General features: G+C 35.5%; 1 protein-coding gene and 1 pseudogene across 1 annotated transcript; one reads left to right on the top strand and one right to left on the bottom strand.

Moving 5' to 3' along the window:
• The first annotated feature begins 34,955 nt into the window (after window positions 1–34,955).
• LOC114095858 (disintegrin and metalloproteinase domain-containing protein 5-like) lies at window positions 34,956–133,788 on the top strand. Its single transcript, XM_071609217.1, has 21 exons — window positions 34,956–35,031; window positions 35,738–35,817; window positions 36,726–36,781; window positions 39,376–39,454; window positions 39,564–39,640; window positions 41,172–41,349; window positions 42,158–42,226; window positions 46,914–46,985; window positions 47,177–47,340; window positions 48,198–48,279; window positions 57,519–57,655; window positions 63,165–63,354; window positions 81,885–81,980; window positions 95,347–95,545; window positions 97,567–97,657; window positions 98,384–98,603; window positions 121,037–121,123; window positions 121,729–121,840; window positions 127,534–127,693; window positions 128,865–128,921; window positions 133,694–133,788. Exons 1-21 carry the CDS (start codon window positions 34,977–34,979, stop codon window positions 133,704–133,706), a joined length of 2,274 nt encoding a protein of 757 aa, XP_071465318.1. The 5' UTR covers window positions 34,956–34,976; the 3' UTR covers window positions 133,707–133,788.
• LOC114095835 (PCNA-associated factor pseudogene) lies at window positions 69,812–70,201 on the bottom strand (annotated as a pseudogene).
• Window positions 133,789–144,179: the final 10,391 nt, after the last annotated feature.

The raw sequence follows: 144,179 nt of genomic DNA, 5'->3' as shown, positions 1-144,179 counted from the left end.
AAATTACTTTTCATTTTTTTCAGACAAAAAAAATAATGCTCATTTTATTTTAAAAACTCTCATGAAATTGTTTTCCATATGACATCCCATTTTAAAATTTAATGTAAACCAACCTGTGGGTTACTCAAGCTATACAGAATTGCACAATATGTTTACAGATTCTAGAAGATTTACAAGTATTATTCATTAGGTAGTAATGGTTTGCTGCAATTTTTCCAGCACATATTCCATAGTAAAAGAAAGGGCATATATTGGTGGTGTTCTATAAAAATTCCTAACAAATGGAAAATGGCAATTTTCCAGAAAGAATATTTGTTCTTGAAATAGTTTTCTTAAACAATTGGGAATATAGAAAAAGGCTGTAGATATAAAAGAATTATAACAATGTGTAAGTTAGCATTTTCCTTTTACATTATTGTAAGAACCATTAAGGTAAAAGGTTTATATTCATTATAAAACCACTCTTAAATCTTATGCAAATGATATAACATATGCAAAATATTTCTGCAATGAAAATTGCCCTTTAAAAATATGTTGTATACATGGAAGAAAAATATCTTGTTTGCTACCTGTGTTCAACTTCCAACTGACCTCAGATCAGGCAGGCAAGATAAACTTTGAGTACACCAGTCACAGTGTATGTTAGAGTATCTATGCAGTCTTGGAAACTGATGAATATTTTGACAAAAGATAAGGAAACTTACTCATTTTCTAAGATATGTCCCAGGTGGCCTTCAATGATCTTCTCAACGAATGCTTGTGAAATCTGCATATGGAACAGACATGCAGAAATTCTGGAATAACCAGAATCAATCAGAAGAAACACAAGACTTGAGGTTATACACATGAAACCTTGTTTTAAAGGATATCTCTCCATCTTCCTTAGCAGGCAAGGCCCTCGTCCCAGTCCCAGTTTCTGCAAGCAGTGCAGGAGCCAACCCAGAGGCAGGCTGGCTGGAGGTGGCCCTGGGTGGATGGAGCTCGCCATGTTTCTGCTGCACTGACCCTTCTCCAGAGGAGCCGCATCTTCTTTTACTCTTCAGCAAGCCTCCTGGGGAAACACATCACTTTTAGACTCAAAGGCACAGAAATCACACATTGGAGCAATGTTCTGTTGGCATTCACCACTGTCAGGGCTACTGGACAAAATCACACATGAAAGGCACAAGGACTTCTTCAGTGGTGTTCTCCCTGCCTCCTGGCAGCAGGGGCTCAGGCCAGGGCCAGAGCATACCTGAAATCCTGTTGCTGTAAGGATGCGACACCAGCAAGCAAGGCCAGATTGATGTCTATGTAGAGCCCACCCATCTTGACTGGAATACCTGAGCTTGCTGTTCTGGGATTGGTGCCCCTCCTGCACCAGCCATTACTGGGGCACCTGCACCTGAGGCTGTTGGATGTGTTGGAGAAGAAATATTTTTGCTGCAATCCTCTTAGAAGAGGTGGAAGTTGGAGTCACAGAAATGCAATTATTGTTATTACCAGAGCAAGTCTTTGACTTATTTATGTCTTTGTTTCCTGGTTTGAACTCCTTTTTTTTCATATCAAGTGGTCAAAGCACCCCATGAGTTTCGAGTGCAAAAGCATTACATACAGTTTCACCCTGAAAGTTTCTGCACCATACGGTGGTTGTGGTGTGCCAGTTGGCACAGATAGTCTAAGTCTCCATGGTGGAGGCACATGCTTCTGGCTCATGGGGAGTCAGCTGAGGCCATTCATCTTGTTGTAAGAGCCACATACTTTGCTTGGGCAATGGCCAGTGTCCTCCAGATGTCCACAGAAGCCACAATTCACACACTAGGGGCTCTCTGCCAGATTCTTCAGCATGTCTGCATGGGGTACTCAGGTACCAGGTGTAGGGCTCCAGGTGGCCAGGCAGGTATCAGTGGTGCACCCATGTAGAGTGAGTATGGACTCAGTATTGGTGGTGGTAATGGTGGTATGTCTGGGGCCATGCCATAGACACTGTGTACTTGTGCTCCTGGCTGTTCATGGGTGCCAAGATGCACCTGCCACTGCCTCTCATGCTGCCAGAGCCCCTGCTTCCCACCACAGTGTAGCCCCCAGGATCTTGTGCTGTGCCATGCACCATGGGAGGGCTCGGCCAGTAGGGGAAGCACCAAGGTGTACAACTCAGCCTAGCCAGGAAAATCAGGCTCTTTTGGCCCAACCACTGGCTACACTGCTTCTTCTGCCTTATGGGGGACTGTGGGCTGAGGCTTGGGGCCAACCAGGGTCCCCACTGAAGATAGGCCAGACAGACAGCAGTGGGTGCTAGGCACATAGACCAGTTACTGTCTGTCTCTGCAGCTGCAGCTACTATGGCTGCAAATGGAAGAAGAGGCCAGGTGCGGCAAGTCCCTAACTGGAGAGGGCAACAAGGATCAGGGAAATGTCCTCAGGCTGCTAGGGTACAAACTGGCTCAGCTTGGCATCCCAACTAGACCATAATAGCTTGCTAGTGGTCTTGTTCTGGTTGAGCTCAGTGAAGAGCAATAGGTTTTTTCAGCTGGACAAGGCACTCCCAGGGAAAAAGACGCTAGCACCAAAGGTCCATGGGGAGCCCTGAAGAAATGCAAGGCTTATGGGCTGAGAAGCAAGGAGTAGGCGAGGAATCCTGCTGCTGCTTTTGTGAGGAGCTATGGTGTCCTGGCCCACTCTAGATACAGGAGGAACAGGAGGAGGAAGGGATGGGGGAAGGCAATGTGGAGAGATCTCACCATGGAAAAACCCTGAAGTCACCTGTGTCTGCAGCCTTGGCTACACAGAAATTCTGCAAACAGCCACCATAAGCCATGGCCATCCATGCTCTGGAGCTGCTTCAGAATAAATTCTATCTCCTTGGGCATGCACTGAGCAGGGAGGATAGCAGCGAGGGTTGCTCTTGGGCACTGAGAGGCCCAGGGCACCTGAAGGAGTATGCAAATTCCCTAAATGATGCTTACCATTTCTACAAATTGATTTTGCTTGAAATTCTACAATATTTACTTATGTTTTAAGTCTATTTTCATGTTTAAATCCTATCCATATATAAGAAATTTAGAAAGCTCATGTGCTAGCACAGTACTTTTATTTTTGAGTATAATGCAAAACCAAAGGACAGGTAGCAACATTCCAGATCTTGTGTAATGTATTTCTTCATTCAGGTCGTACAGCCTGTGTTGTTCTCTGCCTACTTACTTTTTGCTCACATCTCCCACATTCATACCAGTATGTCCTCAGCTTTACTCAGCCATAGGTTTTCTACTTTTGTTGAATTTTATGGAATTTTTGTACAGGTCTCATGGTGATTTTTTCTCTCTATAAGTATTTTTCTGTGCTATTTGAGAAAACTCTATTTGGAGCTTTTCTTTTTTTTTTCCCCAGTAATGTATTCATTTAATTATATAAGCCTTATTTCCCTGGGTAAATTTCCATAGAAATATGTGCTTTTTACATGCTATTGGAAATGCTATTCTAAATTTCTTTGTGTATTTGTCATTGCCGATATATAAACTTATTTATAGCAACTATGCAGAAATTAATTATTAATACCCTGGGTTTTCTTGAGAAATCTTGTGGGAATTTGAAGTGTAGGATCCTGTCTTCTGAGAGTAGAGATAAAGCAATTTCTTCCCCTATCTCTGGTATAGTTCTTGTCTAAATGCCCTACTGAGAATTCCCATGTTCAATGATGAGTGGCAGTGGGAAATGTCAATATCATGATCTTGCTGCTGATTATGTCCAAAGATTTGAGGACTCAATACCACTAACATGTACACTTACAAATTATTAATGTGGGTAACATTATGGCTATTTCAATAATTTTTTTTTTCTTTTTTACTGAAACTACTTTACTTTTGCCTTTTTATTTCTCTACAGAATTTAACAGTTTTTACAAGTTGTTATAATACATACCCACACTTCTTTCTCATTCTATCTTTTTCTGGGTTACAATAAAATCTTTCTGAATATTCCTGAGAATCATAGAATACTTTGCCACTTCTGAGCAGTTGTGCTCTTGATCTGCCCATGATATAGCAACACCGTGTGATGCTTCAAACAATTCATAAATATAAGTGCCTTGCAGAAACTCCATGCAAATTTCAATTCCATTCTCTTTGTGAGTGTGACACTGTAGCTGACTTACCAGCTCAAACACAAGGTCAAGGGAAGCCTCCTCACTTTTGTCCTGGAAGAGCTCAGTACTCAATTTATCACTGATGTCCAAATATACTGGATTATAAATCTGTTGTCTTGGAAAATCCCCGGAATATAATCAATCCATTACTTTATGCAGTTAGGGCTAGTAGGAATATCACTTGAAACTGAATGTGAATGTTTTCTCTGATAAGTAGATGCTGATCCATAATGGGGGAGGGGGCAAGGGAGGAATGGATGAACTTTAGATAGGGCAAAGGGGAGGGATGGAAAGGGAGAGGCATGGGGGTAGGAAAGATGATGGAATGAGATGGACATCATTACCCTAGGTACATATATGATGACACGAATGATGTGACTCTACTTTGTGTACAACCAGAGAAATAAAAAGTTGTGCTCCATTTGTGTACTATGAATCAAAATGAATTCTGCTGACATGTATGACTAATTAGAACAAATAAATAAATTTTTAAAAAAGTTCAGTCTGGAAGTGCCTTGTGGTCGAATGAAACACTGTCTCACTCATGGTTTCTGGTGGAAAGGTGTGATTTGGATTGGAACCGCTTTTTCTGGAACATCAGTGGAAAGATGGGCTTCTGGTATTTGGCCCCCCACAGGAATCAGGACAGACACATTATTTTCTTCTGTTGGACACGATGGATTAATTTCCAGAGGTTTTTTCACATAGGTTCATGTAAACTGCTCTCATCTCCACTCTGGTCTTCAGATCTAAAATCCCCATGAAGTGATCCAGATTCTAGCAAAGTGTTTAATATTGGTCTCAAAGACTTTAGGGTTTGAGTTCCCAATCTCTCCTGATCCTGCTTTTTCATAGAACAGTCTTCAATGGAGTGATCTTCTCAAAGAGTCTCATTTGGCATGAAAGGTCATCAGGACAAGAAGCAGGCTGCACTGCACTGTCTGGCTCAGGTTCGGTGGTTTCCATTCCCACAATGTGGATTAGCTCCAATTGCTCCTCACGGTCTAAAAACCCTACCAGAAAAGGAAGAAAGATGATCATTTACAAAATGATAATTGAATCCCATTCATTATTTAAAATGTTTTGTGTTGATCTGTGACTAAGTCACTGAAACCACTCCTCCTGTGCTGTATTTATTCTCTATGGGTCCATTTTAACTTTTAAGAAATGAAGGCTCCAAAACAGCACAAAGCTATTCAAAATCAAAGCACAGGTAAAGGCAGGTGAGAAAGAATGCCTTTGAACAGGACTTGGCAATTATTTGTGGACTTAACACTTTGTAATTCTGCTGGGTTATGAATTTTTATCATAAGGCCAAGGTGGGGTAGCATAGGAGACAGACATAACTGTGTCTAGATGAAGATAGCAAAGAAAACACATCTCAGTTTGTGGTTCTCTTTACAGTTGTTTATGTATCATCAGCTTCATGAGTTGACAAAAACTTGGTTTCTTTGTGAAGGGGAAAAGTTCATCAAATGAAAGATAAACTTAAACATTAAATAGTGAATTTGGGGTATGGGTATATACAAAGAAAACAAGAGACTCTCAATTGAAGTGTTACATGGGATAAAGTCAGAAGCCTGTTAAACATTTCTATATTCATAAAGTTCCAATATACTCCAAGAATGTGAAGGGCCTAGTATGGCAATTGCCAGAAAAACATTACCACTACTGAGAAAGAATACCAGGTTTTCAGCTTCAGCAGTAACCACACTGCATACTGTGTTAAAAACCAAACACGACTCCATTATAGGTAAAGGCCTCATTTTGTCTTCAGAAAAGTTACATATGTGCACTTTAAAAAGCCAGTAAAGGCATATTATAGAAAGGCAGCATAAAATACACACAAAATTTCAGATACTAAATGAACTCCCCAAAGAAATTAAAATATTCTTGCAAGAATCAGAATCCTTGAACAAAAGTGAAATTTGAGAGTATTGACTGACATTATGCCAAGCAAGAAAGATAATGAGCAATTGATTCTCTTCACTTTTCCACCAAATTGAAAGGACATGTGATGCAAAGGCCTATGCCTTAATCAAATATGCATGGAGGGTGTCTAGTATAGTGCCCAGCACAATGCACACAGTGGGTGTTCCATACATATTTCTTAGCTGAATTAATGAAGAAAAAGGTATGCATTAAATGCTAAGTTTTTAGTTGCTTGTAGGTCAAAAACAGAGTTTTGAGAAAAACAAATATTAAAGTCCTAATTGGAGAGATTCATAATTGATCTATAGAAAGTGAATAATCAAACTTAGAAACACAAATCACAGAGCATGGCATATGACAAAGTGTTTGCCTAAGTACAAAAGGAAGAAGTGGAAAAAGGAGCTTTCTGAGTGAGTGGTCATCCTTAGGGAAAGCTTCCAAAGCAGGGACCTGACACAGACAGAAATCAACCTCAAGGCACCCAAGCAAGGCCTGTTGTTCATCCTTTGGTGCTGCTGCCTGGAGGCACAACTCGCACAGTCCGCGGTGTTCCCTCCGCACCACCTGAAGCCCACGCATGCTCACTGACCACTCACCTGGCCCCACCCCGCGCCAGCGGACAGGTGGGTGCAGATCCACTCACGCGCTCAACCGCCGCTCCTACCCAGCTCCAGGGCGCTCCGGGCGGCAGGCCGGCCTGGGTGGGCGGCGGCACCCAGTCCCCATCAGCGGACACCACAGGGACAAAGGTAACAAAGACACGGGTTGCTGCACGCCATCCCTGCCCGCCGCGGGTCCCAGAGGCTCCTCCCGGAGGACACCTGCCCGCCGCCCTGGCACGCGGTGCAGGCAGCGTCCTAGCGGGAAAGAGGCGCCCGAAGTTCTGGTTCAGCCACCAGCTTCGAGCTGCCTCGGGCCGCGGGTCGCAGGCCGCGGAAATGGCAGCCTCGGCCGGTCAGGCTTTGCACACCTGCCGGCGAAGGGCGGAGCGTGAGGCCGGGCGAGTGGATGCCGTGCCCCGGGCAGCGCAGGTAGCGACCAGAGCGGGACCTGAGCGCACTGCCATCCCGCAGGATCCAGCCCTCCAGGCTTCCGTTAGCGGAAGCGGGCAATTGGAGGGACCACGGCGGACAGTGCGCCCCCTACTGGCTGGTCGGCCACTCAGCCGCCAAGCCGCCAAGGAGCCAAGGAAAGCGCAGGACTCTGCAGCTATTTCAAATCAAAGGCTGAATGTTCTCTCTGATAAGTGGATGCTGATCCATAATTGGAGAAGGGGGGTGTATGGAGGAATTTTGATGGGGCAAAGGGAGGGAGGATTGGGGAGGGGGAAATGGAGGCAGGAAAGACGGTGGGATGAGATGGACATCATTACCCTAGGTCCATGTATGAATGCACAAATGGTGCATCATGTACAACCAGAAAAATGAAAAGTTGTGCTGCAATTGTGTACAATGAATCACAATGCATTCTGCTGTCATATACACCTAATTAAAATTAATTAATTAATTTAAAAATAAATCAGCATACTTCAAAAAAAAAAAAAAAAGAATTTTAAAGCTCTCTAGAAGCACATGGAGATACAAGGAAGCCAAATGATCATACAATATTGAGAGAGAACAGTGGGGAGTTGACAGGACTCCACAATGGGCAGGAGGAGTGGTAAGATACTGCCGTTGAATTGTATAGTGCGTTTATTTTGTTTTAACCCATTGGTAAATTCACCATCCCACGTTGATTAGCAGGGCTTTAGCTAGAGAAGCCAAGGCTCCACTTCATGCCCTACTGATCCATGCCTTTATATTTCTTTGTCCACCATAGATCATGTCCCAGCAGCAACTCTATCTCTGAGTGTTTTTCTACCACCTCCAACCACTCCAGCCCTGTGTCCATACACTGCTGCCTGAGAAATCTTCAGCCACACTCATGTACTGACATTTACTCTACGTTCATATAGAACATCCTGTGGATCTCGCTGAAGAGCTTTGAAATTAGAGGCATAGATTCCTGAAACTCCAAGTGGAAGAGCCTTTGTTCTGATTACACTATCTTGTGGAAGGCTTCTGATGCACAGAACCCAGGGAGAGTGAAAGACCCCAACCATTCAAAGTCCGAAAGTGAGGGAGCACACCAGGTTGTCCAGAGATCAGTTTATTTAGCAGAGGTGGAAGCATCTGCAGCAGCAGTGGTGTGGTTCTAGGGATCTATATAGCCCCTAAGGGAAATGTGCCTGATTACAATTGGCCAGGTGATCCTAAGTGCCTGTTGTCAGTTCCCTATTGGGCTCCTGGGCCGCTGACCAGTCTTTGGTGGGTTCTTTTGGCTGGCTTTTCCTCCTAATCAGCAGGAAGGATCGGGAAGCCTAGAGTCCTAGAGGTGGCTGCCATTGTTGGGCGGTGGCCCATCCCTGTCCTGACTCTGTGCCCAACAGAGGGCCTGACAACACAGAAGTCAGAGCAAGAAGATGCTGTGTGGCCCCGCATTGACTCAGCAGTAGGAGCAATGGCAGAGCCACTCTGTAGCCACCTGGTGTTTGTTTCTGTTTTGTATGATTGGATCCTGGAGAGTATCTTTGTCTTCAGCAGTGAATGGCATGACCCACTAGACAGTCACACACTGAAGGTAGGACACCAGATGCAGAGAGATTCTCTTTCACAACAGTCAGCCACTGAAGGACTTGGGTGGTCTCCATATGGAACAAGTCTCCACATTGAATCCTTTGTTACTTTGGGGAAGTTTGAGTTCCCTGATGGGCCAGTCTAGGTGGTGAGTTCATTCCTATGGCAAAGGAGGTGGGGCCTGCAAATGAGAAGGAGTAGAAAAAACAGAGTAAGAAAGACACTTCCAGGGAAAAGAACATTGGTTCATATTATTCTCTATTGGGTGCTTCCATCTTGCCCTCTGTCAGAGCTAGCTGCTCAGGTATATTTATTCATAGTTCAAAGCTAGTTGAGGGCAAGTATCAACAAATATTCAACAAGCCTTAGCCTAATTCACCAATGGTTAGCTGCGTCAAGAACCTCATTCCCTTGGTGCTGCAGTGCTCTGCTTTCAACCTGTGATGGGCTGAGTTCTCTGCTGCTTGGTAGTGACCCTGAATACTGATCCTCCCCCCAAGGACAACTGCTATATTTGATGACAAATATGTCACCTGAGGATCACAAGGCCAGACCCAATGTGACTACTCATGTCCCACATGTTAGAAAGGTCTTCCTCCAGTTGAGATTAAATTTAATCTTTTTGAGAAATAGAAAGCTGCTCTACTCCAGCTTCTTCAATATAGAGGATGTGAAGCAAAGCAAAGCATAGTGTACAGAGTCATGGAAACGGGCACCTCAGGATTCTCATGAGGACACACATCATGGAACAGTTTTATGATCAACGTCATGGTGCTATCAAACTCTTGACAACTTACATAACTTCATTGCTGCCCTGTTTCTGGCCTGGCCACATTTCCTTCTGTAAAGCCCAATTCTGCTTTCTATGTAAACACAACCTGCAGTCATTCTTACATCAGTTCCAATTCATTCTTATTTACTCTTTATAGTAATTTTAGATATTTTTTTACTCTGCAGGATTTTCAAACTTTAGAAATATCTTGTTGAGCAAACAGCTTTTAAAGGTTTTTAACACATCATTAATGAGGGAGACAGGTCTATATTATAATAGTTGAAAGATTCATCTATACATGTGAAATATTGAAGTGTATTTGCAAATGAATGCCAAAATTTCTTCCTATAAGCAGGACCAACAAAGACCTGCTTTTACTTTTTACACCTTTTTTTCTGTTCATACTTGATAATAATATATATTCTTTAGGTACTCTCTTATTCATTTGTTTGTAAATGCAGAATTGTCTACATTATTTTCAGTTCTATCAGTGTTAAACTATACCCTTACCTCACTAGCTTGTAACTTTGCAAATACATGCCAATGGAGCAAAAGAATATGAAAAATTAGTAAAAATGTATTACAACAACAACAAAAAAAGTAGATGTTTTATTTATGTTCAGCACATTTGTTAAAGAAAATACTTTTCCAGGCTAATATTATAAAATAATCTGTTATATAGTGACAGGTTACATTAAAGCTACACATTAGCCCTTAAGGTATATGGTGAATGTTCTTCTGTAATTTGGCTTTAAATCATTTTTCCAGCATTGTGAATTTCATTGAGTTACTTCTTTACTCACTTGGTGACCAAGAATATTAATTGTGGGAGTTAGGTCCACGATCAACACAGGAATTGGATTTGGGTGTTGTTTATGTTCTTTTTTAGAGGGATGGGGGTGGTATTTTTGTTGTTGTTGTCATTTTTTTCCTCTTAAACACAGCTTCCATACAAAGCGATATCCTCATTAACACTATGGTCTAATCAGCTGGTAAGGAAGTGAAATTAGCTAACATCCTGTTACTGAAGTTGATTTAGGTTATATTAGTAATCATATTGAGGATGTATTATATGTTGCTCTCATACTCTGTAAGGGGTTGGAAATATAAAAGTGTTTCTAATCCTACTTCTTAAGAAGTTTGTCATAGAGTGTGAGAAGTAGTATGACAGTACCACAGGAGCTCACGGAAAGAATAATCTGCACAAACTGATATACATGTGATGAATCATGAAGAATGATTAGATTTTAAGTAGGTAGCAGCTGGAAATGAAGATATTATAGGCCAAGAAATTGGCATGTACAAGGCCTGAAGACAAAAGAAGTCATGGCCCTACTTTTAAAATTTGTAAGTAGCTAAAAATATGGTAAGCAGGAACTTTACCAATGAGTATCACAAAGATGTTTGATACCATGATAGGAAATTTGGACTTCTTCCTAAAGCTAGGAAAGCTTTTAAAGGTTATTAAAAAACCTATAAAAGCATAGAGATTATATGGCTATATTTGTGTTTGAGAAATAAGAATCTGGCTAGCACATAGATTAGATAGGAAAGACTTAGATCAGAACTATGAAGACCACAGATAAGAGGCTTTTGCAGTGTTCAGTTGACAAGGGCTTGAAGTTGTGTCAGTATGTCAGTTTGATTGTAAAACTAGTTTGAATGTAGGAAGTGAAAATGTGTAGATGTATTCAAAGATGATTTCACGTTTCCTGGACTAGAGAATTGAGAGCTTAATGGTGCTCTTTGTTTTAATGGGATGTATAGGAAGAATAAGTCTAAGAAGAAACCTTTTTAGTATTAAACATAATAACATAACCTATTAGTGTTGGATACATTGACTTCAAGATGCAGAAGGAATATTTAGATGGTGGTAATCTGATAAGCATTAAATTTATGTATTCACACTGGAGGAGAAAGACTGTGATTAAGATTTAAATTGAGTAGTGAGCTCTTTGAGAATGGTAGTCGGTGGTTTAAAAGGATGAGATCACTTAAGACTAGAGTGACTCTGATTTATCATCTAAACTAGAACTCTCCTGAAAATAAAAAGGGCCTTTGTTAATAATTATACTAGGATAAGAGTCTAATCCATGACTGGCCAAAGCAAATGGAGATATATTGTCATTAGTCTAAAAAGTGTATATAGAATCAAGGAGAGGTCGAAGAACAAAATTTTAAAGAACAATATGGAGGGGCTAGACTGTAGCTTAGTGGCAGAATGCTTGCCTAGCATGCATGAGGCACTGGGTTCAATCCTCAGCACCATATAAAAATAAAGGCATTCTGTCTATCTACAACTACAAAAAAATTTTAATTAAAAAAAAGAATATGGAAGAGCTTCTAAGACAATATTATCACAGCAATAGAAAAGAATTAAGAAGTAGTGTTATATAAGGAAAGAAACATTTTTAAAGATTGGCGTGGTCAGCAGTCATTCTACAGAGAGATCAATAAAATAGAGTCTGATAAAGAGTGAGTTGTGTAGTAGTTTTGGTAATGTTGGCAATAGGTTAAATAAAGGGGTGAAGACAAAAGCCAGAAAATGGGTTGAGAAGTGAATGGGATATAAGGAAGTTATAATAGTCAGTGTAGAATATTGTTAAAAAAGTCATTTATAAAGCAGGGGAAATAAGGGAAAGCAATGAAGGACTATTTTTATTTTTGTTTTGTTTTTTGAGATGTTTATTGTATTCCAGTGCTTATGCAAAAAAGTCAAGATAATAAGAAAGTCTAGTTGCTAGATTTAGGTCTTAGCAGAGGATAGAATTCAGAGCATATAAACTAGGGTTCTCCCTTAATGGGAAGAAAAACACTTAACTTGTATTGCAAGAGACAGGAAAGAAAAAAAAAAACCTATATGTCCTCAAGTAATTTTTTAAGGGAACTAGAAGTTACAGATTTTTACCACTTGGCAGCTTCCATTTTCTTAGTAAAATAGATGTTCTTCTGAAGGGAGATACAGTGAAATAGGAGGCCTAAGTAATGGTGAATATTTTAAATAGTAATTGAAATGAGAAAAACAGCAAATAAGATTCAGAGAATTGTTTCTGGGCAGTGTTAAGGATCAGTTGAGACTGTGGATTTGAAGTTCACTGGCATCTGAAGTTGGGGAGTTTTCTGCAGCTTCTCTGAACTGCTTTGAGAAAGTTCAGCAAGAGTGGAACTGAGTAATAGAGGTTAAAGATTTTATAATGGAATGATTGAATTGATGAAGAATATGGGGTTGGGATGGAAGTGCATGAAGACAGTAGGGAGAAAATCTGAGTGTCATAAGGACTAGAAATCTCTATAAAAGATAAGAATAGGTAAGAATATGTTTCCAGGTGAAGCAGGTAGTGGTAGTTAGACAATAACCTGCTAGAGTTTAAGGTATCAGAAGCAAAGCAGATTCAGGTGGCGACAAGGTCCAGGAAGTTGACTATACTTGAATGCAAGGATAGATCTTTGAATTGAGAAACTGAGGAAAAATAAGGGGTGGGATGAATCATCTATATGGACATTATCTCCTAGGGTAATGGCAAGATTGGAGGTAGACATTATAAGCCAAATGCTGAATACCAAATGAATATAAGAAAGCAATCATGAGGTCAGTCTCATCTACTCAGTGTTTTTTTTCCCAGTATAATAAGTTCATTACAATTTTTTGTTTTTGTTTTTTAGTACAAAGTGGTTGTCCCCAAAATTGGAAATATACTAGATCTTTGCACAGCATTGTCTACTTTGTCAGGAGTACCGGCACATAAGGTAGATGTTTCTGGGATTGAAGAATTTAAATTGGTGATTAGTTTCTCGGTGTTAAAAAACCAGCTTAATAGAAATTTGCTTCCTTTTAGATGATAGTTACTGATATATACAATCATAGATTTCACAGAATATTCCCTATGGATGAAAACCTTAGTAGTATTATGGAACGGGATGATATTTATGTGTAAGTATGAAATTTATTGTGCAGAGTATTACTTGAAAATAATCAAAAGAAATAACAAGATTTTGAGAGTTTATGGTCCATTGTGTTCTTATAGGTTTGAAATTAACATCAATAGGACAGAAGATACAGAACATGTGATTATTCCTGTTTGCCTAAGAAAAATTCAGACACTCAAGTTATACCCACCATACTGGTTCTTCACTTTTTGGTCAACCTTTTCTTATGGCTGTCCCACGAAACAATACTGAAGATAAACTCTATAATCTTCTCCTTTTGAGAATGTGGTAAGTGCCAGACAATTCTACTTCAATAAAATAAGCATGGGAATGAAATACAGGTAAAAAAGTAAACATGCAAGGAACTACCAGAATGTAATTGAACATTATCTCAACTTTGTTTAGACAGGTAGCAATTTAAAAATCAGGTTACAGTCATCTACTTTCATGATCATGAAAAAATGCATTACTGAGGTTATTTTAAACCCAGTATTATCAATAACTGTGATACATGTGTACACTCTGGAATCATAACAAATGGCAAAGTCTCATATCTTTATGCATACTACTAGCTCAAGAACTCGTACTAATTGTCTTAAAAGAATAAATATTCACAATGTATAGTCCATTTTTTGCCTTCCTAAAAATCTTGATTTGAATTATATAAGGTAATCAAAAACACCATTTGATCCTTTTTAATTTTTTTATAGTTGACATGTTCAGTATTATTTCTTGTATACCTAATTATTGTAGTTTCATGACTCATACATAAAGATCACATTATCCTCATTTTGATCACTAGTGCCACAAAAAATATTATTAAAAATGTTCACATTATATAAAAGCAAGCTTTCTTAGCAATAACATATATATCATTTAAATGGGAATCTTATAATACTTTAAAGTTGAGAAATTATTTGCCACAAACTTTAATGTATAAAAGACAGATATAACACTCTAGAAGTAAGAAAATATTCTTTTTATAAAGACAAATAAAACACAATTAATTCTACTTATGGAATTGTAAGCTTTGAGTTTTAATTTATTTTTAAATCTACCAAATAACCACTGTTATTGCATTGAAAAGCTCCATTTTATTGGTAGAGTGGAAAATAGTTTTTAGATCTCTGTAGAATTGAACTTGTTTGATTTCTGATTTTATTAAGCCGATATGTCAAAATATCTACTGAAACTGAAGAAACTGAAGGATCCCTGCATTGCTGTAAAGATCAAAATATTAATGGGAATGGCCCAAATGGCATACATGAAGAAGGTTCACCAAGTAAGACTTTCCTGTTAAATTATTAAAATGTTTCACTTGGATTATTGCCTCAGAGAAAAAGTTTAAAAAATGGATATTAAGGAACTAAAAACAAACCATCTGTAAATCTAGGTAAAATAATTATTTCAGAAATGTTAACACTGGATTTATTTAAAGATCTCTAATATCTAAAACTAGGTGAAATGGAAACAGATGAACCAGATGATGAATCCAGCCAGGATCAAGAACTTCCCTCAGAGAATGAAAATAGTCAGAAGATTCAGTTGGAGGAGATAATGATTCTGAAAATGGATTATGTACTGAGGAAACTTGCAAAGGTCAACTCACGGACACAAAAAACGATTGTTTACATTCCAGTTCAACAACTTAGGCAATACCGATATCAACTACATCAAAGACGATACAAGGCATATAAGATTTGATGATAGGCAGCTTAGGCTAGATGGTAAGTATTTTTTGTGAAAAATGACTTGAGCATCAAATTTCAGTAAGTGGGGTTTTTAAAATATAAAAACCATGAAATTCAGCCCAACCATGAAAAATACCATTTATCTATTTTAAAATGTTAAATAAAAGGCCTTAATATCCAGGTACACTAAAACATGCAAGTGTTTACTAAAGCAGGGTTTAACTTCATGCTTCAGCTTTGTATCTTTTTGTCTTTTGATCTCACATTGTTAAAGGCTTGGAAACAGTTATTTGTCCTAATCATCTGTGCAAGTAGAAAAAATTGCTCCTTGTTTATTTTTATATATACCCTAATGTTAAAATATACAAATTTTAGTTGTAAAACACATTGAATTTTAAAGAAAAAAAATGTTTTTCACCTTAGAAAGATCTTTTCTTGCTTTGGATTGGGATCCTGAATTGAAAAAAAGATATTTTGATGAAAATGCTGCCAAGGTAAGTTATCACTCAAACACTGCTTCTTTACCTTTTCTTGGCTTACTTTATTCTAATTGCTAGAGTTAATCACACTCTTTTGTACACTTTCTGCTTCCTTGAAATTAGTTTATATTTTGCCATTAAAAATTTGGTCACAAACTTTTTTTCAACTAGAGGGGTTTTGAACATGCTTTTTGTTGACATGTTTTAATTATAGAAGGTCATTTAGGAGTTATTAAAAAGTATGATAAAAATCTCAGCTGAAACAAGTTTTATGATTCTCTTGAAAGTTTAGTAGGAGTTTTCATTATTATTCATAGTAAGATGGTATCACTAAAATGAGTTTTGTTTCATTTGTTCTCTTAACTCAAGAAATACTTCTCTTTAGGATTTTGAAAAACATGAAAGCGTGGAATATAAACCTCCTAAAAAACCCTTTGTGAAATTAAAAGACTGTATTGAACTGTTCACAACAAAAGAAAAGCTAGGTGCTGAAGATCCCTGGTAAGAGACAAAGTTAAATAATTGTTTCTAATTATTTTCTTTAAGGCTTTATTCTGAAGTATGTGCTACATCAAGTTGAAAAAATGATTACTAAATATTCTTATTGCTATAAATTTCTGTAATGTAATAGTCTATTAAAAGGGATGGGAATATCTTCAAAAGTATTATCCCATCATTAGCTTTAATCTCATTACTATATTTTCCCTAATAGTCATTTTACTATTTATAATTACCTTTTTCCTAAGAAGTTTCAGCTGTGTTGGAAAAAGCTTTTTAGGGAAATTATTTTGTGATATCATTCCATTAAAGTCCAAAGTTTTGAGATTTTTCTGATACCTATGTCTCAACACACATTTGTAATATTATGATACATGGTTCATATCTTTTTTAGCATACTGAAATGTAAGTAACCTAGCCCTCATCATTTATTTGAATATTTATTTGCATATTAGTTTATAATGGTTAGACTTATTTAAAAATGTATTGAAAATAAAGAGGAGTTGCTGTTAGACTGGTATATATTACTCCTAAAATAATTGCTCACTGAAAATATAGGGTTCCCCCCCCCCACCCTTGGGTTTTGGCTTGTTATTTTTGTTAATGGAGCTAGCCATTTATACCTCTGTCAAACTTTTAAATATTTCTTTTTGATTTTAGGTATTGTCCAAATTGTAAAGAACATCAGCAAGCCACAAAGAAATTGGATTTATGGTCCCTTCCTCCAGTACTTGTGGTACATCTCAAGCGATTTTCATACAGTCGTTATATGAGAGATAAATTGGATACTTTAGTTGATTTTCCTATCAAGTAAGTTAAATTGTACTTAATAAACATTGAGCATTCTAACTTTTTTCAAACTTATTTTGATGCTTTTTGTCATTGTCTCTTAGTAAAAGATTTGAATTTATTTTTGAGTAGATATAACCATTTTAAGGGTTGATATTTCACAATTTTTATTCCTAGAGATTTTTCCAAAACAAAAGTGAATATTTTCTTTTTAAATAAATATAACTCACTGTGTCTTGCATTACCTTATGTGTTCATTGACCCCATTTATAATTATAAGATTTTTTATGGACTTAGCAATTTTGTTTTTCCTAGGATTCATTTTATCATTATTCATCAATTATTCCTAAATTTTTTAAATGACTAAAATATTATAAAAATAGAAAAATGCAACTGCTTAGAATGTTGATTTAATAATGAAATAAATTATCCCTATATGCATTTATTCTTCAGTTTTTCTTGTTGCATGGTATGACATCATACTTGTAAAAAGGTATAACAAAGTCTGGAAACCATCTTCATAGTCTCTTTTTGTTTGTTTGTTTTTTAGCTTTTACTAAACACAGTTAAGAATTCAGGACAAAAAAAGGGAACATTTATTCTCATTCACTTAGTCATGCAGCAGGAAGGACTTCATCACACAATATTTTGTAATAAAGAGCTTGGCATTATCCTGTATTGCAAAAAAGAACATGTGACAGTATTCTTTCATATTTTATGATATTTGTGCACCAAAACTTACTTGAATCAGTTAGTAAGTGGACAAATGCTGAAGGCAGGTGTGTATACAAAAGGGACTGGAAAGGATATAGGTGCTTTTAAAAAACTGAAAATATTAATTATTCATTCCATTTATTGAGCAGGAAGAAAAAGGTTATTTATCAAAATTGTGAGCCATTAAAATTTTCAAGAATATAGCATTTTGACAATGTGAATGCAAGAAAACTAGATTCTAATATAGGTATATTTGGAAGTTAGAATTATTGCTTTTGCAGGGCGGGGGTGCTGGGGTTAGAACCCAGGGTCTTACACATGCTAGGGGAGTGCTCTACCAACTGAGCTACACTCCCAGTAGAGTTGTTGCTTTTTAATGATGTGAGTATAAGAACAACAACCAGAAATGATGCAAATGTAAGAACAACAATAATAAACTATTTATAAGATGGTGTGTTCCAAGTTCATGCATATATGATTATGAACAGTCAATTGCATTCAAAGAGTGCTGCCCATTTCTGGTCTATAGGTTATCAAAATCAGGAAAATGTGGAATAAAAATGGTCTTCAATTGATCTAACATAACACTACTACACTCAGTATTCATTTTACTGAAGCATGCAAGTTAAAGCACTTTTTCTAATTTATATAGAGATATTTAATTAACAAGGCACATTGTACTAATGACTTCAGGAGAAGTAGCTTTTTCTCCCCTTCCTCTGACTATGAATTCCTGTTGTAATGTCCCTTTTCTAGTAAATTTTTGAGAGGCAGTTGGCAATTTAGGAGGCAGCAGGGTCTGAGTTTAATTGTTGCACTGTTGTGGCTGATCTCTTGGGGAATGCCTTGTCTATGCATGGAGCTCTTAGAGAAGTGTCCAGACTTGCTTACCAAGTGGTTAGTGCATATTAGGAGCACACGTGTGTGTGTGTTCTAACCAGCTCAGACTAGCCACAGTGAGCAACTAGACACAGTGAGTGTCTAGCATATGAGAAAGAACAGTTGATTTCTTGCCCAGCTGTTACCACTGGTGATGTCCAGATTGCAGGCAGATGTTGGTTTGTTGCCTTTATCCTCTTTCCTCCTAAAACAACATTGGCTTTACCATCTTAACTCAGCTGTGGGGTTTTTTGTGGGTTTTGGTTTATTTGTTTTTTTGGTATGAATTGTCATGTTTGGTATTGTTTTTAATTCCCATCCCCCCAAAAAAACAACTCAAGGCCTCCATGGATTAAGATCTCATATTAAGGATTTTTTGTCCTGGGGAAAAAAAAAATTTTTTTTAACCAAAATCTGGAAAATGTGAAAGTATATTTAGATTTTATATACTCTCACACATCATGAAACAGTTTCATGGTCAAAGTCATGGTGCTATCAAACTCTTGACAACTTACATAACTTCATTGCTGCCCTGTTTCTGGCCTGGTCACATTTCCTCCTGTAAAGCCCAATTCTGCTTTCTATGTAAACACAATGTGCATTCATTCTTACATCAGTTCCAATCCACTGTTATTTACTCTTTATAGTAATTTTAGATATTTTTTACTCTGCAGGATTTTCAAACTTTGGAAATACTGTTAAGAGAATTCCATATAGGAATTTTCCCTAATTGATCTAACCAATCTTGTTGAACTAATCTTGTTAAGCAAACAGCATTTAAATATTTTAACATATCATTAATGAGGGAGACAGGTCTATATTATAATAGTTGAAATATTCATCTATACATGTGAAATATTGAAGTGTGTTTGCAAATGAGTGCCAAAATTTTCTTACTAGTGGGGGAGAGAAGACCACTGAAACTGCCTGGACGAACTTTATTTCCTGACTCTCCATGAGAGTTATTTGGAATTTCTAGGAGGAGTCAGACTTTTCACATTTTGCCACATATACTTTATCTTGCCTCTTTCCCTAATTCAACCTTTCTGAACAGTTTGAGAAGAATATTTGTGTCTCACACCCCTGGACACTTAATGCCTTTACTCTGCTGTGAATTGTCCAGGACAGTACATTCTCTCCTATAACCCTGAAAAATTCCTACATTCAGGAAACTAACATTGACACAATACTTTCCTCTAGTCTATAGCCCAATTTGTTAGTTGTCCTGTTGTCATCCTCCAAGCTTGATTTAAGTCCAGGCTCCCACAGTTCATACACTTATCACATCTCCTTAGTCTCCTTTATAGTTTTAGAAAATTTTGAAGTTTGCCTACTTCTGAAACTTAGAGACAAAGACTGTGGCATTTCTGTGTATGTGTGTGTGAGTGTGTGTGTGTGTGCACGTACACATAAGCACTGCTTCATTGGTGATTATGTCTTCAGCTATTATGTCAAAAGCCAACATTTGCAAAGCACATTTTATCTCAAAAGTACATTGCAAAAAAATAGAAAGCTCATAACCCACTTGAATCAAAGTGTGGAATATGATATGTCAAGAAATTTGTAATGTTTTGAACAACCCACAATAAAAAATTAAAAAAAAAAAAAATAGAAAGCAGAAATCAAATCCCAAATATGTAGCACCAGGCCTACAATATAGAAATAGCTGTCGATGTGTCTTCCATGCTTACCAAATTGAGTCAGTCTAAGAACTTGGGAGGCAGGAGGTGACTAGAACATGACAGCCTTCGAAGGAGGGGTCGTATCCATGGGCTCTTCACTGGCAGCCTGGGAGGTTGGTGGTGCAGAGGCCCTCTGTGCCAGGGTGGAGGATGGTGAGTGGACCTTCACTGGCAGCATGGTAACTATGGGGGCATTGGGAAGAGAGGCTCTTTGCCTTTTTCTGGCTTTTCCAGGGTTACCAAATGCAGGGTGAGGGGTGGGTGGTGGGTCAATGGGATGGGACAGATTGGGGTTGGGTTGGGAGAACTGAAGGGTTGGGGGGCCGGGGAAGACTGGTCCCTTTGCTCGCTGCCTGTGCTGCCTATGGCCATGGACACTGCGGTGTGGGCCAGCGCTGTCACTGGACGCAGAAGATGGGAAAATGACCGCCATGGAAGGGGGGGTAGTGTCCATGGCCATGTCCTCAGGCAGCACAGCAGGATGCTTGGAATGGTGAACCGTTGACATGGCTATGAGGTTTGGAGGGACGGAGTGCTGGCCCTGGGTATTGGGGTTGTGGGTGGAAGGGACAGGAGTGGGTCGTGGGAAAGAATGAGGAGGAGGAGGAAGAGGATCAGCAGGAGGAGCAGCCAAAGGAGAGGGAACATTAGGGGGAGGAAGAGGAGGAGGAGCAGGAAAAGGAGTTGGAGGAGGAGGAATAGGAGGAGGAGGAAAAGGAGCTCCTCCTTCAACCACAGGCTGAACTCCAGTTTAGCCTTTGTGACATGTGGCTGGAACCTGTGACAGAGAAAGGACTTGGGCCAAGATGATTGGTCAAAGGAAGGCTCCAGGGTGAAGAGACCTCTCCCCCCACTTGGTCTGAGCTTAGGTTCCTCCTGACTCTCCCCTGCTTCTTCTCCCACACCCACCGCACAGTTATTCTCACCCTCCAGAGGGTCATTCTGAGGCTGCTTTCCTTTGGGTTACTTAGGCAGTCATTCTACTTGGCTCCGAAAATAAATATCTCCACGATTCTACTGGACGTGACTGTAGCCATCCAGAGTCAAACCACCATCCGTTGCCCTCAGATAACTACAGCTATAGTTCCCACCATACTATCAATTTAGAAAACCATTACAGTTGTCCCTGGAACTGTCCCACAGGATCCTTGATCCAGTAATGGTGCCTGACTGTGATGTTACTTCAGGTAAAATATGTAGTTTGTTTGGGAAGAGTTCCCTCTCATCCTGACCAAAGCACATACACATCCTTCTCTCTACACCATATTGAAGGTGTGCAGTGTTCTTCCTGTTGCCTAGCGTTGCATTTTCCAGAGAGCTCAGTCCATGTTTTGCTGACTACATTGCTCTGGGGCTAAGATGATTCAGAACATTTCATGTCTCAGAGGTGTCAGTCCATGGACAGCCAGCTCCATTGCCCTGGGCCAGAGGTGGAGCAGAACATTAGGGCACAAGGACATTTTGAAGGGCAGCTGCTCACCTCATGGCAGCCACAACGTAGATAGTAAGAAGAAGCAAATGGCAAGATTTATCTCCAAGGGTTTGCTACTAGTGACCTAGTTCGCTACCAGTGGAGCCAGCTTTACTGCAACTTCTCTGGCCAAACTCTGCTACCTGCTGCTCATTTTCACAGTCATCTGGATAAATGCTGCTAGCAATATCCATACCACTGGATGAAATTGAAATTTTTGTGCTGCATTGAAATTTTTCCACTAGAATAATTAAGACATCATCTCTAACTAAATTTAGCCACATAGATAGTGTCAAGACATGTGTAAAATGTTAAATGGAAAATGACAATGAATTTGCTAGAAAGTAACATGAATGCCCTCCAGTCCCTCTTCCAATAGAATAAGCTTTCTCCTCAGCAAAGTCATGAGCACCGTCTTTAATACTGACAGTCCTTTAGCCTCCTGGCCTTCTGAGCTTCCACCAAAATCACTCCCAAAGCTCTGCTTACCATAGTGAAAGCTTTTCCAGATGGCATCTCTAAAGTTTTGAAAATTCCACCCCAAATTCCGAAAGGATCTAGACAGTACTGAACCAGATGGTTAGATTAGTCACAGTAAAGAACTCATCTCTTGGTAACCACTTCTATTCTAGTCAGCTTTTTTTGCCACTATGATCAAAAGACCTGACAAGAAGAACTAGAGGAGGCAATGTTTAATTGGCTCACGGTTTCACAAGCAGTCCAGAGTCAGCTGCCTCCAGAACTCTGGCCATCAGGAAGCAAATAATCATGGCAAAAGAGTGTGGTGGAAGTAAGAAGCTCAGGATATTGCCACAAGGTGGAGAAGTGCTAGTGGGCTCCCTGGGCACAATATATACATCCCACATACAAGCGCTCATTGACCTACTTCTTTTTGCCAACCCCTACCTGCGGACAATCATTGTCCAGTTAACCTGTATCAGTGGATTAAGGGAATGATTGGCTAAGGTTCTCATAGCCTAATCATTTCACCTCTAATATTTCTTGAATTGTCTCACCCATGAGCTTCTGGGGATACCTCATATCTAAATTGTAACACATGCTGTTGTTCTGGTTCAAGCAGGAATGTGTCCTGGGATGAGAAGACTCCATTAAACCCGGGTTGACCACAATGAGAATGGATCTATAGGAGTCCTGGTGAATGGAAAGTGATTAGGTAAACTGTGTTTGTTTTTTTTTAACTTATTTATTCTAATTAGTTTTATATGACAGTAGATGGTATTTTGATACATCATACATAAATGGAGTATAACTTCTCATTCTTCCAGCTGTATGTGTTGTAGAATTACACTGGTCATGTAATCATATATGCACATAAGCTCATAATGTCTGATTCATTCTACTATCCCTCCTACTCCCATGCCACCTCCCCTCCCTTTACCTCTCTTTGTCTAATCCATAGCCCTTCTATTCTTCCTTAGGCACCCTCCCCCGTTTTTGTGAATTAGCATCCACAAATCAGAGAAAACATTCAGCCTTTGGTTCTTTGGGATTAGCTTATTTCGCCAATGTCATAACTTTGTTCTTTTTTTATGACTGAGTAATAGTCCATTGTGTATATATACCACATTTTCTTTTCCATTTCATCTGCTAAAGGGCACCTAGGTTTCTTGCATAGTTTAGCTATTGTGAGTTGAGCTGCTATAAACATTAATGTGGCTGTGTCACATTAAGTCATTCGGGCATAACTCAAGGAGTGGGATAGGTGTGTTTCATTTTGCAATTGATGGTTTTGTGTTTGCTTTTCTCTCCTGGTCACTCCATATCCAAACATAAAGCGACTCCAACATCCTTGTGTTTTCTAATTAAGAAACACTGGAAAAGGCACAATTCTGACTTTGACACTCACATTGGCTGCTTCCACTGTGGACCAGTGTAGGGACATGCTCTTCTAGGTGCCCCATGGTGCATGGTAGTCTGCTGTCCCTGCTGCCTATTGCATCACTGTGACCACACCCAGCTGTGACCTCTGCTGGACCCTGCACTGCAAAGACCCATGTTGCTTCCACCTTGGGATCAGGAAATGGAGAAGGCAGGCTAAGGATCAGAGGTGGGGTCACAGCACCTGCACCAGAGGGCAAAAACCCCATTCCCTCTGGAAAGGTGGGAAAGAAAGGGACAGGTGTCTGTTTGTCACTGCCACAACGTGCTCCCCATCTTCTCCTGTCCGGTACAGTGGTCCACATGCTGGACTTACAGTTGCCAACACCCTGTCACACAGCCAGGTAGCCAGCTGCTGTCATCCTGTGGAACCTTGACATGGCTTAGATGTGGCAGCTGCCACCACCCCTGTGTCCTTGCTGGGACACTTGTCCACACCTTTGGGACTATTGGAAATAAGATTATCTGTGGAAACCATGTCCCACCCCACCACCCAATGCTGCTTCTATCACCCCCTGATCCGGTCCCTGCAGGTGTCTTGGTTGCCCAGAAGACTCTGCTTGACCACTGCAACAGTCCCTGGCACCAAGGAGGTTTTCTAGGACACAATTACTCCGTATGTCCCCACCCACAGTGGAAGTACTTCTGATGCCCCCACTCTTTATTGAGGAACAACTCTCCCATACGTGACAGCTCAGAGAGACGAGCCCAGTAAGCTTGTGCAGACTGGCATGGCAGTGCAAAATGGGGTCCAGCAGGCAGGCAACTGACTATGTGCACAGACCCACCCTCCTGTCATGGACAACACAATTCCTCATACGCTCATTGGGCCATTCTGACACCGCTGTTCCATGGACTGCCCACCTTGTGATCCAGAATAGGCCCCAGTAAAGCCTCTGCAGATGAATTTTAAATTTTTTATGTTCTTTTTAGTTATACATGCCAGTGGAATGCATTTTGACACATTATAGGTACATGGAGTATAACTCCCCATATTTTGGCTGTACATGATGAGGATTTACACTGGCCATGAATCCATATGTGAACATAGGAAAGTTACATCTGGTTCATTCTACTGTCTTTCCTTTTCTCATCCCTTTTCCCTTCCCTTCATTCCCTTTTGTCTTATCCAATGAATGTCAATTCTTCCCTCCCCACCCCTTTATTGTGCATTGGCATCCACATATCAGAGAACAGTCAATCCTTGTTTTTTGGGATTGGCTTATTTCATTTAGCATGATAGTCTCCAGTTCCATCTGCTTACCAGCAAATGTCATAATTTCATTCTTTATGGCTGAGTAATATTCCTGTGTGTGTGTATGGTTGTGTGTATGTATGTGTATGTGTGTGTATTTTTTCCATTCATCTGTTGAATGCCATCTAGGTTGGTTCCAGAGCTTAGTTATTGTGAATTAAGGTGCAAAAAATATTGATGTGGGTGCATCCCTATGGTATGCCAATTTTAAGTACTTTGGGTATATGCCAAAGAGTGGGATAACTAGTTCAAATGCTTGTTTCATTGCAAGTTTTCTGGCAGATTTCTATACTGCTTTCCAGAGCTTGGGAGGTTGAAGCAGGAAAATTGCAAGTTCAAATCCAGTCTCAGCAATTTAGCAAGGCCCTAAACAACTTTGCAAGACTCTGTCTCAAAATTTGAAAACAAACAAACAAACAAACAAAAAGGGCTGGGATATGGCTCAGTGTTAACCCCCCATGGGTTCAATTCCTGGTACTAAAACAAATAAAAATAATGTTTCATAAATCACTTCTGAAAAAAATCTCGTTAATTTTCTTAACTGGTGTTTTAAGATTATGTCCACATACAAAAACAGGTCAACCATTTGACACCAGAATAATATTCTGCCTTCAAGATGCAGGAAATCTTGTTATTTGAAACCCTAATGAACTTTAGGAGACATTATTCTAAGTGAAAACAGCAAATGTAGAAGGTGGTGCTCTATGACCTCAATGAAGTGTGGAATCAAAACCAGTTGCTCTGTAAAACAGAGAGCAGGATGGTGGTTCCCAGGAGCTCGGGGTTTAGGAAAACAGGAGCTGTTACCCAAAGAGTACAAAACTTCAGTGATGCAGCATGAGTCAATTCTGGACATCTGTCCTACAACTGGGTCCCGACAGTAAATAACACTCTGTTGTTTGCTTAAATTTGCTGCTCTGTGAGCTGGGGTTATGGCTCAGTTGCAGAGCATTTGCTGGGCACATGTGAGGTCCTGGGTTCGATCCTTAGCACCACACAAAAATAAATAAAAGAAATGTATTGTGTCCAACTACAACTAAAATTTTTTTTAATTGTTCTGCTTGAAAGTGTTCTCACTACACACACACAAACACAAACACACACAGACACACACACATATATGAGTGGGTGGATATGTTAATTAGCTTGATTACAGTAATCATCATTGTACAAGATACATGTATATCACATGGTGCTTTTGTTTTATTTTTAAGCAGTTGTTATTATACTAAGTTATTAAGACAAGTACAAAATAACCTTGTAATCAGGATACTGTATCAGTCAATAACAAAGGAAAGACCACTACAGTATGAAGAGATATACAAATGACTCAAGTATACAGCTTTCATAGTTAACAGACAATTTTAAATGGGAAGTTGGTTTCTTTTACAAATGCTAAATTTTCTTGAAATAGGAAAAATAATATACAGTGCTCTAAGCATGAATAATCATGCAAACAAAGAAAAGCAGTCTTAAAACTTATACTCTTAGGGGCTGTGGTTGTGGCTCAGTGGTAACGTGCTTGCCTGGCATGCATGAGGCACTGAGTTCAATTCTCAGCACCACATTACAAATAAATAAAATAAAAGTCCATCAACAACTAAAAAAAAATATTTAGGAAAAAAAAGAAAAACTCACCCTCTTAGTATAATAGACTCAATTACTTCTATTTAACAGCCTTAGGAAAAACATGCCTATTCCCTTTCCTAGCTTTAAGGACAATTTCCTCTAAGGAATACTAGTGCAGCATAACCTTAAATAATTTAAAGTTACAACCTACAGAGTAATTAACACCTTGCCAATCTAGATATAACAGTGGCCATTTTTCTTCACCTGCACTTCTCAGAATAAATCCCGTAGGGTAGCAGCATAAGTTTGTGCTAGAGAACCTTCTCCCCAATGCCACAAATCCCCTTCTATGACTTCATCCCCCCTCCCCCACATTGACATTAATCCCCCCAACCCCAAACAGTGCAGTTTATGAAGCTTTCCTTGAAAATGGTTTTGATGAATGTCCTGGCATACATGGTTTTCAAAAGTCACCTCTGAACACCACAGGTAATGAAAATGAATTGTGTTCTTGCATTTCATTTTAAGGCTTCATTAGGTCAAAAAGGTGTGCTCTGAGTGTTTGAGGTTTTGTTGTGTGTGCGGGTTAAAAAAAAAAAAAAGATAGATGCTCTGGAATTTAATGGGAGAGAACATCTGTTTCCCCAAACAAGCTGAGAGTCAGAAGGGAAAGAGTCGCAAGCTCAGGCCCCCAGTTCTGCTCAGCTTGCAGTCCTCTTCCTGTCTGGTTTCTTTCACAGGAACCAATTATTGCTTCCTTGGTGCTGTTATGGAACTGCTCTGCAAAGGCAGTGACCCTGGTCAAAGTCCACCTGCAACAACCCTGCTCTATAAAACCAGCCCCAGAGCTCTTACCCCAGGGAAATTCTTCAGCTGTCAGGGTCACTGAAACTGCCTTAGTGCAGTTGTGAGTACATGCTTAATATTTGGCATATCTGAAATAATTACTGGCACAACATTCCCCAGTTTCATGTATAAGTATAGATTTGCACATGGGCCATAGCCCCAAATGTGTCAGCCAGTCCGCACCATGTTTAGGCCAGCAATAATCCATCTCTTCCCTTGGAACACTGGGGGGAGAGCTGCTTCATCTGGGTCTCCAAGACGTGGCCTTTGGGGAGGTGTTGCTTTGGTTCTTGGCCCTGCTACTACTGCCACTGTCATTACTGAGACCTTGATTGTTGGCTTTCTCACTGCTTCTATTCTCTGCCCCTTCTGTCCTGTCCCCTCTTTCTCCCTCACATTTGGGGAAAGAGGCCTGGCTGCATTTACTTTGAGGACCCAGCACTGGGAACATCATCCCAAACTCTGACAGAGAAGCGGGGCTGGGCAGATCCAGGCTGCCAGGCCTTGTGACTGCAGGGAACTAGTCTGGTATCTCAGATGGGTGTCTCCTTCCTGAAGAAAAGCTGAACCCAGAGCGGGTTTCTGAGTCACCTTCAGACACTAAGCTGCTACAGTTGTCACCTTCAAAGGCCTTCAAGGCCACAGAAACAGCAACCAATAGCCATATTCCTATTGTTCCTTCTTGAAAGTCACTGATCAGGTGTCACTCTCCAAAGTAAAATGAATCAGCTAAAAACTTGTTAATTCATGTTTGCATTCTAGTACCTGTTGTCCCTAAAAACAACACCATTACTAACTTTCCAATAGAGCAGTCCTGGCATTTATTCTCCTACTGTCATCGCTCTAAATGCTTCTGTGAAGCAGGTTTTCATGGGTGGGGGTGTGGCTTGGTGGTAGAGCATGTGCTTAGCGTGTGCGAGGGCCTGGGCTGGATTCCCAGCAACCCAGCCCCTCCCAATGTAACAGTGGCCCACTTCATGCTTTGAATATGGCCCTTGCTGCAGTGCCCCTGAGGCTTATCTTAAAGTGGATTTTTTTTCCTTTTTTCCCTCCCCCAAATGAACAAATGAATCACAATCCCCTTACAAGGACACCTAGAATAAAGCCTTTGAATGGCTTCTTTAAAAACCTCTGTTCTCTCTTATGAGAGAATTACAGCTTCTGGGACAGGAGTTCCCTGTGCTTCTCCCTAGCTAGCAAAGCAATAAACCTCCTTTTTCCATTTTCTCCAAACCATGTCCTTGTTATTGAATTGGCTTTGGGGAGAAAGGACCAAGATTTTAATAGTACTGAAGACAGAATTAGGCAGTCAGTGTAGATAGGCAAATCAAGTCAGGTCAGATCAAGGAGGTCAATTTTGAGTGATTTCTGGGAAGTTGGAGACTGTCCCCCAAGGGATTGAAATGTTAATTCCTTCAGAGCCCTCCTCCACCTTTATCTAGAACCTGCCTCTGCTCCAAACTATTGCTAAGGGAACCTGTCCCAGGAATTGCCCCTCCCTAAAGGGAGCTATAAAGTTGTTATTTAATTAATGGGTCCTGGGCTGCATCATGTTCCCTCTTCAGCCCACCTGTTTCTCATCTTTGGCCATCCCACTGAGCATACCTGGGCATTCCTGGGCCTAGTCATGTATGCGGAAGGAGAAAATAAGGGGGGGGGGGGGAAGCAGGAGAACAAAGGAAGCCTAGGACAAATAAAAAAGGCAGAACACCTGGCTTCTGGGGATACCAGGATACCAGCGATGGCCCCTTTCTCCCTCCCGGGAGAAGTCTATGTTACTCCATTTTAAATAAACCCTGCTTTATATGCTTGCCTCGACGTGCTTCTCTAATGTTCAGACTTTAACATTTGAGGGAGCAGAACTCGTCATTGGTAACTGGCAGTATCAACACCACAAAAACATAACTCCACCAAAATTTTGTGATAGCAAAAGATATTGCAGTGTGCCTCATTGTGCATGTGTGAGAGCAGGTCACACACACAAGCTTCAGCCATGTCATTGTTTGGAGCTTTTGAACCAAATTCCTCTCCTTAGGCATAGATAGCTTTCCTATTTGCTCCCAGGGACTTTATTCTGATACCACCAGTTATGGATGAGGAGTTCTGCTTCCCCACATGTTGAAGTCTGAACATTAGAGAAGCATGCTGAGGCAAGTATAGAAAGCAGGGTTCATTTAAAAAATATTAATACAGACTTCTCCCCTGGAGGGAGAAGGGGCCATAGCTGGTATCCTGGTATGCCAAGAAGTGAGAGTGTCCTGCTTCTTGTATACATCCTAGACTTTTGTTTTGTTTTTCTGCCTTCTACCCCCTTATCTCTCTCCTTCCTGCTTGGCCCAGGTGGGATGGCCAATAGGTGAGAAGCAGATGGGCTGGAGGGGCCAAGGTGGAGTGATCCAGGCAGGAAGCAGCCCAGGAGACAGTAATGAACAACTTTTACAACTCCTGTAGGGAGGGGCAATTCCTGGGACAGGTTACCCTAGCAACAGGTTGGAGCAGGAGCAGGGGCAGGTTCTTGGTAAGGGTGGACAACGGAAAGTCCACAACTTCCTGAGCTCAAAATTGGCCTCCTTGATCCAACCTGACTCGATTTACCTATCTATACTGACTGCCTGTGAACTGCTCTTTTTCTCTGGCAGATTTTAGAACTTTTCTTTGCTGTCACTTAAAATTTCATGCCTTTTTAGTTTTCATTTAATTTTTTCAACAATGCCCACTTCATAATCTCTGAGTCCTTTCACTCTCTTTCTATTATTTTATATTTTAAAGCTACAAAACTTTCCCTATTATCTCTTTAAATAGTTCCTTCTATTTTTATTTTTTCCCTTTTTGAAAATGCTATTATCTAGATATTGATAATTATATTTCAATTCTCTTATCTCTTAATTTTATTTTTGTGTTTCTATTTTTTTGTCTTTCCCTGTTCCTTTCTATGTTTTTCAGTGTGCTAATTCATTAAGCAGTTGTGCCCATCCAATTTATTCCATCTATTAGGTCTTTATTTCTTGGTTACTTGGCCCTTTTTAAAATTGATTTGCTACTGCTTTTCTGCTAATAACCTCCCTTAGATTTGCAAAATGACCAAGTAATTTCAAATTCAATTTATAAACATGCTTTCTGCCTTTTTTCTTTTTCTTTTCTTTTTTTTTAACACCAAAATATAGGCAATGCAAGGATATAGCTGTAGTACTTATTATGATGTGAACTAGGGCTTGCAAAGTAACAAAGTTTAGGGTCTCCAGGAAATCAAAAGGCTTCTGCCTCTAAAACAGGCAGAACTTCAAAAGGGCTAATTAAATAAAAACTGGGGTGTGAAGATGGCCTTAGGCTTGAGCCTAAGCAACTCCATTTAAAAAACTCCATTTTGAAACAGGTAGTTTTATCAGGCACACCCATAGAGTGCTCCAGTTTGGCCTCAAACAAGTTACTTATTTCCCAGACTAGATATATCTGATCCCAGGGTAAATTATGTCATGGAGAAATCCAGTGGTAGCTGGTAAGAATTGAAAGGGGGGTCAAAAGCCCCCAAACTTAGTATAAATAATAGAGCTAATGAATAGTGGATTTAGCAAGCCAAAACAAGGCTGCCCTCTGATGCACTGGAGCTGGAGAGCCTGATGAGGACCTGACATCCTGTCACTTGTCATTGTTTCCTGATCCTCTGAGATCCTGAGATCCTCACCACTCTCAAACTCTACCTCCTCTGCTGGACCTTGATGAGAGAGCCACAACACTTCTCCCTCCGACCCTCTCCTCAACTAGTCTTCCAGTTCATGCCAGGAAAGGCCTGCCTTGATTCCAGACCTGGTCACCGCAGTCTAAGTGAGTGTGCATCTGCTGGACTCAAAGCCTAAGACTTAAGACTTTTGAACTTAGTATGCAGAGGGAATGTCTGTCATTAGCCTGTCATGATTAAGTGTATGTGTGTTTTTTATATCTTTTATTGATTTTATTATTATTATTATTATTAAATACATGACAGCAGTGGAGATTAAGTGTGTTTTGCAGCCCTTAGAAGTAATCTAGAATTGTTTGCTGTGAATTCATTATGTCTGTTGCAGTGCCTAGCATTAAAGATCATCGTTTTCTTAAGAACTTATAGAGTGAAATTGATTAATTTGAGTGAATAAAGCATTGAAAGTGGCAGAAGCATGTGGATATTCTTTATTTCCCCCCTGGACTGTATACATTGCAATTTTGCCCCCTCCACAACATGGGGGCTGAGGGATCACAGAGTGTAGCAATATTAACTTGGGATATTGCAGAAGATATTTCTGTAAATTTATTATTTGATCAGGGATTATTTTATGAAGTGCCCTGTCTTCAGTAGCTACTCTGTAATGGTGTATCTAATTGTGAAATTCAACCAGTCACAGCCTCTGCAACATTTTGTTTGTTTTCAAACATGCATTTTGCCTGGTTCTAGCACAATGGTTTGGATGTATAGGAACATAATGGGAGGCTACCTAGCTGTTATCATAACTTAATCACTTGCATATTTGATTTTCCTCACTACAACTGGAAATAAATTGAAAAGTGATGGTTTTACCAAAACATCTAAACAAAATCCTCACCAGGTACTGTCTTAACCTGAAAAATTTAGTGGCTTCCTGACTTGTCTTGAACATTTAGCTTTAACATTGCTTAAACTCTGATGTTTTAAGGCAGCTCAATGAGACATTCTTAGAACCTAGAGTCAGGAAGACCAAAAACCAAGTTCTAAGAGGTGAAAGAAACTCAGGCAGCTACTGTCTCTCCCAGAACAGTGGCTTCTCTTCTGTAAATGTGTCTGCTTTTCTCTCTGTATTGAGGGAAGAAGGAGGTGATTCACAAAGAGGGGAATGGCCAGCAGAGTTAGAGGTTTCAGAGGCATCCTGTTAGAACCCAGCAGGCTTTGAATGGAGCTACTGGGCTCAGTGTCAAGGAGAAGCTCAGGCAAGATAGCTTCAGTGGGCTGGGGAGGCAAGGAACTCTCCTGGAAAGTCTTGAGAAATGTCTGATAGGTTGCCAGATGGCTTTTTTTTTATTTTAATATTTTTAGTTGTAGATGGACACAATACCTTTATTTTGTTTGTTTAGTTTTTTTTTTTTTTTAATATGTTGCCGGGGATCAAACCCAGTGCCTCTCGCGTGCTAGGCAAATGCTGTACCACTGAGACACAGTCCCAGCCCCAGATGGCTTTTTGATACTTGATTATATTTTATCATTCTCTAGCTAACCAAAATTTTAAAAAGGACTTTAGAGAGATATAAGACCTTTCCTGGGGTTATGTATCTAGTATGTGGCAAAGACAGGAGTCAAATGCAGGAATGTCTGCCCTTGAGCTCTTTATCATGGTGGTTTTACCATCACTTTCTTTAGGACCACACATGTGCAGTCACTTAGCCAGTCTTCTTGATATATTTGAGTTGAGAGTGCAGAGTACCACAGGTACTCCACAGCGGAACCAGATTCCAGGTTTTCTCAGCCTCACAAAAAAAAAAGCACAGCACAAAGAAGGAGTTTTTATTCTTAATCCAGCTATTTAGCTGGACTTGCTAAGATGTAATTGTCTCTTTGGTCCCAGCACCCACTTGAAGTAAATCTACTATTTTGGTGGCCTACTGTCCCTTATCAGAGAATGCACAATGATAGAGTATTTTGCTATTTCACTTATACATTCCATCTGTAGCTTCCAGAATAAAAGAATAATAGAGACAATTAGTTCTGCTAAATGCATCTTGGAGCCATGTGTTAACTTATCTATGGATTTTCTCCTTAGATGTTTAAATATTCCCCCTGCAATTTAGGTTTCATCAAACAAAGGAGATCTGATTTAAGATAATTCTCTTGGTAAGAAAGCAATTGCTGCTGCATTCTGCCATTCACCTAGAACCACTGATCCCAGGATAAACATTCATTTATCAAAGAATTCAAAATAAAACACAACATATGCTGTCGTTGATGGGTAGAATTCTATATTCTTCTAGGTTCTCCTATGTAAGCCTTGCTTCATTTACTTCAGTGAAAATTACTGTAAAATATTAGTTTCATCTTCTTTTATCATTATTTTTAATTCAAACTACAAGCTGGTTAACATTTTAGAAGGTTAGTCCATTACCTTAACCTCATTGTAGTGTTATGTTATTTGAAATTGTCTTTTCAAAGCACTAATGGACATTGAAAAATAGTCTCTTTTTGTAAACCTCTGGAGCCATTCATTCTGCATTATGTTAGTAAGGTGCTTGTGGGGAATCCAGGCATCTGATGGTAACTTTGGCCTTGTATGGTGACCTTCTTGTAGCAACCATATAATCATCTTCTGAAAGCGATAGTCCAGGTGTGAAGGGGTTGTGGCCATGAAGAAATGCTTTTCATTAGAGTTGTTATCGGATTTCAAAATCTGCACGTCGCAAGCAAAATGACCATGAGATGATAATTAAGTGGTCCCTTTATTATTTCAGAGAGGAAAAAAAAATTGCAATTCTGGTGATTGCAGAGCCTCTGCATTAGAGATTTTTAAAAAATACAACATAAAATACTTGCGTGAGCACAGATTCTGTTCTTTCATTTTTTAAATGTAGATGATATTTTTCCTTGAATAATGAGTGTCTTGTAGGACAAGAGGCTCTTGACTGAAGGTTGGTGTTGAAATACTTGCTATCTAACAGCAGTATAAGCAGATTGTACAAAGGAGACCACTGTTTCATCACTGAAGTTCAAAACCAAGGTTTCTCTCCAGGAGGGGTGTTTGGAGCCTCTAAAAATTGCAACAGATGGGTATCTCAAATTTAAATTCTTTTGATAATGATTAAGAATTTTTTTTTTTGCTTAAAAATGATGAAAATAAAAGTTTCACTGACAGTCTTTGAAGATGACAGGAAAAGATCTATCAGAAAATTATAATTTTTTTCTGAGATTCATTTTAAAGCAAGTGGTTTTTGCTTCTCTGTACTATGTGATGTGAATTTTTTGCATTTTAATATAAGTTTTCACTTGGGTTCACCTAAAAATCAGAAAGAAACTATAGTTGTTAGCAAGGGTATGTACAACATTTTTGTAATCAGACTGCACCGAAAGCTTGAAAAAAAAAATTAAATCTCCAGTGCAAAAAATAGAGACGATTTCAACAAAACTATAATTGTTAGGTTATATCTTTTCTCTCTCAGTGATTTCAATGGATATCACCACTAAAAATAAACAAGACCAATGGACAACTCATAGGTCACCATGATGCTGATCATATCCATCTGCCAGGTTTTTTTTTCTGGATGTGATTATACAAAATTCCAAAAACAATATTATGAAGAGATTTTTGTTAATTTCTAACAAATTCTTGAGTTGTTTCTCCTATGTCACTGTCACTAAATCATTTTGAAAACTTTGCTTTGGAGCCTTAAAGTGTTTCCAGGGATCTGGCTCCCTGACCCAGGCAAAGGCTCTCTTGAATTTTTGAACACTTCATCTTGAATTGTGCTCAATGTGTTGGACTAATGTGATGTACATTGTCTCTCTTAGAAAAGTTATTTTGGTTTTACACTAATGCTTTACTAATTCAATAGCCATGTATCAAATAAATTAATTAAATATCTTTGTTGAATCTCAAAAAAAAAAAAAAAAAAACAAACAAAAACAAAAACAAAAAAAACCTCTGAAAGCCTTCTCAGGGCGCTCAGGCGCCCACTAGCAGCGCTCAGCAGCCACCGGCAGTGCGTCCTTCCGCAGAGGTTTCCTTTTCTCTGTTCTCAGATCGCCTTCCTGTGGGGCATCTCGCGCCGCTGCCTGGAGCGAGCTGCTCCTGCACTTGCTTCAACGTCTCAACTGCAGTTACACAGACGGGCTCCATGACACTGGAGCCATGTTACTTCTTGTGGTGCTTCTCACCGGACTTGGTGGGCTGCACGCAGGCCGCAGTGAGTGCACACATTTGTCCCTCTCCCAGCCTGGGCTTCTGAGTGTGGACTGTGTTCATTTAGCCGGGGGGGGGGGGGGGGGGGGGGGGGGGGGGGGGGGCTCTCCCTTCCCATCCCAGATCCAGGCCAGATCTCCCACGCAATTTCTCCTTGCCGCTTGCTTCTACCAAAAAGTGAAACCAGAAAGGCTGCCTCTGGTGGAGAATATTTTCACTTCTCTGGGACAGCGTTCTTATCTGCATAATGGACAAAACTGTGTCTCCCTCACCCACCATCCCATACAAAATTCTACTAATCACCATGAAGAAACTCAATGATTTTCTAATTTGGAAATTGCAGATTATTCCTATATCTGATAATCTACATGCTTTCCTGCAAATGACCTCCCTTTCTTAACCAGTTTGTTTTCTCATTTCTGCTCCTGTCACAACACTAATTTGGTACTAAGTACTTTAGCTAGCTGTCAAACTGCAGAAGTGTGTGTGTGTGTGTGTGTGTGTGAGAGAGAGAGAGAGAGAGAGAGAATAAAATGAGAGAGTCACAAGAAAGGGTTTAGAAATTTGGAGATAAAAATGACTAGAAAAATGGTAGAAAGGAAGAGATGTGTAGATTATTTAATGTAAAGAAAGAAATGCAGAAATAGACTTAGCATTAAATAATGTAAAATCACAGGTACTAAAATAAAATCACTTATTTTTATTTTTAGAGTCGCACAAAAGCTTTCTTCACACCACTGTTCCTGAAAGGATTTCATCAACAGATGCAAAACACGATCGAGAAAATAGAGTAATTGGGGATTATATAATTATTATATCATATTATTATATATGCAAATTTAATTTATATTTTAGTTACACATTAGGATTCATTTGACATAATTATAAAAGCATGGAATATAATTTACTTGAATTATAAGAGGTCTCAGTAATAGACAAAGTATTTCTACTTTTTCTTCCCTCTCCTCTTTCCCCCTGTTCCCTTCCCTGTACTCTACTGACCTGGGAATAATATTTTTAAACCTTAGATTATGTTAAGTTGCCTTTTTAATGTGACAACACTACTGCAGGAGGCAGAGATGACAGCTTAGAATAGTTTCACAGAAGAACATTTCAATGTGTGTGAATATGCATGAGACTTTATTTCTTTGAAGATGAAGGACTTTAGGGATAAGAATCCACAAATATGGAAATTAAGTGGCTAACAAAACTGAATTTCCCCCAAGACAGGATTAAGGTAATGTGAGTGAGGTGAATCATGAAATTTGTCTTTGGCATGGGTGAACTGGTGGGTTCTAAGTCAAAAGATAACAGTTGACATCAGGTAAGTGTTCCCCCAGAAATGTAATGATGCAAAATAATGGGTGCTTTATTACTGGTTCAGGATCCTGAATCCTCAGATATACACCTAGGGAAGCAAATAAAATGGTTACATATTATTGTTAATTCTGTCAGTCTTTTAAAATATAAGTACTAGAGTAGGGGGGATAGGAAGGGGAACAGAATAGAATAGACATTATGACTGATGTATGTACATTCCATGTATGTATTATGTGTCAAAATACATTCTGCTGTTATGTATGACTAAAAAAAATAAAAATAAATCGTATGGTAAAAAAATATAAGTACTAAAAAGTACATAATTTAACATATATTATTTATAAATCTTACTGAAATTTTTGGATACTCTTGTTATAGATTGCTTATATCATTACAATAGAAGGAAAACCATATTTTGTTCATCTTAAAAAGCAGTAAGTAATTCATCTTTTCAAATTTTAATTCTTTGGTTTCTTGATTGTAAAACTTAGTTATGATTAGAATCATTTCAATTCAAATATATGGATACCTATTGTATATTGGGTATTGAGCAAAGTACTAGACAGAAAAAAGAATAAAATATGATACATAGTCAAATGTATAGTTCAAGGAGATACATTAATAGAGAAAATTTCTATTATAGTATTTTATTATGATAAATGTATAAGTAGTATTGTTTGGAAATCAAAGAAACCTTATTAGAAAGAGGTAAGAGATAACTTGTGCATTGAGAGAAGATATATAGCTAGCTATGTGAAGAACAGCAGTAGGAATGGGGTGCGGGAGTGGTGCTGGCATTCCATATAGAGAGAAAATCATTTACAAAATAAGTACATGTGAGACAGAGTGTTGTTGTTGTTGTTTTTGATATGCAAAAATTCAATGTGAATTACTAAATAATAAATTTTTCTGAAGGATAGAGGTAACAGATTCTGAAAAATAAGGTTGGAGTCTGAGGATATTGGGAGACAAAAATAGCTTTACTCATGTACTTGTATAGTCAAATTGAGTCTTACAGGGGTGAAAAACTGAAGGTAGGGTGACTAATAACATAACTAATAGTTTAGGTGAGTGATGATGGTGCATCACCAATTATAGCACTGCAAAGAAAAATTCAGTGAACCTCAAGACAGATTTGATAGAACAATTGAGAAACAGTGGGGAACCTCAGATATAATTTAGTTGTTGCTCAAGAAAATGGATAGCTTATGATGTAACCAAATGAGGGATATGAACAGGGGATATGAACAAGGGAGATACTTGTATGAGGAAAGTGTGAGTTTTAGTGCATATAACATATCCAAGTGGATTTTTCCTACTGGACAGATAAATATAGGCATAGGGATATAGATTTACCAGTAAGTGGTAATTTGGCTATATTGATATTTTTGATGAGAGTTATGTTTATGAACAGATTAGTGGCTAAAGTCTAAGCCTAGAGAAAGACCAATATTTCTGTGATAGGTAGAAAAAAAATGTAGCTAACATGGAAGATGAAACTGGAGCAGCCAGTGAATTAGGAAGAGAAGCAGAAGGATGAAGTGAATGTAAATTAAATGATTGGACTGAGTGGTCCTGATTTTCAAATAGAAGTCAGAAGTTGAATATGGCAGTGCATTTTAAATCTTTTGGATTTGACCTATACATGACTATGGATATTTTACAGAGAAGTTTCAGGGTGACTAATAATTGACAAAGTGGAGTATATGTGTTAGACTACTGATTTAGTTAGCTTTTTCACTGTTGTAACCCAAAGACATGACAAGGACAATTTTAAGGAGGAGACATTTATTAGGGGGTTCACGTGTCAGAGGTCTCAGTAATACACAACTGGCTCTATTCTGGTGGGGGGAGGGCATGCTGAGGTGAGGCAGAACATCAAGGCAGAAGAGTGTGGGGAAGGAAAACAGGTCAGACATGACAATTAGGAAGGGGGAGGGGGAGATAGATAGATAGATAGATAGATATGGGGAGAATGCTCTACTCACCAGGGACAAATTATATATCCTAAAGCCATGAACCCCAAAACCTACCACCTCCTGGCACACCCTACCTACCTACAGTTAACACACAGTTAATCCCTATTATGGTATTATTCCACTGATTGAGTGTAAGACTCTCATAACCCAATCATTTCACCTCTAAGCTTTCTTGCATTGTCTCATACATGAGCTTTTTGGGGACACCTCACATCCAAACCATAATAATTATTCTTTTGATAAAATTTGTTAAGAATTGAAAAATATAGGGCAAAGGGCCAAGGGAGAGTTATTTAGAATGGTAATGACTTGAAAATGCCATATTCAACTTCTAACAATAGAAGTTTTTTTAAAGATAGAGTGAGAGAGAGGGAGAGAGAGGATTTTTCAATATTTATTTTTTAGTTATTGGTGGACACAACATCTTTGTTTTGTATGTGGTGCTGAGGATTGAACCCGGGCCGCATGCATGCCAGGCGAGAGCGCTACCGCTTGAGCCACATCCCCAACCCCTAAAGAACTGCTTTAAATAAAAAGAAGTAATCCTCTGGAAGTGAAGGAGTGAGGACTGGCACATGGAGAGTTTCTGGAATGATTGATAGGAGTGGTGTTAAGTATTTGAATGATTACTGAGAGGAATAAAAGAAAATTTTAACCAATATCTAAATGAATTTGGTGCATAGCTAAGCTTAGTTTATATGAATTTGTAGTGAAAGAAAACAAATCTTTTAAAATTTAGTCCTAATGCTACATTTCAATTTTGAGATTCAAGAGTAACATATGAAATCAATGAATGATAAAGACAAAGATTTGAAAGTTCTATGCTAGAAATGGGGCCTACATGATTTTACCTTTATATGTTTAGCAATTTGTTTTTTCATTAACTTGCATTTTAGTATTATAACTTGAGTTGGAAATATTTGGAGAATAGTTTATAAACAGTTGATTGGCCAAACTTTGAATTCCTCAACCCATAGAAAATTTGCATATGAAGAGTATTTTTTTCTACTTTTTCTGTTTCGTTTGAGCATGTTTTTATTTTTGCCTAGATCGTTTTTATCTCCATCATCTCTTATTTATTCTTATGACAAAAATGGCACCGAACATTCTGAGCCTTTGTTAGCTCAGGTAAGTTTTAGGATTTTTTAATATTAATAAATATAAATGTCATACTGGGAAGTAAATTTTAAAAATAAATTTATCCACTTGTTTTACTTTATGTATTTTTGTTTTTCAGATGAATTGCAATTATAATGGATATGTTGCAGGTTTTATAAATTCTCTTGTGACACTCAACACTTGTTCAGGACTCAGGTTGTTGATAATTTAAAGATATTCAATTTGCCAGTCTTTGAATTACAAATTAATTCTTCATATATGTTTTCTCACTCTATAATCACCTTTATATTTCAATTCCCTAAGGATGAATCAGAATAACTAATAAAACCACATTGGGACCCTAGCAGCATTGCTCCCTGATGAGAGGCTTTGTTGATACTGAAAGGATCTGCTGCTTATTGACTTTGATGAGTCTGGAGTATAGGGAGTGTTGGTCTCTCCATAACTTTTTTAGTTTGCCCGAATTCTGTTTTTGTCCTTTTTAAATTTTTTAAAAAAATCTAATTTGTTATATATGATAGCAGAATATATTACAATTCATATCACACATATAGAGCACAATTTTTCATATCTCTGGTTGTACACAAAGTATATTCACACCATTCATGTCTTCTTACATGTACTTAGGGTCATGATGTCCATCTCATTCCACCATCTTTTCTACCCCCATTCCCCCTCCCTTCCCCTCCCACCCCTTTGCCTTATCTAGAATTCGTCTAATCCTCCCATGCCCCCCCTCCCCAACCTCACTATGAATCATTCTCCTTATATCAGAGAAAACATTTGGCATTTGGTTTTTTCGGATTGGCTAAAACTTCACTTAGCATTATATTCTCTAACTCCATCCATTTACCTGCAAATGCCATGATTTTATTCTCTTTTATTGCTGAATAATATTCCATTGTGTATATATGCTACATTTTCTTTATCCATTCATCTACTGAAGGGCATCTAGTTTGGTTCCACATTTTACCTATTGTGAATTGTGCTGCTATAAACATTGATGTGCCTGTATACTTCTCTAAGATTTCATCTCACTCCAGTCAGAATGGCAGCTATTAAGAATACAAACAACAATAAGTGTTGAGGAGGATGTTCGGGAAAAGGCACACTTATACATTGCTGGTGGAACTGCAAAATGGTGCCACCAATATGGAAAGCAGTATGGAGATTCCTTGGAAAACTGGGAATAGAACCACCTTTTGACCCAGCTATCCCACTCCTCAGTCTATACCTATTTCTTAATTTTGTACAATAATTGCCAATTGTACAATGCCTTAGAACAATAGACAGTTTGGTTCTGCATGCAATCATTTTTAGACATGTAGTATCTTCAGTTCAGCACACATGAACATTAGGTATCAGAGGAGAGTTAGTGTTTCAGAGAAAAGGTACCCAAGACTAACAGACCCTGCAGATTTGCTCTGAAAATCTATACACTAGAAGGGGGTCGCTCACCTGTGTAAGAACTCAAATCCATGCCACTATTTGCTTTTGGTAAAATAATTAAATATATTTGTAACAGAAAGCAAAATACATTGTGATGTAGTAGTCTGTTTCTGATATGAAACCTCAAAGACCAAAGGGATAAAGTTGAAAAACAAAGGTGACATTGAAATCTTAAAAAAAAAAAAATCAAAAAAACAAATCTGGCCAAAATTTCTCATTAGAAATATAGTTTTGGTAGAATCATTTCAGACTTTCTTTGAATTATTTTAACATTCAGGGGAATAATGCAATTCAAAGATGTTTCATATGGAATTGAACCAATTGATGCTCTATCAGGATTTATACACATTATTTATGAAGAAAAAAGTAATCAAATTAATATTCCTCACTCGGGAAAAAGAGTCATTTATGCTGAGTCTGATGAACCACTGCATGAAGGAAAAAAAGCTATACCTGTAAGTGTTAACTCTTTTATTTCCACTTATTTCATATAATTTTGTTGAGAAGTGCTTTCAGAGCTGAATTTGTGACTTGCAAATGTTATCATTATTTTACTTTTCATGAAGGACTTGAATGACTGTTAAAATTATTAGAGAATGAATTTGTGTTCGTTGGTATGCTTGAAAAAAGGGAGATGTGAATATAGGACTGAAAACATTAATTTTCCTACATGGGCTTATACATAAGTAATATAAAATATGCTGTTTCCTCCATTATAGATAATTTAGATAAAAACATAAGTCTTTGTTTCAAGAGAATTCAAAATGGAAAATTTTAGTGATTTACATAAGGTACATGTAAAACAAAGTGATGAATTTTTCCTCCACAGAGACCTATAAACTTGCCACAAATAACACAATAGGCTGTAGTGAACTGCCACTGATGGTAAACTTTAGTAATTTTTTTTCTAAACTAAAAGTAGTTTCTTAAAAATTGGTAGTAGAAAATGTGCCCACATAGATGGTTAGTAGGATAATTATCACAAGGATAAGAAAAATAATTCTCTAGATTATAGACCTACATATTCATTTTAATTATTACAAAAGTAAGATACCTAGATATATAGCTTGGAAAGTCTAACTGAAAACTCTTGCTATCACAATACTTTTTGAACTGTAATCCTCTGAATAGTACATAAATTTTCTATTTGTAAACTGGGCCTGACATTATAGTTAGCAGTTGCACATTATTACCTCTGGATATAATTTCAGTACAATGTAAAGTTTCATAAGTTTCTCAAGACTCATGTTGTGTGTTTTTCAGAAAAATGAATATTCCTCATCATTATTCCCTCGGTATCTTGAATTGCATATTGTTGTGGATAAAAATCTGGTATGTCCTATTTTATACATTATATTTTCAAATTATTTGACATTTATCTTTAAGTTCAGTGATACTGTGAAAAATTCCATCCATTTATTTTGCATTTTTAATTAATCCATTTAAAAAATTATATGTAAGCAGTTTTTGTTAATCTATTTTGTATATAGATAGAATCTGTTACTTTTGCAAGATAAGCATCTTATTTCCTGAAGCTTGTTGGCTACTTTTTTATTAGTTCTTTTTAGTTATACATGACAATAGGATTCATTTTGATGTAAGTATAAAAGCATGAAATATAATTTGTTCTGATTCAGTTCCCAGTGCTTCCCCTTTTCCTCCCCCGCTCCTTATTATGTTCCCTTCCCTTGTTTCTACTGATCTTTCTGTTATTTCTTATTGTTTTTTTTTTTTTCGTACTGTGCATTGAACAGAGGGGGCACTCGACCACTGAGCCATATCCCCATCACTATTTTGTATTTTATTTGGAGACAGGTTCTCACTGAGTTTCTTAGCGCCTTGCTTTTGCTGAGGCTGGCTTTGAACTTGTGATCTTCCTGCCTCAGCCTCTGTAGTCTTAGGGCTCCCAGCACTATTTTTAAAAATAATTGGCTACTTTTCTTTTGTCAGAGGATTATACCCTCCAGGAACGGATATGTTACAACTCCCTCAAAACTCTCAACCCCTATCTAATAGTAATATTTAACTGCATTAGTCTAATTGGAAGGGAAGTCTACACAACAAATATGCCACTTATTTCAAGCAAAGGGAGAAAACAAGTTATCTGTTTTCTTCTTAGTTCTAGATATATTAAAGGAAAAGAAAAACAAATGAACAAAATTCTCATATTGAGAATTCATGACTATACTTCAAATCTTATATAAATTTAGATTTTGATTATATATTAATCCATGAGGTTACATTTTTCCAAGATTGGTAAGAACTGAGGGCGTCTGATGGAAGAAAATTTTATTTTTTTCTTGAAAATAAAAGAATAATTTTTTTTTAAAAGTTGGTGCGTGACCTTGAGAGAAGCTGGCCAAGGAATCCCAGATGAATTTCTGGCCCATAACTGATGACATTGATGTTTAAAAAAATGCAGCTTTTAAGAAGGATACCTCATGATTCCTACAGATTAGTATCAGCAATATATGAACTCATAATCCATAAGGAAATAATTTACTTTGAAAAGTGGTTAGCAAAACAAAAAGCAATGGATTTAATTTTTTTTAGTCCCAGGGTTTGAATCCAGAGGCATTTAACCACTGAGCCACATCACAAAGCCCTATTTTTATTTTTTATTTTGAGACAGAATCTTGCTAAGTAAGATTAGAGCCTTGCTAAATTGCTAAAACTTGCCTTGACTTATGATCCACCTATCTCAGCCTCTCATGCTTCTGGGATTACATGCGTGAACCACCATGCCCAGAAAAACAGTGGATTTAGATCCACAAAACAATCAGATATTAAAAATTGAAGATACAGCTTATCAAATCTTTTCTTTCCCTATCTCTCCTATCTCCCTATCAATCCACTTCCTCTATTTTACTGATGTCTGTTTTATTTCCATAGGATTCCCTCACTTTCTCTCCCTTAGATTGTTCTAGCTTTCACAAATGAGAGAAAACATTTGAGCTGGGATCCTGCCACAAGCCTATAATCCCAGCAGCTTGGGAGGCTGAGATGGGAGGATTTTGAGTTCAAAGCCAGCCTTAGCTATGGTGAGGCACTAAGCAACTCAGTGAGACCCTGTCTCTTAATAAAACACAAAATAGAGCTGGGGATGTGGCTCAGTGGTCGAGTGCCCCTGAGTTCAATCCCTGGTACCAAAAAAGAAAAAAATAGAAAGAAAAAGAAAACATTTGGCCCTTGAGTTCTGGGTCTGACTTATTTCATTTAGCATAGTGTTCTTGAGTTTCATCCATTTACTAGAAGATGCCATACATTTCATTCTTTATGACACAATAAAACTCCAATGTGTATATATGCACCACATTTTCTTTCTTTTCTGTTGGTGACACAAGCCTCTGTGTGGTGTAGCTCATGGGCTTTTTATCTGTCCTCATTGATGAAGATGGAATGTCAGCTGTGGTTGTCTGAGCTCCCATGCAGGTTGTGTTGGGTGCTTGGTCAGGGCTAACACTCCCTGGGAGTGATGAGCTCTCAGCTCTGGCGCTTCCTATTCCCCTTGTCTGCTGTGATGGGGAGGGGGTTCAGTAACTTCCAGATAGTAGTTATCTCTGCAAGTTTCTTTTAGACTGATCATTGAGATATGCCATCTCAGAGGTATTCCTGCTGGTTTTATTTGTTGCTGTCTGAAGGTGGGGAGAAGCTGTATTGATTTAATTTCTTCTAGGGAGGCTGGCTAGCTGTGGTCACTGCAAAATGGTTGCCGTGCCCAGCATAGCTTTCAGAACCCAATTTGAGTTAAGCTGCTTGATCTTCTTCACTGTATTTGCTTATCTTATCATGTTTTAACTTGGTCTGCTTTTCTTTTGAACTGTCATTAAGGGAGTTAGCTTATGTGCTTTTCCTCTTCCTCTTTCTTTCTTTGTTACTCCTTTTATCTGATCCCAACCTGGTCCAGATTCAGGGTTCAGGAATTTTGTTCTTATTTTCTTCCCTGGTAACCAGACTTCAAGTCTCAAACTGTCCAGTCATAACCCCACTAGGTAGTTGTTCTTTCACTGCTTCCTTTCTGGACTGTGAGGGGTTGGGGTTTGCTACTTAGATCTGCTCTGCCATCTTCCTCAATTCTTAAAAAACAAACAAAAAACAACTCCACCCTTTCTTGTAATCAAGTGGGGTTGAGGGTCATCAGTAGAATCCCTCTTGTTTCTGTGTACTGGCCTTTCCTGGATGCTCAGTTGGTCTAGCCCAAGGTGGTTTGGCCTCTCCCTAAATACTCAGTCTTCACCAAGGAACCCAGAATTGAAGTGAAATGAAGAGTCAGACAGCATTGTGACTGTGGAGTTGTGGGAAATGAGTCTAAGATTTAAATCCTGGGTGCAGTCAAAGTGCAAGAGCAGGAGCTAAGAGAAATGGAGAGGTTCCACGGAAGGTGGGGGAAAGATAGGCAGCTGCCCAGCTTCTGGAACAGGATTCCTACAGGATCTCCAGCTCTGTGGTCCATGGTCAGTTGTTTTTGCAACTTGTCCAGCCCAAGCCCAGGTTTGTCCCAACTCTGTAGTTGATGTGTTGTTCAAAATGAATTGGGGGAGGGGACCTAGAAAGGGTAGTCTGTGCCTACAAACCTCTCCCTGGAGAAAGGGTAGCCCAAATACCTCACCCACAATCATTGTCTTGTGGTCAGGAACTGAGGAACTCTAGCCCCAAGCTCCTGTGTTATGCTTATGGCCAGGAATGTGGCAATTTTGTGTCACACACTGAAGTCCATGGCCTGCTGAGACCAGCTCAGCATTGGTTATGTCCAAAGTCCATATTGCTATGGTTCTTACTGCTGAGGTATTATAGTGGCCTAAGACCACTATAATTGGCCACATGTGATGCCAACCATAATAGCCATAGTTAACCATAACCATGTGTTAGTATGTTTATAGTATGTGTTCTCTTACTACAGTGGATTTATGCTAGAAAGTATTATCAAAAAGATTATTATTATTATTATTATTATTAATATTATCAAAAGATTCATGTCTTTTTGGAATTAAGCTTCTTAATAACCTATGATCAGAGAAAAGAGTAGAAACTAGAAAAAATATGTGTCCAGTATTAATATCAATTTCATAAACTCAGTTAAAGCCTTCATTGGCCATTAAGTGAATACTGGGAAAATAGGAATAGTGAGGATAAATAATCAAGACATTTATGTCAAGACAGTAGAAATAAAAGAAAAAGTTAAACCAAAAGAAAGTAGAACACAGGAAATAAGGTTAGGGAGCACAAGTTATGGATATAGAAAAAAGAGAAATCATTTGAAATCTGAAGTTTGGTACAGTAGAAAACTAATAAAATTGATAAACCAATGGTGAGATTAGTCAAGAAATTTATCCTTTTCTATTAAAAAAATATAAGAAATAAAAATGGGAAAATGAGTACAAATCCTATAGTCTATAAAGAATGTCAAGGGTTATGATAAGCATTTCTTTTTTGGTGGGGAAAACTTGAAGATTTAGATATGATGAGAAGAGTCCTTGAAAATTACAGTTTACAAGGGCTGATAGTGAGACAGGATCTCACTGAGTTGTTTAGCACCTTGCTTTGGTGAGGTTGGCTTTGAACTTGTGATCCTCGTGCCTCAATCTCTGGAGCCACTGGGATTACAGGTGTGCATCACTGCGCCTTGCTGTTCTCTCACTTTTATTATACTAAAACCAGACACTGTTGTCTCTTACCTGGCTTCCTCATCTTCTTGTGAAGCTAGATTGGTACATGAATAGCTGTTTGAATTCATATCTGTATGAGAATGTAATAGACCTAGCACCTTGGTTACCATCTTGTTCCCAAAGTTAAGAGCATTGAACATTGCTACAATTATGTTATTGAATTTTTTTTTGTTATTAATGATGTATCATTATTTTCTAGATTACAGTTGGAAGGGATGTGATATATTAATTACATCCACCAGTTTTTAAAAAATTTTTATTGGTGCATTATACATAATAGAGGAATTCACTGTGTTGTATTATAAGTGAACATAAACATAAACTCATTTTTAAAAATAACTTATCTTTTTCAGTTTGATTATATGGGCTCTGACGTAAAGACTGTAACACAGAAGGTCATTCATGTCATTGGCCTTGTTAACACTGTAAGTTTTAAAAAATTGTTTCATTTATATATTTTTTAAAAATATAGGTAATATGAATTAATGTGTATAGTAGCTTGCTGTGCCCTTGAAGACTTTCTGTAACCAAAATATCATATTAAATATGCTTTTATAAAAGTTCAATTGAATGTTCAAATTTACTTAAAATTTCTCATTTTATCTTTGACCCATAGATGCTTGCTCAGTTAAAACTGACTATCATACTATCTTCTATTGAAATCTGGTCATATAAAAACAAAATTTCTACTGTAGGAGCTCTTGAGAATGTGTTATTTAGATTTTTAAATTGGAAACATGACAACTTTAAATTTCATAATAACATTTCATATTTATTTGCGTAAGTACAGTGTTTTACATTTCATAATACTAAAGGGATAATCCAAGGTTACCTTATATGTTAATAAGGAAAATAAGCATGTTTCACATATATATGTTGTTCTACTAATTTGATGGATGTCATGGGATATGAAAAAACATAAGCTAAAGTCCTTGTCATCAAGTTAATATGAGATAAACTTAAAATTTTTATTGAAATATATGAAACTACCAAATGTACAATATTTGTAAAGTACTGTAATGAACACTTGAAATTTTGATGAGAAGGGAGACTGCATGTTATTACTGCCACAATAAAATTAAAAAACTGAGCAATAATGAAAAAGTAAAATCAAATAAAAGGAAATGAAATAACTAAAAGAGCTTAAGCATGAGCGATACAATTTCTTTGATTTCCTTTGGCTTATAAACTTTTACTCCCTGTTATATCTCTCCATTCTTGTCACTTATCTAATTAATTCTTATATTTTTATTTTCTAATGAAATGAATATATTAAATTATCATACTATCTAGGCTCTAATGTAAAAAATATCTATTCATCTTTAGTGACTAAGTTAAAAATTAGGTCAGAGAAAATTGAATTTTTAGGCTGCAAGTATAAAGTGAACCAGAATGAAAACTATAACATTAGTGCAATGACATTTTGCATAAATTATTAAGTCTCATCCTTTATATTTCTAGATGTTTCAAAATTGATATATTGAAATGTTCTTAATGTTGAAACTTGGAAAAAAACTTTATTAAGCGTAATTGAGGGTAGCATGTTGTTTGACAACAGTAAATATTCAACAATATTTGCTATTATCTTTAGTAATACTACTTTAAATACACTTATGAGTAAACTTATTGTTTTTTAGCTTTGTGAAACATTCTGCCTCTGTAGGTATTACATTTCCAGGAAAAGTATGTGAAAATAATTTTGATGCAGGAATTGCTCTGGTATGTAATCATTATCTAATTTGCTTCCACTATTTTTATGTTCAAAATTTCCTAAGTATTTTAAATCATGAATAAATATATTGCTAATATTTTACAAATTCTTGTATAGCTTTTATATTAGTACTTGGGAACACTAAGATTAAACATAGCTTTAAAAAGATAATATTGGATAGTCCGTCTGCTCCTCAATATCAGATTTTTTTTTTTTTTTTTTTAAAAAGCATATTTGGTCTTTGTAAGTCAAATTTTCAAATTTTAACTTTTTGAACATTGGTATGCTAGTCCTCAATATTAATTATATAACCACTGCAATTTTAGGTTCATCCTTTAGTTTTGATTTTCTAGTTTAATTATTGGTATACATTATATACTATTTATTTTAAAAATTAGTATTTTTAATAGGTAATTAGTATATTATTGCATTATGTTTGGGAGGAGCAGAATGTTGTACTAAAGATCTACTATTGAATATTACTATTTTGTGAGGTTATGTTTTACTATGTTTATAGAATAATCTGACACTTCCTAGACACTTGTTTTTATTTCTCCATCTTTGCTTTTGTTTATCTCTCAACCAGTATTTGAGAAGTAACCATCAGCACTTGTTTGGATTATTGGTGCCATTGAAAATAATGTTTTAAATTTTTTTTTGAGGTCTGATTTCTAAAAATTTGTTGTTATTAGTTATGCATGATAGTAGAATGTATTTTGACATATCATACATGCATGGAATATAACTTCCCATTCTTGTGATTGTACTTGATGAGAAGTTACACTGGTTGTGTATTCATATATGAACATAGGACAGCTAGGTTAGATTCATTCTACTGTGTTTCTCATTTTGATCCCCCTTAATTCCTCCTATTTCCCCCATCCAATTCAGTGAACTGATACTCCTACCTCTCACCACCTATTGTGAGTCAGCATTCTCATATCAGAGAGAATATTTGGCTTTTGGCATTTGGGGATTGGTTTACATCACTTAGCATGATAATCTTCATTTCCATCCATTTATCAGCAAATGCCATAATTTCATTCTTCTTTGTGGCTGAGTAATGTTCCATTGTATATATGTACCACATTTTCCTTATCCATTCATCTGTTCACATCTGTTCAAGGAACCTAGGTTGATTCCATAGCTTGGCTATTGTGAATTGAGCTGCTATAAACATTGATGTGGCTGCACCACTGTAGTATACTGTTTTTAAGTCCTTTGGATATAAACTGAGGAGTGGGATAGCTGGGTCAAATTGTGGTTCCATTCCAGGTTTTGTGAGGAATCTCCAAACTGCTTTCCATATTGGCTGCACAATTTTGCAGTCCCACCACCAATGTATGAGTGCACCTTTTCCCCACATCCTCACCAACATTGATTGTTACTTGTATTTTTTCTTTGAGTGACAAATTTATTATTTTAATTAGGTATATATGACAACAGAATGCATTTTGATTCATTATACACAAATGCAGCACAACTTTTCATTTTTCTGGTTGTATAAGATGTAGTGTCCTACCATATGTGCAGTCATACATGTACCTAGGGTAATAACGTTCATCTCATTCCACCAACGTTCCTGCCCCCATGCAAGCTCCCCAACCCTCCCCTTTGACTAACCACAGTTCCTCCATTTTCCAATGTCCCCCGCCTGCCATTATGGATCAGCATCCACTTATCAGAGAGAACATTTGGCCTTTGGTTGTTTGCATTGGCTAACTTCACTTAGCATGATATTCTCCAACTCCATCCACTTACCTGCACATGTCATAATTTTATTCTCTTTTAATGCTGAGTGATATTCCATTGAGTATATACACCACAGTTTCTTTATCCATTCATAAATTGAAGGGCACATAGGTTGCTTCCATAGTTTAGCTATTGTGAATTGAGCTCCTATAAATGTTGGTTTGGTTACTATAGTGTGCTGATTTTAAGTACCTTGGTTGTAGAGATGGGAGAGGTTAGCTGCTTCAAATGGTGGTTCCATTCCAAGTTTTCTAAGGAATCTCCATACTGCTTTCCAGATTGATTGCACCAAATTGCAATCATATATGCATATAGGGTAATAATGTCCAATTTATTCTATTATCATTCTTATCTCTGCTCCCTTTATTCCCCACTGTCTAGTCTAAAATACCTCTATTCTATCCACCCCCATACCATTGTGCATCTGCATATCAGAGAAAACATTCGGTCTTTGGTTATTTGGCCTGGCTTATTTCACTTAGCATATATTCTCCAGTTCCATCCATTTTCTGGCAAATGCCATAATTTCATTCTTTTTAAAGGTTGAGTACTATTCCATTGTGTATACCTCTGAGTTCTTGATTATTTCTTTTGCTGTGAAGAAGCATTTTAGTTTTATAAAAGCTTATTTATTAATTCTCAATTTTTCTTCTTGTGCCTTAGGAGTCTTGTTGAGGAATTCGGTTCCTAAGCTGACATGATGGAGATTTGGGCCTACTTTTTCTTTTATTATGTGTAGTTTTTCTAGGTCCTTGATCCACTTTGAGAAGAGTTTTGTTCACTGTGAGAAATAGGGTTCTAATTTTATTTTATTACACAAGGATTTCTAGTTTCCCCAGCACCATTTGTTGAAAATCTATCTTTTCTCCAATGCATATTTATGGCACTTTTGTCTAGTATGAGATAACTGTATTTATGTGGTTCTGTCTGTATGTCTTATCTTCTATACCAGTGTATAATTTAAAGTCTGGTATTTTGATGCTTCCTGCTTTACTTGCTGAAGATTGCTTTGGCTATTCTGGGTCTCTTATATTCCAAATGAATTTCATGACTGCTTTTTCTGTTTCTCTGAAGAATGTCATCAGAACCTCAATAGTAATTGCATTAAATGTATATAGATAGTTCTTTTGGTAGCATGGCCATTTTTACAATATTAATTTTGCCTATTCAGAATCATGGGAGATCTTTCCATCTTCTAAGGTCTTCTTGGATTTTTTTCTTTAGTGTTCTGTAGTTTTTATTGTAGAGGTTTTTCACCTCTTTTGTTAGATTGATTCCCAAATATTTTATTTTCTTTGAGGCTATTGCGAATGGGATAATTTTCCATCAGTTGATTCATCACTGGTATATTGGAATGGAATGATTTATGAGTGTTAATTTTATATCCTGATACATTGCTGAATTCATTTATGAGTTCTAGAAGTTTTCTGGTGGAGATTTATGGTCTTCTAAATGTAGGGAATTATATAGTCAGCAAATAAGGATAATTTGAGGTTTTCTTTTCCTCTTTCTTCTAATTGCTCTGGTAGGTTTTTCAGTACTGTGTTGAACAGAAGTGGTGAAAGAGGGTCTCCCTGTCTTGTTCCAGTTTGCAGAGGAAATTCTTCCAATTTTTCTCCTTCTAGAATGGTGTTTGCCTTGGGTTTATTATATATAGCTTTTATTATGTTGATGTATGGTCGTATCATCCCTAATTTTTCTGGTGTTTTGGTCATGAACGGATGCTGTAGTTTGTCAAATGCTTTTCTTGCATCTATTTATAGAATCATGAAATTCTTGTCATTAAGTCTATTGATGTTTACATTTATTGACTTCTATATGTTGAACCAACCTTGCATGCTTGAGATGAACCCCATTTGAGTATGGTGCACTATCTTCTTAATACATTTTTGTATGCAATTTGCCAGTATTTTATTAAGAATTTTTTGTATCTATGTTCATTGGGGATATTGGTCTGAAGTTTTCTTTCCTGATGCATCTTTGTCTGGTTTTGGTATCATGGTGATCAAATTAATTTGGAAGTGTTCCTTCCTTTTCCGTTTCATGGAATAATTTGAGTAGGATTGGGGGTAGTTCTATTTAAAGTTCAGATAGAACTCAGGTGAGAATCCCTCTGGTCCTAGGCTTTTGTTTGCTGGTAGGCTTTGATGACATGTTCAATTTCTTTGCTTAAAATTGATGTGTTTAAATTTTCTATGTCCTCCTGATTCAATTTGTGTAGGTCATATGTCTCTAAAAATTTGTTAATGTCTTCCAAGATTTTCTAATTTATTAGAGTATACATTTTCAAAATAGTCTGATTATTTTTGTTATTTCAGTGGTGTCTTTTTCATTATAAATTTCAGTAAGTTTTCTCTCACATTATTAGGTTGGTTAAGGTTTTACCAATTTTATTTATTTTTTCAAAGATATAACATTTTGTTTCATTAATTTTTTGTTTTAGTTTCTTTATTTCTCCTCTGATTTTCATTATTTGCTGTCTTCTGCTGCTTTGGGTGTTGATTAGTTCTACTTTTTCTAGGACTTTGAGATATAATGTTAGGTTATTTATTTGGTGACTTTCTATTCTTTTAGTGAATGAGCTCAATACAATGAACTTTCCTCTTAGACCTGCCTTCATAGTATCCCAGAGATTTTGATATACTGTATCACTATTTTCATTTATAGTTAAGTAAAATTTCATCCCTGATTTCTTCTGCTATTCATTGGTCATTCAATATGGTATTATTTTGTCTCCAAGTATTGGAGTAGGTTCTATTGTTTATTTTATTGTTGGTTTCAGATTTCAATCCATATGACCTGATAATAATGAAGGTATTCTCTCTCTCTCTCTCTCTCTCCCTCTCTCCCTCCCTCCCTCCCTCCCTCCCTCTCTCTCTCTCTCTTTTTCAGTGTACTTGCTAAGAGTTTCTTTGTGGCCTAAGATATGGTCTATTTTATGGAGATCCATTTGTTACTTAGATGGTTTTCAGTCACTGATGGATTAAATTTTCTATATGTATCTGTTATGTTGTGTCTAAATTATTAATTGTATTTTGGGGTTCTATAGCTTCTTTTTTTGTTTGTTTTTCTTTAGAGAATCTATCCACTGGTGATGGAGTTTTGTTAAAGTCATCCAGTTTTACTGTGTTGTTGTCTATTTGATTCTTGAAATTGAGAACAGTTTGTTTGATGTATGTAGAATCTCCATTGTTTGGGGCATAAATATTTACAATTGTTATGTCTGGTTGATGTATAATTCCCTGAAGCAGTATAAAATGTCTTTCTTTGTCTCTTCTGTTTAACTTTGGCTTGAAGTCCACTTTATCTGATATGAGGATAATAAATCCTGTTTGTTTACAAAATCCATGTGAATGATATGTTTTTCCCATCATTTTAGCTTCAGTCTGGATGTCATTATCTATGGAGATGAGTCTTATGGAGACAGCATATTGTTGCATCTCATTTTTTAATCCAATCTTCTAGCCTATGTCTTTTGATTGATGTGTTTGGGCCATTTATATTCAATATTTTTATTGAGAAATGATTTTTATTCTATGTCATTTTGAGTTATTTTTGGTTTTTTAGTTTGAATTAGTTTCTTCTTTGATTGACTATTCTTCTAGTTGTACTTCCTCCCTTTGGTGGTTTTCACTTTTATGTTTCATTTCTTCATGTAATATTTTATTAGGTATGTTTTGTAATGCAGGCTTTCTAGTTGTGAATTCTTTTAACTTTTGTTTATCACAGAAGGTTTTTATTGCTTCATCAATTCTGTAGCTTAATTTTGCTTAGTGTAATATTCTTGGCTGGCATTCATTTTCATTCAGAGATTGGGTATATGTTATTCCAAGACGACCTCTTAGATTTGAGGTCTTGGAATAATATATACTGATTTCATTCCTTATACCATCTGTTACTTAGCAGATCAGGTTAACTATGTACATTCTAAAAACCTTTCTTTGACATTTCTTTCAGTGTGGTGTCAGTGGATTCTGTTATTAGAGCATCTTGATTTGTTTGGGATGATTTGTTCTTTTGCTTTTTCATGTTGTTTGTGTGTCTACCCATCTATGAATGTGGACTTGACATAGTAGTGTTTCTGCCTTGTGGACTTATAGTGTCCCTGATAGTTTCCAGTACCTCACCATTTAGGGTGGGTACAAATAATATCAACAACCAATGCAAACAATATACAGCATTAAACCAAATAGCTCCTGCTATGACATCTACAATGTTAATTGTCACAATGAACAGAAATAACATGATCAGTTATTGCCTACAATAAAACAGTAAGTTTGCAAAAGAGTTTACAATTTCAAATGGTGGATAGGGAGACAGTAGAAGTGATGTAGGTTGTAATGTTTATGAGGAAGAAGGAGAGAAGATAGAAGTAAAGAATTAAAGCTAGAATGAAAGAAAGAATAGTAGAGATTGTTAGCAGAAAAAAAGAAAGAAAGAGAATGAAGGGAAACAGATTAGTGAGAGAAAAAATATACATAAGGTGAAAATTTTAAAAATTAAAAATAAAAATAAAATGATCAATCATCTTTGTCTTCAAAATACTGGTCAATAAAAAATAACTGGCTTCAAATAGGTAGAAATGAGAAAAAACAAATATGCATATGTACGAAGGTCCATGAATCATTAAGATCATAATTAAACAGAGAAAAGAAAAAAAGGATCTCAATGAAAAATTAAAGAATTTTTGTTTTTGGAGTTCAGAATATTATCAGCTTCCCTTCTCAACAGTGTTACATGGGCTTGTCTGGAATTTGAAGCTTGCCTTCACCCTTGGGGGCAGGGGTTGCTGGAGTGAGAGAGGTAATCTCATAGGTGAAACTCCTGGAGGTGGTTTAGGCTTAGGTAGGCTCCAGGCACTTTGATGAATGCCACTTGGTCTGGAGATTTTAAATCAGTGCACCTCTAGGGCCCAGAAATTGTTGGTCCACACTGGAAGACTACACCATAGGGATCTCCCCTGTGTTCCACTCATGTGGTGAAGGAGTGAATTCTTAGGCCACTCTGTCATCTGTGGATCTCATGTTTCTTGGTCTCTGGTTCAGTCTGCAAACTCAATTTCTTCTGTCCCTGCTCTTTCAAATTCCCAGCCAGGCATGCCTCTCCCAGCCATTCCTGCAAGCAGCCATATTGGAGTGGAAGGGCAAAAGCAGGTGGGTTTCCACAACCAGTATTCTATGTAAACCCCTTTCCATGTTTGATTTTTCTCCTGGTTACATAAGTACACTGTATGTCTTGCAGTGTGATTTTGCCAGGCTTGTATTTGAGACCGAACTCAGGTTCCCCTAGTTGCCGGCCCCAATTCCTTGGCTGCAAAATGGTTCTTTCCTGTGACCTCTGCACAAGGTTGGGAGAGATGCAGGTTCTTTCCTGCACAAATATATTGTGCATCATGCCTTTCAGTTTAATTGGGCTGTGTCTTTGATCTCTAAACTCTTCATATCCAGACATGATTCGGGCTTCCTAAAAATGTGGATTCCTTTAATTCTCCCTTATCCCCTCACTTTGCTTGTGGAGGGACTGCTCTGGCTATTGCTTCCCACTGTGGCAGTGGAGGTGGCACTGGAGGTTTCTTCCTTATTTAATTAAATCCAACTTCCAGAGTCCCTAATATTCTTTATGCTGAGTATTAAATTACAGTAAAGTTCTCTGCTCCCTTTTTTGTTTACCCACCTTGTTGAGAAGCTGCCTATCTGTTTTTTGGTTTCGCACCATGGAGCAACCAACTTGCTCCACCTTGAAAGCCCCGTTGGATGTGTTTTATTTATTTTTCTTGTCTGATTGCTCTTGCTTGTATTTCCAACACTATGTTGAAGAGAACTGGTGAATGTGGATATCCCTGCCTTGTATCTGATATCAGAGGAGAAGCTTTCAGTTTTTGTCATTGATTATGATGTTACTTGTGGGTTTTTCAAAAGTTGCCAGTGGAGGCAGAAGTGGTGTCTCCAGCTACTGCTACTTTTAAAATCTAGGTTTGGATGGGTTATGATAGAACTGGAAGGCGCTATATCTGTGAAACTATTTATCCTGAATTTAGCTGAAATTACTGGAATAAACTTCTACTTTAGAGGCAAAATGCTGCTGGTTGGGCAAGGCTGACAAAAGCAACAGTATATGAGAAGAAAAGAATCTCTTCTTCCTTCCATCTATCAATAATTTGGTGACAAAAACATAGGAAACATAATCTTCAGTATCTTTGTCTCATGATCTATAGAGTATAGAAGGGTGAATTTGAATCTGCTTTGCTCTCTTTTCTAATGCTTGTACTAATTTTATGTATCTTATATATTATTTTTTTTCCTTGAGATTCCTAGGGATCTTAGCTAATTTGTATTTTTTACCAATCAAAAGTGAACAATATTTTCTTTTTTGGAGAGTAGAAGAAATGGAGTGTGCAAGGTTTGGTAAAAAAATATTTCCTGTACTCCATTTATTTCTTAATTAATTTTAATCACAAGCTGGGATGGGAAAGGAGGGCTTGCATGGGTTCAACAGCTTTCCAGAATATGAAATAACTAACTCTCCTTTGAGGGTAGACTGAAATGTGCAATGCATTAATGAAATCTTGGAATAGAATTACACAAGATGTGAATACAATGAGGCAAGGATGATTGAGACCCATTTTAGAAGCTGCCTACTAGAGAAGGAATGTAAAACTGATTATTAAAATGAAATATTAAAGTAATGCCAATGTGATGTTTGAGGTCATTGGATTTGCTGGGATCACTTGGGTTGTCAGTAATTAATAGTATTTTGAAATTAAATTTAATTATTATTTTGACTCATTCATTATCATTGGGTGGCCAGCACCTCACCAGGGAACTCTTGCCTGCTCAGAGGAATAAAACGTATGAAGAACTTAAAGTCTAAAATAATTAGTAAAGAACAAAAAACAGAGTCAGAATTAAAGTTTTAAAGGATGGAGCACCTGATAAGTTCTGCCCACACAGGAGCTGGATCTGGACAACTAAAAAATGGCTCCTGTGGCTTATTTAAGATAGTACATCAAAGGCAGGGATACGATTTTAGGGGCGTAGTCTTGCTTAGTGATGTCTGGCAGTCAGCATATTGATTGGCATCTTGGCAGGTCATACCCATCTCTGAGAGGCTGTGGGCTGCAGCAGGTCATCTCATCTCCCATGCTGTGTGTGACCTGGGGCAGGGCTGAATAGGACTTAACAATGTAGCTGGGTGGTCTTGTCCAGAGGAAATTTCCAGTGGACATTCCCAGACACAAGATTCTCCTATTCACTAGGCTGTGGTGCCAGTGTAGTCCACACATAGCCCATGGATGGCTCTCAACAATTCATGTTGAATAAGTCTACCTGAAAAGTTTATATAACCCTACGATAACTTACATCTACACAGGGGCCTTGAATATGTTAATAAGTTTAAAAATGAGCTTTAAATATACTAATTTTTCATTATAGTTAATATTTCTTTATTTTATAACATCATAATTCTTAATAAAAGTTTTTTTTCTTCATGTTTTTAGTATTCAGAGGGTTTATCCTGGGAGTCATTTGCTGTCACTATTGTTCAGTTGCTCGGAGTTACTATTGGATTGGATTATGATAATAGTGCCCACTGCTATTGCTCAGGAGAAACATGCACAATGACACCAAAAGCAATGTAAGATAATGTTATTTGTTATATGTCTTTTTAGCATTATATTTGTACTAATCAAATTAAAGTGATTTGCAATGATAGAACACTACCCAAAATGACTTTGGAATTAAATTTCTTTTCAAATGTGAATAGAACACTTACCAAAATAGGCCATGTGCTGTCAGGATTCTCTATGCCTGGGGAAATCCTTCATCTTTCCTGTTTGCTGGAATCTGGATTGTATTTTTTTCTTGTGACCAGTTTAAGGACACCCTCTATAATCAAACAATGTAAATTTTGAAATTGTAGTTATTGTGAAAGATCCATATACTGAAAACTATAATACATTGGTGAAAGAATTTGAAGAAGACACAAATAAATGGAAACACAGTCATTGCTCATTAAAATTCTCATTAAAATGTCTTTAATATCCAAGCAGTCTACAGATTTAATTCAATCCATATTAAAATTCCAATGACATTTTGTTTTTTATTTGTGGCTGAGTAGTATTTTCATATACATATGACATAGTTTCTTAATTTATGTATCCATTGAACACAAGTTGATTCTGTATATTCTTGGCTATTATGAATAATGCTGCAATAAACATGTGAGTGCAGATATCTCTTCAGCAAACTAATTTCATTTCCTTTGGATATATACCCAGTAGTGGGATTTCTGTGTCATATGGTAGTTCTATTTTTAATTTTTTGGGGAACCTCCAGACTATTTACAATAATGGTTACTCTAGTTTTAGTTTTCACCAACATAGTACAACAGTATATCCAACCCAACATTCTCATTTGTACTGTTTGCCTTTTGTGTTTTCTTCTTGATATTTATTTTATTATTATTTTGATTGACACATAGTGTTTGTACAAATTTATGAGGTACATTATGATGTTTTGCCTATATCGGGCATTGTTCAACTTTGAGTAATTGGCATATCCATCATCTTAGACTTTTATTGTTTATTTATGGTGAATGCATTCAAAATCCTCTCTTCTAAGTGTTTTGAGATATATTAATCCATTGTTTCTCATTATATTCACCTTTCCATGCCAGAAAGGATCAGAACTTATTCTTTCTATCTAACTGTAAAATTGTATTCATTAATGAGCCTTTTACTATCTCCCCTTTCCTCTGTTCTTCCAGCCTCTGGTAACCACTGTTCTACTCTGAATTTCTATGACATATTTTTTTTTTGTATTCTAGTAATAAATAAGATGATGTGATGTTTGCCTTCCTATGCCTCACTCATTTAACATAATGTCCTACATTGTAAATGAATTTCATGCTTTCTATAGCTGAATAATATTCCATTGCAAAAATATGCTATATTTTCTTTACCACTTCATCTATTGATTAATGTTTAGATTGATTCTATATCTTGGGCAGTGGAGAATAGTGATGTAATAAACATGGGAGTACAGGTATTATTATTATTGCTATCATTGTTGTTATTTTTATTGGTACATTATGGTCATACAGAGTAGTGGGATTCATTATGTCCTATTCATATGTATACATGCACATGACATAATTTGATCCATCTCAACCTAGTATTTTTCCTTTCACTTCCCATGATCCACTTACTCTACTGATCTTTCTTTTTGTTTTTTAAATTTGTATTAATACATGACGGTAGAATGCATTTATGCATTATATCATACATAGATGGGATATCATTTCTTATTTTTATGAGTATACATGTTGCAGAATCATATTGCTCATGTAGTCACATATACACATAAAGTAATAATGTCTGTTTCATTCTGCTCTCTTTAGTGTCCCCACATCCCCTCCTCTCCTGCTCCTATCACTTCCCTCTACCTAATCTAAGATAATGCTATTCTTCCCTAGTGCCCCCCACCTTATTGTGAATTAGCATCCATATATTGGCCTTTGGTTATGTGGGATTGGCTTATTTTACTTAGCATGAGATTCTCCAACTCCTTCCATTTACTGGAAAATTCCATTGTTTCACTCTTCTTTAGAGCTGAGTAATATTCCGTTGAGTATATATACCACATTTTTTTATATATTCATCTATTGAGGGACACATAGGTTGGTTCCATAGCTTAGTTATTGTGAATTGAGCTTATATAAAGATTGATGTGGCTGTAGTATGCTGATTTTAAGTCCTTTGGGTATAAACCAAGGAGTGGGATAGCTGGGTCAAATGGTGGTTCCATTCCCAGTTTTGTGAGGAATCATCATACAGCTTTCTATATTGGCTGCACCAATTTGCAGTCCCACCAGCAATGTATGAGTGTACCCTTTTCCTCACGTCCTTGCCAATGTTTATTGTTGCCTGTATTCTTGATGATTGCCATTCTCACAAGAGTGAGATGAAATCTTACAGTAGTTTTGATTGGCATTTCTCTAATTGCTGAAGATATTAAACACTTTTTTATATATCTGTTGATCAATTGTATTTCTTCTCCTGTGAAGTGTTCTGTTCAGTTCCTTAGTCCATATATTGATTGGGTTATTTGTTTTTTGGTGTTTTTTGAGTTCTTTATATATCTAGAGATTAATGCTTTATCAGAGGTACATGTGGTAAAGATTGTCTTGCAGTCTGTAGGCTCTCTCCTCACATTATTGATTGTTTCCTTTGCTGAGAATTAATTTGAATTCATCCCATTTATTGATTCTTGATTCTACTTCTTGCGCTTAAGAAATCTTGTTAAGTCAAATCCTAGGCCGACATGGTGAAATTTGGGCCTATTTTTTCTTCTATTATGTGCATGGTCTCTGTTCTAGTGCCTAAGTCTTTGGTCTACTTTGAGTTGATTTATGTGCAAGGTGAGAGATAGAGGTTTAATTTCATTTTTGTTACATATGGATTTCCAGTTTTGCCAGCACCATTAGTTGAATAGGCTATCCTTTCTTCAGTGAATGTTTTTGGCACCCTTGTCTATTATGAGATAACTGTATTTATGTGGGTTTGTCTCTGTGTCCTCTATTCTGTACCATTGGTCTCCAAGTCTGTTTTGGTACCAGTACCATGTCATTTTTGTTATTATAGTTCTGTAGTATAGTTTAAGTTCTGGTGTTGTGATGTCTCCTAATTCACTTTTCTTGCTAAGGATTGCTTTAGCTCTTCGGTGTCTCTTATTTTTCCAAATAAATTTCATGATTACTTTTTCTATTTCTATATGAAGTATGTCTTTGGGATTTTAATAGAAATTGCATTAAATCTGTATAATGCTTTTTGTAGTATAGTCATTTTGACAACATTAATTCTGCCTGTTCAGGAGTAGAGGAGATCTTTCCATCTTCTGAGGTATTTTTCAATTTCTTTCTTTAGTGTTCTGTAGTTTTTGTTGTAGAGGTCTATCACCTCTTTCATTGATTCCCAAGAATTTTTTTTTTGAGGTTATTGTAAATGGTGTAGTTTTCCTCATACCTTTTCAGAGGGTTTGTCACTGCTATACAGAAATGCCTTTGATTTATGGGTGTTGATTTTATATTCTGCTACTTTGATGAGTTCATTTATTAGTTCTAGAAGTTTTCTGGTGGAATTTTTTTACATTCCTGGGATGAACCCCACTTGATAGTGGTGCACTATCTTTTTGATATGTTTTTGTATTTGATTTGCCAGAATTTTATTGAGAATTTTTGCATCTATGTTTATCAGAGATATTGGTCTGAAATTTTCTTTCTTTGATGTGTCTTTATCTGGTTTTGGTATCACAGTGATATTAGCCTCATAGAATGTGTTTGGAAGAGTTCCCTTTTTAATATTTCATATAATACTTTGAGGAGTATTGGTGTTAATTCTTCTTCGAAAGTCTTGCAGAACTTGACTGAGAATCCATCTGTTTCTGGGCTTTTCTTGCTTGATAGGTTTCTGATGGTGTTTTCTATTTCATGACTTGAAATTGATCTGTTGAAATCAGGTATGACCTCCTCATTCAGTTTGGGTAGGTCATCTGTCTCTAGAAACTTGTCTATGTCTTTCAGATTTTCTATTTTATTAGAGTATAAATTTTCAAAATCGTTTCTAATTATCTTCTATACCTCAAGTGTTTCTGTTGTGATATTTCCTTCTTCATCTTGTATTTTGGTAATTTGAGTTTTCTCTTTGTTATCATGGCCAGGGGTTTACCTATTTTATTTATTTTCTTCAAAGAACCAACTTTTTGTTTTGTCAATTTTTTCAATTGTTTCTTTTGTTTCAATTTCATTGATTTTAGCTCTGATTTTAATTTTTTCCTGTCTTCTATTGCTTTTGGTGTTGATTTGTTTTTCTTTTTCTAGGGCTTTGAGATGAAGTGTTAGGTCAACAAGTGACTTTTTTTTTCTTTAATGAATGCACTCAGTGCAAAAACTTTCCTCTTAGTACTGCCTTCATAGTGTCCCAGAGATTTTGATATGCTGATCTTCCTTCTATTATGAACACCATGCTGATGTCTTTTGACACAGTAATTTAGTTTACTTTGAGTATATCCCCAGTAATGAGATTTCTGAATCTCATGGTCATTCTATTTTTTGTTTTCTGAGGAATCACAGTGTTTTCTGTAGTAGTTGTACTAATTAATGTACAATCTCACCCATAGTGGATAAGCAGTGATTCTAATTGATCTCTCATTCTGGTGGTGCCAGGATTACCTTGTGCCTTCAGTGGGATTTACATTTGGTCTTGGGAAAGAGGGAATGTATCTGAGCTACCTTTTGTTGCCAGGTTGTGATTCTGAAAATATTAAACCTGGATCATCTTTTATTTAGTGGGGAGATATACCCAGGTACTATGCCCTTCCTCTTGTCCTTTGGGTCCAAACATATTTATCTATCAGTTGATTTTTCTGAATTCTTCATAGATTCTTGCATTATTTTCAAAGTTTTATACTTACCAAGGAGAAGCAGGGAAAATAATTCTATGCCATATTTTCTCAATGCTAAATCTATAACCAATTTTTATTTGAAAATTTAAAATTATGAAGGGCAAAAAATATGTTCTTAATATTAACACTAACATTCTTATATTTACAGAAACAGCAAAAATGTAATTAAATATATAAAATATATTAAATATTGAGGCCAAAAGTTAAAAATTCAATTGTTTGGCACTAGAAAGAGAAATAAGAATGATGTAGTTCTTGTATTTAAAAACTCCAAGGCCATAGGAGATTTTATTTATATACATATGTTAAAATTTATGTATTCATATATATTTAAAGGATTTTTGAATTTGTGGATTTTGATATTTGAGTCTAGAGTACAGGGAGCCTCAGGATAAATCCCTTACAGATATTGGGGGGAGGGGGTCACCAACACTGGTTCTTATTTATGACAGAAAAGAATTTTTAGAAAAAAAAAATATATATATATTTATATATTAATTTTTTTTCCTGGTGGAATTATAAAAGTTTGTTAAAGCATTAGCAATATAATTGATGTTTTTAGAAGTGTACTTATTTTTTCAACAAAGAATAAATGAATGCTCTTGGAATTTTTCTCCAAAAAAATGAAATATTTAGAGATATACAGCAATGATTTTTGTCATACCCATATTTTTATATTTTAGCTATGCTGCTGGTATAAAGGATTTCAGCACTTGTAGTGTGGATAATTTTAAATATTTAACCTCAAAACATGGCCTTTCATGTCTTGAGAAGAATCCTTTTGATATGCCAGTTCAGGTAGAAGCACAAAGGAAAATATGTGGCAATGGAATAATAGAAGGTACTGAAGAATGTGATTGTGGCACTTCAAAGGTTAGTAGAATTTTTTTTTTCAAATTTTTCTCAGATTCTTATATTTGTGTATAATAGTAAGAAAACACACCAAAAAATCCTTTATCTTTTAGTAAGAAAGATTTAAAAAGGGCATTTTTGGAGGGGAAGATGGAAATCTTTATATGTCATAATTATATTTTTTGAAGAGAACAAATAGGTTTCTTAAATAATGCTTGCCTTCAGACATTATTTAGTGTATCAGCTAAAAATTTAATGACCACAAAGACTATCTAAGCTGTTGAACAACATGCTCTTAACAACAGCAGTAAGGGAAGTCTACAAGACCCCCAAAGAAAATAGACTATATCCAATAGAACAGCAAAATGTATTTCATAATATATACAGAAAAATTGTCCTATTTTCAAATAAAACCAATTAAAATATTCTCAAATTAAATCTATTATTTGTCTAAAATATAAAAATATAAAACAAAAATCATACCCAAGGATGAAAGTTAATAGAGGAACATCAGCAAGCTGGCAAATCAAAACTGCCTAATGGTTGTAACCCCCTATAAAAAGGAGGTCAGTGGCAAAAACACTGTGGAGCACAACTATTCAGTTTGACCACATAGAGACCATAAGGAAATACCTTGTCTCTGCTACAAAATAATACCACTTGGTATCATCTCAGAACCGGGAGTAACTCTTTCTTTCAGGTAAAATGTAAGCCAGGGGCTCCCACTGGCTCACACCACTGTTTCCAACACCTTCAGGTTTCATAAAGGATTATTCTGCAATATTGCAGTCCATGAACCCACATTGTGGTTTGTTCTCCATAATGCAATGCTAGAGCACTGTGGCATCTTGAAATCAGAGTCACTGAGAAAGTGCATGCTGCTTTGGTACCCAGTAGTTACATCATCTCTATGGTTCTACCATCATGAAACTATACTCCCACAGTAGTATGCAATTTTCCCAGCCAGGTGCTGCATCTCCTGGGTCTCCCAGGACCAAACTACCCAGGCAGCTTGAATAATTGTATATTAGAAATGAAGAAAGATCTAAAATTAATGATCTAAAGCTTCTGACTTAGGAAACTGCAAAAAGAATAGAAAGCTAAATCAAACCTAAGCCAAAAAATAGACATAAATATTAGAGCAAAAATCAATGATATTGAAAACAGGCAATCAATAGATAAAATCAGTGAAATCTAAAGGATCATGAGGATCTATATTGAAAACTTATATTCCAATAAATTGGAGAATTTAGAAGAAATGGACATAGTTTTAGACACATATTACATACTAAAGTTGAACCAAGAAGATATAGAAAACCTTAAAAAGCCTATAACAAGCTGTGAAGTTGAAGCCATAAATGAATGGACAAATTAATCAAATAGACATTCCTAAAAAGAAGAAATTCACATGGTCAATAAATATATTTAAAATGTTCAACACCTTTGGGCTGGGTTGTAGCTCAGTGGTAGAGCACTTGACTAGTATGTGTGAGGCACTGGGTTCCATTTTCAACATCACATATAAATAAAAAATAAATAAATGAATAAATGTTCATTAACAAGTATAAAAATATTTTGAAAAATCTTCAACATCTTTAGTAAATAGGCAAATGTAAATCAAAACTACAATGAGATTTCAACTCGTTCCTGTTAGAATGGAAATCAACAAAAATAGGAGTAATAATAAAAATTGGTGAATGTAGGGAGAAAAGAACACTTATACACTGCTGGTAGGATTGTAAATTAGTACAACCTGTATGGACATCAATATAGAGGTTTCCCAAAGAGATGGAATTGAACTACCATATGACCCAGGTGTACCACTCCTCAGCATTTATCCAAAAGAATTAGCATCATTATATCTAGTAATACATGCATATCCTTGTTATAATAGCATAATTCACAATAACCAACTATGGAATCAACCTCAGTGATGTTAATGGATGAATGTATAGAGAACATGTGGTACATATTCACAGTGGAGTTTTATTCAGCCATTAAGGAGAATGAGATTATGTCATTTGCAAGAAAATGGATGATATTAAGTGAAGTAAGCCAAATTCAGAATGTCAAGTGTTTTCTCTCATTTGTGAAAGATGAGAACAAGGAAAAGAAAAGTTGGGGGTGGGGAATCTGATGAAAATTGAAGGGAGATCAATAGAGTGAAGTAAAGTGACTAGGGGGAAGGAGGAATGGAGGGGAAAGGGAAAACAATGGGGAATGATATTGGCCAAATTTATATTGCTATATTGTGCATATATGAAAATAACCACACATTCCACCATTATGTATAATTATAATGCAATAATTGAAAATACTGAAGAAAATTGGCAAGAGAGAAACACCAAGTTATTTATAAATGTAAACCCATCAGAATACCATAAGATTTATGAGATGTAACTCTGAAGGTCAGGAGGGCAGGAAATGATGTATATAAAGCCATGAAAGAAAATAACTGACAACTTAAATTACCATATTCAGCAAATCCATCCTTCAGAATTGAAGAAGAAATAAAATACTTCCAAGATAAGCATAAACTTAAGGAATTAATAGTCACTAAAATAGTATTGAAGAAATTACTTAAAGGATTCTTACACACAGAAGGACACATACACAATTACAAGAACATAGGAGAGAATAATGCTCACTAGAGGAGTAGATTAGAAATGAGAAATAGAAAATCATCAAATATTACAGGAATTGGTACATACTTTTTAATAATAACCCTGTATGTAAATGGCCTTAATTCTCTAATTGAAAGAAACAGACTGGTGGAATAGATTAAAAAATAATATCCAACTCTTTATAACATGCAATAAATACACTTCTGGTGGTGCATACCTGTAACCCCAGTGGCTTGGGAGGCTGAGTCAGGAGGATCATGAGATAAAAGCCAGTGGGACCCTCTCTCTAAATAAAATACAAAATAGGGCTGGGGATCAGTGGTCAAGTGTTCCTGAGTTCAATCCCTAGTACCTACTCCATATAATAGTAATAAATACACCTCACCAAGATAGACGTACACAGACTGAAAGTGAAAGAATATAAAATGATACTCTATGCAAATGGAATCTGAAAGCAAGCAGGAGTAGCAACACTCATATCTAAGGAAGCAGACCAAAAACCAGCTGGGCAAACATGTCCCAATAACTCTGTGAAGTGTCTAGGACACATGGCAAGGAGATGTATTCTCCAAAGGGCTTGGGAGTCCCACTCCTTTGGTTGTGCTAGTTGTGCTCATGGCCTTCTTTCTTAGCCTGGCTGTCTCAGCAGCCAGCAGCTTTTCTTGGTATACAGTCTATGTTACTGGCATTTATTTATTCTTGGTGTCTGCATTCAAGCTTTGGCTTTACCTTCACAGCTATAGGCATTATGTTCTCATGGGAAACCCACAGGGATTTCCTGCTACACTTTGCTTCGCCTCCTAGGCCTTCCTTTGAAAAGGAACCTCAATGATCCCTAAGTTCAGAATTTTGCATCCCTGAAAAATAAGCCCCATAAGGATGGTCCAAAGTTCTTCTTCCAGGTTGTGAATTTATTCAGCCCCTGGGGATCATGACTGAAGCAGCTTCTGAATGCCTGGGCAGCTGAGCACAGTGAAAAAACTTCCTAGGCCCCCTGAGCAAGCAGGGTGCACCCATCATATCTTCTCAAAGGCGTTTTCCCTTGTACATACTTGAGCTTACAATAGGTATGGTCTTGTAAATTCCTGAGATGCCCTCAGCCATCTTTTTGTATTGTCTCTGAGAAAGTATTTAATACTTTTTTAGTGGCCATAATCTCTTCAAAAACCATCATTTTCTCAGTTCCAGTTTTACATGCATTTTTCAGGTCAAACTGCAAGTTTTTAATATCCTTTATTTATCCCTGCTTTCTGTTCCTATTTCTCACAGTAAATCTGGTTAAAAGATGCCAGCAAAATCTATACCACTGCATAGATACTGTGCTGCCTTAAAATTTTCTCAACTGACTAATTAGCCCATAGACAAAATCTTTGCCAGAATATGAGGGACTTCTAGTTCAGTTCCCAGTAGAAATCTCATTTTCCTCTGAAACCTCTTGAGCACAATCCACATTTCTACCTGTATTCTGGTCTTCTGAGCTCCCACCCGAATCACCTATTAAGCTCTGGTTACAAAATTCTAAGACTTCTCCAGCCTGCTTCTCCAAAGTTTCTCAAACTCTTCCCAAAAAAACTATCCCCAAATTCGTGTAAACTTTATATTCAGGTTAGTCACATCAGTGACTCTACTTCTTGATAATAATTTCTTTGCAAGTTCACTTTGTGTCATTGTAAACAAAATACCTGACTAGAAAAACTCAGAAGAGGGAATGTTTGTTTAGTCTCATGACTTTAGAGATACTTCCATTGCACTGGGCCCAAAGTGAGGCAGAACATCATGGTGGAAGGGGATGGCAGAGGATAGCTACTCAGGACATGATAGCCAAGAAGCAGAGAGAGCATAAAGGGAAGGGGATACATGGAAGATTAATCCTATAGGGCATACTTCCAGTGACTCACCTCCTTTGGACACAACCCACCTGCCAGTCCATTCAAACTAGGATGGGTTGATTAGGTTACAGCTCTTACAATACCTGTTAACATTTCTACACTAACACAGGTGATCTGAGGGGGATACCTCATATCCAAACCATAACAATCAAAGAAAAAAATTCTATTGAAAGCAATAAATGAAAGGAAGTGCTCATAGAGAGCTTGCTTGAATAAACTTTAAGTGGCCCCAAACGCACTTAGCACATGTGTGCACAGGCAGGCACACAAGCACACAAAATAGATACGAATGGATTATAACATACTGAATAAAATACAAAGCATATTTCTATAGTGATAGTAAAAAATGGGAGAATTCTTTTTTAACAAGAGAAAAAGCACAGAAACAATGACATGATCAGAAAAATCACCATAATGCACAGCCCAAAATTGTAATGAAGCAAGGTCCATCAATTGATAATAAAACTAACCGGATTAAAAAATTTAGAGAATATTTGACATGTCTCCAGTATATTCCCAGAGATTAATTTCTAATTATGAAGAATAAAAAGTATTGTTATAATGCAAAAATTAGTGGCAGTAATCTCCTGAGGAGAATACAATCTTAACCTTTCATTCAAGACTTGAGTAACTCATGATTTTTTTTAAAAAAAATTTTGCATTGTTGCTGATGAAGACTTTATAGTAGAAGTGATGTTCCCTCTTCTATCTTCTTCTTCACTTACTTTGTATTATTATCTCTCTCAATTTGCATTTTACTGAATAATTTAAAGTCATTTTCTATCTTGTTATTGTCAATTAAGTATATATTTATAGGTTAAAAATTCTTTACATTGATTTATGTCATGTGAAGCTCAACCTACATATTACCTGCCAATAACTATATATTTCTTCTTAAGAATTGCATTGTTTATTTTTAAAATCCTTTTGATATGTTTTGATAGCCTCTTATTACTCATGTATATGATTCTATTAAATTTTTATCAATAGTTCTTTATGTTTGATGCATATTAATTATGCAGAATGAGACTATACATGTAGCATATCTGTACATACAGAAAATCATAATTTGATCAACTTCACTTTACAATCCCTCTCCCATTCTTTCTTCCTCCCTCTCCAGGATTTCTTTTATCTACCCTACCAGTTTCCTAATTTAATGGAGTCTCTTTTCTTTTTTTTCCCCTTCTAAATTCCACATATGATGAAAAACATATGATACTTTTTGCTCTGAGTTTGGTTTATTTTGCATAATTAGCATTAGGGTGTTCATTTCCTGCAAATGGCAAATGTCATTCTTTTTATGACTGAATAAAACTCCATTGTGTATATATTTCACATTTTATTTATGCATTCATTAAGTGACACACATAGACTGGTGTTCTATAGCTTGGCTATTGTGAATTGTGCTGCTATAAACATGGATCTGTATATATCTATAAACTATGCTGCCTCTAATTCTTTTAATAAATACTGAGAAATGCATAAGTGGATCATATTGTGTCTTTATTTTCAGTTTTTGAGGAACATGTGTATTGATTTCTACAGTGACTGTATAAATTTTACATAGTGTATAAGATTTCCTTTCCCCTAATACATACTTTCCAGCATGTATTTTTGTTTGTATCCTTGGAGCTTGTCATTCAGAATAAGATGCATTTCAGTGCAGTTTTGATCTTCATTTCCATCATGTCTAAAGAAGCTCAATTTTGTTTTATGGAATTATTAGCCATTGTACATTTTTTTAAATTGGAACATCATGCACTGATTTAATGTTGGCAAGAACAAGAAGCTTTATAGCAGGTGAAAGAACCAACATACTGCATTAAATTGAATATTAACCTAAGTAACTGTAATTTTACAAATTCTCCAATTTCATAACTTGCTTCTGAATACATTTTAGCCTCATTTTTTAAATTAAATGCCTATTCATCAAAGCTTATGGACAAACATATCTATGCAAATTTACACCCTAGAATACCAGAGTAAACAGGAGATATTATTCAAAGATAAATAAGTTCTATTCTTTTCATCATCTGTGTGGTCAGGTTGCAAAGGACATACTTTTCTCTTTGCTCTTCCTAATCCACTTCTTCCTACCTTTTCAAGAATCTGATTCTCTTTCTCAGAATCTTTAGGGGGACAATCTGAAGAATTCTCCAATTCCTTTTTGCCACTTGGGAGTTGGATGTACACAAACTGGATTTCCTCCTACATACTTACTTTCAGCTTTTCTTGGTGAAAGCCATGTAGAATTAGTAGCAGAGGTGGAGGAACCAAGGACCATTTGGGGGCTGGAGAAGCCACTACTTTTCTGTAGGTGCCTGGGACACTGTCTGCTTTAGTTCCTACCATTTTCAAATGGGAAGAGATGAGACAAATGCAGATTCCCAGCCAAAGGGTGTTTCAGAGGACAAGGACCTCCACTTGCACTTTTAAGAAATGTTTGTTTAGTTCATTTGTCCATTTATTGAAAAATTTTCTATTTATTTAGTTCATTTGAAAACTTGTTAAATTTATTTATAATACACACATACATATGCATATATACTTGTATATATATGTATATATACTTGGTACCAAATTTTTGAGTAATTTTGATATTCTTGGTATCAATACTTTTTCATAAGATTAGCTGCAGATATTTTTTTCTCTCTCATTAGGCTATCTTCATACTGTTCTTTCCTTTTTTTTGTAGATGCCTTTCAATTTGATGCCATACTATTGATTCTTGGTATTATTAATTATTATTATTATTATTATTATTATTATTATTATTAGTAGTAGTAGTAGTAGTAGTAGTAGTAGTATTTATTTGGTCCTAGGGATTGAACCCAGGGGCATTTCACCACTGAGCCACATCCATAGTGCTTTTTATTTATTTTTTTATTTTAAGACAGGGTTTCATTAAGTTGTTTAGGGCCTTGCTAAGTTGCAGAGAATGATCTCAAACTGTGATCCTCCTGCTTCAGCCTCCTGAGTAACTGGGATTAAAGGTACTTTCTACCATTCTCTCTTGGTATTGTTTCTTGAGCTACAGAAGACCTATTAACTCTAGGACACCTATTCAGGAAGTCATTGCATCTGCATATATATGAGCCAAGGAATCCTGAGCAAAAAGATTAAAGTTGGAGGCCCTAAGATACCAATTTCCAATTCTACTACGGAGAATAAAATAATAATAATAATAATAATAATAATAATAATAATAACAACAACAACATGTTACTGCATAAAAATAGACTAGTAGGCCAATGGAATAAAATAGGAGACACAGAGAGAAAACAACACAGTCATTTGATTCTTGACAAAAGTGCTAAAAAATATATGTTGAAGCCAGCCTCTAGCAAATGCTGCTGGAAAAGTGGATATTCATATGTTTCAATTAAAAATGGATCCAAAACCTTAGATTAAGAATAGAAACTTTTCAATTTCTAGAAGTAAATAATGGAGAAGTACCCCTCTGCCTTCTTCAATGATTCACTGTTCATGTAAAAGTGTGCTATTCAGTTTCTACAATTTTGCTTGCCATTGATTTGTAGTTTTACACTATTGTGATTAGAGAAGATTCAGAATCTTATTCAATTGTTAAACATTAAATCTTGCTTTGAGACCTAATATATTTTCTATACTAGAATATTTCCATGTACTGATGAAAATAATGTACATTCTGCAGCCATTAGATGTCTGTTAAGTTTTTAAATCTATACTTAATAATTTAACTTTGAATTTTCTTGTTGATTTCTTTTTTTTGTCTATATTCTCTATGTGTTGGTGAGTGTTACAATAAAGTTCCCTAATATTGTTATTGTTTGGGAGCTAATCTCTCTGTTAGTAGTGTTTATTTTATAAAATTGGGTGCTACAATGTTCAGTTTATATGTATTTATAATCACTTTATCTTGATGAATTGTTCCTCTGGTAAATATATGCTGACATTCTTTGTCCTCTTACCATTTTTTTTGTATGAAAATCTATTTTTTTGGATGTTAACTATTGCTGCCTGCTTTCAGATTTCATTTGCTTGTAATATATTTTTTCATCTTTTCACTTTGAATCTGTGTAGGTTGTTACAGGAGAGGTGAATTTCCTGTAGACAGAATGGTTTTGGGTCTTGTTTTATAATCCACTTGGTCATTCTATGTCTTTTAATTGGGGAATTAATATCATATTTAGAGTTATTATCAAAGTTTATGGACTTGTTTCTGTTATTTTGTTGATTTTCTTTTGGTTGTTTTCAATATTCTTTTTTAATTTCTTTCTCTTTTCTTTGAGATTTGATGTTTTACTGTACTGATAATTTTTGTCCTTTCTTAATTCTTATTTCCATCTCCACCTTTCCAGTGGAATGTATTTTTTTTTACAAGATCTCATGATTATGCTTATCTTTCTTCTTGGCATGGGATTCTGTTCAGCATCCACTATAATACTGTTTTTTTTAAAAATATATATTTTTAGACATTGATGGACATTTATTTTATTGATTTATTTTTATGTGGTGCCGAGAATCAAACCCAGTGTTTCACACATGCTAGGAAAAGGTTCTACCACTGAGCTACAACCCCAGCCCTGTTTTAATGGTCATGAATTCTCTTATTTTGTGCTTATCTGGGAAGGTATCTATCTTTTAATTCTAAAGGTTGGCCTTGCTGACTGTGGTAATTTTGCTTGGTAGCTGTTTTCTTTATGGAATTAAAATACAGCATTTCATGCCCTTCTGGTCTTTAGGTCCTCTACTGAGAAGTTTTTTGTTAGGTTTTTGGGTTCTCCATTAAATATGATTTGGCACTTCTTTCTTGCAGAGTTTTACATTCTTTCTTTGTTTAGTGCCTCTATTTTGCCATCTTGCTCTCAGGACTTGTTTTGATTTTGTTTGTTTGTAAATGGTTCTTCATCTGTTTTGATTTGATGAGTTTTTCCCCCCAAGGATGTGTGCTTAACTTTGTTATTGTTTCACTTTCTGATATAACAGGATGTTCTTCCTTCTTTGCCACATATGTATTCATATTCTTCACTCAAAGAAACATGTAGAGGACTTGATATTATAACTTCATGATAATCTTTGGACACAAAAATACATTTGCAGAGTCTATGGAGTACCTTTGGGAGAACCTAAAAGTTAGTAATTTCTAAGAAAGGGAAAGTTTAAAAGAAACAAGAAAATACATCATTTTAAAAGGAATAATCATAATATTCATGATTGAATCTTCCAGAAACAATAACCAAATCCAGAAAACAATAACATATCATTAAAATGTTAAAAAAATTACCAGCCATTCTAAAATATCATCCTCATGAAAATATTACCTAAGAAATAAGGTATAAAAGTTATTTTCAGCAGAATTAAAAACTGAGAGAACTCATCACCAGCAGAATGCTACTAAAAGGAAATACTAAAGGTATTTCTAGAATTTCCAGTTGCTGGAAGAAAATAATCTTAGATGGAAGAATGATAATACAAGTAGAAGTGAAAAAGTAAAAGGGTAAATGTGTGACAAGTTTAATTGAAAGCATAATATGCAAAATATTAATTACTTCAAATAATTAAAGTTGTAATTAATTGCAAGGCACCAATAGCATATAATTGAAGAGGACCTTATTTTAAGGTATTTGTATTATACAAGAGGAAACTAAAAGCGTTAAATTTCATTATACTTAAGGAAGCTTGTTAGAAACATGAGGAAATGACAAAGCTGTTAACAACATGTTATATATAAATTTTAACTTGATAAAGAAGAAAAATGCAAAAATTCAAGCAAGGAAAGAAAGAAAGTAAAAACATATATGCACACAAAGTTAGAAGACATAAAATAGAAGGATGTTTGATTGAATCAAAGTTTCTCAGTAATTATATGAAATATAATAGGCAATAAGTTTGTCAGATTGAACAGATAAAAACTAATAAATTGGCTTGGTGCAATGGTGGCACATGCCTGAAATATCAGCAGCTTGGGAGGCTGAGGCAGGGGAATCGGGAGTTCAAAGCCAGCCTCAGCAATTTAGCGAGGTACTAAGCAACTCAGTGAGACCCTGTCTCTAATAAAACACAAAATAGGTCTAGGGTTGTGACTCGGTGGTTGAGTTCCCCTGAGTTCAATCTCTGGTACCTTTCCCCCCCCCCCAAAAAAAAATCCCTACTAAATCCAGTTGTTTTCTACTAATAAGAGACATACTTTATTTATAAGAGCATACACTGTTGAAGGTAATGATAAAGGATAAATTAGGCAAACATAAACCAAATGTAGTTATAGCTACACTAGTATCATATAAAAAATGTATTCAGTCATCAGATAAATGAAGTAAGATGTATTTTAGAGATGAAGAGTTATTTCATAATGTTAAAAGCAATAATAAAACATACAACATTTTCTACTGTAAATCCACAGAGCCAACTGATTCTATCAGAATGCTTTTGTTGATTTTTCAAAACATTGTATTTGTGTTAAGATAGCATTTAATTTGGGGACACAATGATGATTTCATAAATGGAGACACATTCCAGTTAGCTCTTTCTTGGATAAATTTATTATTTTTATATTTGGTATATTAATCATTGATGAATTGTATTTATTAAGCTAAACTTTTCACCATCAGCCTTAAGACAATTTTAAAAAATCCATAAATTAAGCCCTGATTTATAGCATTTGCAAAATGCTTTTCTATAAACTTTCAACTTGTTGATTTCAGCTGACAAGTGCAATACTATTGATTTCAGAGTTGGAAAGACGTCAGCAGAAGCAAGAAATCATACAGTATTTGTACCAAAAATAGATAATAGGAATAATTTCAAGAGCACAGTTAAAAGTGAAATGTATGAAAATAATTAAGACATGATAAATTTCAATATTTCCCACATTGTTTTTAATAAAATTTATTTAATTTTAAGTTAATAGAATTTATTTTTAAATTATGTGTTTGTTAGAAACCAGCTAAAAATATTCCTGAAAATTGAAGCCCCTACAAAGCCACAACAGACTCCATCCATCACACTGGAACACACACTAATTCCATATTTAAATGCATGTAAATATAGTTTAAAATATTTTACAGCAAAACTTCACTAATGAGAAAAATAGAAAAGGTACAAGCATAGTAGGATTTATAAACAATAGAAAAAGTGACACCAGTCTGTGCGGGTCTCAGGTGCACAGCAGGCCCCTCCCCCCAGTGGAACAGACACCCACCAGAGCCTAGCCTCTGGCACAGGACCACCCCTTCTGACCAGTGGACTACCATGGGAGGTCAAGCCCAGAGGCCCAGATCCACCCATCCCAACTTAAGCAGGTCCCAGACCCAGGATGCAATAGCATTCATTGAGGGACACAAGTAGCGTCTGGAAGCTCAGCATCAAGGTGTGAGGTACAGACAATTTGTACGGGTACTAAAAAATATAGGATAAGGATGAACTACAAAATATGGGTAAGAAACTAATATCTCAGATACACACTACAAGAAAGGAAGACAAATACAACATGAAAAAACAAGGGAGGAAAGTGCCCCAAACAATCCAGGACACTACAATAACAGAACCAATGGATAGTGAAGTTGATGATATGTCAGAGAAGGAGTTCAGAAGGTTCATAATTAAAATGATCTGTGAATTAAAGAATGACCTAAATGAGCAAATACAGGAACAAATTGATCACTCCAATGATGAAATAAGAGCAAATACAGGTAGCAAAAGATTACTTCAAGAGAGAGATACTCTGGAAAAAAAAAAAAAGAAGAACCAGTCAGAAATCCTCGAAATGAAGGACACAATAAATCAAATAAAAAACTCAATATAAAGCATTACCAACAGACTAGATCACTTGGAAGAACATCAGATAATGAAGACAAAGTATACAATCTGCAAAATACAGTTGATTACACAGTGAAGATAGTTAGAAACCATGAACTGAACATCTAAAAGTTATTATGATAGAGGAAGGCACAGAGTTTCAAACCAAAGGAATGCACAATCTCTTCAATGAGATAATATCAGAAAATTTCCCAAGCATGAAGAATGAATTAGAGAACCAATTATAAGAGGCTTATAGGACATCAAATGTACAAAATTACAACAGATCTATCAAGGCACAATGAAAATGCCTAGCATACAGAATAAGGATAGAATCTTAAAAGCCACAAAAGAGAGGAATTAGATCACATATAGGGAGAGACCAATTGGTATCTCAGCAGATTTTTCAACCCAGACCCTCAGAGCCAGGAGATCGTGGAACAACATATACCAAGCTCTGAAAGAAAATGGGTGCCAACAACCAAGAATCTTATATCAAGAAAAACTAAAGCTTTAAATTTGATGATGAAATAAAAACCTTCTATGATAAACAGAAGTTAAAAGAATTTACAACTAGAAATCCTGCACTACAGAACATCCTCAGCAAAATATTCCAAGAAGAGGAAATGAAAAACAATGATGAAAATCAGCAGAGGGAGGGATTACACTAAAGGAAAATCTAATCAGAGGAGAAACCAAGTCATGTTAAATACCAAAAATAAACAGAGATGGCTGGGAATATAAATCATGTCTCAATAATAATCCTGAATAATATTAATGGCCTAAACTTACCAATCAAAAGACATAGACCTAACAATATGCTGCAATGAAGAGACTCATAGAAAAAGACATCCATAGACTGAAGTGAAGGGTTGGGAAAAATCATATCACTCACATGGACTGCAGAAGCAAGCAGGGGTTTCCATCCTCATATAAAATAATATAGACTTCAACCTAGAGTCAATAAGAAAGTTTAATGAAGGGCACTACATACTGCTCAAGGGCCATACAGCAACAAGACTTAACAATTTAAATATATATGCCCCAAACTATGGAGCATCTATGTTCATTAAACAAACTCTTCTCAAGTTCAAGAGTCAAATAGACCACAACACAATAATTTTGGGTGACTTTAACACACCTCTTTCATCGCTGGACAGTTATTCCAAACAAAAGAATAAAGAAACTATAGAACTCAGTAATACAATCAATAACTTAGACTTAACTGACATATATAGAGTATTTCATCCTTCAATGAGAATACACTTTCTTCTCAGCAGCACATGGATCCTTCTCTACAATAGATCATGTACTATGCAATGGGTTACAGAAGACATCAATGAGTAGATTAAAAAGTTTTTAGAGGTAAATGAGAACGCAGATATGGCATATAGAAATCTCTGGGACACTATGAAAGCAATTCTAAGAGGAAAGTTCATTGCATGGAGTTCATTCCTTAAAAGAAGAGTCAACAAATAAATGACTTAACATTACATCTAAGAGCCCTAGAAAAAGAGAGAAAATCTACACCAAAAGCAGCAGAAGACAGAAAATAGTTAAAATCAGAGCTGAAATCAATGAAATTGAACAAAAGAAACAATTGAAAAAATTGTCAGAAAAAAGTTGTTTCTTTGAAAATAAATAAATAAAATTGTTAACATGCTAACATGCTAACAAAGAGAAGGAAAGCGAAAACTAAAACATGACCCTTAAACATGCTAACAAAGAGAAGGAAAGAGAAAACTCAAATCACAAACATATGCAATAAAAAGGAAATATCAAAAAAGACACAACAGAAATACAGAAGATAATTAGAAATTATTTTGAAAACTTGTACTCTAATAAAATAGAAAATTTTGAAGGCATCAACGAATTTCTAGAGTCATATAATTTGCCCAAATTGAATCAGGATGATATACAGAATTTAAACAGATCAATTTCAAGTGATGAAATAGCAGATGCCATCAAAAGTCTACCAACCAAGAAAAGCCCTGGACCAGACAGATACACAGCCAAGTTCTACAAGACCTTTAAAGAAGAATTAATACCAATGCCTTTCAATTTATTTCAGGAAATAGAAAAAGAGGCAGCACTTCTGAATTCATTCTATGAGGCCAATATCACTCTGATTCCAAAAATCAGGCAAAGACACATGAAAAAAAGAAGACTTCAAATCAATATCTCTAATGAACATAGATGCAAAAATTCTCAATAAATTCTGGCAAATTGAACACAAAAACATATCAAAAAGATTGTGCACCACTATAATGTGGGATTCACCCCAGGGATGCAAGTTTGTTTCAACATATGGAAATCAATAAATGAAATTCATCACATTAATAAACTTAACAAATCATATGATCATCTCAATAGATGCAGAAAAAGCATTTGACAAAATGTTCAAAACACTAGAAAAACTAGGGTTAACAGAAATATCTGAACATCATAAAGGCTATTTATGTTAAGCCCCAGGCCAACATAATTATAAATGGAGAAAAATTGAAGGCATTTTCTCTAAAACCTGGAAAAAGTCAGGGATGCCCTCTTTCACCACTTCCACTTAACATAGTTCTTGAAACACTGGCCAGAGCAATTAGATGAAAGAAATTAAAGGGATACACATAAGAAAAGAAGAACTAAAATTAGCATTATTTGCTGATGATATGGTTCTATACCTAAAATCAATAAATGGGATGGACTCAAACTAAAAAGTTTCTTCTCAGCAAAAGAAAATCTGTGAGGTGAATAGAGAGCCTACATCTTTGGAGCAAATTTTTAACCTCTCACACATCAGAGCACTCTTCTCTAGGGTATATAAAGAATTCAAAAAGCTAAAGACCAAAACAACAAATAAGCCAATCAGTAAATGGTTCAAGAACCTGAAGAGACAATTCTCAGAAGAGGATATACAATCAATCAACAAATACATGAAAAAATGTTCATCATCACTAGCATTTGGAGCAATGCAAATCAAAACCACTCTTAGATTTTGTCTCACTCCAGTCAGAATGGCAGCTATTGTGCATACAAACAACAAGTGTTGGCTAGAATGTGGGGAAAAATGTACACTCATACACTGCTGGTGGGACTGCAAATTGGTGCAGCCATAGTGGAAAGCAGTATGGAGATATCTTGGAAAATTTGGAATGGAACCACCATTTCACCCTGCTAACCCTATCCTTGGTCTATACCCAAAGGACTTTAAAACAGCATACTACAGGGACACAGCCACACCAATGTTCATAGCAGCACAATTCACAATAGCTAGACTGTGGATTCAAGATGCCCTCCAATAGATAAATGGATAAAAAATGTGGCATATATACACAATGGAATTTTACTCAGCAATAAAAGAATAAAATCATGGCATTTGTAGGTAAATGGATGGAGTTAGAAAAGACAATGCTAAGTGAAGTTAGACAATCCCCCAAAACCAAATGCCAAATGTTTTCTTTGATATAAGGAGGCTGATTCATAGTGGGATAGGGAGAGGGAGCATGGGAGGAATAGGTGAACTCTAGATGGGGCAGAAGGGTGAGAGGGGAAAGGAGGGGGACATGGGGTTATAAATGATGGTGGAATGTGATGATCATTATTATCCAAAGTGCATGAATTGATGTGAATATACTTTGTATACAACCAGAGATATGAAAAATTGTGCTTTATATGTGTAATAAGAATTGTAATGTATTCTGCTGTCATATATAAATAAAAAAAGAAAAATAAAAAGTCATTAAAGACATATAGTATTTGAACAACATAATAATGACCTAATTATAATGTTCAGAATATTTTTTACAGCTGCTCAGTATACATTATTTAAAAATATATTTTGTTGTAACTCTCTCTCTCTCTCTCACTCTTGTTTTATTTTTTTCTGTATTGGGAATTGAACACAGAGACACTTTATGACTAAGCTATACCCAGCCCCTTTCCCTCTTTTTTTTTTTCTTTTTTCTTCTTTTGTGACAGATTCTCACTAAATTGTGTGAAGCCTCATGAAGATGCTGAGGCTGGCCTTAAATATGCAGCCCTCTCCCTCAGCCTCACAAGTCATTGGCCTTACAGGCATATATCACCACATTGGGCTTTCACATTATCTTTAAACATGGAATTTAAAAAATATCCAATTAGTCTTGGAAATTTTCAAAAGATTAAAATTACACAGTAAGAGACTGAGTGTACACTGGTATTATTTTATTGAAAAGCTTTTGGCAATAAAAATATATCAAATATTTCAGTATTCTGTTCCAATTACTGCCAGCTGGCCCTCAGTCTTTAGCCAAGTCAAGCCTTTGGAGAATATAAGCAGGCCAAAACTTATAGTATGTATTGTATTTCAATGAAAATTTATATATTTAAATGTTTATATTAGAAAAGGGGAAAAAGGCAGAATACCCAGTAAAGTAAATGTTCATTCAAAGTGTTAGAAAAAAACAAATTTAACTTGATAAAAGTAGAACAACAACAATAAAGACCAAAAATCATCTTATACACCATTATGAAATAGAGACCCTGGGGAGAAAATCTGCTTCCTTTGAACTGAAAAAGTAAAAAATTCAGAAAAAATTAATGAAGTCAGATAAGAAAAGGCATTAACAACCAATATCATGACTGAAAAAGAGAAAACACACCAAAACTTTCAGCCAGAGAGTATATGATGAGACATTTTATATTAATAAAATCTGAATTGTTTTATAACTATTTAAATAGTTGTATTCATATTTTAAATACTTTAAATACACCAAATGACTTCTCTGTTAAATTCTTTCTAATACTGAAAGAAGTAATAATTCAGTTGTTTTCACAAACAATTCTCTATTCATTTTATGAAGCCAGTGTAAACTTGATACCAAAAGAACCCCCCAAAAACCAAAAAACAATTTGTGAAGAACATTGTAAGAAAAAAAAAAAACTAAACTAGAAGTTAGACTCACTCATGAACCTATATGTAGAAATCCAAAATGCATATTAACAAGATAAATATGAGCTTACTTCAAGAATATAAGCATGATTTAATATTTAATAATAAACCAGTCTTATTTACTTCAGTAAAAGAAATAAGTTGGTGCAATGACACACATCTGTAATCCCAGAGGCTTGGGAGGCTCAGGTAGGAGGATTGCAAGTTTACAGTCAGCCTCAGCAGTTTATGAAGGCACCAAGCAGGTGGGTGAGACCCTTTCTCAAAAAAAAAAAAAAGAAAGAAACAAAAGGGATGGGGATGTGGCTCAGTGGTTAAGCATCTTTGGGTTCAATCTCCAGTAACAACAGAAAAAATAAATAAAGAAAAAACTAATATGATAGATCCAGTTAAAAAATTTAAAACCATTAGACATAATTAAACAACAATTCATAAGCCTTCTAGGGAGTGCTGATCAATAGAACTTTATGTAGAGATGGAAATGTTCATCTATTCTGTTCAAAATCTAATATGAATTGTCTAATACTATCCACCTATGGTTATTGAGCACTTAAAATGGCCTTATGTGACTATGCAATTGAATAATTAATTTCATTTATTTATTATTTTTAGTATTTTTGATGCTTAGAAATTTATTTTAGTAACTAAAGCTATTTTAGACTTACTTAAACATGACCTTCTTTTAATATAATATGTGTGTAAACAAAAAGGAAAGTATAAGCACAATAATTAGATGTAAATTCCTAAAACAATCCTCATCACTAGTCTGATTCTTCTGAATTACTGTTTTAACTTTAGATTTAAAAATAAATTGTAGAGTCACATGGAGTTGTAAGAAATAATACAAAGATTCCTTGCACACTTGATCAGTTTCTCCTATCTTAATATTTTATAATACTAGAGCATATCACCAGGAAATCAATACTGATATAATGCATTCATTTTATTTAGATTCCTCAATTTTTTACTCTGTGGTAAACCACCCTTGGGTTAAATCTCCAGTACAAAAAATAAAATAAAATAAATGCAGGAATATACAAATATTTAAAGAAAATGATAGTTAATAAAGTACTTCATAATATTCCTCTAAGTTTTGGCTTCATAGTGGTATTGTTCAAGTTATATTTTTTTATTTTTTTCAAGTTATATTTAATGTACAGAAACAACACATTAACAAAATTCTAAATGAAATGTTGATTTCTGTAAATATCATATTAAAATGAAACTACTAAAACTAAAAGTGTGAAAAAAAGTAGTTTGTAAAGTTTTGTGTTGCAGTTTTATTTGATGGTACTCAATTATGTATGATTCATAACACCTAGTATTCCTTTACAGAATTGTACACATAAAGACTGCTGTGATCCTTCATCATGTAAGTTAAAACCCTCAGCAGTATGTGGCTCTGGAGAATGCTGTACAGTACAGTGCAAGGTAAGTGGCAATTTGTAGTTGATAATAATTTAATGTTCTTTACTTGAGGTATGTGTGTTTTAAGGAGATAGAAAACATTGATACCACATTTGGCCTTTTTCTGTATTATATTCAAATACAATTGGACCCAATTGCATACTTTATTCCATTTAGTAATCTTTCCTTTCCTATACTGTCATATGTCTGATGTTTTTACTCTCCCAACTTGACTTCCCATTTCTATAGGCCATTATGAATCTTCCTGTGAACCTTCAAAATTTTTTCTATAATCACCATCCCCATAGCAATTATCTTATAGTCATGTTTTTTAAAAAATCAAAGTTACATAGGATTATAAAGTTAGTGTTTTATTGGACAAATTTACTTCACTGTCTTCAGATAAAATAGTCTTTTCTTTTACAATTCATTCAGGTATTATTGCAATAATTCATTGCTGCTTTATTAACACTATTTAAAGAAATTCCAAATCATTTTCCACATGTACCCAGCATAGTTTACTGGGTTCTAAGAAAAAAATTCTGAATGAGGTAAATAACAAAATCCATAGATTAGAGAAAGTATATGATTTTAAAATTAAATTATTATATAATTCAAAAGCTAGTTCAGGAAAATGATCTTAAAAAATTGCAATCCTTAACTTATTAAGAGAGCATCAGAAGAAGGGAATGGAATAAAATAAAATTAAAGGTATATGAAATGAAGATTACAAAGTACATTTGCAAATTAAACATAATATCAACATAATGTAGTGAATATTAGAATAGCTGTGGCTTAAATTATTGACATAGAAGAGAAAGAAGACATACCCAAATATAAGGATTAGATCAGAATGAAAAGAGAAAAAATAGGTAGTGATGAAAACATGATTTTTACATTTCTTCTTTATTTATCTGTTTTTAATTGCTTTATTATAAATATTAACTCATATAGTATAATTATTCAAATTAATGTGATTAACTGCAACATTTTCATACATGCATATTTCATGCTTTAATCCTAACCAACCTTTCTACTAGTCTCTCTTGTTTTTCTCTTTTGCTACTTCCCCCTGATCTTCTATACCTTCTTTAGTAGTCTCTCATCTATTTCAGGTTTATTCACTTTTTTAAAAAAGTATTGTATATGAGGAAATATGCAATACTTGTATTTCTGTGTCTCCTTTATTTTGTTTAATATAATGTTCTCCAGCTGTAAACATTTAATTTCAAATAATAATATTTAATTTTTGTGTATACTTGTCATGTTTTCTTATATTCATCTTTTGATGATCTCCTAGCCTGATTCTATACCTTGGCTACTGTGAGTTATATTGTAATAAAGATAGGTATGCAGATTTATCTTCTAATGTTGACTTGGATATCATAGTTGAATCATATGGTAATTCTATTTTTATTTTTTGAAAAACCTCCACATGGATTTCCATGGTGGCTGGGTTCCCTATTTTACTCCACAGGTATGTGTGTCTGTTGGATCTGTTGTACTTCCAGCGTTGATTTTTTTTTCCTGAGGATTGCTTTGTGTATTTGGGTCTTTCATGCTTCAATATGAATCTTAGTAGGGCTTGGGGTATAATTTCAATTCTTGAAAAAAAACAGCTGCTAACCAAAATTGCTTCATTCAGCAAAGCTGTCCTTAAGAATCAAAGAAGAAATAAAAACCTTCTAAGATAAGCAGAAACTAAAGGAATTAATGACTGCTAAGCAAGACTTGCAGAAGATATTTAAAGGCATCCTCCACACAGAAGAAGATAAAAAGAACAAAGAGAGGTTAGAAAATCAGGAAATAACAAGGAGAGGTCAGTCTCATTAAAAAAGTAGATAGGCAAATGAGAAATATAATTGAATCTAACATCAGAAATAAATCAATATGACCACTCTATCATAACACTGAAAGTAAATGGTATAAATTCTTCAATTAAAAGACATACACTAAAAGGTGTATGTTCTCTGTTTGCCTCATAGGCAAAGACATTGATAGGTTAAAAGGTTAAAAAATGGAAAATGATATTCCATGTAAATAAAACTGAATGAAAACAGGTGCATCCATATTCAACAAAGTAGGCTTCAAGCCAAAATTTGTTAGAAGAGACAAAGAAGATCAGTACATATTGATGAAAATCCAACAAGAAGGTACAATGAGAATAAGTTATTATGCCCTAAACATTGCTGAACCTAATTAGATAAAATAAACATACTAGACATAAAGCCTCAGATTGGTGCTAATAAAATAATTCTGGGTGATTTCAATACCTCTATCACTAATAGATCATTCAGGCATAACAGATACTACAGAATCATAATATATTATAGATCAAATGGACTTAACAGTCATCTACAGAATATTTCATCCAACAACATCTGAATAAACTTTCTTTTCATCTTGCATGAAACTTTGTCAAAAATTGTTCATATTAAGCAAGTTTTAGCAAATATTAGGATGTTGAAATGTGTCCTTGAATCTTATTAGATCATGATATAATGAAATTAGAAATCAACAGCAAGGTCACCACAAAAACTACACAAATGCATGGAATACATTTTTAAGTGATGAATGTGTCATTAAAGAGATTAGAGGAGATATTAAAAATTCTTAGAATTAAATGAGACTAGAAATGCAACAAAAGTGACAGAAATTATAAAAAAATGAACTCAAATTGTCCGTTTGCAGATGATGTGAACCTATACTTAGAAGAATTCTAGCAGGTAAACAAATTCAGTAAAGTAGTAGGATAAAAAATAAGGATACAGCTTTTCTACATACCAATAATGAATCTGAAAAAGAAGTCAGGAAAATTATCCAAGAAAAAATGATAAACATAGGAATAAATGTAATGAAAGATATAAAAGGCTTCTACAAGGAAAATTACACAACAATGAAAAATGAATAAATGAAGATACTAGAAGATGAAAAAAACTTCCAGGTTCACATATAGGCAAAGTTAACATTGTTATCATGGCAATTTTACTAAAAGTAATCTACAGATTCAATGAAATTTCTATCAATATACCAATGACATTCTTCACAAAACTAGAAAAAAATAGCCTAAAATTAATATGGAAGAAAAAAAAAAACAATCAGAATAGCCACATTGATTCCAAGCATGAAGAGCTATGCTGGAGGAATCACAATACCATTTTTAAAATTACACTACAGAGCTATAGTAACAAAAAACACGTGGAACTGGCATAAAAGACATGTAGACCAACAGAATAGAAGATTCAGAGACAAGTACACATGGATACAATCATCCTTGACAAATGTGCCAAAAACACATGTTGGAGAAAAGATAACCTTTAAAAAGAACACCTAGCATAACACCTACTATATGTCCTCTCTAACATGCAATAGTTAGAAATGTGTCTTTATATGACATATATCTAGAATAGAGACTGGCATTTAGTAGGCCCTAAAAAATATCAATAGGTGCTATGGTTTAAATATGTTCTCCAAAGATGATAGGTTGAAAACTTAATCCTTAATGCAGCAGTTTTGCAAAGTGGGACCTTGAAGTGGTTATTAGGTTTGGGCAGCTCTGACCTCATAAATATATTGATTCCATTAATAATCAGTGGGTTCCACACCCAAGCAGTGAGTTCCTAATGAAAGAATTGAGTTGAGCCTCCTCCTCTCCATCTTCCCTCTCTTTCATTAACACATATGCACACACCTGCCTCTTTCCCTTCCACATTCCACCATGGGATGATGCAGCAAGTAGGTCCCTTAGTCATAAACTTCTGGCCTCCTTCTAGAAAACAAATATATTTTCCTTATTAATTATCCAGTCAATTATATACTGTAATAACAATACAAAGTAAACTGAGATAATGAGTGAATGAATGAGTGAATTCCATCAGCAACGACAATTCTACCAAGGGTAATCTCCTGTCCTAACACTGAGTTAAAAGGAAAATGAATTGGAAATTTAGAGGGAGTAGTGATTTAAAAGGAAATATATTTTAATATATTATTATATATTAATAACAATAATAATAATTAATAATATATTAATATATTATTTTAAATATATTATTCTTTAGGGGAATAATAACTAAAAATGTGTGTGGTGGTTCATGAAATATAATATATATGTTTGTTTGTTTCATTTTGTTTTTTAACTCAACTACAAAATGTGACCCAGTTTCAATGTATAAGGAAACCATTGACTTCTTCTAAAATTTGGGAAATTGTGGATTTTATTCATAAGTGCTGAGAGTGTATGTGTTTTGTGTGTGTCCTTTGAAAATTTACGTAAAAAATGATCCTGGGAAAACACATTACCCTATGTAAAAAAAAAAATGAAAGGAGATCTCTCTCATCCTGCAAAAAAAGTGAACTCAAAATGGGTCAGAGACCTAGGAATTTGATGAGAAACTTTGCAAGTCCTAAAAGAAAACATAGGGGAAACTCTCTAACATATAGGTGCAGACAAGGATTTCCTGAACAGAATTCCTAAAGTTCAGAAAATAATATCAAGAGTCACAACAGACACTAGTATGGCAATATGTAAATCAATGGATGTGTAACTGATGTGATTCTGCAATCTGTATATGGGGTAAAAATGGGAGCTCATAACCCACTTGAATCAAAGTGTGAAATATGATATATCAAGAACTATGTAATGTTTTGAACAGCCAACAATAAAAAATTAAAAAAAAAAGAACTATGTAATGTTTTGAACAGCCAACAATAAAAAATTTAAAAAAAAGAGTCAATAGAAGGTATTGGTTTCAAATTAAACACTTCTGTAGAGCAAAACAAGCAATTAAAGGCATGAAAGGAAAGCTACTCTTCCAAAAGAGGATTCATACGTAGAACATATGAACACAACCCCTCCCCCAAACAAGCAAACAAACCCAAATCACCCAATCAATGAATAGACATAGTAACTAATATAGACATTTTCTAAAGAAGTGCAAATGGCCAAGTGTATGAAAAAAAAGTTCAACATCATTAGCCATCATGAAAATGCTAATCAAAACAACACTGAGAATTCATCTCACCCTGCTTAGAGTGTAATCCTCAAGAATTCAAGTCAGAATTAATGCTGGTGAGGAAGTAGGGGAAAGGAGTTTTTTTTTTTTTTTGTACCCTGCTGGTGGGAATCTAAATTAGTACAGTACTATGGTTGGGATATGTGGTGTCTCTAAAAGCTCATGTGTGAAACACTGTAAGAATGTTTACAGGGGAAATGATCAGGTTATGGAAGCTTTAACCTAATCAGTGCATGATTTTTATGAAAAAAAAATCAAACTAGAATCCAAACTCACTCATGAACCTATATGTAGAAATCCAAAATGCATATTAACAAGGTAAATATGGGCTTATTTCAAGAATATAAGTATGATTTAATATTTGATAATAAACCAGTGTTATTTATTACAGTAAAAGAAATAAGCTGGGTGCAGTGGCTTGGGAGGCTCAGGCAGGAGGATTGCAATTTATCAAGGCCCCAAGCAACTTAGCTGGTGTTTTAGTCATCTTTTTTGCTGCTTTAATTAAACTATCTGATAAGAAATAGTTTAAGGCAAAAAAGTTTATTTTGGGGCTCATGGTTTGTTTCACAGCTCTCAGACCACAGACATCTGGCTGCATTCCCCAGGGGCTCCAGATGAAGCTGAATATCATGGTGGAAGAATATGGCCAGAACGAAGCAGCTCATGTGATCAGAAAGCAGAGAGAGAGGGAACTACTCTCCAAATACAAAATATATATCCCAAAGGCAACCCCCAGGGACTCTTCCCCCTCCGCCACATCCTACCCAGGCATTAGTTAATGCCATCAGAGGATTGATTTACTAATTGGGTTAAGGTTCCACAATTTAGCTATTGTGGATTGAGCCATTCTGACTGGAGTGAGATGAAATCTTAAAGTAGTTTTGATTTGCATTTCTCTAATTGCTAGAGATGTTGAACATTTTTTCATATATTTGTTGATCGATTGTATGTCTTCTGAGAAGTATCTGTTAAGTTTCCTAGCCCATTTATTGATTGGGTTGTTTGGGGTTTTGTGTGTGTTTGTGTGTGTGTTAAGTTTTTTGAGTTCTTATATGTCCTGGAGAATATTGCTTTATCTGATGTGCATGTGGTAAAAACTTGCTCCCCTTCTGTAGGTGTTCTATTCACCTCACTGATTGTTTCTTTTTTTGAGAAGAAGCTTTTCTGTTTGAATCCATCCCACTTATTGATTCTTGATTTTATTTCTTTAGGAATCTTTTTAATTTTATTTCTCTTTAGGACTCTTGTTAAGGAAGTAGGAGCCTAATCTGACATAATCAAGATGTGCGCCTACTCTTTCTTCTACTAGATGCAGAGTCTCTGGTCTAATTCCTAGGTCCTTGATTCACTTTGAGTTGAGTTTTGTGCATGGTGACAGATGGGGGTTTAGTTTCATTTCCTGCATGTATAGTTTTAGTTTTCCTAGCACCATTTGTTGAAGAGGCTATCTTTTCTCCAATATATGCTTTTGGCAACTTTGTCTACTATAACTGTATTTATGTGGGTTTGTCTCTGTGTCTTCTATTCTGTATCATTGGTCTACAAATCTATTTTGGTGCCAATACCATACCTTTTTGTTACTATTGCTCTATAGTATAGTTTAAGTTCTGGTATTGTGATGCCACCTACTTCAGTTTTCTTGCTAAGGATTGCTTTGGCTATTCTGGGTTTGATGATTTTCAAAATGAATTTCATGATTGCTTTTGCTATTTCTGTGAGGAATGTCATTGGGATTTTGATTGGAATTGCATTACATCTGTACAGTGCTTTTGTTAGTATGGTCATATTGACAATATTAATTCTGCCTATCCAAGAACAGGGGAGATTTTTTCCATCTTCTAAGGTCTTGTTTAATTTCCTTCTTTAGCATTCTGTAGTTTTCATTGTAGAGGTCTCTCACCTCTTTTGTTGATTCCCAAGTATTTTATTTTATTTTTGAGGCTATTGTAAATGGAGTAGTTTTTCTAGTTTCTTTTTCAGAGGATTTTCACTGATGTACAGAAATGCCTTTGATTTATGGGTGTTGATTTTATATCCTGCTACTTTGCTGAATCCATTTGTGAGTTCTAGAAGTTTTGTGATGGAATTATTTGGATCCTCTAGGTATAGAATCATATCATTGGCAATACTGATAGATTGAGTTCTTCTTTTCCTATCTGTATCCCTTTAATTTCTTTCATCTGTCTAACTACTCTGGCTAGAGTTTCAAGAACTGTGTTAAATAGGAGTGGTAAAAGAGGGCATCCCTGTCTTGTTCCAGTTTTTAGAGGTGATGCTTTCAATTTTTTTCCATTTAGAATGATATTGGTCGTGGGCTTATCATAGATAGCTTTTACTATGTTAAGATGTGTTCCTGTTATCCCTAGTTTTTCTAGTGTTTTGAACATGAAGGGATGCTGTATTTTGTTGAATGCTTTTTCTACATTTATTGAGATGATCATATGATTCTTACCTTTAAGTCTATGCGATGTGATGAATTACATTTATTGATTTCTGTATGTTGAACCAACCTTGCATCCTTGGGATGAACCCCACTTGATCATGGTGCACTATCTTTTTCATATGTTTTTGTATTTGATTTGCCAGAATTTTATTGAGAATTTTTGCCTCTATGTTCATCAGAGATATTGGTCTGAAGTTTTCTTTATTTGATATGTCTTTGTCAGGTTTTGGAATTAGGGTAAGATTGGCCTGATAGAATGAGTCTGGAGGTGTTCACTTTTTTTTCTATTTCATGAAATAATTTGAGGAGTATTGGTATTATATCTTCTTTGAAGCTTTTGGAGAACTCAGCTGTGAATTTGTCTGGACCTGGGCTTTGCTTGGTTGATAGGCTTTTGATGTTTTCTTCTTTCATTGATTGAAATTGATCTGTTTAACTTGTGTATATCATCCTGATTCAGTTTGGGTAAATCATATGACTCTAGAAATTTGTCTATGTCTTTGGTATTTTCTTTTTTATTGGAGTACAAATTTTCCAAAGAGTTTCTAACTATGTTTTGTATTTCTGTAGTGTCTGTTGTGATATTTCTTTTTTTTATTATGCATTTTAGTAATTTAAGTTTTCTCTCTCCTTCACTAACATGGCTAAGGGTTTGTCAATTTTATTTATTTTTTCAAATAACCAATTTTTAATTTTGTCATTTTTTTCAGTTGTTTCTTTTGTTTTAATTTTATTGATTTCAGCCTTGATTTTAATTATTTTCTGTATTCTACTATTTTGGTGTTGATTTGTTCTTTTTCTAGGAATTTTGACTCTTGAACTTGAGAAGAGTTTGTTTGATAAACATAGATGCTCATTTGTTTGGGGCAGATATATTTGTAATTGTTATGTCTTATTGGCATATGGTTCCCTTAAGCAGTATTAAATGGCCTTCTTTATTCCTTTTGATTAACTTTATCTTGATGTCTCCTTTGTTTGATATGAGGAGGGAAACCCCTGTTTGTTTCCATAATCCATGTGATTCATCTTCAGTCTGGGGATGTCTTTTCCTATGAGATGAGTCTCTTGTAGTAGCATATTGTTGGGTCTTTTTTATTAAATCCAATTTGCCAGTCTATGTCTTTTTATTGATGAGTTTAGGCCATTAACATTCAGAGTCATTATTGAGAAATGGTTTGTATTCATGGTCATTTTGTTTATTGGTTTTTAACTTGGCTTGATTTCTCCTTTGATTGGTATTTCCTTTAGTGTAATACCTCCTTTTGCTGATTTTCATTGTTGTTTTTCATTTCCTTCTCATGGAATATTTTGCCAAGGACATTCTGTAGTGCAGGCTTTCTAGTTGTAAATTCTTTTAATGTTTGTTTATCATGGAAGGTTTTTATTTCATCATGAAATCTGAAGCTTAATTTTGCTGGATATAAGGTTCTTGTTGGAATCCATTTTCTTTCAGAGCTTGGTATATGTTTTTCCTGGATCATCTAGATTTGAGGGTCTGGGTTGAGCAATCTGAACAGATCCTAATTAGTTTACCCCTATATGTAATCTGATTCCTATCTCTTGTGGCTTTTAAAATTATCTCCATATTCTGTATGATAGGCATTTTCATCATAATGTGACTTTATGTAGATCTGTTGTGATTTTTGTACATTTTGTGTCCTGTAAGACTCTTGTATTTGATTTCCACTTCATTCTTTATGTTTGGAAAATTTCTGATATTATTTCATTGAATAGATTGTTCACTCTTTGGTTTGCAATCTATGTCTTCCTCTCTCCCAGTAATTCTTAAAATTGATCTTTTCATGTTATCTTATAGTTTTTGGATGTTCTGCTCATGGTTTCTCTTACCATCTTCACTGTGCGGTCAACTTTATTTTCAAGATTATATATTTTGTTTTCATTGTAAAGTTTGCCTTCTACATGATCTAATCTGTTGGTGATGCTTTCTATTGAGTTTTTAATTTGATTTATTATTTCCTTCATTTCAAGAATTTCTGTTTATTTTTTCAGAATATCTCTTTATTGAAGTAATCTTTTGCTTCCTGTATTTGTTTATATAGCTCTTTATTAAAATGATATTTTGTTGGTTGTATTTTATCTCTTATATTATCCTTGAATTCACAGAACATTTTAATTTTGTACATCCTGAACTCCTTATCTGACTGGCCATGGTTGGAATAGTGTAGTGTCTTGGTTTGTTTTGGGGCACTTTCTTCCCTTGTTTTTTTATGTTGTTCTTCTGTCTTCCCTTCCAGCAGTGTGGACCCAAGGTATTATAGTTTTTACCCTATAGGTTTTTAGTGTCCCTGCAGAGTTCCAATACCTCTCCTTTAAGGTGGAGATAAATATTAACAGATTCCACTACAAACAATATACAGCTTTAAACCAAATTGCTCCTATTAAGATGTTTATGGTTTTGTCATAATGGACATAAATGGTGAGTTTAAATATTATCTACAATATTAAACAGCAGGTTTGCAGAAGGGTCAATAGTTTCTAAAATGGTGGACAAAGAGAAGTGGGGGGGGGCGTATAGGATGAGATGTTAAAGAGGAAGGAGTTGAGGATATAAAGTTCTTAGGAAGTGTGAAAGAAGAATCAAAAGAAGTTGGCTAGTAGCAGCAGAAAAGAGAAAATAGAGAAAGAGATTTTGGGGGAGATAAGTATGGGGAAGACAATAGAGTACAAAAAACAAACATAAAAATAAAAAATGTAAAAATAAAAATTATGTACAACACAACTGTAATATACTATTGAGCTATCCCAGTCCTCAGTAGCCTAGTGCATTAAAAGTACTTGGTTTCACAAATGTTGGGGATGTGAGGGTGGGGAAAGACAGAGAAAAGAAAAAAAGAGAAAAGAAAAAAAGCCTCACAGGAAAATTAAAGGACAGTTTCTGTTGGACTTCTTTCCTTCTATCCTTTTTATCCAGTAGGTGGGGTTGTCTGTTGTTTGCTGGTTATCTGCACCCTCAGGATGGTGAAGGTATTAGGGTGGGAGGGTTGGTATTGGAGGTGAAACTCCTAAAGGTGGGGTATAGCACTTTCCAATCCCCATTGGAATAGTGCACCCCAAGGATCTTCTTTGGGGCCCACTCATGTGTTGTGGGTGCCTAGCTTTATCTCCTTATATATCTCCTGTAGACCTCACAATTCCTAGTCTCTAATTTAGTCTCTATACTATATCTCACTTACCCCCTCTCTTTCTACTTCCCAATCAGGAAATTCTCCAGAGGACTTGTGGGCTGCATTATGGGGCCTGCACACCTGTCATGGAGAGCAGTTTTATACCAGACAGGTCAGGACCAGGCTTTGCAAGCTACAGACTGGCCACTAGCCACAAGCACTGTGCTGGGGTTAGTGGCTATGGGGGAGGGAGGAGTTGGGGGACTATAGGTAACTTAATATTGCTTCTAGGCCCCAGCTGGTGTCCCAAGCTCTGAGTTGCCCCAACTAAAGATGGCGATGGTGGTAGTGAGGATAACCCAAGATGGCAACAGAAGTTTCCCAAGATGGAGGCGGTTGCTTTCAGAGATGGGGTGTCAAGGTGGGGAAGGTGGTGTCACTGGTCAGCGTGTTCAGAGATGCAGCTCAGTGGTGTGCAGTGCTGTGGTGGGTTGCTGTCTCCAGACCCTGTCCCATGTCCCCAGGCTACCTCGTGGAGCAACTATGGCAGCAGTTGTAGTGTCCCAAGATGGAGGTGATTAGAGAGCCCCATGTTGGTAGATGCGGGTCCACATGTGGATGGGAGACCTACATGGGAGTGGCTTCTGGGGGTCCTGTGCAGATTGGAGGCTGGGAGTCCTGCTCGGGCACAGCCTGGGGGATCCTATGTGGGCGCTGAAGCTGGATGATCTATGTGAGCTCAGTGACTGGAATTCCTGCAGGGGTCAGGGGTTCTCTAATAACTTGAAGAGAAACAGTATTCCCATGGCTTGAATACTATGTCACAGAGTGATAAGGAATGCAGCTTCCCTCTAGCTTGCCATCTTGGATCCCTGGTTTCTTAAAATTTTAACTCATTTCATTACCTTTATTCATAAAAATTTTCCTTGATTTAAATAAGATCTCATTATGAGTACATGCAGTTCTACTTTTCTATCACTAAACATCTCATAATGTTAGTTGTTTACATTAGATATGACTTGAAACAAATTTAGTTTCTATTTTATCTATCATAGGAAAGTGTTTTATTGATTATCAATTTCTTTGTCATTGCTGCATCAAGTAGAATTATTTTTGACTGAATAAAGTACATTTTCCTGTGCCCAAGTATACATTTAAAAAAATATGTTTCGAGACTTGGTAATAAACACATTTCACATTGGTCCCTAGATCCAGTTGTGAAAAGGTACATAGTTCAACTTATGATTTTTTTGACAGATAATGGTAGCTTCATTAATATGTAATCAAGATGGTAGTGGGGGCAATCAGAGGTTATAAATGAATTTGCTCATTCCTGGTCCAGTTACAGACGGAGACAAAACTTTGACCATGCATTTAGACAAAACATGTACAATAGACAAAACATGTACAAAGTGAGAGTCTTGGTAAGAATAAAATGTTTACCCCCCTCCCCACCCCCACAATTAGAAGGAAAAATGTCATAAACAAAAATAGTATTTAAAATTTTCCAGCAACAGCAAATTGATCAAGAGAGTCAAGGAAAGAAATCCAACACACATGTTTTTTTTTTTTTTTTTTCTCTCTACTCATTAATCATGGAGGTAGTAGGAAATTTCAGCTTGGTTCAGACAGCATTTGAGAAACTGAGTATTCATAGGTATGAAAAATATGTTAGAATAAAAGTAAAATTTTCATTAATACAAATTTGTAAAAGGAAGCAAGTTGTGAGAAAATAGTGTTGATACTTTCTTATTATACTTTTATTCATTTTAAATTTTTTTCATTGGTTTTGAGTTGAATGTTAATTCTGTAAGTTTGGGTGACACAAGTAGATACTATGTTTTCTATTGTTGTCTATCACTTGGAGAATTTCAGTGATATTTGCTACAAATAATTTTCAATGCTCAAGAAAAAGTACTGAGAAACCTATTTTGGGGAGATGAATATTATATCAGCTGGCCTCTGGGAGCTTTGAAAACTAGAAAACTTACTTTGAATAAGATAATGATGAGGAATTGGGGCTTATATTGATGAGAAGACAGTTTCCAGAGTTGATGATTAAATGTTTCTTTGCCCAATCAAGCATGCAGAAGGCAGCCCTGAAATAGATCAGCTAAATCATAAGCACTGAATACTAACTGCAGAAATTATTTTCTTAGTTGTTAACAACATGATATATGAAATAAACTTTGTGTTGTGTATCCTCAAACTATCTTATTTTAAAATCAATATTTTTCAAAATATGTATGATGTGTATTACCATTTCATAAATATTTTCTGGTTTCTTAAGATTGATAATACAGAGACTTCAGAAGCTGCCCATAGCCATAATGGCTTACAAGGAATTTTTGTATTACTTTTTTAGCTCCTTCCTATTTTAGCAGCCTGCTTATCTTTGAGATTCTAACATCTCTTAGAAACATTATCCACTGTTTATGTGCACAAGAAATTCGTTAATATCTATGTGATGCTTTAGTAGATAACAAGAGATTTTCTTTTCTTTTTACTTTGCGGTGGGGGGTGGTGGTTATTGAACCCAGGGGAGGTTTAATCACTGTGCAGCATCCCCAGCCCTTGATAGGGCCTTTCTAAGTTGCTGAGGCTGGCTTTGAACTTGCAGTCTTCCTGCCTTAGCCTTCCAAGCCTCTGGGATTACCAGCATGTACCACCACTCAGGCTTGCAATTTCCATTTTTAAAATTGCTTTTGACAATTTAGGAAAAATATTGAATGGGAATTTAGAACCTAAAGAGAAAGAAAATTAAGTATCATTGATACTATTCTTATGATTCTTTCCTCTCCTAGATAAAACCAGCTAATATACTTTGTAGGAAATCATTTGATTCTTTCTGTGATTTCAAAGAATTTTGTGATGGGAAAAATGCATACTGTGTGGACAACACTTTTTCTCGCAACGGACAAGAGTGTGATTCGGGTAGAGGCTACTGCTTTGATGGAATATGTCGGTCTTTTGACAAACAGTGTCAAAATTTAATCGGAAGTGGTAATGAACTTAATTTTTTCTCAGTTCCTTAAATATTATTATTCCAAAATCAATTTTATACTATAAAAAGGTAAAAATAATTTGTTAATGACTGAAAGTCCTGCCTAGTATATATTTGTGTTAACCTCATCAGACGTTAATTCTTTCAAAAATGTTTTTGCTTGCGATATCTATAAGCAAATGTAGAAAAAATGAAAAGCAATTTATTCCTAAAATACCTTGATTGTTAGATAATGGAAATTCTTTGATCTGGTGTCTATGCTTAGGGCCAGTTGTCATCCATAGTAACCTAAGTTAGTGTTCCTAATTTGTTAACTTTCCAAGTCCCTTTAAACATGTTTACCTACAATATTGGAATCTCCCAGATTTGTGGATTTTTATCCCAATTTACTCTTTCTTATAATTTCCTAGTTTCAGAAATCTTATATTTGGGATTTAAAAAAAGAAGGAGAGGACAGTGCTCCTTTTATTTTAGTTTCCTACCTAGCAGTCTTCAAAGATTTTTATAAATCCAAGGAATTAATAGATTAACTGCCTTGGGCAGTAAATAATAAAATGATGATGATGATAATGATAATAATAATAATACAATAAAATTTATATATCAAGAGCAAACTTTTTACATCTCTTTGTGTCTTTGGAATATACTTTTGTATGGCTCTCATTTCTAGACCATGGCTTAAATTTCTGATAGTTTCCATCTAACATTAACACAAAGATCTTCTGCAGAAAGGGTCCTTAAGTTTTGTGAAATGGCATCTCAGTCTTAGGATTATTTTCCTCAGCACATACAATTACTATCCCAGAAGCAATTAACCTCAGACTATCGAACATGGAAGGGAAGTTTTAACATGAAGTGTTAATTGAGAGAGAGAGAGAGAGAGAGAGAGAGAGAGAGAGACTCTTCTGAGTCTTCTGAGGACTTTTTAGGGGAACTCAGTCAAAGTCTGTTGTTCTTGTATGTGAACACCATTCTAATGGACTTCCTCACCCATAGGCAGAAACACAAGTGTCTGCTAACCTTCATCACAGACCTGCTCTGGGAATGAAGTATGGTGAAAAAGTATTGTGAGTTATAAACATAAAGGAATTAACAACTGCCATTAAATAAGTACATTTTGTTCAAGGATCTTTGAACTACCAAAGGAAAGGAAAACCAAAACCAAAAACAGTACAAAAGAACTAAACAAGCAAACAACAACAACAAAACAACAGTCATTAATGTTGACTTATGCCTACTGGGTTACAAATGCATCTTTTCCTCCGAATCTCTTCTAAGAGAATTCCCACAGTAGGTTACTGGAGTTCCTATTGTCATTGTCCTTTGACATTTTCTGTCCCTCCACTATGCACCCTGGTAACTTCTGATGCAGCTATGGTCATCAAGGGTCTGTCCTAAAATGTTCCAATCTCCAGTTACTCCTAATTTACCATGTCAGAGAGATGAGCACCTATTGTAAATTGAATTTTTCACAATTTAAAAACTAGACATAATTAAATATATCAAAAAGCTGAAGTGGATGAATATTGATGTCCTTTTTAGTTTTAAAATTCAATAACTCTTATATGGTGATTATTAGGATACCAGGGAATAGGGATGGGGGCTGTAGTATGGGTTAAAGAGAGTTAATGATCTTTGAATTGGTTATCAGTATTACACTCTAGATAGTATTCCTCTATTAATACGGTAAAGTGTATCTTTACAATAGGCAGGGAACTAAGACACAAAATAATCATTTTAGGAGAAATAGGACCATCACTGCTTATTTTCCTAAAACTACAGAACCTTTCTAATAATTTTTCTGTTTACTTTCTGTTTAATATAGAACAAAGTCCACCAAACTTAAAATTAGAAGCTCTCTTTTTAATCTAGTTTTCACATCATCAACCTTTTAATGCTGGGGAACTATTCATCTCTTTCAGAATCAAATAGTGATTTCCAGAGCAGATACATTATTTCTATTATATAATCCAAATTCTGAATTCTAATTTACCCAAGTTGTTATTGTTGTTGTTTTTAGATTCTAGAGGTGGTTCATTTGCTTGTTATGAGGAAATAAATTCCAGAATTGATAGATTTGGAAACTGTGGCGCGGATGTTTGTCGTTTTCCGTATGTATTTACAAAATTACAATTATGCTTGGAATGTAGGTGATAGGTTTCTAAAATTATAGAAACTTTTCTGTACAAAACACAATGGCATATTTTGCCTGGGTTTCTTTATCTGAGCTAAACAATATTATTTACTGCCTATAATAACATGTGTTTAGAACCTATAATATAAAAGTAATCATAAAAAACCTCTATTATTGCAAGGGGATAGATATTATTAGGCAGTTTACATATATATAATATATTTATGACATAAATTATATAGTTATACATCTCAAATGTGTGTATTAAAAATTACTCATCCCATTTTTTTGTTTGAAAAATTGAAATGATCACTTGTTCAAATTTAAGAAGTTAGTGTAAGGCAGAAAAGGGCTGTCAGACTGTAACAATCATTTTTCTCTTGCTAAATTGCCTCATAAAACAAAAAGAGCCATATTGTAAGTCATTGGTAATTTTTTAGAATATTATTTAGAAAAAAATGCTGAAGACCTAGGATTACATTAATAAAACATTCTTCTTAACTTAGCTATATGCTAAGTTAATTAAAAGTAAGCTATAATTTCACATTTGGTAGGGAACCAAGACAGAAAGTCAACAATTTAGAAGAAATAGGGAAGGCCACAGCTACTTATTTTCTAACAACAGAGAACATATGTTATTAACTTATTTTTCTGAGTTACCTATGTTTTTTCAATAATGATATTTTTTCCCTTATTTTTCTAGTCATATGCTATGTGGAAAATTAGTTTGTACATGGCCACATAAGGAGATAATTTCAAGAGCAAATTTTTCTGTAATTTACTCACATGTACGAGATCAAATGTGTGTATCTACATATCCTGCTGGTCGGAAACCAGCTCATGATACGTTGACCACTTACAAAACTCCTGAAGACAGAGATGAAACCTTTGTAGAAGATGGCACCATGTGTGGTCCTGACATGGTAATTAGAACTACAAAAATTCAAGTTATTTTAAAATAGTTATTCTTATGGTTACACTCATTTTGATAGTATACTAACCATACATATTTCCCCAATTATTTTTATTGTGGTAGATTACACATAATAAAGACTCCCACTTTAAACATTTTGAAGTATATAATTTAGTGGTATTAAATACCATTACTACCATGTGTTTCCATGACCCCTTTTCTCTTGTAAAACTTTACTAGTTGAACAGAACAATAGCTCTCCCATTCACTCCTTCCTCCAGGTCCATTCTGAGTTCTTTCTTTATGAGTGTGACTCTACAGGTACCTCACATGGAGGGAATCCTTCAGTATTTTTCTTTCTGATTTGTTGCATTTAGCATAAAGTTCTGTGATCTATACTGAACCATAAGTCAGTATTTCCTTTCATTCTTTTTAAGGCTGAATATTATTCTATTGTAAGTATATGTCACTTTTTCTTTATCCATTCATCAGCCAATGGATATTTGGAGGCTCACCCAGTTTAGCCATTGTAAATAATGTCACTATGAATGCAAGGATAAAAATATCTCTTTTAAGACAAGACCCCAATTTCAATTAGTTTTAGTATATACCCAGAAATGGGATTACTGAATATAGTTAAAAAAAAAAAAAAAAAAATATATATATATATATATATATATATATATATATATATATATATATATATATAGGAACTACCATAATGTTTTCCATAATGACTATCATTATATGTTTCTGCCAAAATTTCACAAGACTTCCATTTTCTCTGTTATCATCAATACTTTTTATTTTCTGTTTTTTTCTTCCTTTTATTTTCTTGTTTTGATAGCACACATCTTAATGGATATGAAGTGCTATCTCATTGTAGCTTTTATTTATATTTCTATAATGATTAGTGATATGAAACATCTTTTCATGTACTCATTGGCCATTTGTATATCTTATTGAGATGGATATCTTATTTGACCTATTATAGTCCATTTGTAATATTTCTGTCATTGGGCCTGTACCACATTATTATCATCACTGTAGTTTTGTAGTAAGTTTTGAAATCATAAAGCATGAGATCTTTAAAATTGTTCTTTTTCCAAGACTGTTTTGCTCTTGGGTCCCTTGAGTCTCTATATGAATTTAAGTTCTGATTTTTCTGTTTCTGTAAAGTATATTATTGGAATTTTGATGAGAATTGCATTGGATCTGTAGATTACTTTGAATAGTATACACATTTTAACAATATTTTTTTGAAACCAAGAATGTGAAATGTGGTTCCATATATTTATGTCTTTAGTTTCTTTCACTAATGTTTTGTTGTTTTCATAGTCCCAGTTTTTCACTTCATTGGTTAATTCCTAAGTATTTTTTTTTCTTTTTGGTGTTGTCATAGATTGAATTATATGAGTAGCTATCTTTTCAGATTGTTCATTGTTAGTGTATAAAAATGCAACTAAATTTTTTGTTGGTTTTTTTTATCTTGATACTTTGCTGAATGCATTTATTCTAATAGTATTTTTGGTGTTTTCCTTAGAGTGTTCTACATATAACATCATATCATGTGTAAACAATGATGGTTTTACTTCTTGCTTTCCAATTTCTATGCCATTTTTTTATCCCTAATTGTATTAGTTGGAACTTCTAGTATTATGTTGAATAGATGTGATGAAAGCAGGCATCTTTATCTTGTTCCTGATCTTAAGAGACCTTAATTTTTTTATTATCAACTACAATATTTACTGTTGGATTTTCATATACAATTTTTATTCCATTTAAGTAATTTTCTTCTCTCTCTAGTTTGTGTATCAGGAAAGAGTGCTAAATTTTCTTGAGTACCTTCTCTTTACCAATTGAGGTCAGCCTGTATTTTCCTCCTTTAAAGATTAAATGTCTCTTGATAGTACATAACAAATATTTTAATGCCATCAATTTATGAGTCACATTTTATAAACCCAAACACATTACTGTTTTATAGATTTTTAACCGACCAAAGTACTTGAATTTATACTTAGCAAATGATAGTTCCATATTTTAACTTATTTGTAAATGACTCAGATGTTTTACTTCTATCCCTTAAAACATTTATCACAGTGATATTTATCTACTTTATTTCCAATAGTTATTTCTACATTATCTGTGAAATTTAAGATACCAAACATAGACTTTTCCAAGGTAGGGAAAAAAAGAGTTGCTATAACAATCTTGATTGACTAGAAACCCAGGCAAAGAAATTATGTTAACTGTTATGAATATAGCTTTGTTGTACCTTTCTAATAAATTTACATTAACCAACGTGTCAGGAATTTACTTATGCAAAATTCTAGTCATAAGTCAAAGAAATAGAAATATACGAAGTTTACCAGGTTTATAACTAGAGAGTTAAATAAAAATTATATTTATGGCAAGCTGACACAAGTTGAGGCTACTTATTATATGGCTATATATGAAAGTCTTTATATAAATCTTGAATTTCCAGTCTGAAAGTTAATTTTTCAGTGACTTCCAGCAGAATTGTCTAAAATATCAATCATTTAATAAATGGCTATCTCTATTTATTTATTTACTTATTTAAGGTACCAGGGATTGAACTCAGAGGCACTCAACCACTGAGCCACATCCCCAGCCCTATTTTGTAATTTATTTAGAGACAGGGTCTCACGGAGTTGCTTAGCACCTAGCACCTTGCCTTTGCTGAGGTTTGCTTTGAACTCATAATCCTCCTGCCTCTGCCTCTTGAGCTGCTGGGATTATAGGTGTGCTCCACCTCGCCCGACAAGAATAAGATGGAGAGCTAAAAGCCTCCAATCAAACAAACAAACAACAACAACAAAAAAATACAATGTAGGCATGCAGAACCCAAAAGTGATTTCACCAGGAAAAAACCCCATGAACTCAAAAGAACAGAAAAATAAAGTGACCATGGATAGCCTCAAGTTCTTTCTAGGAATTTTGGGGGCAGTTTACATAGGCAAATATTAATTAAACATTGCCCAATTTTTGTTAGAGTATTGTCTGATGACTGGAACAAGGGTTAGTAGTTTGGGAAGTGTTTTGGACCAATAAATGTACTACTTCTTCTAGGGATTCCTTCCCAGTGTGTCATCAGTGGGCTGTAAACATCAAGATGCATGGGTAGCTCAAGATATAGGGTAACCATGCCCTTATGTTCATCTCCTAGACCAGGTGTTTCTTTCAACTCACAAATGGGATAAGATTTTTTTATGGAATATTATGAGGCTGCAAAACATAATAGGCTATTCATCTTGACAATTTGTTGAGACTCTAGTCTCTTAGGGTCATTCAGAGTGAACCAGAGAAAGCATTTGTCTCTTACTTTTTTTTTTATACCAGGGATTGAACCTAGAGGCACTGAACCACTAAGTCACATCCCAAGCCCCCTTTTTCTAAAATTTTGAGACAGGGTCTTGCTAAGTTGCTCAGGGCCTTGATAAGTTATTGAGTCTGGCTTTGTATTTGTGATCCTCCTGCTTCAGCCTCCTGAGCTTCTGGTGGCTCTTTTAAAAACACATAAAACACTCACATTAAATTAGAGTGTTCTTTCAGTTATATAGTCTATGCTATACCACAAAGATAAAAATCATCTTTTTCTAAGTCACAGATTTATACAAAAAATTTCTAGGGTGCACTGAGAAAGAACCAATGCTTCCCTTTTACATTCAAAGCAAAACAGAGATCTCCAAACCCACCATAGTTGAACCAGACCCCTCCTTTCACCTCCCTGGAAGCTGGTACCATAATCACAAACAAAATCCAATGGTCTGTGTCTGACAGCTGGCTCCAGAAGAACTGAAGATGGGCTCAAAAGAAGGGACATAAAAGCCTCAAACAATAAAAAATAGAAAAGGAAGGAAGGCCAACATCTAGTGCTGGCAAGAATTTACTAGGGGGTCAAATATGGGCCCATATATTCCTAAAATTCATTTTTCTGTTTTATCAAAAGTGACAAGTTCAGTTGACTCTGGCTCAAAGGGAAAGAAAGAAGCTTTCCAAAGCTGTGTTGCAGCTACATGTACCATCCTTACTTGTTACCTTCATCCAGGGCTGAATAACTAAGGGTTAAGCTCCTGGGAGTGTAGTATACAAATGACCCTATTGGAGAGCATTAGGTCTGCCAGGATCACCAAGCTTTGTTACTAGTAAGAGACTAGAATCTGGGGTCCCAAGTAACTTTCACCTGCCTGCAAAAGGAATAAGAGAAGAACAACATAAACAGAAAAAATAAATTTCACGCTCAGTTTAGCCACACTGGAATGACAGGTAATCTTATTTAACAGAAAGTTTGTATCCTTTGAAGGACATCTCCCCAACTACCCTCCCACCTCCCACTAGTAACTCAATTTCTAGAAACTATTATACTCTGTGCTTCTTATGAGTACAACTTTTTTAGATTTCACATAAAAATGAGATGGAAAGGTTTTTGTCTTTTTGTACCTGTCTTATTTTATGTAAAATAATTCCTCCAAATTCATTCATGTTGCCACACATGATGTGTTTTCTTCATTTTTAAGGTGAGTAGTATTCCATTATGTATACATCTCACATTTTCTTTATCCACTGATCCATTGAGAATACTTACATTATTTCCATATCATGGCTATGGTGAATGATGCTGTAGTAAATATCAACATGGGGATATCTCTTTGGCATATGATTCCATTTCCTTTGGATATATATACCCTGAAGTGGAATTGCTAATTCATATGGCATGTCTATTTTTGTATGAGTGTGTGTGTGTGAAGAATCTCCATAATGTTTTCCTTAATTGTTCTGTTAATTTACAATGTGTATGAGGGTTCCCTTTTCTTCCTGTCTGTGTCAATACTTATCCTTTGTCTTTTTGATAATAACTCATTTAAAAGTTATAGGGTGATATCTCATTGCCATTTCAATTTTTTATATGTGTTATAGACTTCTGCTTTGTTACAAGCTTTGTTCAGGTTTCTCTGAGGCTTACATAAAATACTCTGTATCTATACAGGGCTATTTTAAACTTATAACAACTTTGCATATACAAATTCTCACTTTTACTTTGCCATCTTCCATTTTTTTGTATGTGTTTTTGATGCCATAATTTGTATATTTAAAAATTTGTATCCTTAACCTATTATTGCAACTTTGGTTACTTATAATAGATTTGCCTTTTAACCTTCATACTAATTTATACTACAGATATAATTGATTTATATATTGAATGCCCAATTGAATTTTTTAGTTCAATGACAGTAATCTTCAGATCTATCATCATTGTCGTATCAAAGTGTTGTCATTTTGTCATTGTTCTCTTTGTACTCATTGCACCAGTGAATTTTGCTTTAATCTTACGAATTAGCTTCCTCTTCCTCCAGAGGAACTCCCTTTAGGATTTTTTGTAAATCAGTTCTCATGGTGATAAACTCTCAAACTAAGCATTTTGTTGGGAAAATTCCTTAGAGCCCCTTAATCTTTTGAGAAGCAGGATTACTGGGTGTAAAATTTTTGTTTGGCACTTTCTTTTTTCTTTCAGTATTTTGAACATATCATCCCAGTACATTTTGACCTATGAAAATTGGCTAATACTCTGAAAGAGGTTCCCTTTTATATAACTTAATTTACTTTCCCCTTGCTTCTCTCAGTATTGTCCCTTTGTTTTTAACTTTATACATTGTGATTTTGGTGTGCCTTGATGTAGATTACTTTGGATCTATATTATTTAGTGTCTTGTAATCTTCCTTGATATAGGTCTGCCAGGACTAGAACATTCTCTGCCATTATTTATTTGAATATATATATATATATATATATATATATATATTTTTTCTCTGTTTTATTATTTGGGTAAAGCAATAATGCTTGTATTATTGTGAATGGCAGTGTTTCATAAGTCCCTTAAATTGTGTTTGCTCTTTTGATTTTTGATCCTTAGATTGGATGACTTCCAGGGACCTATCTTCATGTCACATAGTTTTCATTCTACATGATCTAATCTGCTATTGAATGCCCAATTGATTTTTTTTAGTTCAGCGACAGTATTCTTCAGACCTGTAATTTTTATTTTTCAATTTTTAATTCTTTCTATTTTTAAATTGATACTCTCAGTTTATTCTTGCTTTTCTCTCCTGCCTTTGATGAGCATTTTAAAAACCATTATTTTGAATTCTTGTCAGATACATCATATATCACTCGGATTGATTTCCAGAAATTTTATCTTATTCTATTAACTGAAGTATATTTTCTCATTAACCTTCATTCTCTGTGTTGATTCATACATATTTGATAAACAACTACCCCTCCCATCTTGAAGTCTCACCTCAGGTAGGAGGAGGATCTCAGTGATCTACTTGGTGGGAAATGTTAACGTTTTTCTCAAATATTTTTTGTTTTTTCTGACCTCTGTCTCTGTTTTTTTATGGTCTCGTGGAGCTTAGGACGTGCCCTGTCCTAATAGTATTCCAACACTGGTAAAGTAGTAACCAAAATTCATAGGTAGCTGGAAGGTTGGGGGTGTAACTGTGTTTTCCATTTTTTCCATATTAATGAAAATGCTGATTCTAGGTACTTATGTCCCTTTTTCTCTGCACTAAACCGAGAATAGGATCTATGTCAAGTGCTGTATTCACATTTCAAATGCACGTTCTGGGGAGATAGCTGCTAAAAGTGAGTCTTTTGTACATGCACTTCTCTATTTTCTGTGTTCTAAAGTCACCCAGGAATGCAAACCCATGAAATAGTAGGAGTAGGTCATTAAGGAGATAGCACTAACACTGGGGGCTATAGACATCCTACTCAGTTCACGACCATACTCTTTTCAGGAAGAATGAGTAGTCCAGAATATATCACTGGGGTAAGCAAGAGGGAAATATTGTGCAATGATGAGTGCTGGCTCTAGTTGTTACAGAGCCATTGTTTGTACTGTTAGCTCTTGCATTCAAGTTTTTCAGAAACCAACCTATTAAGAATAAACTAGAAGAGAGATGAAACCCTTTTATGAGAGAAAATGAAATATAAATGTTCCTACTTCTTTATCTCATACTTTCAGCGATGCTCTATAATTAGTGTATAGGACTTCAACCTCCTTTGTTAAATTTACACCTAAGAATCTTAATTTTTAGCTGTTGTAAATTGGATTGAACTCTGAATTGTTTTTTCAGGTAGTTTATTGTTAGCATATGACTCACACTACTGATTTTTACACGTTGATTTTGTATTCTAAGGCTTTACCAAATTTGTTCACGATTTAAACAGTTTTTGGTGGAGTCTTTAGAATTTTTTCCATATAACATAATGTCATCTGAAAACAGGAATAGTTTAATTTCTTTTCTGCAAATATACATGCCTTTTGTTTCTTTTCTAACCTAATTGTTCTCAATAGGACTTCTAGAACTATGTTGAATTGAAGTGGTGAGTAGACTATGTATTCTGATTCCTGATTTTTTTTTTTTTGGTATGTGTCAGGTTTTCTCTTTATTTCTCACACTAATGCTAGGAGGAATGAAATAATATAACAAGATGAACAGCAAAATTAAGTTCTAGGATACATCCTCCCAACCACTCACAAAGAGAGGCTTGATAGCAGAGTACCAAAGAGGCAAACCCCGAAACAAGATGGCATGGGTTTAGATCCTGTGTGACTTGGGAAGGTTTTTTCATTTTCTTTCACCTAATTTGTTCTTCTTAGATATAAATGACATTAAAGTGTTTTTGGACAGGTTATACAGATATGGAGTATAACTTATTCTAATTAGAATCCCATTCTTATGGTTGTACATGATGTAGAGTTTCACTGGTTGTGTATTTATATACGAACATAGCAAAGTTATGACTGATTCATTCCACTCTTTCCAATTCCTGTCTCTCCTCCCTTCCCTTTATTACCCTCTGGCTAATCTAATGAACTTCTATTCTCTTTCCACCTTGGCTTCCTGATCATATAGAAGAGTTTTCAATTTTCCCCCAAAGAGGATGATATTAGATGTAAGTATTAACATATATGGCCTTTGTATGTGTGTGTGTGTGTGTGTGTGTGTGTGTGTGTGTGTGTGTTGAGGCACATTCCTTCTATGTGTAACTTTTTTTTCTCCTTTCTTAATCATGATAGGATGTTAAAATTTGTCCAGGGCTTTTCCCACATCTATTGAGACAATGTATCATTTCTCTCCTTATTCTTGCTGATGTGGTATATCACAACTTATGGATTTATATTTGTGAAATTATCCCTGAATTCCTGGTATAAATCCTATTTGATAATTGTGACGATCCATTATGGTGCTGGAAATTCTATTGGCTATTATTTTCTTCAGGATTTCATGAAGTGTATTGACCTTTAATTTTTTCTTATAATTTTGTCACCTGAGAGAGCTTCCAATCACTCCTGCAAGGTAGGCGGGCCTGCGACCCACCGGCAGAAGAGGAGCAGCGGCCTACTGAGAGGCAGTGTCGCCCCCTCCCCCTGCGCCGGCAACGTAGACGGAACTGTGACCACCCACAGAACAGGCCCAGCGGCCTGCTGAGGGGCAGAGCCGCCCCCCACACCCCGCGCCTGCCAGGTAGGTGGAACTGTGACCACCGACAGAAAAGGCCCAGTCGCCCGCGGAGGGGCAGAGCTTCCAATCACTCCTGCAAGGTAGGCGGGCCTGCAACCCACCGACAGAAGAGGAGCAGCGGCCTGCTGAGAGGCAGAGCCACCCCCTCCCCCGCGCCTGCAAGGTAGACGGAACTGTGACCACCATCAGAACAGGCCAGACCTGCAACCGACAGACAGAACAGGCCCAGTGGCCTGAGGAAGGGTAGAGCCGCCCCGCCCCCCACGCCTGAAAGGTAAGCGGACCTGCTACCCACTGGCAGAACAGCCCCAGAGGCCTGCAGAGGGGCAGTGCCGCTGCCTGCGCCTGCAAAGTAGGCAGAACTGCGACCACCGACAGAACAAGCCTAGCGGCCCGCAGAGGGACAGAGCCGCCGCCCGCGCCTGCAAGGTAGGCGGACCTGCTACCGACCGGCAGAGCAGGCCCAGTGGCCTGCCGGCATGGTAGGCACATTGCCCCAATTGGAGGAGGGGCAGAGCCGCCGCCCGCGCCTGCAAGGGAGACTTTGCAACTATACAAGACCAATATAAATATATAGGGGGAAAATTCAATAGCACAACAGTTTCACCAAGTAGAAAGGAACGCAAACGGTATGAAGAGACAAGGAAAGAAAGGACCACAAGCAATGCAGGTCAACTCAACATTAGAAGAGGTAATAGCTGCAGCAGATAGAATGTCAGATAAAGAATTCAGGATATACATGCTTCAGATGATCTGGAGTCTCAAGGAAGACATCAGACAGCAAAATCAGACAATGAAAGATCACTTCGACAATGAATTACATAAACAAATCCAAGAAGCAAAAGATCAACTATACAGGGAGATAGAGGTTATAAAAAACAAACAGAAATCCTAGAAATGCAGGAAGCAATAAACCAACTTAAAAACTCAATTGAGAATACTACCAGCAGAGTAGAACACTTAGAAGACAGAACATCAGACAATGAAGATAAAGTATTTCAACTTGAAAAGAACATAGACAGCTCAGCAAGACTGTTAAGAAACCATGAGCAGAACATCCAAGAAATATGGGATAACATCAAGAGACCAAATTTAAGAGTCATTGGGATACAGGAAGGGACAGAGTTTCAAACCAAAGGAATGAGCAATCTATTCAATGAAATAATACGAGAAAACTTCCCAGACTTGAAGAATGAGACAGAATCCCAAATCCTAGAAGCCTACAGGACGCCGAATGTGCAAAATCATAAGAGATCCACACCTAGACACATTATAATGAAGATGCCCAACATACAGAATAAGGAGAGAATTTTAAAAGCTACAAGATAAAGGAAGCAGATCACATTTAGGGGTAAGCCAATCAGGATAACAGCTGATCTTTCAACACAGACTCTGAAAGCTAGAAGATCCTGGAATAACATATTTCAAACACTGAAAGAAAATGGGTTCCAACCAAGAATTGTGTTTCCAGCGAAATTAAGCTTCAGGATGGAAGATGAAATTAAAACCTTCCACGATAAACAAAAGTTAAAAGAATTTGCAGCTAGAAAACCATCTCTTCTAAACATCCTTGGCAAAACATTACAGGAAAAGGAAATGGAAAATAACAATGAAAACCAACAGTGGGAGGTAGGACACTAAAGGGGGGAAAAATAATCAAAGAGGAAAACAAACCATGTTTAGTAACATAAATAAACAAATATGGCTGGAAGAACAACCCATATCTCAATAATAACCCTAAATGTTAATGGCTTAAACTCACCAATTAAGAGACACAGGCTAGTAGAATGGATCACAAAACAAGACCCAACAATATGCTGCCTACAGGAGTCGCATTTGATAGGAAAAGACATACATAGGCTGAAGGTGAAAGGTTGGGAAAAATCATATCACTCATATGGACTTCGGAAACAAGCAGGAGTGTCCATACTCATATCAAATAAAATAGATTTCAAGCCAAAGTTAATCAAAAGGGATAAAGAGGGACACTACATACTGCTTAAGGGAACCATACACCAACAAGACATAACAATCATAAATATATATGCCCCAAACAATGGTGCAGCTATGTTCATCAAACAAACTCTTCTCAAGTTCAAGAGTCTAATAGACCACCATACAATAATCATGGGAGACTTCAACACACCTCTCTCGCCACTGGACAGATCTTCCAAACAAAAGTTGAATAAGGAAACTATAGAACTCAATAACACAATTAATAACCTAGACTTAATTGACATATATAGAATATACCACCCAACATCAAGCAGTTACAATTTTTTCTCAGCAGCACATGGATCCTTCTCAAAAATAGATCATATATTATGTCACAGGGAAACTCTTAGACAATATAAAGGAGTAGAGATAATACCATGCATCCTATCTGATCATAATGGAATGGAACTGAAAATCAACGATAAAAGAAGGAAGGAAAAAGAATACATCACTTGGAGAATGAACAATAGGTTACTGAATGATCAATGGGTTATAGAAGACATCAAGGAGGAAATCAAAAAATTCTTAGAGATTAATGAAAACACAGACACAACATATCAGAATCTATGGGACACATTGAAAGCAGTTCTAAGAGGAAAATTCATTGCTTGGAGTTCATTCCTTAAAAAAAGAAAAAACCAACAAATAAATGATCTCATACTTCATCTCAAAATCCTAGAAAAAGAAGAGCAAAACAACAGCAAAAGAAGTAGAAGGCAAGAAATAATTAAAATCAGAGCTGAAATTAATGAAATCGAAACAAAAGAAACAATTGAAAAAATTGACAAAACAAAAAGTTGGTTCTTTGAAAAAATAAACAAAATCGACAGACCCTTAGCCATGCTAGCGAAGAGAAGAAGAGAGAGAACTCAAATTACTAGCATACGGGATGAAAAAGGCAATATCACAACAGACACTTCAGATATACAGAAGATAATCAAAAATTATTTTGAATCCTTATACTCCAATAAATTAGAAGATAGTGAAGGCATTGATAAATTTCTTAAGTCATATGATCTGCCCAGATTGAGTCAGGAGGATATAGACAACCTAAACAGACCAATATCAATTGAGGAAATAGAAGAAACCATCAAAAGACTACCAACTAAGAAAAGCCCAGGACCGGATGGGTATACAGCAGAGTTTTACAAAACCTTTAAGGAGGAACGAATACCAATACTTTTCAAGCTACTTCGGGAAATAGAAAAAGAGGGAGAACTTCCAAATTCATTCTACGAGGCCAACATCACCCTGATACCTAAACCAGACAAAGACACTTCAAAGAAAGAAAACTACAGACCAATATCTCTAATGAACCTAGATGCAAAAATCCTCAATAAAATTCTGGCGAATCGGATACAAAAACATATCAAAAAAATTGTGCACCATGATCAAGTAGGATTCATCCCTGGGATGCAAGGCTGGTTCAATATACGGAAATCAATAAATGTTATTCACCACATCAATAGACTTAAAAATAAGAACCATATGATCATCTTGATAGATGCGGAAAAAGCATTCGACAAAGTACAGCATCCCTTTATGTTCAAAACTCTAGAAAAACTAGGGATAACAGGAACATACCTCAATATTGTAAAAGCAATCTATGCTAAGCCTCAGGCTAGCATCATTCTGAATGGAGAAAAATTGAAGGCATTCCCTCTAAAATCTGGAACAAGACAGGGATGCCCTCTCTCACCACTTCTGTTCAACATAGTTCTCGAAACACTGGCCAGAGCAATTAGACAGACGAAAGAAATTAAAGGCATCAAAATAGGAAAAGAAGAACTTAAATTATCACTATTTGCAGATGACATGATTCTATACCTAGCAGACCCAAAAGGGTCTACAAAGAAACTATTAGAGCTAATAAATGAATTCAGCAAAGTGGCAGGATATAAAATCAACACGCATTAATCAAAGGCATTCCTGTATATCAGCGACAAATCCTCTGAAATGGAAATGAGGACAACCACTCCATTCACAATATCTTCAAAAAAAATAAAATACTTGGGAATCAACCTAACAAAAGAGGTGAAAGACTTATACAATGAAAACTACAGAACCCTAAAGAGAGAAATAGAAGAAGATCTTAGAAGATGGAAAAATATACCCTGTTCATGGATAGGCAGAACTAACATCATCAAAATGGCGATATTACCAAAAGTTCTCTATAGGTTTAATACAATGTCAATCAAAATCCCAACGGCATTTCTTGTAGAAATAGAGAAAGCAATCATGAAATTCATATGGAAAAATAAACGACCCAGAATAGCAAAAACAACTCTAAGCAGGAATTGTGAATCAGGCGGTATAGCGATACCAGACTTCAAACTATACTACAGAGCAATAGTAACAAAAACAGCATGGTACTGGTACCAAAACAGGCGGGTGGACCAATGGTACAGAATAGAGGACACAGAAACCAATCCACAAAACTACAACTACCTTATATTTGATAAAGGGGCTAAAAGCATGCAATGGAGGAAGGATAGCATCTTCAACAAATGGTGCTGGGAAAACTGGAAATCCATATGCAACAAAATGAAACTGAATCCCTTTCTCTCGCCATGCATAAAAGTTAATTCAAAATGGATCAAGGAGCTTGATATCAAATCAGAGACACGGCGTCTGATAGAAGAAAAAGTTGGCTACGATCTACATACTGTGGGGTCGGGCTCCAAATTCCTCAATAGGACACCCATAGCATAAAAGTTAATAACTAGAATCAACAAATGGGACTTACTCAAACTAAAAAGTGTTTTCTCAGCAAAAGAAACAATAAGAGAGGTAAATAGGGAGCCTACACCCTGGGAATTTTTACTCCTCACATTTCAGATAGAGCCCTAATATTCAGAGTATACAAAGAACTCAAAAAATTAGACAATAAGAGAACAAACAACCCAATCAACAAATGGGCCAAGGACCTGAACAGACACTTCTCAGAGGAGGACATACAATCAATCAACAAGTACATGAAAAAATGCTCACCATCTCTAGCAGTCAGAGAAATGCAAATCAAAACCACCCTAAGATACCATCTCACTCCAGTTAGATTGGCAGCCATTATGAAGTCAAACAACAACAAGTGCTGGCGAGGATGTGGGGAAAAGGGTACACTTGTACATTGCTGGTGGGCCTGCAAATTGGTGCAGCCAATTTGGAAAGCAGTATGGAGATTTCTTGGAAAGCTGGGAATGGAGCCACCATTTGACCCAGCTATTCCCCTTCTCGGTCTATTCCCTAAAGACCTAAAAAGAGCATGCTACAGGGACACTGCTACATCAATGTGCATAGCAGCACAATTCACAATAGCAAGACTGTGGAACCAACCTGGATGCCCTTCAATAGATGAATGGATAAAAAAAAATGTGGCATTTATACACAATGGAGTATTACTCTGCATTAAAAAATGACAAAATCATAGAATTTACAGGGAAATGGATGGCATTAGAGCAGATTATGCTAAGTGAAGCTAGCCAATCCCTAAAAAACAAATGCCAAATGTCTTCTTTGATATAAGGAGAGTAACTAAGAACAGAGTAGGGTCGAAGAGCATGAGAAGAAGATTAACATTAAACAGGGATGAGAGGTGGGAGGGAAAGGGAGAGAGAAGGGAAATTGCATGGAAATGGAAGGAGACCCTCAGAGTTATACAAAAGTACATACAAGAGGAAGTGAGGGGAAAGGGAAAAATAATACAAGGGGGACAAATGAATGTCAGTAGAGGGGGCAGAGAGAGAAGAGGGGAGGGGAGGGGAGGGGAGGGGGAATAGTAGAGGATAGGAAAGGCAGCAGAACACAACAGACACTAGTATGGCAATATGTAAATCAATGGATGTGTAACTGATGTGATTCTGCAATCTGTATATGGGGTAAAAATGGGAGCTCATAACCCACTTGAATCAAAGTGTGAAATATGATATATCAAGAACTATGTAATGTTTTGAACAGCCAACAATAAAAAATTAAAAAAAAATTTTGTCACCTGACTTTAATATCAAAGAAAGCCTGACCTCATACAATGAATTAAAAATATTTCACACCTTAAAATTTTTTAAAAAGTTTGAGAAAGATTGGTATTAATAATAAAATGTAACCTGTCAGAGGAAAGGCCAGAGCTGGATGACACAGATAAATTAATTAAGTCTTATCTTTTTTTTAAATAGCTTACATGTTATTACTGATTTAGTCTCTTTAGTAATTAACTGGGATATTCAGATTTTCTATTACTTCTTGATTCTGTTAGTAAGATTTATGTATCTAGGATTTATCCATTTCTTCTAAATTGTCCAAATGGATCATTTTTCATAGTAGTCACTATTTATACTTATATGATCCCAGTGGTTGTATCTTCTCTTTCATTTGTAATTTTATTTGATTCTCCTATTTTTTTTCTTTTTTTCATAGTAATGATATATATTTTTTTATTTTTAGAAAGTAAAAAAAAGAATACTTTTTAGTTATACATGACAGTAGGATGTATTTTGACATAACAATACTCATATGGATTATAAATTCACATTCTTGTGGTTGTACTTGATGACAAGTTACTGCGTGTGTATTCATATACGAACCTAGGAAAGTTATATAGAATTCATTCTCTCTTTCCCATTCCAATCTTTCTTCATTCCCTCTATTCTGCCCTGTCCAATCTGGTGAACCTACCTACTCCCTGCCTGTTGTGAGTCAGCATCCTCATTTTAGAGAGAACATTTGGTCTTTGGTTATTTGGGATTAGCCTATTTCACTTAGCATGATCGTCTCCATTTGTATCCATTTACCATCAAATGCCATAGTTTCATTCTTCTTTATGGCTGAGTAATATTCCATTCTGTATATGTATCACTTTTTCTTTATCAATTCATCTGTTTAAGGGCAACTAGGTTGGGTCCATAGCTTTGCTATTGTCAATTGAGTTGCTATCAATATTGATGTGGCTGCATCACTGTAGTATGCTGATTTTAAGTCCTTTGGGTATATGCCAAGCAGTGGAGATAACTAGATCAAATGGTGGTTCCATTTCCAGTTTTCTGAGGAAACTCCATACTGCTTTCCATAGTGGTTGACTAATTTACAGTCCCACCAGAAATGTATGAGAGTATATTTTTCCCCTAAAACCTCACCAACATTTATCATTACTTGTATTCTTGGTAATTGCCATTCTAAGTGGAATAAAATGAAATCTGTGTAGATTTGATTTCATTTCTTTAATTGCTAGAGATGTTAAACATTTTTTTTCATATATTTGTTGACCATTCTTATTTCTTCTTCTGTGAAGTATGTGTTCAGTTCCTTGGTCCATTTATTGATTGGGTTATTTGGAGTTTTTTGGTTGGTTTTTCTTTTGATGTTAAGTTTTTTGAGTTCTTTCTACATCCTAGAGATTAATGTTCTATCTGAGGTGCAGGTGGCAAAGACTTTCTCCCATTCTGTAGGCTCTCTCTTCATGTTCTTGATTGTTTCTTTTGCTGTGAAGAAGCATTTTAGTGTGATACCATCCCATTGATTGATTTTTAATTTCACTTATTGCTCTTTAGGAGTCTTGCTGAGGAATTTTGTTTCTAAGCTGACACAGGGTCTTTAGTCTAATGCCTAGGTCCTTGATCCACGTAGAGTTGAGTTTTGTGCAGGGTGAAAGATAGGGGTGAAGCTATCTTTTCTCCACTGTATGGTTTATGGCACTTTTGTCTAGTATGAGATAACTGTATTTATGTGGGTTTGTTTCTGTGTCTTCTCTTCTGTACCATTGGTCTTCGTCTCTGTTTTTTGTGCCCATATCATGCAAATATTATTATTGCTTTGAAGTATATATAATTTAACGTCTGGTATTGTGATGCCTCCTCCTTAACTTTTCTTGCCGAGGATTGCTTTGGCTATTCTGGGCCTCTTAATTTTCCAAATGAATTTCATGACTGCTTTTTCTATTTCTATGAAGAACATCATCAGGACCTTAATAGGAATTTCATTAAATCTGTATAGAGCTTTTGACAATCTGCCTATCCAAGAGCTTGGGAGATCTTTCTATTCCTTTCTTTAGTGTAGTGTATGTAGTTTTCCTTGTAGAGGTTTATTTGCCTCTTTTGTTAGATTGATATCCAAGTATTTTATCTTTTTAGGCTATTGTAAATAGGGTAGTTTTCTTAATTTCTCTTTCTGGAGATTCATCACTGATGTATAGGAGCACATTTGATTTATGGGTGCTAATTTTACATCTTGTTACTTTGGTGAATTCATTAAGATTTTAAGAAGTTTCTGGTGGACTTTCTTGGGTCTTCTAAATAAAGAATAATGCCTTCAGCAAATAGGAATAGTTTGAGTTCTTCTTTCATATTTGTTTCCCTTTAATTTCTTTCTTTCTTCTAATTGTTCTGGCTAGAGTTTCCAGGACTATGCTGAATAGGAGTGGTGAAAGAGGGAATGCTTTCAATTTTTCTCCATTTAGAATGATGTTGGCTTTGGGTTTAGCATATATACTTTTTACAATGTTGAGGTATGTTCCTACTATCCTTAGTTTTTCTTGTGTTTTGAACATGAATGGATGGTGTATTTTGTCAAATGCCTTTTCTGCATCTATTGAGATAATCATGTGATTATTTATTGTGATGAATTATAATTATTGATTTCCATATGTTGGATCAACCTTGCACACCTGGGATGAACCCACTTGACCATGGTGCACAATCTTATTAATATATTTTATGTGCAATTTGCTAGTATTTTATTAAGAATTTTTGCATCTGTGTTCATCAGGAATATTGGTCTAAAATTTTCTTTCCTTGATGTGTCTTTGGTTTTGGTATCAGGGTGATACTAGCTTTATTGAATGACTTTGAAAGGGTTCCCTCCTTTTCTATTTCATGGAATAATTTGAAGAGTATTTATGTTAAATCTTCTTTGAGGGTCTGGTAGAATTCATCTGTGAATCCTGTGAATCCATCTGGTCCTGGGCTTTTCTTTCTTTGTAGGTTTTTGATGGCATTTTCAATTTCACTGGTTGAAATTTATCTGCTTATATTTTTATGTCCTCCTTATTCAATTTGGGTAGGTCATATGTCTCTAGAAGTTTGTTGATGTCATCAAGATTTTCTACTTTAATAAAAGTATAACTTTTCAAAATAGGTTCTGATTACCATCTGTATTTCACTATTGTCCCTTGTGATATTTCCTTTTTCATCATGAATTTTAGTAATTGGATTCCTCTCTCTCTTTAGTTTTTAGCTTCAATAAGTGTTTATCAATTTTATTTATTTTATCAAAGAACCAATTTTTTGTTTTGTCAAATTTTTGAATTGTTTCTTTTGTTTCAATTTTATTGATTTCAGTTCTGTTTTTAATTATTATCTGTCTTCTACTGTTTTTGGTCTTGATCTGTTGTTCTTTTTCTAGAGCTTTAAGATGTAATGTTAGGTTGTGTATTTCTTGACTTTTAATGAATAAGCTCAATGAACTGCTTTCATAGTGTCACAGAGATTTTGATATGTCATACCACTATTCTCAATTGCCTCTAAGTATTTTTTTTATTCCATACTTGATCTATTTTGCTATCTATTGGACATTCAAAAGAATATTTTTTAGTCTCCAAGTATTAGAGTAAGTTATATTTTTTATTTTATCATTGATTACTAATTTTATTCCATTTTGATCTGCTACAATGCAAGTTATTATCATCATTATTTACATTTTCTAAGAGTTTCTTTGTGGCCTAAAATATGCTCTATTTTAGAGAAGGATCCATATGCTGCTGAGAAGAGATATATTCAGTCATTTATGGAGAACTATTATAAATTTGTATGTCTAAATTTTAGTTGTATTTGTAGTTCTATAGCTTCTTTATATAGTTTTATTTTAGAGGAATTATCCAGTGGTGAGAGAGGTGTGTTAAAGTCACCCAGCATTATTGTGGTGTTCTCTATTTGCTTCTTGAAATTTAGAAAGGTTTGGTTGATGTACATAGATGCTTCTATCTCCCTGTTGAGGTGATCTTTTGCTTCCTATATTTGTTTATGTGGCTCCTTGTCAAAGTGATCTTTCACTGTCCATATTTGCTCTCTCATATCTTCCTTGAGTTAACAGAGCATTTTAACCATGTACATCCTGAACACCTTCTCTGTCTTTCTTCTGTTGTGGTTTCAAATGATGTGGTGTCTTGATTTGTCTGGGGCACTTTCTTCCCTTAACTTTTCATGTTGCTCGTATGTCTTCCTTTCCAGCTCTGTGGGTCTGGGGTGTTATTGGTTTTACCCTATAGGTTTGTAGTGTTCTTGTAGGGTTCCAAGACCTCTCATTTGTGGGGAAGGACAATGTTAACAGATCCCATTATTGACAATATACCACATAAAACAATTTGTAGTTATTAAGACATTTACAGTTTAGTCTCAATGTACAGAAATGTTGGATTCAATTATTATCTAAAATATAATCAGTACTTTTGTAAAACAATTTTACAGTTTCTGATGGTGGACAATGAACTGGGGGTGGGATGTAAGACGAAATGCTGAGGAGGTAGGTTGTGAGGATACAGAGATATATCTTAGGAAGTGTGAAAGAGAAATCTAAGGAAGAGGGTTAGTAGCAAGAGAATAGATGGGAAGTAATTTAGGGCAGGCAAGTTTGTGGGAAGATAGTAGAGTACATAAAACAAACACCCGTGTGTATTTTGAAAAATACAGAATGTTGAAATAGTAAAATTTAGAGGGGAAAACAAAAATGAAAGAAGGAAAAGGAAAAGAAAAGAGGGGGAAAGGGCATATACAACACCTCTATGTTATAGTACATTATTCAGATGACTCAGTCCTCAAAATCCTCCTTCATGAAAATTTCTTGGTTTCACATATGTTGGGGATGTGAGGGCCGGAGGATAGAGGGGTAGAAGAGAAAGGTAGAAAAAAAAATCTCAAAGGAAGAAAACCAGGATTGTTGCTAGTTTTAGAGATCCATATCATTCCTGCTTCTCTTCTCATCCAATAGGTGGGGTTGTCTATTCTAAGCTGGTGTCTCTGCCATCAAGATGGTGGAGGTAACCAGGGTGGGAAGAGTGGTCCTGGTGCAGGACTCCTGGAAGTGGGGAGTGGCACCTGCCAGTCCCTGCAGGGAGACTGGACCTCACTAGTCTCTTTTTGGGACCGCTCATATGAGTTGAGCGCCCAGTACTATCTCCCTATCTTGCCTGGAGATTTCCCAGTTCCTGGTCTCTCTGTTAGGCTTCAAACTTTAGCCCCGTGTCCCTCTCCCTTAGCAATTCTCAACTGAGGAAACTCTCACACTGGACCCCCCCATGGGCGGTGCTCTGGTTGCACTGCACATCTGTGTTGGACAGCTACTGTGTTGGGTTACTGTGGCTGGGAGAGAGATAGGTACCTGGCTGCTGGAGATCTGATCTGGGAGCTGCCCCCACCTAATATGGCAAGAACATTGAGCCAAGATGAAGGCAGTCTGCTTTTAGTGCCAGGGTATCTGGTGTGTGTGTGTTGAGGGGAGCCAGATGATGGTGTTGTGCTGTGGGTAAGTAGCAGCTGAGTGACCTGTGTGGGAGTGGAGCAAAGTCTTGGAGATCTGCAGATGTGTTGATAGTGATTCTGCTAAGGCACTCGCAAGCCTTGTGTGGCTTTGGGTGCTGGGAGCCTGGAGTCCTCCTCAAATGCTCAGCATCCTGCTTGAATGCTATGGCCCAGTGCCCTGCATGGGTTCACAGCTCTGATGATATCTGTGGAGAGCAGCTGTATAGGGGTCTTCCAACACAGAGATGCAGTGTTTCGACTAGGTGAGATCTGAATCATGGAGTGACACAGAATGCTGCCTCCCTCTAGCCCACCATTTTAACCTCCCCTTCTTTATTTATGAAGGCTAGCTTTGCTTGGTATATTCTGGGCTGACTTTAGTTTTTTTTTTTTTTTTTTTCTATCCCTTTGAATATAATATTCCATTCTCTTCAGGCCTGCAAAATTTTTGGTGAGCAATCTGCTTTTATTTGGCTTGATATATTTTTTCTCTTGATGTTTTAAAATTTTACTCTATTTTTTCTTTTCTTTCTTTCTTTTTTTTTTTTTTTTTTTTTACATTTGACAGTTTGATTATAATGTGTCTCAGAGAGAACTTCTTTGTTCTGAATATTTTTAAGGACCATTGAGTTTACTTGATGTTGATTTTCATATTTCTCCAGAGTTAGGGATTTTCTGGATATTATTTTGTTAAATGTGCTTTTCTCTCTTCTTCTTCTGGGATTACCATGAAGCAATTATTTGTCTGCCTAATGATGTCCCATGAGTCCTGCAGGTTGTCTTAATTTTTAAATTCTTTTTTTTTTCTCCACTCCTCTGCCACTGGATTTTTACAAAAGACTTATCTTTACTTTAAGAAATTCTGTTTTCTGCTTGATCACTCTGCTGGTGAAGCTGTCAATTGTATTTTTTATTTCATTCATTTAATTCTTCAATTCCAATAATTTGATTAGTACTTATTATATATCTATTTCTTTTTTGAATTTCTCATTCCAGTCATGAGTTTTTTTCCTAACATCATTGGATTTTCTCTGCATATTCACTGTACCTTACTTTGTATCTTAAAGATAATATTTTTTGGAATTATTGGAATTTATATTTGTCTTTCTTTGGGGTCAATTATTAGACTCCAAGAAACTATTATTTTTAATTATTATTGTGTAACACAACATAAAACAGTTCTTGGGTTCCTTTGGTGCAGTCTTGTTTTCCATCCTTCTTGTGTCCTTATATTGATATCTGTGTCTATATTGAAACATTTGACTCTCCCAACTTTGCACTCTTTCACAGGATTTTAAAAGATTTTTTCTTATAGATGAGTGTTGATTTGGTACAGTGCCTTTGCTTTTGTTCTGCATGAATTAAGTACTATAGTGCTAGTGCTGTTTCTTCAGAAATAGTCCATGTCAGCAATACCTGAGAGTACCTCTGTGGCAAAAGTTGCAGCAGTTTTTTGAGTCTTCCCTGAGGAAGGATGATTCTTAAGCTCAGTGTATGCTTGGTATTGTAGGTATGCTAGCTTGGGGGTTGGTCTCATTGGGATGGGGTTCCAGAATTGTTCTCACATTAAGTTAGCCTGGCTGGGTATGAGGTGCTAGGCTGATTCTTAAGCCTACACCATGTGTAGTGGGATTACTGACTTGAACTCAGCTTCACCATTGTGTAGGATTGTTTCTTTTCTGGCGGGTCAGATGCTATCCACATAGAATAGCATTATGCCATTGTTCTAAGTCTGAGTTCTAATATCTGGAGTTGTAGCCTGACAGTCACCTGAGTGTGACAGAATGATGTCAGAACCCCTGGTATGTATAGTACAGCTCAATAACAAATTTGTAGAACATTTTTTCTTTGACTGTTTTTTATAATAGTACTTTTAGAGTTGTATTCATTGTTTCAGTTGAAAAAGTCAAATTTTGCTGATTTTATTTTTTATAATGGATTCAAACGATTTTCTTATTGGTAAATGAATAATTCAATTGAATATTACTATTGCTAAAAGAAGACCTTTAGTTTTCAACCCTGGCTGCTTGTAAAAAAATGTCTGAACCTGTTCCCAGAACTTTTGATATAATGGTCTCAGGTGGAGACCAAGCATGGGTATTGTTAAATGCTTCTGAGATAATTATGATTTTCTCATCATTTATCTTTAGAAGAGTACTTCTAGTGTTAGATGGTGAGACAAAAACTTCAACTTCTTGCATATGATTTTTATCTTTATAATTCACAGGTACATAACTATTTCAGTGATGTCACAATTACCTTTTACTTTATGGAGTACAGGGATTTTTATGCCAATTCTGGGTAATATGAACTCTGGGATTTTCTTGAAATTTTCTTATGTGTTATTATGCTCAAAATCTGATTGCTTATATTTTTTACTTTATTTTGCTTTGCCTTAGTATTGTGAAAGAATGCAGTGTAAAGAAGTTCGGTTCATTATAGATGACAGTATTTGCAATGCTACTAGAAATTGTGATAACCATGGGGTAAGTAACTTTAGTGTTCATTTTAAGCAGCATGCTATTAACAATTCAATAAACAATTGGGATTTAAAAAAATGATTTGATTTTTTTGGGTAATTTTGTGCTACAAGGTGTTCTTTAATAGTCTATAATTTATAGCTTAAAACTTGTAGTGTTAAGAAACTTGCAAAACCATTATGGAAGTAAAAGATGATTCTGGATGTATAAGATGTTTACTAAGTGTTTGTAGTGGATGTGTTTGTGACATTTTGTAAAAAAAAAAAGATCTTATTTTTTATAAAAAGAAGGCAGAAAGTGTTTAAAAATGTCATTAGAATCTTATTGCTAGGCTAGCTAGTTTAATTTAGTATGGGCTGTCCTGTAAAACTAGCAAGTAAATTATAATTAGTGGTATATTTTTAGTAATTACAAGGTATTTGTGTCTGGCTGTGAATAAAGTTAAAAGAATTTTAAAAATTGATTTGGCAACCAAAGTTATATGTTATATGGCATGCATCAGGGAAAATTTAATGAATTTGTTTATTTAAGATAAATTCTTTGTAATGAGATGCTCTGTGGATTAAGCATAGGCTATCAGTTTTTATAGAAAGCTATCTTTATTATTCCAGGTTTGCAACAATTTTAACCATTGCCATTGTGAGGAAGGATACACCCCTCCTGACTGTGCAAAGAAGGCTGGGGGATTTGGAAGTGTTGATGATGGACATGAAATTAAAATGGGTTGGTGTCCTTAATACTTTGTTTGAAGTTAGATTACACAGATAACCTTATGTCAACAGATATGGCTTTATTTTATTTGTTAGACTTTTTAAAATCTGAAATTGTAGGTTTGTAATGTTCTTTCTGTCTTAGCACTGACTTTGTTTATGAATAAAAAAGTGTACCTAATATTAGGCAATTTTAAAAGTAGAAATTCCATTGCATATACTTTGACCAGTTAATTCAAATTTTTCAATTTTAATTGTCTCAGATATTCCTAGTTTCAAATGTTTCACTAGTCATGGTTATAATAATATTCCTGGGATTCAGGCTGTCTTTTTTTTCCTATTGACTTGATACTTGGTTGTCTTTCTCCTGCCATGTGACTCCAAAGTAGTCTTATGAAATTTCTTCTTTTGCATTTCACCCTTGCTGTACCTGAGTAGTATTTTGAGATAAAAAAAAAAGATGAGACTGCAAAAAACTAGGGGACATCCCCTGGTTCTACAAGGTATGTCAAACTCATTCAAATTAACTGGGAACATTGGTGAGCTGTCCATCCTATCCCCCTTCCTTTTGGGACTTTATAAGAAAATCATGCAAGTCCTAGTCAGACTTCTCTGTAGTTGGTTGTTATAAGGTGATTAACTTTTTAGAGAGATGATATATAGCCATATCCAACTATGTATCAGGCTAAAAGAAAAGCTAAGATGTTACGTATGACTGTGTGTGTGTGTGTGTGTGTGTGTGTGTGTGTGTATCTGTGTGTATATATATATATTATTTTCACAAAAAAGTAAAAAGTAGATATATAAATGATTATATATTATTCTATATTGCTTACATTTGTTGTTTAAAGCATAATAGGACTAGCGAACAGTATTAGTGATAATTGTTTATGACATAAACAAATCTTATTGTTGAGAAAGATATAGTAGCATTTTATAATGAGAAAAAGAAAGTCCTCCAATGTTGCAATTTAACTTTAATAAACTCTTCACTGGGTCCATTATGCTGGCTATGTTCTTGAGGCACACAAATATCAGACTTTAAAAACATAAATAAATAGGAATAATTAGACATTCCTTATATTAAATAAAAATAACTTTTTGTTCCATGATGTAGTCATATATTTTTATCCTTTCTGTTTTATTTTCCAATATACTTCTGTGAATTGCTTTTAGCTTTTAAGACACCCTCATTTTTATGTATTAGCAAAACTGAATAAACTTAACAGTAAAATTTATTTTGACTTGCAACTCTACTCCATATCAAGCCATTATTATTTTGATTGCTGGTGTCAGCACAGCAAAGTGCTTTCAAAGCAAGTTAGATCATCAAGTAAAATATCTTTGTAATGAAAGTATTGTAGCTTGGATTTCTTGGGATTTTATTTGACAGAAGCAGCAAGGTCAAGATTTATTTTTCAGTTCTACAAAACATGTCCACTTACTTTGTATCTACAGGCTTGTACTGGAAGAAGGGCTATTTGTCAGTCAGGTCTTTTGCATACTTCATTTTCTAGGTTATCCATGTCTAAAATGCTTGTCACTTTTAAACACTCCCAAAGTGCCTTAGTGTTATAGAGCCACATGAGCATACAGTAAGCACTGATAAAATTCAACCTCCCTTTGTCCAGCCTCCTCACCCTACCACATTCTTACCAACCTCTACTATTCATTATTCTATATTAAGTTTGACTTTTTTTTTAAGCTTCCACATATGAGGGAGAACATGTCATATTTGCCTTTCCACATCTGGCTTATTTCACTTAGCATAATCTTTTTGAAGAAAGAGTGGATAAATTTCTGTTTTATTGTATCTTCCCCTTTTCTGTTTTCATCCTCCATGTTATTAAAAATTAGAGAAGAATAACCTTATATTTCCACATTTTAAAATTAAGGATTTATGGGAGGCTCATATGTTAACATATGTTCTAAGTCTGGCAGCAATACTAGTTATCTTGTGTGTGTGTGTGTGTGTGTGTGTGTGTGTGTATATATATATATATATATATATATATATATATACAGAAGTTATCTTCTCTCATTTTATAAATAAAAAGAATCATTAGGGGCTGGGTTGTGGCTCAGAGGTAATATGCTCATCTACCATGCATGAGACACTGGGTTAAATCCTCAGCACCACATAAAAATAAAATAAAGATATCATGTTCATCTGTGTGTGGGCTCTCTCTCATATAGCGAGGAGGTCCACGGAACAGGGTAGAGGGGAGTGTGGCTGTAGAAATTTCTGCTACCTTGAGCAAATACAAAGTACACTTTGCTCTTCTACATGCATACTTAGCTGACAGTAGAAAATCAAATTATTATAACTTCCATTTAGTCTATAAACATCTTATGGGAAAAGATCTCATCTGTTCAATATATTGCACACTCATACACTTCACTAAAGGGAGTATGATTTACTTACCTGTGATATAGAAGATTTCATAATAAAAGTTTTTGGTCACTTCTATTGCAAAAGCATTTAATAGTCTTTAAAATATTTTTTAGTTATAGGTATGTGGGGACAAGTGCATGGATTACTACATACATGGAATACGTTAAGGGCCTCTGAATGGCAAACCACTCCTTCTTGTTAGGCATGTGAGCAGAAAATGCCTTACCCTGTAGACACAGCCCTGGGAGTGAGGCTTCATGTTGCACTCCCTGTGCTTGTTTCACAGCCCACTTTTCAATTGGTTGTGGCAAGGACAGTTGGCAGAAATTGCATTGGTGGTTGCCTGTAATCTGCTTAGCTACTGCCTGAGTATATATACGTGGTAACTGTGCAATAAAATTAGACCTGCTTCCTGCTTGGTCTCTGGAGGTCTTGCTTTGTGACTCTGCAGCCACACTCTCCTCTACCCTGTCCTGTGAACCTCCTCGCTAGATGAGAGAGAGCCCACGCAGGTCTCTAAATAAAATACAAAATTATTTCATTGAACAGATTGCTCATTCTTTTGGTTTGGACCTCTATACCTTCCTCTATCCCAATAACTCTTAAATTTGGTCTTTTTATGGTATCCCAAATTTCTTGGATGTTCTGCTCATGGTTTCTTATAAGCCTTTCTGAGTTGTCTAGGCTCTTTTCAAGATGATATATTTTGTCTTCGTGGTCTGATGTTCTGATTTCTAATTGTTCTACTCTACTGGTGATACTCTAATTTGAGTTTTTAATTTGGTTTATAATTTCCTTCATTCCAGGATTTCTTTTCTTTCTTTCTTTCTTTTTTTTTTTTTTGTTGTTGTTTTTGTATAACCTCTATCTCCCTGTAGAGTTGCTCTTTTGCTTCTTGGATTTGTTGATGTAATTCATTCTCGAAGTGATCTTTCATTATCTGCATTTGCTGTCTAAGGTCTTCTTTAAGACTCCATAACATCTGAAGCATGCATATCTTGAAGTCTTTTTCTGACAATCTCTTTGCTGTGGCTAGAAACTCCTGTAATGTTGAGTTGTCCTGCATTTTTTGTGTTCCTTTTTTCCTTGTTTTTTCATGATGCTCATGTTTCTTTCCAGCTCTGAATGCTGTGTTATTATTTTCTCCTGTAAATTTGTTTTGCTTTTGTATAACTCCGAGATCTCTCCTTTGTGATGGGAGACAATGTCTAGAGATGTTGGGTTCAATTATAATTTAAAGGAAATTCATTAATTTCATAAAAGACATACAGATTCTGATGGTGTATAGAGAACTGAGGTTTGGTGGAAAGATGAGAGGATATGGGGGTTAGTATATCTTAGCTACTTTGGAGAAGAGTTCTACTGAAGAGGGACATTAACAGGAGAATAGATAGGAGTATTTGGGGGTAGCTAAGTACTTAGGAGGACTATAGGAAGCCTAGAAACATTCACCTATTTGCATTTAGTAAATTACACGTAGTAGAAGAATGCTTGGGAGGCTGGGAGGAGAAGAGAGGGAGAAAGAAGAGTATAAGTAAACGAAGAAGAAAGAGAGAAAAGAAAAGGAAAAAAGAAAGAAAAAAAAGAAGAAAGAAGAAAAAAATATATATATATAAAAAGGGCGGGGGAGAATGCATTCTTAGAGTTCTATTTTCTTCTCTTCCAGTAGGTGGTGTCGTGCTTTCCAGGCTAAGTCTCTTCCCTCAGGATGTAGAAAGTAATCCATGTGGGGTGGCTCTCTCTCCCCTGCTAGGTCTCCCCAATCCTGGTCTCTTTGGGTTGCTCCTGGTTTCTATCCCCCTCACTTCTCCTACCCGCCAGGCCCCAGTTACCGGTAGTCCTCTCCACATCTCACACCCTGGGGGCATGGCGGCGCAGGTCTCGAGGCTGCTCACTCCCTTCCTGATGCCATGTCTAGGATATTTGACCTTTTATAACACATGCACACACATTTAATTGTGGCAGACCATACATAACAAATTTTATGATCTAAATGCGTTTCAGTGTGTAAACTTCATTGTACATTCTTGTTGTACATCATCATGCAACCATCATCTCTCTTTAGAGCTTTTGTCAAAATCTTGTAAAGATGATACATTATGTCAATTATGTATTATTCCCCAGACCCTGGAAATGGGCATTCTACTTTCTCTATGAATTTGGCTACTCACATAATTGGAAATATACAGCATTTGTGTTTTAGTGATTGATTTATTTCACTTAGCATAATGTCCTCAAGGTAGCTTATGTCAGAACTTCATTCCTTTTGAAGGCTGAATAACTTTCTATTGTGAATATATACCGTATTTTATTTATTTATCATATATTGATGGGTTGCTTTCATCTTTTGCCTATTCATCCATAATATTATATTCAATGCTCTTCAAATTTATAAGGATACATTCTTCTTACATGAAAATTATAGTCAGTCTATCCCAGAAGACTCCCAAATCTTAACCTATTCCAGCATTAATTGCAAGTCCAAAATCTCATCTGAATGTAGTTTACGTCAGGTATGAGTGAGAGTTATGATTCATCCTGAGTCGAAATTCCTCTAGAGTTATGAATTTGTGAAGTCAAACAAGTTAAATGCTTCCAAAGTACAAGGGTGAGATAGGAACAGGAGATGCATTCCAAAGGGGAGAAATTGGAAAGAAGGAAGTGGTACTAGGTCACAAGAAAGTCCAAAATCTAGCAAGGCAAGTTGCGTTGGATCTTATGGCTTCTCAAATAATTCCATTTTGGTTGCTATTCTTCTCTCCAGGTTCACTAGCATGGCAATGTCACCTTCACCATCCAAGGTGGTAGCCCTAACCCCTTCTTTTGCTGCTTATTAAACTACTTCATCCTTTACCCATTTCCAGTTCCAAAGTCATTTCCACATTTTTAGGCATTTGTTAGAATAGCAGCCTACTTCCCAGTACCAAAATCTGTACTACTATCAAGGTTTCTTCAGAGAAACAGAACAAATATGAAAATGGCTCAACACCATTATGGAAGCTGACAAATGGCAAGACTTTCAAGGTGAATTGACAAACTGGAAAATAATTTAGTAAATGTTTGCAAATATTATATAATCTAAGAAAACATTACGTAGTGTAAAAATTGAGCAATCAAAAACATCAGTAAAATATTCCCAACAGCACATTTATATACTTAGTTCATTTCTTGTTTTTTATTTTATTCACAGTCAATATGAATAAGGTGTTTGAGGTTTGGGAATAATGTTGATAATAATGCCTTCTCCATTGTCTCATTTGGTTATTATTGAAATCTCTGACCTAATTTCAAATTGATATTTTCTGTTCTAGCTGGAAAATCTGCAGATAGAGGTCCTGGTAGTTCACAAAAACAATACTTTCAAGTCAGTTTGTACGTTTCCGTACCTCTGCTTATCATTACTATTGCCCTTTTAATTAATCAGGATAAAATAAGAAAGCAATGCTTCAGAGAGGAAAGTGAAGCTGACAGGTATGTACTTGTTGTATATATTTACTCTTATAACAGTAATCAAATTGAGAAAATAGTATTTGTGTTTTATCAGAAATGACTATGACTATAGGTAAGGCAACATAAGGAGAGACCTGGAGACACATTCAAATTGGTTTGATGTCCATTGTGTGTTTTCCAGTATTGTTCAACCCCTAGAATCATTTAGTTTACTACCAGTATCCCTGTAGGAGGAAACATGGCTGCCGAGAATATCTTAGAAGGTACATGTAGACTTTTGATCCTGTTAAAACAGCCATATTGCCCATAGGCTTTAAAGAACAGGTGACACTGCATTTCAAGGGAACTTGCTAACAATAGTTTTATTAAGCATGGCTTCTCAGGTCAGTCATCAACAGGATATCTGTATTACAACACAATCTCTTTTTGAATTAGAGATAAGATCTTTGAACCTGCTTCCATGATATTTATTACAGTGTCAATTCTTAACTAGAAATCACATGTATGGCTGTTAATATTAGATTCAGAGTCAGAAAGCAGTATTGTATGTCATCTGAAATATAACTCTTAGCTTTGGAAAACTTGTTCACAAATTCTAAATCTTGAATGTAAAACTGATATCTTGAGCAAGTGATTTAATTTTTATGTACTTCAAACTATTCTGTATAACTAACTCCCTAGAGTATAAGATGATAATGGATTTCTAATGTATCAAACTTTTGGATTCATCAACTGAGTAAGTGAAATCACCATATTAACTATAAAGAATCACACACATTTTAGTATGTGTATTGAGTTTCCTTACATAATTTTAGTATTGAGTTTCCTTACATAATTTGCAGGATTTTGCCATATGGAGTACCATATAATGTTTTGATTAATTGATTTTTTTTAGTGCTACTTAACAGTTTTGGCTTAATTTGATCTGAAGAATTAGAAATACCATAGAGTACAGGGGCCTTCCTCTACAGATGGGCTTATGGCATAAATGCTTGAATAAGTTCACATTGAGGTGAAAAGAGCCAATCAGCAAAGCAAGGTGCCTGATAGCATTCATTCAACAATGAGATTGTGCCTGTTGTTTTATGTTGGAAAAAGACATGTTACATATTTGATATTGTTTGCTTGAAGAACAGTCTTTAAAAGAACTTAAAATTTTCTCCACTTTTAAATAAATTTATTGATTTCATAGATCTATGGAAGAAGAAAACACTACCACTAGCAGCATCAAGTCATCCCCCACTGAAAAGTGAGTATGGAACAATGTAATAAATCACCTTGCAACCTATGTTTTGATCATTGTCTAGGACCACTTAAAATGGTTCCTTTAAAAACAATTATATTTATTCATAATATTCTTTGTTATTCTCACTAGAGTTTATTTTATAATTATAAGCAATGAAACTTGGTTTCTTAATTTCTCAATCTCCCCTCCCTGTCCTATCCTGAAGGAAGGGTGTTTTGCACTCACCCTAACATTTATGGGAATATATATTAATTCAATGATATCATTAAAGATCTGGATGCTATAATTTTAAATTTTCTTACAAAGTTGATATTTGGGCATGCATCAGGACACAAAAGCCAAGTCAAATTAAGCCAACCCTTGCATAATCATTTTAACTTATATTTTGATTAATTAAATAAATCACAACAGCAAACTCATCATTCATGGAAAAGTGTATGTAATATGCTCCACTCACTCCAATGGGATGTACTACAAAGTCACGTGGCAAATAAGACACATAAATAATGACATATTAGGATATTAGTAAAGAAATGGAAAAGTAATTTAAATGATTACATCCTCCAAATATTTAAGGAACAAACTATGTCATTCTTATACATTCTGATGTAGAGAATATGGGGGGGGGTATTTAAAAAAGCAAACCTAATCATTTTTATAGATGAATAAGAATTATATGAAAATCCATATGTAGTAGAATGAAATTTAACCCATATCTCTTACCCTGAACAAAACTCAAAAATGGATCAAAGACCTAGGAATTAGACCAGAGATCCAAAGGAATAAAGCCAAAGGAAAAAAAGGACAAAAGAGCTGCACACAGAGAAAAACATTAACAAAAGGCACCATTATGTCCTTATGTAAAATAATTCACTTAAATGAACATAGATTAAATTACCCAATCAAAAGGAATGAATGTAACAAAAGAAAGAAAGAAAAACAAGATCCAAATAAACTCCCAAATACTCACTTTACAGTTAAAGGCTCTCGTAGACTCAAAATGAAGGGATGGACAAAACTATGTGAGTGGCACCAAAAGGAGCATAGAGACAGCAGTTTCCAGTTTCTGGGTATGCATCTGAGTAGAGCAGCACTCCATATGCTCACACTCATATTGCTGACCTACATGCTGCAGATGATAACTGTATTTGTACTCTATCCTCCTGCAATATCCCTTGATGCCCTCTACTGAGATGATGCTTAAAGAGATTCCATTAAAAATTGCAGAACACATATATAAAGGTGAATTTCAATCTGGGATGCACTAGGTAAGCTAATGGGTAAACCTATGATTCAGAAATCCCTCTGTCTTCAATAGCAATGAGTGATTTTTTAATTGAAAGTGTAATAATGCTTATTGTAGATTTATTCATAATGTGCAAAAGTTTTCAACAGAAGAATGAATATATAAATCCTGCCACATTTATCTAATGGAATACTGTACTGTAAGTAAAACATACAAACATTATTTAGGTATAGGAACCAAGATAAATTTCAATGACATAGTATGGAAAGAAGCCAGAATCAAGAAGGGATTATTCATGTTATATAAAAAATGATTCAAGACAAAACTAATCTCTAGATAGAATAAGGGGCACTTTTAGGTATAAATGGTACCTAATGGTATAGTGAAGTATATTTCTGAAGTACTGATAACAAATTATATTTAATCCAACTTGTGGTTTCATTTATGTATACAACTGTGAAATTGAACTGAACATTTAGGATTTTGTATACTTTAGTAGTTGCAAGTATTTCATTTTGAATAATATAAGTTATACCAAATACCTGGAAACATCAAATATCTAGAAATCTATGGAGGTATGTTCAGCACATATGCACATTGAAAGACATGCAATGTGAAGTAGCATTAAAGAAAAATAATTAGTGGAATATGCTATTTTTATAAATTGAAAGACTAACATTTTAAGCTTAATTAATTATGACAAAAGAGAGATTTCAGTTTGAAAAGTATGATTTTAGTATGTGGTTGGTTGAAAAATTTCATTGAAAAAAATTCTTGACTACTATCTGAAAATCTTTACACACACACACACACACACAAACACACAATGCAACACAACTTGAAATATGTGCCCCCCCAAAACATTATAATTTTATTTTAGATATAAATGTGAAAAATAAAATAAGAAAATATCTAAAATAAAAATTTGGAAATATCAAATATCATTTTTACCTTTAGTAAGACACAAACAATATTAACCATAAAGAAAACCCATGGATTTGTTGAAATTAGGAGTTTCTAGTCATTAAAACATATTGCTATGAAAGTGAAAACGTTATCCACAGGATTGGAAGACATACTTGTATTCCAGTTTCTGGAATACAAATGTATATTTGTTCACATTCTGTATAAATGGTATGCAAAAAAGAACTCCTACAAAAGAATGGGTAAAAGAAAGGTATACTGATTTTAAAAATATAGGTAAAATACTTCAATATGTACTACAAAAGAGACAGAATTTGATTGAGCAATGCACATACTAAAATGTTCTGAACCTCAATATTCAGGTGGAAGACACAAATTAAAAATACAATATGTTACTACCATGATATCTAATATTATAAAAATTATCTAATATTTTAACAAAAAACATATGAGTATAAGAACTGAAAATTTTATATACCCTTGAAGAGAGCATAAATGTGCAAAAGCAATTTGTGAAAGTTTCAGAACTGTTTACAGTTCAGCCAATGCATAATCCACCAGATCCCATTAATTAGTGTGTACCATTAATGTGTGTGTGTATGTATGTATGTATGTATATGTATGTATGTGTGTGTGTATATATATATATTCACAGTGAGGGAGAGTATTCATAGCAGAACTAATTGTGAAACCAAACTACTAGAAACAATCCATCTTTAAGTTTTTACTCTATTCTTTCCCCAAATCAATAATGTTCATATGGTGAAATATTTAATGTAAACCCAAATGTTTTTTGTTTTTTTTTTTGAGACATAGACAAGAAGAATTGGGAAAAGATTCTGAAATTCATGTGCAAGAAGAATGTATGGTAGCCAGGCAAATACCTTCTTATTTTCAAAAAGTATTTTTTTATTTGAATGTACTATGGAATACATACTAAAATATCTAAGAAACCTTGAGAGATGTGAGAATTAAAGTTAAATTCTCATAATCATATTACCCAAAGAGGATGTATGATAACAACTTATATGTGCATCTTCTTAAATGTTTTTCTAAGTAAAATATTAGAAGACCTTACATATACTTTTGTTCAAGAATATTATGGACAACTTTCTTTTTCTTAAAACATGGATCTCTATCACCACTTTGTAACAAAAATAATTTATTTTAAAAGTCTACTGTTATGAATATTTAGGCTATTACCAGTTTTTAGTTATTACAAACATCCATAAAAATACCTTTGCATGGATGTAAACATCTTGGAACAACTGTCCAGTTAGGTCCTGGAATAAATTCTCAGAAAAGAGATTGATCAAAGAATGTTTACTTTACCAGCTAATTTGTGTCAAGTTATAACTTTCCTGAGTTGTTAGTTTTTAGTCAACTTGACATGTGAGTGGTAGATTTCCTGAGCCTTAGCATATCTTAAAATTTACTTTCTTTTACTATTCTATAGAATTTTATTTGTAATTTTCCACTGTGATATTAAGGAATGAGGTATAAAAAGTATGGAAATAGAAGTAGGAACCATATAATATGATCATATAGAATTAAAGAGCTTTGAAGACTACATTTAACATGAGGGATGCTTCACATATTTTAACATTCTCCAATTTCCATTGATTTTTATGCTATTTAAATTAAGATTTTAGATCTAGGTTACTGTTAAGAAACCCCTGCTTTTTGTATATTGTTTTGGTTTTAAAAATACTTTGTAATTTTCACCATTATACTTAAGTTTATAATTAGGGTTAACTTAAGTAATTGAATTCATGTTATGTTTAATTTGTTTCATTATTCATAATTTTAAAGGATGCTTTTAGCTTTGATGGTATTAAGAGTCTGGTCTACCCAAAGACCTCGAATTGCCTGAATCTTGTCTACCTTCACTCTCCTAACTCATTCAATAAATTGTGAGATCTAAATCGTTCTGCTTCTTATGACACTTAAACAAATTAAAAGCATTTTTTAAAAATACAGGTTTGCAAAAAAATGAATCATGGTCAATCCTGGCCCATCCAGGGATGATCATTGTTCAAAACTTTCAGTGTATGGGTATATACCCTTGTGTGTGTGTGTGTGTGTGTGTGTGTGTGTGTGTATGTATGCACTTATGTGCATATTGATGTTTTTATTTAATATAAAATATAATAGTTAGAATTAGCCTTCTTTTTCCTTTTAATTTTAAATTAAAATTATTTCACATATTTAGAATTGAAATTTCCATGGCCCTTCATTTATTGCCTTGAATGGGTACCAAACATGGACAAATAAACACTTAGGGTATTTTAGGAAGCAATGTGTATTATAAAACTAAGAGTATCTGGGCTGGGGTTGTAGCTCAGTGATAGAGCGATTGCCTCACATGTGTGAGGTACTGAGTTTGATTCTCAGCACCACATAAAAATAAATAAATAAAATAAAGGTATTGTGTCCATCTACAACTAAAAATATTAGATTAAAATAAAAGAAAAACTAAAAGTATTTGTAGTTGAAGTGACAGGTAATTGTTTTTTTTTTTTCCTTTATGGGATTAGTTTTCATTTTCTTAATTATCTTGAATCACTTGTATCTTTTAAATTTTGTGTTTTGGTTTCTTCTACAGCAACAGTTCCTAACTACCTTGAATGCTAATATCTGAGAGAGAAGAAAGTACCAAATCTATCATCATAAACTGGCTTGAATCAAGAAGGAAAAAATAATCTCTCAGCTCTGTTGTCACTACTAAAGGGTTGAAACTATGAAAAAAATAAATCACCTTGCCCAAAATCTCCTGAGTTATGTACGATATTGTCTCTGTGTTTTCAGGACCAGTTTTTACTTTATCTTTCCTAACTTGCCTGCAGAAGTGGCTCTAACTCAGGTGAGAAACAGCCTAAGACTCTCTTCCTCTGATACTAACAAGACCTATCCAGCCTCACAGCCCAAGGGCAGAGTGTAGGCTCTTTTCTTCTACTTATAGGTCTGACTCTACTTTCCATAGTCTGACCACCTGACTTTCCTTCAGAGTGCCTACAAACTCTGACTTGGCATTTACTCAGACATGATCTGAATCCAATCCCTTTAAGGCTACCACTTTTCCTTGTACACCTGTTTTAGTGTGTTGAGAAATCTGTTTACCAAAAGTAGATTTACCATGAAGCTAAATAAGCAACAACTTCAGGGCCATTTACCCACGTAACCCCTTTTTGGCCATGGACCTAATTTGTATTCTTATGTTCATCACATTTTTATGGTTCAGGCCATACTGAACTTGGCTCTATTTCTGCTGTGTACCAATTTCCTTGGTAGTGGTGAGCTGGAGCTAGTTCACACATGCTCACAAGAGCAAAATCATTTAAAATGTCAGAATTTATGCTCCTTAGCTGTCATACATGATTTAAATTTAAATAATAAGTTAAAAATACTTAGACTGATCATTATTGTTTTACAATTTAGTTTCATTTTTGCTCTTGAGGTTATAGTTACCATATCTTTATAGTGGAATTAGTATAAAGTGTTATACTGTGTGCCCTGCTGCCTCTCTTTTCAAGTCTTCTAAAAAGAGTGGTTTGAAATTGGCCTTCACTGAAACGGATATACCTATAAATTTGGGATCCTTTATCTTCCAGAGGGTTATATGTATAACATATATCAGCAAACCAATGCCTTTGAGGGCTTTTCGATTTCCTTTGAGTTTTCTTTTCCAATATTTTGATAGAGGTGCATTTGAGAAGATAATCGTAGCTTTAATCTATCCTCAACTCTTCCTGGAATCAGAATACCCAGTTGGTTGGTTCCCTATTAAGTTTTGACATGGTTTTTGGTGAGGCTGAAAGCCACCTCTGGAAGAGGCAAATAAGGTGTGTGTTTCAGATCTGCTGGATTCTGGAATGTGGAGGAGCAACTGAGTTGTTCTGTGTTTACACTCCCACAAGTCTAAGTATCTTGCCCTTAGAGCTGTTCAAATACTGATGAGCCGGGATGTCTGAAGAAAGGAACAGGAAGTAAGGCCAAATTTCCCAGGTGCTGTGAATAACTACCAAATACTTCAGTACCTCTGGACCAACAAGGAGAGTCTGGAGTTCCATATAAAAGAGCATTTGTACTTTCACTGTCACCCACCCTAAAATGCTCAGAAGAGTTAAGAAAGATTTTCAAAGATGGAGTAGAAAACGTCTTGCGAAGAGTCACTGCGCTTTGGGATTTGAAAAGAGAGAGGAATGCTGCAGGTGTGAAGGTGCTGCCAGATCAGAATGTTTTGTTTTTCGCCTGAATTGGTTAAAGGCCAGTGAAGATGTAAACATTATGCATTTAGGAAGAATGGGGTTTAGTAATTCTGTAGTTAGCATTAAAGGTCTATCCTGTTAGGCAGATATAGTTAGGGGCATTTATTCACTTTATAGGTATAAGTTCTCAAACTCAAAATGTAAAATCATTTTCTCATTGTCCACTGAAGAGAGGGTTCAGTCTTTCTCTGAAATTACTAGAAAAATCATCACTTACGTATATGCGGTTGTGGATTACTTTCACTTCTCTCCTTTCTCTGGCTTTCTTAGTTGATATTTGAGTGTTCTATTACCTAAAAGAGGAATGTCATTGAGTAAACACAGTAGTAAATATTTATTAAATGAAAGCATACTCTGTGATCACAGGTTCTATTCCAGTGTTAGTAAAGTATGACCTCACTTAGACACAGGTACTATGCATCTCAACCCATTATTTAACGAAGGTATAATAATACTACTCTCACTAAATTATGCTATCCTGTAAATCCTATACATTTCACATTTATTTTTATCACTTTAATGTTTACATAAGATATTAAATGCATATATTAAGTTTTTTTTTTGCTTTGATCATTCTTATTTCAGAGCTTTGGGGTTATGCATATAATGAAACTGGTCATTTGCATTTGGATTCTTCACATGTTAAAGCAATAAATGTCCTTGACATGTTTCTTTCTTGAAGTAGACATATCACTAATATTGAGAATTTTTTCCACATTGATCACAAATATTTCAATTTGTTTTATGTAGAAGTTGCATGGGAATAGACATGAAACGCTGGTAGAAGAGAGTACTTGTGAGTCCATAGGTGGTACAGAGTAAGAAGATTTAAAAAAAAAACCTTTTTTTAATGTACACATGTGTTAATAATTCTGTTTGACATTCTTATGACAACTTATGTTCTAAAACTTCAGCAATATTGACAGTGTACTTAGTATTCACAAAGAATTAATTTACTTTCTATATGATTTTCTAAATGTATTTTTTAGTATGCAAGGATATTTTGTGGAGTGAACAAATTCAGTTATAACATTTTGCACCCATTCTGAAATCATGTCATAGCCTTTTAGAGAATATACATACATAAAGAATTTAGGATATACTTGAAAATGTGGCTCACATGAAGAGGAATCCTTTTTTTTTTTTGCGGTGGCATGAGGTTATATAGATCTGTAAAACCTTAAGAGGGACAGATGTAATTTTTAATAAATGGGCCCATGATGGTTGGCCCTTGAATATGACAGCACTTAGTGTGTTTCGGAGGAAGTGGAAAGGACCCTCTCATCAGGGGGTAACCTGTCAGTATGTGTTTCTTTTCCAAGTCTTTAATAGAATAGGGTTCCTGGGCTGAATTTGTGGAAAGACAGGGTTGGATTGAGGTGCTGGGACCACTTGATTTCTGAATTCCAGAGAGGTGCTGTGATGCCTAGACATTTGGTTCCTGATATTGCTAATATCAGGCTGGGGGTGAACCACATGGCCTGAAATAAGGTAGTGGCAATGAGGAGAAGGGTGTAAGTAGCACCATTCCAATTGGTGTTTCAAATGCCTTTATCAATATATAAAGGTATTTGAAATTCATACATTTAAAGTGCACATTCATACATTTAAAGTGAATGTTTTTTAGTGTATTCACATTCTTTAACACAATTAAAATTAGACAAAAATAAACATTGCTCATTAGAGCCATCAAAAAGAAACTGTTCACTAGAACACTTGGAATGGAACCACCATATGACTGAGTTATCCCACTCATTGGTTTATACCCAAAGGACTTAAAACCATCATATTGCAGTGGTGCAGCCATATCAGTGTTTATAGCAGCTCAATTCACGATAAACTATAGAACCAACCTAGTGTGCCCTTCAACAGATGCATGGATAAGAAAAATGTGATATATATATATATATATATATATATATATATATATATATATATACACACAATAGAATATTACTCAGCCTTAAAGAAGAATGAGATGATGGCATTTGCAGTAAATGGATGGAGATGAAAAATATCATGCTAAGCAAAATAAACCAATCCCAAAAAACCAAAGTCCAAATGTTTTCTCTGATACAATAACAGAAGTGTGGGGTGAGGATGAGGGGAGAATAAAATTATTTTGCATTAGGAAGAGGAAAGTGAAGGGAGGGGTGTGAAAATAGGGTAGGCAGGATAGTAGAATGAATTTAACATTTTTACCCTATTTGCATATATGTTACATAACCAAGTAATTCTACATCTTGTACAACCAAAAGAATGAGAAGTTATACTCCATTTATGTATAACTAATTTGAACAAATTAAAAATATAAAAAAGGATCGGTACAATATTCAGAAACTCAGTGTAATCCATATTGTTAACAGCCCAAGAAGCAACATCATAAGACCATATCAAATGACAGTGAAAGGCATTTGTAATTATCAATAGTACCATCATCTACAACACAACATTCAAAACCTAGCTATTGAGGGGAAATTTCCTCAAATGTAAGATTATTTAAAAATATTCCTACAGATAGCATAAAAATTAATGGTGATATATAGAAATATTTTCTCATAAAGCCAATTTTTTCTCATTAAAAATCACAAGGAACATATAAAATTTCATAACTAAAAATAAAATTAACTATGCTGCAGAATATAGAATTAACACACACACACACACACACACACACACACACACCTCAATTGTATATATATTACCAATGAAGTGGAAGTCAAAACAAATAAACCAACACCATTTACAATTATTATAATGAAAATTGAACAATAAATAATGAAATAACCACACATGTGAGATATATGGTGAAAGTTCCAATAATCTTATAAAAGATATCAAAGAATTAAATAGGGACATGCCACATTCAAACAAAGGAAGATTCAATACTAAGGTGATTGGCACCAATACCATTTATATCAAAGTCACAGTAAGGTTTCTTGTAAGCTTAGGGAAATTGATTCTATGAAGTATAGAGATAGTAGAAATAGCCACAACAATGTTGAAAACAAAGAACAGAGTGAGAAGAATTGTTTTTCAAAGTGAAAATGGGGAGCTAAAAAAATCAAATGACACACAGATAAATGGAAGAGAAGAGAGAACTGAAAAGGTACACCAACAAATACATCTAATTAGTTTTTGACAGAGGTAGAAAACCAACTCAACAGATGAGGGGTCACTTTTTCAAAAGGTTTTACTAGAGTAAATGGACACAAAACAGTTTTGATTGCTCACTCTTCAAAAAATTGTAAGTCAAGATGTAGCATGTGGTTAAATGTAAACCATAAAGCTAGACCTTTTTGAAATGCCATAGCACAAAAACTGAGGGACTTTTTCATAAAAGAAAAAAGGCAATGTCTTCTAAATAAAAATTTTAAAACTCTTGGAGAAAAAAAAATAGAGACCTAGAGAAAATATAGGCAAATCACACATCCAACAAAACACATGTCTGTAAAGCATAGTTTTTTAAAGCTCAACATTTAAAAAACACAAACAACCCAATTAGAAATAGTAAAATACATGCAAAAAATGTTCCCTAGATGGGATGAAAAAGATGACAAATGAACAGTTAAAGATGGTTCATATCATTACATATATGGAAGTGTGAATTAAAACCATGAGAAACATGAGTAAATGCAAGTAGAATGGCTAAAACAAATACTAGTATTTTCAACAAGTGTTAGTGAGATTGCAAAGAAGTGGGTCATTCGTGTGTCATTGTTGGAAACATAAACTCTGCAAAATAATTTATTTTGAGCTGTTAAAAGCTTAAAATATAATCCAGCAATTTTACTCTGAGACATATATCCCAGAGAATTAAAATTCTAATTTTAAGTAAAATCTTCTTTGTAAATATTCATAACAAACTGATTTATAATAGCTAAAAATTGATAACATACAAGAAGTGGGTCATTTGTGTGTCATTGTTGGAAACATCAACTCTGCAAAATAGTTTCTTTTGAGCAGTAAAAAGCTTAAAATATAATCCAGCAATTTTACTCTGAGACATATATCCCAGAGAATTAAAATTCTAATTTTAAGTAAAATCTTCTTTGTAAATATTCATAACAAACTGATTTATAATAGCTAAAAATTGATAACATACAAAAGTCCTTCAGTAAGTGAATGGCTGAAATATTTCTGATATATCTACACAAGGGAGTTCTAGTTATCAGTAAAGATAAGTGAATTCAAACATGGAAAACTTGGATGTGCATCATGGATATTACACAAGAGAAAAAAGGAAGCCGATCTCATAGGGATACAGAATTTGTGATTCCATTTAAATCATAGTCAAGCAATCACATAATTAAAGAGAGAGAGAATTGTTCAGTGGTTTTCAGGAGTTAGGAATGTAGAAAAAGGATCTTAATATATCCATGAGGGGTAATGTAGGGAGCAATGTAATGATTATATGATCATGCATCTTGATTGTGGAAGTCATTACATGAATGTAAACATGGCAAGATAGCATAGCACTAAACACACAAACACACATATACACACAGAGATGACTGCACATACATTGATGCAATTGGTTATAGTCTTGCCTGTTTTTCCAATGCCATTCACAGTTTGGATAGTGTAGAAAAGGAACATTTTAATGTTGGGAGAGGCTGAGTAAGGGTTATATGGGACTTCTCTCATATGTTCTTTGTAGGTCTTTAAATCTACTATTATTTTAGCATAAAAAGTTAAAATATACACCAAAATGGGATAGGACTACACACCTAACATATGACAGAGAAAAATGAAACAACATAACAAAACTGAACATATCATATGGTGGTGAAAATATGAACTGACTGGGCAGAGTCCAGAACTCACATAATGGGTTGAAAGGTGAAAGCAAGCACATCTGGTAAAGCCAGTTTGCAAAATAGTTTGCTTCTTATAACATTAGATATATACATACTATATGGTACATCAAACTCATCTCTAGGTATTTACCCACAAAAACAAACTTCAGCATACACAAACTTTGTGTGAATATGTCTATAACACCTTTTTTCCCCACAACTGTCAAATCTATAAACTACCTGAAAGTCCTTTAGTGAATGAATGAATGAACAAATTATTGTACATCTTTTTGATGGGAATCTCCTTAGAAATAACAAAGAGAGAACAATTGAACCACTTGATAACATAAATAAGTCTCAAATATATATGTATTATGTATGACACTCTGGAAAAAGCAAACCTGTATGGACAGAGAGAAGATTTGTTGCTGGGGATTGACAGTGGTTTATGACTACAAAGTGGTAGCCAGAGGGAAAATAAATCTTTGACATGATTACTGTAGTAGTAACATGAGCCTGCACACATTTCAGTACCTATAAGACTATATTCCACAGAGTGAAATTTTCTGTATATAATTTCTAAAACCCAATGTGTCTAATTGAAATAAGTGTTAATGCAAAGATGAATTTTAGCCTAAACCTTTTGGCCAAATGTTTGAGAAAGTAATTAAGCTACATATTCAATCTTCTCACTAAATTCAAGCAGAATAAATTAAAAGATTATCACATTTTTGTAAATCATAATGAAACTATGGATAATCAATGTGTAATGTGTTTGAAACTAAGACAAAAAATAAAATAAGAATTACATTATTTAGATGAATAATGAGATTGCACTTGTATTATCATAAATGAAAGCAAGGTTAAAGTGTATCTGCATTTGAATTTCTCCAAGAGATGATTCTTAGAAAAGAATTTCACTTTCACTGAAAATACCCCACACAAATTACAATATTATAAAAACATTTTAAAAACAGCCAAATGCTCAGACATTGCTCACTGCAAAGCGCACATAAAAAGAAATACAAGAGGAATTTTTCCAGGATGAAAGTCCTGTATGTGTATTTAAATATGTTTAAAAATTGAGCAGTCCTAGAAAAAAGTAAATATGAAATGACAATAATATATAATTTTAAAAATACACTTAATATTCTATTCATCATTTAAATGCTGTATTCAAACTTGTGATTTTTAAGATCCATACTTTAAACATAAGAACATAGATAGGTTGAAAGAGAAAAATTTTAAATTTACACAGAAATATAAAAAAGACTTAAATTTATTCTCTAAGCATAAAAACTGGTTAGACATTAACAAATTGATGTAAGGATCCATACCAGAAACTGAGTGAGACATTTCATAGTGGTATAATATGAGGAGCCACTCTGAATGACCCATGAAAGAACAAACAAGGCTCATCATTGGAGAAAATGCCCATTTATTGAGGAACAGCTCTGCATATTAATAGAGCCAGGGGTGGTTTGAGAGTTATGACAGTTTAACAGTTTAATGGTTTGACAATTGGCATGGGGTGCTTTCTGATTGGTGGGTAAGGATCATGTGAGTCAGCAGGGCTCACTACTGGATGGCTCTTTGGCTCTTCTTGGGGGATGGGGAAGTTAGTCTTTGGAGCCGGGGTGACTCCCAACATCCCCCCCTCTTTGTTATTAAATGAGAGTGGGTGTTGGCTCATTCTGGCTGCTTCCTGCTGAGATGGGGCAGAGTGGGAGAATAGGAGGGAAGTAGGGAGCCCCCACAGGAGGGCAGAGAGGACTGGTATAAGTTTAGGAAACAGATCATCGAAGGTTCCTTGCCACCACAGATCCATGATGATGTCAGCCCATTTGGCATAGGTCTGGACTGGAGGTATCATCAGTAGCCAGGAATTGGTAATTCCTGAGGAGAAGCTGGTTAAAAGCTTGATTAGAAATTTTTTACCCACCTGAGTCTGAATGACTTTATGATAAAGGGAAGGAACTGGCACAGGGAGTTTAGCCCAAATCTAATGGGGTCTCTGGATCTGCAATCTGCCTTGTTGGCACAAGGTGGGTTAACTGTTCAGCCTTGAGCAGGGGCTTGGGTGTTTGGGCTTGAAGCAAACAGGTGATAAAGAATCAGACAGAGGGTTTGAGAAGCCAGGTCATACTGTAGCTAACTTTGTTTGGCATGCCCTGCAGACCAACCTGTCCTGCACCTAACACCCCCAATTCCACTCTTCATTCCTAGTGCAATATAGCTACCTCCCTTCTCTATTAAGGCTGCTCTTCAAACTCTCTCCTACCTGGGTGTCTCTGAAACCAGCTTGCTTCTCTCTTTACCTTTCTTGAAATATCTCAGCTTTCCAAACCAGCTTGCTTCTCTCACTTATCACTGTTCCTAGCTTTCCCTAGTCACACCAAGAAAGCACAGGCTTTGTAATAAAGAAGGCAGCTTCTCCCACGCTCTGAACGAAGGCAGCCAAGGGAGGGTGGTGGCCCATTGTTACAAGATTTCCCTTTGAGAGCAGTCAGATCTCTCCAGGTTTTATGTGAAACACCTCAACTTTAAATACTGATACTTGAAATTCTTACAAAACTGGGAGGGTAAACAAAACACACATGTTCCTCATTAGGCCCAGAAGGCAAGTGGTAAGGTGCTCTCTTATGATAAAGGTAGTTCACACTTATTCAGGGGTCACCATGCTCCAGACACCTAAGTGGTTGTCAGAAGGACAACACACAACAGTCCCACTACCAGCCAGATCCAAGCAAGTAGGTGGTCTGTAAGGAGGAGAAGGGGGTCTGGCTGGAGGGGGCCCTTAGGGATACTTGCTTTGAATCTCCAGACATAGGGCTCAGAGAGGACCCAAGAGGGGCCAGAAATGAGGGGGAGCATTAGGTATTGGGCTAAGAATGGAGACATGGGAGAGGTAGAGTTTGAGGGGATCGGCAGAGCTTGAGGGGAGCTGTGGGGAGGGATGACAAGAGTACTTAATGATAGGTGATGATTGTTGGCTCTTCTGATGAAGGTGTAGGAGCACTGGGCTTAAGCCTGGAAACGTGAATCCACGGGGTAAGTTGGTTATTAGACAGCTTGAATTTGGCTGCCAAGGGAGTGCACAAAATGCCAAGGGAGCAGGACCCTCCCATTTGGGTTTTAGAGGGGGCTTTTTCCCTGGTGGGCAATAGTAAACAAGTTGACCAGGTGTTAAGGAGGTAGGGTTTTGAAAGAGACTGGGGTCAGGAAGGATCTAGTCTTGATAACACCAGAGTTTAGAGCGTAGATGGAAGAGGAGGGGCAGGGCATAGGTTTTGGAGATGGGTCGGGGTTCTGTAGGCAATCCGGGAGGAACAAGGGGATGGCCATACATGACTTTGAAAGGTGAGAGATTTGAAGGCTTCTTTGGCAAGGCCCTAATGCACAATAAAGCCAATAGGAGCACCTTTACCCAGTCCAGGCTTAATTCCATGGTGAGCTTGGTGAGGGTCTAAGGGACTGATTGGTCCTTTCAACCTTTCTGGAAGCCTGGGGTGGTAAGGGCAATGGAAATGCCAAGGGAGTGATAGTGCGTGAGCCAGTCCCTGAGTTATCTGAGAGGTGAATTCTGGGCCATTGTCTGATTGGATAGAAGTGGGCATCCCAAAACGGGGGATTATGTGAGTAAGCATCAGATCAACTACCGTAAAGGCCTGCTTGTTAGAAGTGGGAAAGGCTCCAACCCGTCCTGAAAAAGTATCTACCAATACAAGAAGATTTTTTATGTTTTTTACTCGGGGCATGTTGGTGAAATCAATCTGCCAGTCTACAGCCGGGGTATGACCATGGGCCTGATGAGAAGGGAAAGGTTTAGGTTTTAATGGAGTATTGGTATTGGTTCTCTGGCAGATCTGACAAGCAGAAGTGATCTGTTGTAGGAGGGTCTTATCACATGGGGAAAGGGTGAAAAAGGAATGAAGGAAAGTAGTAAGACTCTGTGGACTAGAATGGAATAGAGAGTGAAGAAACTGGAAGAGTTGTTGGGGATCTTTGGGCCGATCCTTGGTGG

This window comes from Marmota flaviventris, chromosome 3, assembly GCF_047511675.1.
Source record: "Marmota flaviventris isolate mMarFla1 chromosome 3, mMarFla1.hap1, whole genome shotgun sequence".
NCBI classification, from domain to species: Eukaryota; Metazoa; Chordata; class Mammalia; order Rodentia; family Sciuridae; genus Marmota; species Marmota flaviventris.
Note: the sequence above shows the minus strand (reverse complement) of the source record. Positions and strands in the feature narration are given on the sequence as shown.

Excerpts from the sequence above, each read along its gene's own strand:
- LOC114095858 (XM_071609217.1), top strand. The coding sequence starts at position 34,977 with ATGTTACTTCTTGTGGTGCTTCTCACCGGACTTGGTGGGCTGCACGCA. Across the intron at positions 41,350-42,157 it reads AAGGAAAAAAAGCTATACCT|AAAAATGAATATTCCTCATC; the intron begins GTAAGTGTTAAC and ends TGTGTTTTTCAG. Across the intron at positions 47,341-48,197 it reads AACATTTCATATTTATTTGC|CTTTGTGAAACATTCTGCCT; the intron begins GTAAGTACAGTG and ends ATTGTTTTTTAG.